Source organism: Mytilus galloprovincialis, chromosome 10, assembly GCF_965363235.1.
Source record: "Mytilus galloprovincialis chromosome 10, xbMytGall1.hap1.1, whole genome shotgun sequence".
Classification (NCBI taxonomy): domain Eukaryota; kingdom Metazoa; phylum Mollusca; class Bivalvia; order Mytilida; family Mytilidae; genus Mytilus; species Mytilus galloprovincialis.
The window spans coordinates 60,027,424-60,141,420 of NC_134847.1; the positions used below are offsets into that span (position 1 = coordinate 60,027,424).

Sequence of the window (113,997 nt, forward strand, 5' to 3'; positions counted from 1 at the left end):
ACGAAATAAAGTATCCGCGAAAATAAGTTGATTTACAGTATTGCCTTTCCATACCATCATTGGCATGAAAATGTTTGGACGAATATGGTAAAATAATGGTATAAAGCTCGAGAATCCATGTTACTTACATAAGTGCGACACTGGTTTTGATACCCTGTGGTGTTTATTGTTGATGGAATATGTTCGTTGTTGTTCTGTGGTTTGAATGTTGTGTTGTGTCCACTTTTATATTATGTGTTTGTACGTTTCTCTGTTATAAATGTTCTTGCGTGTGTTTGTGCTATATTTCTGTCACGTAGTGTTTTAGCGATATGTTTAAAATTGTCATAAAGCCGGAGGTTTTGGCGTCCCAGGTTCAATCAACCATTTTTTTCTTAAAATGTCCTTTACCAATAGTTATCAAAGGTACCAGGATTATGATTTAATACGCCAGACGCGCATTTCTTCTACATAAGACTTATCAGTGATGCTCAGATCAAAATAGTTATAAAGCCAAACAAGTACAAAGTTCAAGAGCATTGAGAAAAAAAATCAAGACCAAGTCAGGAATATGGTGTTTGTTTTTGTTGCACTTCGTTGTTCCTCTTGTTCCTTTGTTCCTTTGTTTTCCTCTTATAGTTGGTGTGTTAAAGTTCTCTCGGTTTTGGTTTGTAGCCCGGATTTGTTTTCTCTCAATCAATATATGACTTTTGAACACAGTACTACTGTTGCCTTTATCTATGAGTTTGAATATTTCTTATATGTATCTTCTGTCTTTAGTATTAGCTTCATTGACGGCCGTATTTGTCGGTTAACAGATTCTTTTTTTCCCTGACGAGCAATATTTGATATAAATATAAATATACAATATAAATGTCAAGTTACTCAGTTTATTCTCTTTTAATCGAATATCATTAACAAGATTAGACATAGAAAACGCTATTCATATTGATTTCAAGAAAGGAATTGTCACTTCTTATTTTGTGAATCGAGATAACAATAATTTAATTGTCTTGAGGTGGGCAATCTTGTTTTTTTTTCAAATATACAATTCTTACTTACTCCTTTATTCTCTGTGGGTGCAAACGGAGTTCTAAATGAAAGAATCAGATTTTGTATAGCCTATTATCAAATATGAAATATTTCGAAATGTCATAGTTTTGCATAAATCGTAGATTTCAGTCTTCTTTGCAAATTAAGAATAACAGCAACAAAAAAAAACCAAAAAACAAAGCAATGTTAATATTATAATTAAAAACTAATTGTCCAGAGAACAATTGAAGGTCTTTCCACCAGTTAATACCTATTTTGATATTAAAATATTAAAAATCAGTCTAAAATGTCAGTTCATATGGCTTTGTGATATATAGATATGAATTTAAAGCAAAGGTCAAAATCTAGAACGTCAAATTAACCTATGACCTTGACCTCAATTTCAAGGTCACAAACTGAGGATCTCAAGTCAAAAGACCCTAGGTCTCTAATATGTATGGTTAGTAAGCTATATCACTTTACATATAATGTTAGATATGATAGGGGCGAAAACTCCCATTCATTGTCTACGCACCCTTTCAACTAAAATTATTAAGTTACGACATGTCGCAACTAACAATTTAGTCAAAATAATTTGTCGATATATTACAAGGTTAATGAAAATGAGTGAAAATAAGCCAAATTCAAAAATTAGAATATGACCTTGACCTTTGACCTTGACCTAATTTTCATTTTTTTGGACCAAGGACCTAAAATCAAAAGATCCTTGGTCTCTATCACTTATGGTTTACAAGATAGAAATGCATATCACTTATATCAAATGCATAAGGGGAAATAACTCTCATATGGAGCGTTCATATCGCTTCGGTCAAAATAGAACAAATCATGAGAAGGATATAACGAGCAATTTTGTAAAATAAATTTGTCGTAATCTTTTACGGTTGCGAAGGAGTCGTGGACACAAGGAAAACAGTGTTTGGGGAGATAACTCCTACAAAGAAAAGTATTAGGTTATGCAGGGTAAATTTCAAAAGCGCATAAACTGTTCGATATCATATACCAAATATCTAAGCGACATATTTAGAAACAAATGTTTATCGCAAGAACAAAATTTGTCGAAAGAAAAAAAAAATAATCTAAGAAAAACAATAGGTCTTTCCACAGAAAAGTGGAAAGACCTAATTATTGGGTTCCTTCCAAAGACTTTTTTTCACAAACATCTGCGATAGATCTTAATGCTGAAGATACCGTTGAAATGAGATAGGGATACAAAAAAGATATAAAAAAACTCACACGCGGAAGTAAAACTGTATAAGAGTTATTTCCCCTTAAATGTCGAAGTTGAAAAATTCATTCTAAATATTTTATATTTGTTTAAATATTTTGGATAATGCAATCAATTACGTGTGTTTCTTCATACAAATAAAAAGTCTTAAACATAAATTGTAAACGATCTGTCTCAAAATTTGCCGATTAGGACAAGACAAGAACTAGACCGGTTGTGTACTGATATTGTACAACCCAAGATGGCAGTAAACGGTAAAAGCCTAAACACTGGGTGGTCAAATAAATATATTTACGCTTTAAATGTGTTCTTTTAACTGTCCGTAAACATTTCGCTATCTTTATATTAGTGACTAACCGACTCCTTACATATATACTCTTGTAAACTGAAAAACATAAATTTGATGCATCCGTCTGAGGGCTTTTCTTAATTTTACAATTTACCAGGAAAACTCATACATGATGACGTTAACCAAATGATATATATGTATATATGCATAAGTGACGCATTAAACGACCATAAGGGATGTATGTATAATAAGGATATACCAATTTGAAATCGAGATAACAATAATTTAATTTTCTTGAGGTGGGCAATCTTGTTTTTTATCAAATATACAATTCTTACTTAATCCTTTATTCTCTGTGGGTGCAAATGGAGTTCTGAATGAAAGAATCAGATTTTGTATAGCCTATTATTAAATATGAAGTATTTCGAATTGTCATATTTTTGCATAAATCGTAGATTTCAGTTTTCTTTGCAAATTTAGAATAACAACAATAAAAACAGTATTATAATTATTGGGTTCCTTCCAAAGACTTTTTTTCACAAACATCTGTGATAGATATTAATGCTGAAGAGACCGTTGAAATGAGATGGAGATACAAAGAAGATATTAAAAACTCACAAGTCGAAAAATGCATTCTAAATAACACAAGTGTTTTATATTTGTTTAAATATTTTGGATAATGCAATCAATTGTCCTGACATGAATTGTCATTGATTTGGTTATATTTATAAATTTACTGTTTACAATTTTTGAATTTTTTGAAAAACTAAGGCTTTTTTACCTCAGACATAGACTACCTTAGCTGTATTTGGCAAAACTTTTAGGAATTTTGGTTCTCAATGCTCTATTTATTTGGCCTTTTTAACTTTTTTGGATTCGAGCGCCACTGATGAGTCATTTGTAGACGAAACGCGCGTCTGGCGTATATACTAAATTTAGTCCTGGTATCTATGATGAGTTTATTTACGTTTGTTTCTTCATACAAATAAACAGTCTTAAACATAAATTGTAAACGATCTGTCTCAAAATTTGCAGATTATTACAAAGAACTAGACCGGTTGTTTACTAATATTGTACAACCCAAGATGGCGGTAAACGGTAAAAGCCTAAACACGGGGTGGTCAAATAAATATATTTACGTTTTAAATGTGTTCTTTTAACTGTTTGTAAACATTTCACTATCATGGGGATAATAGCAGGCATCACACCTGGATATAACTACCAAACTATTGTGCAGAGATTAAATGTTTCGCTTGACGATATTTTACAAATAGGGAAAATCGATCTCCATCGGTACAACTTTGACCGAATATCAAAAGTTATTTTAAAATTCGAATCACTTGCAGCGCAACAGTCGGATACGTTACCCGATAATATCAGTCTTCTCTGTATTACTCTTTGGCCAAAGAAAAGGATTGGGTGGTCAGCAATGTGTAATTTAGTGCAAGATGGAGCATACCCTGATAAATCGTGAATTGTATGTTTGCCTATAATAAACATTGAGCCGGGAAACCTTTCATGTATCTTTTCGACCATGAAGTTCGTATGAAATGAAGCGTTTTAGTACAGAGCTAATCCCATGCTTACATTTGATCAACCGCTTTAATGGAAAGCACTTACAATCATTGACAACGAACCAAAGGACAGCGATTTGAAATCGACAGTTCTTAGATTAGGAGGTTTTCACCTCGAAATGAGCTTCCTTGGGTCGATTGGTAACATTATGAGAGGATCAGGACTTGCTGAGCTCATGTAAACTATCTACACACCTAACGGTGTTTCGCATATGTTAACCGGAAAGGCAATTGCGAGAGCAGCACGCGGTCATTTCTTGATTTATAATGCTTTAACCTCATTATTGTTGTGCGAACAGTTTCGGGTATCTTCCACTGTCTTGAAGATAATGACACTGAAAATGGAGAACATTTTTCATTTCTTAAAGACTCTGAAAAAGTGAAAACACTTTTACTCAGGATTTAAATGAATTGAGTTGTTTTTGATGAAATCCTCGAACGACGTGTTCCAGTAGACACCCTTGATCAGAATGAGGTATTGAGAACAATACGCGACAGTATATCAACTTTTAGAAAATCACATATCGAATACCGGACAGTTCGACTATGGTTTTTATATATGGATATGGTGGAGTTGCTGCGTAATTTCATCAAAGCTGAAAGAACTGGAAACTGGACCCTTCATCTTCAAACCATTAAAGAGATGTTACCATACTTTGCTGCTGCAGGACATAACTTATATCTCAAATCAGCGTATGTATACCTGCAGCAAATGCATGGGTTATCAAGAACAAATCCTGTAATTAATGAAGTTCTCATGTCAGGCTTCCATGTGATGAGAAGAAGTGATCGGTTCTGGTCAGGTTTATCATCGGGTCTGGTCATCGAGCAGGTTCTGATGAGATACATTAAAACAACTGGAGGTCTCACAAGAGGTCGAGGGATGATGGATGCTCAGAGATCATTGTGGATTTTGTCTATGCCACAGAATATCCAGATGAACGAGGCAAAGAAATGTGAATTTCAAGAAAGGAACGGGATACCAAAGACACAATAACATTTCTTGACTTTCTTGGAGAAAGAAGTCCATTTTCAATCGATAAATAACTCCGAAACATCGAAACAGGAACAACTGGCGACAGCAACGTAAATTCTGACAATGCACTGGTCATAGGACACAATATAATATCGGCAATGGAAGGTAAATGTATCGACGAGTTTGTATTCAAAAGAAAAAATCAAATTACAACTCTATTTTCAAAATTAAATATCAAAGAAGATAATGAAGAAATATCTGTCGATCAACAATTGTTGTTTCAACGACTAGTTACCACTGCTAATACAATGTTTCCAGGTGTATCTGAAGTCTTCAAGTACGAGCTAAGCGCTGTATCAGCTGTTTGAACCGTCTGGGTTGATACGACAGGCACAGAAATCATCATTGGCGGATGAAATATGGAACACGGGAAGTTGTGTATTTTCAGATGACCATGGTACCGATGTTCATCACGTAATCGACGACGGTTCCCTGATACAGCGAATCCCATGGAAAAAAGGTGCGACATTGGCAGAAATATGTCAGTCATACATCGACCATAATAATAGCAGATATCCCATTCCAATAATCGTCTTTGATGGGTATGGTTCCGGACCAACGACAAAAGATCATGTACATGAACGGAGATCGAAAGGGGTGACTGGTACAAACATCTCATTTAAAGATAGCACACCGTTTAAATCAAAGAAGGACATTTTCTTAGCTAATGGAGAAAACAAGCAAAACTTTATCAATATACTTTGTAATAAAATGGATAATGAAGGATTTATTTCTCTTCAAGCAGCTGCTGATGCTGATGTTCTTATTGCATCAACTCCTGTACGCTATGCATCTTGTTACCCTACTGTTGTCGTTGGTGAAGACACTGATGTTCTCATACTACTACTTTTCCATGCAGAGGAAAATTCTAAACCATTGTTTTTTCAATCTGATAAAATTCGAAAGTCTAAGGTTTGGGATATTAAAAACACCAAAGAGTTCCTTGGAAATAAAATAGTCTATTTGTTACCATTTATTCATGCTATCACAGGGTGTGACACGACATCTACACTTTACGGTATAGGAAAGCCCTGAAGGAAGGACTAAAGCGGTTGCTTGAGAATGCCACTTTCAGAGAGTTAGCTTCAATATTTTTAAAACAGGATGCAACGTCAGATGATGTTATACAATCAGGACAGTCAGATCTTGTTATATTATACGGAGGTGAGACAGGAGAAAGCTTAGACAGTTACGCTACAGAAAATTTAACCATAAAGTTCTTACCAATTCTTTGTCTTGCGTACATGTTCAGTCCTTGCCACCTACTTCAGAAGCAACGTCTCAACACTGTAAGCGTGCATATTATCAGATCCAAGAATGGATAAATGACTCGGTCCATATGTTTAGTCCATCAGACTGGGGATGGGTTCTACAAGGTAAATCACTTTGTCCAATTAGAACGATTTTGCCTCCTGCTCCAAATAATTTATTGCATGTGATCAGATGTAAATGCAAATCTGGTTGCGATACACGCAGATGCACTTGTAGAAAAAAACGGTGACCGTCTTGATTGAAGCTCAGCATGTAGCGAATGTAAGGCATTGAACTGTTCAAACTGTAAAATATTTGAGATTCCTGAAGATGAGGATGATAGTGACATTTAATTCTTACATATACATGATTGTTTGGTGATTTTTCTCTATCACATTTAAACCAAAATTGTGAACGAAATTTTGTTTTATAAGATTTACTTTATAACAATATGAATTCAAATATTGTTTTTTGGTCTCCCTCTTCTATGACTGTGTCTTTTATTTAAACTACACTGATGTGTCAAAATAATGAATACGATTTTTCTGTTGAAGTCTGTTCAAGTTTGAGGAATTAAAATTCTTCATGTTAATATAACACGGGATGAATTAATTTTTTTTTAGATTTATAAATTTTTCCAGTTTTCAGTGATTTTCTATTCAAAATCACCGTTTAATTATTCTCAAAAAAACTTACGGCTATGCATTTTTAAGATTTCATCACGATGGTACATATGATCGAAACGTTTCCTGAAAAAATAGGGACTCCGAGTAAAAATTTAAAAAAAGAATAAATTTCCAGTTTTTAGCGATTTTTACATAAAAATCCCCTTCTTACCCCCAAAACACAAATTTCCCGTGGTCTGTGAAACGGCGATTTTTAATATGTCACTACCAGGTTTCCAATGAAACAAAATTGATATAAATTGTTTCTGTTACAATTACTTTGAGGTTGAGCCACTTTTCACCTCAGATTCCCTGGACTATAATTGACGCATTAAACGACCATTAGGGATGTATAATATACGGAAACCGATAAAGGCCATTCAAAAATTAAAATAATTATGTCGTAATTACGACATAGCATGTCGTAATTTCGACATAACATGTTGTTATTACGACATCGCTATATATATATCGTAATTTCGACATAACATGTCGTATATAACGACATCGCTATGTACATGTATATAAAAGAATATCTATTATGATCTATTATGATTGCCAAGAGACTAAATGACACAGAAATTAACAACTATAGCTCATCATAATGCCCCAAATAATAAGAAAAACCCCCGCATAGTCAGCTATAAAAGAGGGACGAAAGGTACCAGAGGGAGAGCCCCCGAAATGCTGTGTGGCAGACAGTGTTATTAATTAATTATTAGCTCCCTTGGTAAAACTCCAAACTTCATATTTAATGTATTTCATTGTTAAATAATTTACATGAAGCTTAATAAGTATATATTTGTTAATTGCATAGCTTTTGCTATTTGAATTCATTGGTTAAAGATATTTATTCATATTGTAAAGTTTAATATTTGTATCATCGCAAAATCATTCAAATCTGAATAATTCCTTTGAAAAACAAAAAAGTTATTAGCATTTTTATTTGGTCCTGTCATTCTCGATGTTGGTCCTGTCATTATCAAAGTTGGTCATGTCACATTTTCTAAAGTTTCTTACAAAACTTTTTAATTTTTTTCTTAAATCTATTTATCAAATGATGAAATCTTATTATATTTCAAATTTGAGATCAATCCTTTGAGAAATGAAAAAGTTATTAGCATTTTTCATTTGGTCCTGTCATTCGGTCCTGTCATTCGGTCCAGTCATTAGTGTAACCCTATCTGTAATCTGTATAATAAATTCTGCCAGTCAAGGCACACCTCCAATTATAGCTGGAGTGACATCCACCACCACGAATATATATATAACAAGTAATAGCTTTTCTAAAAAGCTTGCCGTATTATAGCTGATTATATTGAGATCAGTGGTTTGTGAGTAGTTTATTTTTATTGGAATATTGCACTTCAAGAAATATGAAAACATGCGCTTTTTTCTACTAATTTGTCATTTTTGGTGTATTATTGGTCTACTTGTGTTATAATGGAAGGAGATTTTATAAAGTTGAGAATGGAAATGGGGAATGATATTATAATAAAATGTATTTTGTGTCTATAATCAACTTTATAAAAATAGCATATAACCTACAAGTACTTTTGAGGATTACTACTTGACAAAATGGACAACAACAGAAGGAAGTGGCGGATCCAGAGGGGGATGTATAAGGCGTACACCCCATTCCCCCCCCCTTTTGCTCATTTTTTTTTTTAAATGATTAATCATACTAGACTATGTGAACTTTGCGATTTCCTGTGTACTCTATTTTTTTATATTTATGTGACAATTCTTTACTTATAAAGATATTTTTGGCTGGAATTTACTGATTGTCAAAGTAATGTGATTCGCTATGGTAGAGTTGACCAGTGCTTCGAAAAACGTCACTCAGTTGTTTTGAAATTCAAATTACAGTAACACATTGCTAAGTCTGAGGATGACAATCATGACACCTTCAAAGCGACATAGGATTGAGCAAGAACGTATTGACTTCTATTTAACTATGCCACCGAACAGGAAGTAATACTCATGTTTAACCCCAAATGCCATTGTCATGATTGATTGAATATATAAAAGTGCTGCTTTGTGTTGAAGACTAAACTCCAACCTTTAATAATTTACTTTTATAAATTATGACTTGGATAGACAGTTGTCTTTGGTACTTACATACATGTATATTTGATCCAGTTATATCTATCTACAAGATTGAGCACACATTTTTTTTGTAATAAATTTAAAAGATAATTATTTCTAAATATCTGATTATATGTATCAGTTATTTGTGATTTTTCATTTGATGTGTACTCTCTGGTAATGTCAGTTTCAGCATGATCAGTTGATTGGTTGTGATAGAAAAAATGGGGCAGTTTGCAATTGTCATGTGCAGGTACACCACATGTGGATCTTCTTTCCCCTCTCATTTATAAAATTGTGCATGATATCTATCACAGAAACGCACCAGAATTTTGGTAAATGAAACACTTGTCATATTAAATTAAAGTCAGGGGTGGAATTAAGAGGGTTTTTCAGGGGGCCTGGGCCATCCCTTTTGTAGGAAAATTTTGTTTTTTTATAGGGAATCACTGAAGCATGACTGGAGTTGGCCCCTTCTTAGGCAGTCAGTGGGCTCTCGCTTATGAAAATTTCTGAATCCACCACTAAAAGTTTGAGTATAGTTAGATAAGAATTTATGACATATTATGTTGAAATTTGCACAGATAATGAATGAAAAATAGAGTAAATTAAAAAATAGGCACTATTATTAAAAGCTTTCCTTGCTTATTCACAAGGACATATAATATCCTCCATGCTATTCCGATCTTAGTTTCTATTCATACATACATGTAGTCTGGTGCTGTTCCAAGTAGTTTTCTTTTTTCTGTTTCTTGAGAAGTATTTCTTTTACCTGTTCAGTCACTGTAAAGTGTTACAATTCCTATTTAAACGCAACACATAAATAGTGACCAAAAAGGTACAGCTGTCACATGAGAGAAGCTAGAAAAAAGTAAAATGTATACATTTTAAACATTTTTGTAGGACCATGAAAATGGGGTATATAGATAGATATGCATAGAGAGACCATAGAACAAATAAGCAAACAAATTCAAAGGAGATGTACAAGTACATGTAACATGAATTATTATTATTAAAAAAAAGTCATGGCATGGCCAGAGACCCCAAACTTGACAGCATTTGGTGTTGAACAGGTAAAATGTTTGCATTGACAATAAATATAGCCTTTGTTTCACCCAGGTCGCCTTTCCCTAAATCAGCTATATTAAAGGTAACCACATATTTCTGGGCCGGGTTGAAAAATAAATGAAAATGACTTTGAAAAAAGCTTATACAATGTTATAGAAAGACATCAAATTTGGGAGACATCTATTAAAATGTTTGAAATAATAAGAAAGTTGACAAGAAATAAGCTTTTTCAGATAATATACAGACTATTGCAGTCAGCCTCCTGAAATGTTTGCTTATACACTTTGCTTTCCTATAATGATTTAAAATCAGTGTGATAGTTTTCATGAAGAACACTGAGCGTACAGGTATTATGACGAGATAAAATAAATGTTGTGTTACATGTATCTACCCAAATAAGTAAAATATGAAAATTCTTGCCTCCAAAACCAGTGATTGATCTCCTGATTTATATCTCATCACTCTATGCAGATGCTGTGTGAAAAAAAAATTGACTAAACAGTATGCTTCTATCCATTGAGTTGATTTATTATTAATTATTTTGCTTTGAATACACCTTATTGCTACAATATGAATATGTCCACCATTACAAACTGTACTTGTACATCACAAATATTCCATGTAAAATTTTGATGTTTTAATACAAAATATATGATGCCACAATGGAAAAGTAATTGTTGTACATGTATGACGTTAATGGTTTAAGAACGGACAGATTCTTAGGTCAGGTGGGACAATAAGGGGGAAGGGGGCGACTTCTCCAGTCATGCTTCAGTGATTCCCTAGATAATCAACCAAATAGTAATGTTTGTTATGAAAAAATATACTAAGTGTATTTAGACCTGATGATGTGAATAAATTGAAATCAGACATATCAAATAAAATTTTCAGTGCTTTTGATATATCAATGGGCAATCTGATGAGTTAAGACTTTTTTGACTGAGTTTTATAGTTCGTTCTTATGTTGTACTGTTATACATGTACCACTGTCCAAGGTTTGGGGGGGATCAGAATCCCGCTAACATGTTTACCACGCCACATTATTTATGTATGTGTCTGTCCCAAGTCAGGAGCCTACAACTCAGTGGTTGTTGTTTGTTTATGTGTTACATATTTGTTTTCGTTCATTTTTTTATATAAATAAGGCCGTTGGTTTTCTGGTTTGAATTGTTTTACATGTCATATCAGGGCCTTTATAGCTGACTATGTTGTATAGATTTTGATCATCATTGACCTATAGTTGTTCATGTCTGTGTCATTTTGGTCTCTTGTAGACAGTTGTCTCATGGGCAATCATACCACATCTTCTTTTTTTATAATGACTGCTGATCACCACTGTGTTCATACTGGGACTATTATGGTCCAACAACCAGTGGCGGATCCAGAAATTTTCATGAGTGCAGGCCCACCAAATTTCCCCAAAAAGGATTGCATGCCCCCTGGCCCCCTTCTAAATCAGTCTCCTGACAGCTACAAAGAATAAATTATCAGGTACGAGTACATCAAAGATCATTAAACTATCTACCCCACATGCAAACATCTATTTGGGAGTTCACTGTATTGCAAGTTTTTTTTGGGGGTTCGAAGGATCGTATAAATGATTGCATTGGGGGTCATTGTCAAAATATAGAGCTAAAGATAAATTATATAATTTGCAACAGCTGACACTATAGTATCATATAGTGCACTGAAACCCTTGCAAATAACAATACAGTGGTGCTTGGTGTAGGCCTCTTTGAACATAAGAAACCATATTGCTCACCTTGTAATTTTTGTATTCTGCTAATAAGTATCGTCGGGTTTGTTTATTTACACCAGAAATCAATGAAGCGATGAATGCTGGAAACGAAATTACATCTTCGGTAAATTCCATGATTCTAATATTTTCTAATCAATATGTCCAAGCAATGAAAAATAAATCGTTATTATTTTTATACATAGAGCATACATTTTATGTATTTACTATTTAAAATCTAAGCTTACGAAGAAATCTAACACAAAAGTATCTCAATGCTCGTCGATCTCAATCATTTAACCGTTTTAATACGCAGTTTAAAGTGTAAATTATACGCATTACTGTTCTATTTTTAAAGAATAGCAATAATACATAAATGTACAGTTTCTTAACAAAATAGCAACATAATTACAAGATTAAATCACCACATTGTCACAAGATTATATAATCTGCACCAAATTGACAGTTTGTCGTGAGTTATCATCATAATTAATCACTATAGCAAATGAACACTTTATCATAATATGTACATATAACCTAGTATCATGATTTCAATCCGACCCCACTTACGGACGCGTTGAACATATAATGCATGCCACTCATTAATAGCCAATCAGACGTTAAAAAGACCTTCATTTCCCAAAAAATCATTCCGGAAACATCCGCGAAGCAGTATTTATAACCAATGAAATAACAGAAATATCGTTAACAGATTTACCCGAACCTGACGTTTAGCCTCTGACTAATCAGACCGTATGACCATGATACGGTAATTATCACACAAATAATGGTTCCATCCACCGGAATATTATATACACAAATGTCAATTTATACTATACGCAATAGGCAATTTTAAAATCTAAAATTATCTAAATAAGAAGTGATAATTTGGACTGTCTTATGCTGAGTCACTTACATAACACTTTAATTATATACAATTTTATATAATTAACTAATAGTCTTAAACTTTCCTCCTCTTTTTGAGTTGTTTAGTATCCAGACCGAGAAGTCTATATCTTGTTGTATGGAGTAGGTGTAACATTTTCCTACATTGAGGTTCAAGAATTTTTGATATATTATCAAATATTTGATCACTGTTACTTTTGCAATAGTTGTAAGGATCGCAAATCAATCGGAGTAGTTCAATGTTATTGAGTCTGTTGCTCTCAGAGAAAATTCTACCAGCAGTTCTCACTATTTTTTCCAATATGGGTTTTCTTACAGCGTCTAGAGTTACACAAGTAAGCAGGAAATGGGATAATGTTTCCTCTCCATTTTTGCATAATTGACATGTTGGATCCACTGCATTAGAGTTATATTTGGCTCTTTGGGATTGTAGGATGTATACCCCTGTTGCAATTTTCACTCGTGGTGGCAATTTTTGTATTATTTTTGGGTCAGAAGTATATATACCAACATTCATGTTTTTTTTTATTGTTTCGATGAAATCTATCTTTTATTCTACATCCGGGAATGTGTAATGGCAGCGCCCATTGAGCGATGGATAGTAAAATTAAGTTTTACAAATTCATTGTTGTTGGAGGTGGAATAGCTGGTGTTTCATGTGCAGAGAAGGTTAAGATTAATTTAAACACTATCCCTATCATGAACTTCAATTTAAAAACCTACAAGACTTAACAAAGGTTCAGAGGCTCCTGACTTCGGACATGCTCAAAAATTCGTCTTGTTAAAAATATTTTGTGAGATTTCAACCCTCCCCCTATACCTCTAGCCAATGTAGGATAAGTACACACATACAGTTTATTTGCTTATAAGTGTTGGGATTTTGTGTCATGCATTTTATACAAAATAGTCATTTATACATTTTATTAAGGTCTTTCCTTTTTCTATAAGGAAAGACCTTACTGTATTTCTTCTGTTTATTATTATTATTATTCTTCCGCCAAACTTTGACAAATTTATCCGCGTTAACCATAAGACGTGTCGCTTTCATGTTCACACTTTGTATCGGTGTCATGAATACCTATCCGGAACTCACCCTGTGAGTCGAAATATTTTGTCGGTTCGGAGTAATCCCTCCGAAACCCAAAAACCTTGTTATCGTTCCAACACCGTAACCGTAATAGGTAGAAAAAAACCGAAGGGTGAAATTTGTTCAGGACCAGACCCCGGTTCTTCGTTACATTTGGATCGAAAAGATTCAACGACTCATTGGTAGGGTTATGCCCCTCTCAAAATTAACCGGTGTCGGTTGGCCACCAAAACTCAGAAACCGTAAGTCGTAGACACCTAGGATCTTCACCAATCATCATCAATTCATGTATCTTTGAAAAATACCTCAAGGTCAAATTTGTATGTTGACCTTGACCTTTGACCTAACACCTTGTTATGGGATAATCTCAGAAACCATTATACTTACAGAAGTTTTGAATAGTGGAAAATGTTTGGGTCATTAAGGCGCAACTTTGTTACATTTTGACCAAAGAGATTTGACCTTTCTGTAAGGGGAATAACCCCTGTTTTAGGTTTCTGAAAAGACAAAATCAGCTTTTACTATATAACCAAAGGTCCTAGACCCATGGGGTCTTCAGCAATGACATTGGGGACTAATGACCTTGACAAAGGTCAAAAGGTCAAAGGTCAAGGTCATGTCCCATATAGCGAATTATGTCTTTTTGACCTTATTTAAAGGATTTTCAGTGTGTTTTAAAGCTTTTCAATACATTCTACGTCTATTTGAACATATATTTTACATTATAAAAGGAAAGACCTCTCAATTGTTCAAGAACAATTGACATTTTAATTGTCAGTATTTTTCTTTGAGAAAATGCTCAAGTTCTTTCTCTACTTATGAACTTGTACTGTTTTTTAACAGACTAATGCCAAAAGGTACTTGAGGCCAAGTTGTGGGTAACCACCGAAGCTTTTGCTTGCATTTAAAATTTGTATTACTACTCAGTTAATATGGTAGCCATGATATTGTTTGGTTTATTTACATTATAGATATAAAAAGATGTGGTATGAGTGTCAGTGTCCATCCAAGTCACAATTTATAAAAGTAGACCATTATAGTTTAAAGTACAGTCTTCAACACGGAGCCTTGGCTGAGAAGTTGGCTCACACCAAACAGCAAGCTATGAAGGGCTCCAAAAATTACTGTGTAAAACCATTCAAATGGTGAAACTACATTTGTACATGTAACTGTCTAATCCTCAAAATAAAAGAGAAATGAGAAACACTTATGAACCACATCAACAAATGACAACTACTGAACATCAGATTCCTGACATAGACAGGTGCAAGCAATTCCAGCGGATTTAAACGTTTCAATCAGGGTTGGCAAAAACCCGGGTTTTATGAGTATTGCCCAGCCCAGTGGGAATTACTGGGAAAACCCGGGTTTTACTGGGTTTTAGTGGGTAATACTGGGCAGTAGTGGGTAATATAAAATACTGGTCTGAATTTTATAGAGGATTCAGTGATCAAACACAAATTTTATACATTTGAGATATATATAACCTTTTTTGTTTGTCTGGATTGGTAAAACTGTAAATCATAAAGCAAAAAACTTTTTTTTAAATATAACTCCTATTAAGAATTAACAATTACATGTAAGAAAAAGTACATTTAAATAATGTATATGTACTGTCACTAATTAGTAAGTAATTATTCAGATTAGAATTCAGATTTGTTTATGTAACAATAATCAGCCCTTTCAATTCTATAAGTATTAATGGCATGACCCCTTAGGGTGTTTATTTAGCAATATGACAAATGCATGAATGTAAAACATTTGAAATTAACAATTCACTTAAACACAGGGCTTCCAAAAAAAATTTGAGCCAGCCGGACATTTCATATCTGATCCCGATTTTAATCCCTTAAGACTTAGTCACAAAAGGCAATTATGGTAATCAGATGGCCATTAATTCCAATGATTGACATTACATTAAAAAAAAAACGATTTTAAACTTTACTTTGATATGATATGAATTTGATGTTAGGATGTTACTGTTAAATTGGCAGTGCATCATTCAAAGTGTGCACATCAGCGTGCTCATATCTGCCATAAACTTTTTATTTGTGCAAAATGACATTGTCAAAAACTACTTTCGTTTTCAACCGGATGTTGACTTGACAATGGTAAAACATGGACCATAAACGGATACGTAAAATCCGTGTATTTTTACAAAGCACGACTGAGAGAAGAAGCTCTTTCCACGTTATTTCTTCAACAAAATACTTGAATTGAACGTTAGATACAGGTATCATTGATAATTTTAGCATTTTTGAAGAAATGTAGGATGCATTATTAAATTTCCCACCTGTGCACATGCGCACACGTGTTCTAGTTCATACGACATAGTTCTGACGATTTTTTATTTAAAACCTTAAAATTTTTCATCAAATCATTTTGATAAACTAATTTCTAATAATTTTAATCTTTAGAACGAAATCAATTAGATACAAACCGCTGAAATGTAAGAAAATATTTGTGATTAAACCGATCAATTTATACGATGTCCGGTACTGATCATAGTTCACCTGTCACCTGAACAGGTAGATTTCAGCTGTCCAACTACTAATTAGCCTTGATTAAAATTAGAAAGTATTGAAGTAGGTGTTGTTTTGATAGTAATTAATCATCATGTCACATTTATGACCGGAAACGTGTTGATGTTAAAGGCAAAAGGTTGGGTCAAAAAGATCATGAATTATGTAAAAATGACCGAAAAAGCCTTGAAAAATAAAAAGTATATGACCGTTTCATGCTTTGCCCAGCCGGACTTTTACCGGACATTATACAAATGACCGGAATATATGACCGTTTTGGAAGCCCTGCTTAAACATTGCAATAATTTTTTTTTTCAAAGTATGGATTATTGAAACAATGCTTGGTAATTAACAAGGTTTCCTTATATGTGCAAATCTTGTATTCTGTCTACATAGAAGGGAATGAAATTGAATTTTTCATTCTTTTAGAAATGACTGTCAATGGTTATCTGTATAAAAAGTATTTATTAAGCTGTAATACTATGAAACTACACCAAGTCTTTACTATTTTGTGTTAGAATAAGCTTAAAAAATCATATTGCCCAGTAATGCCCAGTATTCCCCATTTCTGGGAGTATTGCCCAGCCCAGGAAAACCCGGGTTTTCCCACCCGGGAATTCCCGGGCGGGTAATACTTTGCCAACCCTGGTTTCAATGGTACCAAACCTTCACCCTTATCTGAAACAATAGTGTTACATCACAACATAGAAAGACACACTATAAAATATCAATTGAAATAGCTTAACTCAATCAAAAGACATATTCACACAAGATTTAATAAGTTTTTACCTCTAGCCAATGTAAATTAAAGAAACACATAGCAATATGTAACAGTAAAACAGTCTAAACTCAGTTTAAAAGAAGTCTGAGTCCAATGACCTAAATTAAACTGTTTGAAAGATTATGTCTTCATCATATGAAACCAATTACAATCCCTCCGTTAGGGGTTTAGTATCATACCATCATAAAATATATGAGAAGAACATAACCAGGATCATGCCAACAACTGGTTTTAGAATAAATATGTTTATTTCTGATGCACAAAGACCCAAAAAATTTATAGTATGAGTGAATTAATATTAATACCAAAATATGCAATCATTAATGGCCTGACAACAGTATTGTAACTTTATCCCTTCTTTTACTTTTTTATTATACGACCGCAAAAATTTTAATTTTTCGTCATATTGCTATCACGTTGGCGTCGTCGTCTGCGTCGTCATACTTTTAGTTTTCGCACTCTAACTTCAGTAAAAGTGAATAGAAATCTATGAAATTTTAACACAAGGTTTATGACCACAAAAGGAAGGTTGGGATTGATTTTGGGAGTTTTAATCCCAACATTTTAGGAATTAGGGGCCAAAAAGGGCCCAAATAAGCATTTTCTTGGTTTTCGCACAATAACTTAAGTTTAAGTAAATAGAAATCTATGAAATTTTGACACAAGGTTTATGACCACAAAAGGAAGGTTGGGATTGATTTTGGGAGTTTTGGTTCTAACAGTTTAGGAATTAGGGGCCAAAAAAGGGCCCAAATAAGCATTATTCTTGGTTTTCGCACAATAACTTTAGTTTAAGTAAATAGAAATCAATGAAATTTAAACACAAGGTTTATGACCACAAAAGGAAGGTTGGTATTGATTTTGGGAGTTGAGGTCTGAACAGTTTAGGAATTAGGGGCCAAAAAGGGGCCCAAGTAAGCATTATTCTTGGTTTTCGCACCATAACTTTAGTTTAAGTAAATAGAAATCTATGAAATTTAAACACAAGGTTTATGACCACTTAAGGAAGGTTGGGTTTGATTTTGGGAGTTTTGGTCCTAACAGTTTAGGAATAAGGGGCCCAAAGGGTCCAAAATTGAACTTAGTTTGATTTCATCAAAAATTGAATAATTGGGATTCTTTGATATGCCGAATCTAACTGTGTATGTAGATTCTTAATTTTTGGTCCCGTTTTCAAATTGGTCTACATTAAGGTCCAAAGGGTCCAAAATTAAACTTAGTTTGATTTTGACAAAAATTGAATCCTTGGGGTTCTTTGATATGCTGAATCTAAAAATGTACTTAGATTTTTGATTATTGGCCCAGTTTTCAAGTTGGTCCAAATCGGGTCCAAATTAAACTTTGTTTGATTTCATCAAAAATTGAATAATTGGGGTTAAAGATGCCAAATCTTACTGTGTATGTAGATTCTTAATTTTTAGTCCCGTTTTCAAATTGGTCTACATTAAAGTCCAAAGGGTCCAAAATTAAACTAAGTTTGATTTTAACAAAAATTGAATTCTTGAGCTTTTTGGGATACGATTGCTTTCAAGCAATCTGTAGACTTTTACCGTTGACTCAGGGCTCACTCCCTCACGTCAACCGTTTTATTCTAAACATTCAGCAACATCTCAGATTCTAATGATTGTCTTGCTTTAAAAGGTAAAAACAAGCAAAAGGATTGAACATAAACAACTTTCCTGTAATGTTCTTCTCATAATCTTCATGTTTGATTTTTCCCTTGACTTATATGCGTGTTTTTAACAACACGGAAAGTCAGAATTAAGCAGTATTTATATTTAGTGTTTTTATAAATTTAGAAACACGTCAGAGGGAATTCCCCAGTTTTGATAAATGCGAGAGTTCTTTGAATTCCGATAATTCTATTTCTGTCATATAAGAACTGAAGTGGAGTTTTCTATATATATATTTTTACCGTTATGAAACTGATACTGACTGTACTCTCATAAAGAAATTGAGACTCGTTCATCATATCATAATTATTGTTCCAAAATCGCAAGTCGAGGGTTTGTTTATGTATTAATGCGCATGCGTATAGTTTTATTGATTTCAAGGGGTATCAGATTTGGTGGTTGTTCTGGATTCCCCGCTTATTAATTAATTTGAAACTCATTGGATTCTTTCTATGACTGCCTGCTATTGAGGGTTTAATATTGTTGTTGCATAATTTAAAATCATATGCATCATTTAAATTAAAATCAATGAAGTTTTACCTATAACACCCCTTTAGCCAAAATAGAGTCTTCCATATTATCGTTTCGAGTTGTCTCCCTTTCAGAAGTATTTCCCGTCAAAATCGTCAAGAAAAAAATAACTCGTTAGATGTTGATAAACGTCGTATTATATTAAGAACGATCTCAATTTAAACAGAGGAGTGTGTACGGAAAATTCGGCATCCAATAATATTTGATTCAATATATGGGACTGGGAAATGGGGTTCCTCCAAGAATTAACGGTGATAAGATACGAAGTGAATAGTCCGAGATTACTGGGTACAAGTCAAATCGGCACCTGGTCAAATCGGCACCCATAGAAAAAGTCAAATCGGCACCCATAGAAAAAGTCAAATCGGCACCTATTTAAAATTCAATTCGGCATCCAATAATATTTGATATAATATATGGGACTGGGACTATTTAAGTTTGTAATTTAAGTATACTAGCATAAAAGTCCCCCACGGTCCCAGCTTGTCTGGCAAATCAGCCGTCGGACATCAGAGTAATCTTGGACTATGAAGTGAAATACCTTCTCTCTCTCTCTCAGTGACTGCTGTGGAAAGTAAACTTGGAATTGATAGTACACAAATAAAACACAATAAGTACATTGCTCGTACACTTGTATCTGGGATTGGCTATTTTTAAAGTTGAGTGACTATTCAGATTTATATTACCTTTGCATGTGCAGTTGAATTAGTTTCGAAGTAAGGCGTCAAAGAAAAAAAAATATAATAGCCTTTCAAGACGTCATAATTATTTGGACTATCAAGGCCAGGGCTGCCAAAAATGCGTGAGACTCACGCATGTTCATGCTTTTTTGTGGCACTATCCTTGGATCTATTTTTTTCCTCTTTGATCTTTTCTATTTTGGCCAAATCTCACGAATTTGCTTAATGAAAAGTTGGCAGAACTGCTATACATGTGACAATGAAAACTATATGGCAATCGTATCCCTCAGAGCATTCTGCTCTTTGATTTGATATGCTGAATCTAAACATGTACTTAGATTTTTGATTATGGGCCCAGTTTTCAAGTTGGTTCAAATCAGGATCCAAAATTATTATATTTTAAGTATTGTGCAATAGCAAGAAATTTTCAATTGCACAGTATTCAGCAATAGCAAGAAATCTTCAATTGCACAGTATTGTGCAATAGCAAGAAATTTTCAATTGCACAGTATTGCGCAATAGCAAGAAATCTTCAATTGCACAGTATTGTGCAATAGCAAATATTTTCAATTGCACAGTATTGCGCAATAGCAAGAAATATCTAATTGCACAATATTGTGCAATAGCAAGAAATTTTCAATTGATTGGAGTTATCTTTCTTTGTCCAGAATAGTAGTTGAATCAACTTAAATCATTGTTTTATACAATATACAATGTATATTCACTTTTACCACCAACTGATAAATTAAAACAATCTTTACCATTCAGTGATAACAAGCACCTTTTGTTACATTTTAATATTTTATGATGTATTTAAACGAGTAGTTATTGTTGCAACCTCCATTAGAAATTTGAATTGAGATCAGTTTTGGAAAAAGGGAAAGGGGGATGTGAAAAAAAAAATGGGGGAGGGGTGTTAAATTTTTCTCATTTCAGATTTCATAAATAAATTTTGAGAGGATTAATATTCAACAGCATAATGAATTGCTCAAAGGAAAAAAAAGTATTTTAAGTTCATTAGACCACATTCATTCTGTGTCAGAAACCTATAGATGCTGTGTCAACTATTTAATCACAATCCAAATTTAGAGCTGAATCCAGCTTGAATGTTGTATCCATACTTGCCCCAACCGTTCAGGGTTCAACCTCTGCGGTCGTATAAAGCTGCACCCTGCAGAGCATCTGGTTCAAACATATTTTAAGTTTCCAATACTGGTTCCATTGTTAGGGATTTTATTTGTAACATCAGTTTAGTTATTCGATATAAAAAAAGAAACACTTATCATTGGGTAACATGTTTTTTTTTTCATATTAATTAAAAATTAAAATGAAATTGTTATTGTGCTCCCTCCTATATTTTACTCAACTGGAAAATATATATTTTACCCAAAGTCTTGTGATTTTGAGTTCATTATATTAGTCAGACACTTATCATTAGGTTACATGTTGTTTTTTTTCCATATCAATAATAATTAAAATGAAGTGCTCCCTCCTATATTTTACTAGACCGGAAAATATATATTTTACCCAAAGTCTTGTGATTTTGAGTTCATTATATTAGTCATATAGTTATATTTTAGTAAATTGGATATTTATATTTTTTATATTGAGTTTTCTACTGTAAGTGGGGACAAGACCCCAAAATAAGGGTTTGAAATCCTGCCTAACATACCTAATTATTGTTAATCCAAATAATTATAATGTGAGGTCTTGAGAAATTATTTTACTTTTTTGCTTTGATGAAAGTGAATTCCATAGTACAACTGTGACAGGGAAAAAGGTGTTCTTATAGCATGTATACAGGGTTCTCGTTAAGACGCGTATACGCGTCCTGGACGCATGGAAATCGAGCTGGACGCGTCATTTTTGAAACCCGTGAGTCCCTGGGACGCGTCCTGATTGTATCCCCTGAGTCCCAGAAACATCGTTTTGCCTAGAAGATTAATGATATGACATTGTTTTGACAAGAAACTAAACCGGAAGTCGATGTCAAAACATCGATGTGATGCGTAGATCAATATTTTTGACAGCTAATAGATTTATAATTTACATAATTTACATTGTCTGCATGGTTGAACAAGCCAATGAACGGCGATCATGAGACATTTCTCAAATTGAAAAGTAAAAATTCTTTGCAAACTATTTTTTTTAAATACAAATGCATGACTGTACCTTAAATGAAGTGAATATTAATCCAAACTAAATTATGAAAAGCAGAATAATCCAGAAAATAAATGAATTGCTTGACCACATGGTTTGTTTTGTTTACAAATATGTCACATGATCATTTTAGGCGGGAAAAATACTTGGGGAAACACCTAAGTAACAGACAACTATGTCTGGATATTTATAGACATTCAAAATAAACAGATGATATGGTTGTGCCATGAAAGTTGTAAAACTTGGTGTATAAATTCAATCTACACTAATTTAATTGGGAAAAGAGGGTTGAGGGGAAGGGGTTTAAAATTTGTAAATTTTTTATTTTTTTTTAATTTTAATAAATTTTGGTAACTAAAAATGACAAGACAAATTCTTTAACTGGGTTTATTATTAAATAGTCCATTCATATAAAAAAAAAAAAAAAAAAAAAAAAAAAAACTAAAACCCTACCTATCGCCCTGATCTTTTTAACGGAACTCTGGCTTTGGCAAACCAAATTTTTTTTCAATGTGGCCCCACATCAAGGATAATTGATATAGACCCAGAAAGAAGTCTGTTACATGTATATTTTGAACAATAACTATTAAGAGGTCATATTTTTTATTGATTTTATAAAATCTACCAACCCGACACACATGGTTTAAGTTGTATTTCGTCAAATTTCATTATTTTATGACACAAAAAAAATACATTGCATCCTGGACTCATCAAAATCTTTTGGGACTCACCATTTCTAAAAGTGATGAGTCCCAGGACTCACCATGAAAAATTCCTAGTGAGAACCCTGTGTATAGTACTCTGTTCTGGTGCCAAAATGTTTGGTATTGTAGTGAACATGGTAATTGGTGAATCATGTGTTTCTACTGGCTGTGGTAAAAGGTAAAGGTTTTGATCTTCTTCTTTTTAGTTTTTGGTTATTCTAGTACATTGTGTAATCCTTCATTTATGGAAGATTATTGACCGGATATAAACTTTAGAATTTGATTTATAAATTAATTCACAAGATAACCTGGAAAAAGGAACAAAATCAAAAATTGAATTGATATATATATGCCGATGAATGAACATTTGAAAAATGAATTTCAGTAAAAAAGTATATACATTTGATAACAATAAGACTTGAGGGTAGAAAATAGGTATTAGAAAAAGTTCTGAGATTATACGCTGGAATCCCTGTACTGAACTCCATGAAACTATTTGTTTTGGCAAATGATTCTAATCTTTATACATGTACAGTGAATATATAATTGTGCATCAACAACATGTATACTTTAAACAGAATAACAAAGTAGAAGGTAAAGGTACTGAAAGTACACAGTAAATATAATTATGTTATAACATGTATAATCAGAAACTGCATCATTGATAGGATAGATTTCCCTTGGAAGAAGAAGTCCTTATTTGCCCCTTGTTCACAGCTGCAGAATGATGTTTTTGGTTAAAATTAATAATCTGCTACAACATGTACAATTTGTGGTGATTTGATTATTTCTGCATTATAATCTAGTTTTAAGGACAAGTTTGCTAGGAGTAGAAAATGTCATTCATACAAACCCAAATTATTTGCAAATTAAGTTCTAGAGTAAGTAGAAAAAATAACTTGTAATTGCTAGTGATTTTTCACTTCTTCAGACTTGAATGAGAATACATGATTTTCAGTTGAAGATCTAGGAAATTAATTCATTTAAAGAGACATATTTGAATTTTAGATTATCTGCATATTGATACTTTGAAATATGTAAAGAGAATCTGATTTATCAAATTAAGTCTTCTACAAATGTTCTAAGAACTGTAAACATGGTAAAACTTGTAAAACATGTATTAAAATTTGTTAAGAACATCTATAATCATGTATGATGCCTTTCTTTAAATTTTAAGAACCAAGGAATTAGACAAATTTACATAACTTGTGCTATCACTGGCTATTCTTATAACTCTGATTTCTATTTAATTTCAGTTATCATCATTGTGTCCTGAAGATGAAATACATGTACTGCTTATATCATCATCAACTTTAGTCAAAACCATCACTAACTATAGAAAGGTACTACCAAAGTATGTTCACCCAGTAATGTAAAATACAAAATGTATTTACCAAAAATGTAAAAAAGAAGGTATGTGGAATCCAATTAGCTTTTTACCTCTTTAATTGGAAAATCAAGAAGCACCTACCTTCAAGTACCTTGTGATCTGAACTCCTACATTGTATGTGTAAATTTGGGTATGATGCTCCAGTCCCTTGGATTTTCTTAGAGACATGTCTCTTGGATCCTAGAAAATTTTAGCTCTGTTCAACACACATACCTTGTCATCTTAACTCCTACAGCTACATTTAGGTTTTTATGCTGGCGGTTCCCATTTTCACAATTTGTGAAAAAATAATAATGGTGCGATTAAAATTCATCATTTGCGAAAGAATTTGTCAAAAGAAATATATATAACTATTAACTTTCATCCATCTTGTTTATTTATTTTGTTTTGGGTTTCTCAGACTTACCCTGACTTCTCCTGACTATACTAGGTTAAAGCTTTTATCTATCTACGCAAAATCTTGTATACATGTATTGTTAGAAGAAAAGTTTAACTTAATATTTTATTGGTAATTGTATATTTCAGATCACAAAGACTTTGGAAAGTTTTGATGTAGAAGAACGTCCAATGCTATCTGTCGAGACAGGATGTCCAAATGTTAAAGTTGTACACAAATATGTGTCTTTATTAGAAGCTGATAAACATGTAAGGTTTTAAAATTTAATATCCTTTGAAAGGTCTGAAATTGCATAAAGCTTGACATAGGGATAGTGATGAGGAGGTTGCGGCTGCATTAACTAAATACTGTAAAGCTTTACATTTAAGAAGCTGGAAGACCTGGATGCTTCATACTTTGTATATAGATAGATGTCTTATGTTATGAAGATTTGTCTGTCATATGTCCATTAACCTCGACCTCATTTTCATGGTTCAGTGACTACTTAAGATTTTTTGTAATGTTAGTCTCACTCCTAATATGAGTGATAAGATAACTTACTGTAAACCAACTTATTTTCGCGATTGCTATATTTCTCGTCAAGTCCTTTCATGCCAATTTTGCGCTGATTTAGTTCATGATTTTCAAATTTACTTGTTGTAATTCAATAAGGAAAGATCCAAGTTTTACAAGTTTGTGACGATTTATATTCGCCAAAATAAATTGCCCGCGGCAATTAGTTGGTTTACAGTAATTTGATATGACCTCATTTTCATGATTTACTAGTCAATTAAATGTTTTCCTGGTCACGTTAATTTCTTAGAAACTTTGACCAAATTATCTTGTATCATGTGTGTGTTAAGTTTTTGTGCCACTTGCCATGCTTGCAGTACAGTTTTATATTACTTTTTTCCAGATATTACACACAGTAGATGGAACAGAGTACCAGTATGGAAAGTTGTGTATATGTTCTGGTGGAAAACCTAAGGTAATCCATACATTTAAATGCTCATATGAATCTAATTTGTTAAACAAATGACTAAAAATGTTAACACATACACTGCAGTATCATGTGATATAAAGATTTGTTTGATCTTTGATGGTGGTTGATTAATGTCCAGTAGCAAATGTTTCATGCATGTTCAGGATGATTATTGTTTTGAGAATAGTTTGCTGTTCAATTCAGTGTTCTCCCCAGAAATTTTGGATAGCATCACATTTTGCGTAAAAAAAAATAACTGTATTTTTTTTAATGTCGTTTGTCGCGTCGCGTTGATGCTCTATTTCCTTTATATGTTTTAGTTTATATTGGTCAATTCATAACTGAGAATACAATTAAACTATAACCACAAAAACAGTTGTTTCAGTTTATGTCTTCTTTATTCATTTATAGTTACAGAATTATTTTTTTCCTCTTGTGCCAAATAAAAATAAATATGTGGTTTCAGTTTAATACCCAACAATAAGTCAAATGAATGAATGAGTGCAACCTGTATATATACAAAACTAAATTATCTAGTACACAAAATTAACTACATTTTTGTACTTTTAATATTATATGAAGTAAAGATTAAGTAGAAAAAGAAGCAAAAAAAAAAATCAATTTAAAAACTTTTTTTTATCATGTTTATGAACTTCATTGTTTCATGCCACTCAATGAATTAGTCCCAGTTGTTTCTTATCTTTACATCAGTCACATGTATTTTGAACAAAGTTATCTAACAAATAGTCTGTTAATGCGTAGTTTTCTCTCTTGGTTTAATTTTTCTGTCTACTGTCCATCTGTTGTCATTATCGTGAAATGCGGATTTTTGTCATATCTGGTCCGGTTCCGATCCGTAGTTTACACAAAAATGTGCTATGGCGGCCGTAGAAAAATTTACGAAAATGAGTCCGAGAATAAACATTGTTTGACAAGAGATTGTGAATAAATAAGACGCTTTTAATGCATTAAATGGATTAAACATAAACTTAAGCCAATTATGATAACTTTTTAAAGAAGTATTAAACTTATTTTAGCTCTAAACCAAAATTCTCGCTCTCGTATTACCAGAAGAGAAAGAGAGAGTTGCACAAATAAACGACCTTTTTAAAAAAAATAAAAATCGTTTCAATCTTTGAAATTTCGTAATACAAAACGTAGATTTCGAATTGTTTTGTGATTGCATTTTTCCATGTCGATATTGGTGATTGCAGACACGTGGTATTAGTCATGTCACAAGTGTCGGCTTGGGATATTCGCATCCAAACAGTTATCAACCTGAGGGCAATTAACACCTAGCTATTTAATCTCTTAATTGCCTTTAGTGTCCGACTTAAAGGGATTACAATTAAAGGTGATATAATTTTTATGATCATAATCGATAATAGATGAAAGTTCAAAATTGAGGACAAGTAAAATAGCATCTTCAAAATAATTATAGCGTCGCGGGAATTATTATAGCATCACGGTGAAAAAATATAGCGTCGCGGTACCGCGACGCTAAAACGGCCTGGGGAGAACACTGCAATTGAAGTTTTTATCAACATAACTTATAATATGTATTCTTAATGACATAATACTTAATATTCTTAATATATGCATGATATACATGTCGTACTCTTAAATCTTACTTTCTTGCTAATTTGACTAGTTGATTCTGTTTGTAGTGCTTTTTTTGTTATTTAATGTTTACTTATTCAGTGTTATATCTGGTCTTTATACCAGCTTTCATAAGTGTTTGGTATTTCTATAAATTTTCACTACTTCGTACTACAAACATCAAAATTATTTATTTGGTAAAAATATTTCCTTTCTCCATTTGACTGTTTACTTATAACATTATTGTAAATGGCAGATTTTTGTTCAAATTTTGTTGTTTTTTTCTAAATTGTTTAACATTTCACAGCGGTATAATACTGTTGCTTTAATAATTCATTCCTTATTTTATTGATTTTGTATTAACATTGTATCATAGATCCAATTTATTCGTTCATTATATTCACTGGTGTCTTAAGATATGTCTTTTGAATGAGTTAAGCCATTTCAATTGATATTTTATAATGTGTCTTCATATGTTGTGATGTTACACTATTGTTTCAGATAAGGGTGAAGGTTTGGTACCATTAAAATGTTGAAAATTATTTGCACCTGTCCTAAGTCAAGAATCTGATGTTCAGTAGTTATTGTTTGTTGATTTGGTTCATAGGTGTTTCCCGTTTCCCATCTCTCGTTTTTGTCAAGCCTGCAACTTTGTCACAGAAATCTCCTTTACCTCATTTTCATGGTTCAGTGACTACTTGAAAAGAAAAGTTTAGATTTTTTTGTAATGTTAATTTCTCTCTTATGAGTAATAGGATAACTGTATTTGATATGTGCATACCTTGCAAGCTCCTCATGCCCATCAAATAGATTTAACTTGACCTCAACCTCATTTCATTGATCAGTAAACAAGGTTAAGTTTTGGTGGTCAAGTCCATATCTCAGATACTGTAAGCAATATGTCTAGAATATAGTGTATGGAAGAACGGTAAGGTGTACATGTCCAACTGGCAGGTGTCATCTGACCTTGACTTCATTTTCATGGTTCAGTGGTTATAGTTGAGACTTTGTGTTTTGGTCTGTTTCTCTTATACTGTATGCAATAGGTCTACTATATTTGGTGTATGGAATGATTGTAAGGTGTCATCTAACCTTGACCTCATTTTCATGGTTCAGTGGCCTAAATTCAGTATTTAGTTTGGTCTTTTTTTCTGTTACTATATGGCATATAGTATATGCAATAAAATGCAATAGGTCAACTATATTTGGTGTATTGAAATATTTTATGATGTACATGTCAGTCTCTCAGGTTTTATTCGACCTTGACTTCATTTTCACAGATCATTGTGCATGCTCAGTGTTAAGTTTTTGTGTTTTGATCTGATATTCTTAAACTATAAGCAATAGGTCAACTATATTTATTTTAGGGAAGAACTGTAAGCTGTATTTGTCTGTCTGGAATGGTTCGTCTATCCTTGACCTCATTTTATGGTTCATTGGTCAATGTTTAGACTTCTTGGTTAAGTTTGTTTCTTAGAAATTATAAGCAATAGGTCAACTATATTCAGTGTATTAAATGATAGTAAGATGTTTATGTATTTCTTGTTTGGTTTATATGACCTTGACCTCATTTTCTTGGATCATGTTAAGTTTATGTGATAATTGAAGTAAAGCTTTATATTAAGGACTATCAACAAAATATCAATGGTTAGTAAAGAAGGCGAGACATTTTAGCGTATGCACTCTTGTTTTATATAGATTTTTCGTTTGAATGGTTTTACACTAGTTATTTTGGGGGCTCTTTATAGCTTGCTGTTGGGTGTGAACCAAGGCTCCGTGTTGAAGACCTCACTTTGACCTATAATGGTTTACTTTTATAAATTGTGACTTGGATGGAGAGTTGTCTCATTGGCACTCATACCAAATCTTCTTATATCAATGTATTACAAGTAATCAATAAAAACAAAATGTAAAATTCTCTGGGAGCATTTTTTTTTTTATGAAGGGGAGAAGCATATTTTCAATATGATGATAATGAGTTAAAAAGCTTAGGACAATTACCAGTATGCATCTGGAAAAGTAAGTCAATCATTTAATACACAAAAATTTATTGAAACAATTGTTGTCAGTATGACCTGCTAAAATTGGGTCACTTGACAATTTGCCTAACAATTATTCCGTCTATTATAATAGCTTATATAGGTCTGTTTGTCTTTCTAGCTTACAAAACCTGTATGTCTGATATAGCTATAAACATGTCTTAAATAAAATTTGGCCTTGGATTATATAATGAAAATATTTTGTACCTTGTTGTATGTGGTCTTTCTACAAAATCTGCTATTTAAGGATGTACTTAGGTGAGACTAGGTAAAAATTAAGAAATTAAGAAATTAAAATCGATACTATAAGCTGGTAGAGCATCAATTAAGGATAAAGATAAGCTAAAAATATTGATAGGTCATGGATATTTGAGATTTAAAATATGGCGGGAAAAGGCTGAATCGGACTTTTACCTTATATTTGCATTGCTATTATTTGGGTCTCAAAATAAAAGAAAGAAAATCAAGAATCTTCTAAAATTTTGATAAATTACCTATCATGAGCTATAAAGTCTTATATGAAAAAGAAATGGGTGTTATGGGGCAAAATATTTTACATTGTATTGTATGGAAAAACACCAAGGAGTCCGAAAATTTTACACAAATTCCAAAACCTCACCTAAGTACATCCTTAAGTAGATAACTTTTTTTTTAAATTGCTCCATTTACAAGTATATCTTGAACATAACATCTAGTAAGGAGTTTTATTGCTGGATTCGTTATAATTCCTTAATATAGGAGATATGAAAAAGAATTAAAATTTTAACAATGTTAATCCATGGATTAAACACAGTTATTAAAATAAATTGCTATGAATTAACATACGGGAGATACTGAAATACATGTAACTGCTATTTACGCATAAAAATTGTGTTTTTCTTATAAATCGCCTCATTTAAATCTATATCATGAACATAAGGCCAACTAAAATTAATTAGTAGATTTTCATCCAAATTTTTGAAAAAAATGGGGCGGGTGGGAGGATTTTATTTTTTAAATTTTATTTCATAAGAAACCCTCTAGTGACGAGTTCTTTATACCGCAGGGGTATAAACAAGTGTAAAATAAGCTTATACATGTATATCATGTATATTGTACATGTGTATACATGTATAAGCAATCGTTCATAAATTTTCAAACTCTTTAAAAATAAATATCTCTGATAGGCAACCACAATTGACTGTTTTACATGTAATTGCCACTTTAGAAACCTATCTATAGTAAACATCAAAAACATGGAGAAAATTAATGCTCTCTTCAGTTGGACTATTCCTACACCAAATTTATTTTGCTTTCTAAGCGATGGTTTGAAGTTCCCATAAAATTAAGTAAACTTGTACAAATATATGCAATACAAGTATTATGAGTACAGAATTAAATGAAAACTCCAACAATGTTGAAAGTAATAGGGTTGGTGCTTAGCAAGATGCAAATACAATTATGATGTAAAACATGAACTGAACCAAAAAGAAGTTGTTGTTTAATGACTATATTGAGGGTATTGGGACAGAGGGTGTTTGCTGTTTGTCAACAAAAAACAACAGCCATGGGTATTAACATTTAAGGAATTGCTATAATATTAATGTTTGTCGACCCTTGTTTTAGCTCAATATACGGTCATCAATCTAACAAGTTCGTGCTGGTGTCAATTCGTCATAATTTCTATAATCCTGACATGATTTTTGTACCAATGTGTTCAACGATTCTTGTGCTTTCGATATCATTGAATTCATAGTTCAAATTTCCTGACACAAAGTCATTGTATAAATGATCATAAAAAAAAAAAACGGTTTTCTAATGTGACATATCGCGATTTGCGTTCTTGGACACAGCGTTCAACTCGTATAAACCCGAATATTCCATGCCCTTCTCGTAAACTATCTCTATTCTCGGTACATAATGTTGACATCATAGAGCTGCAGAATATGTCGACTTAATCATTTTCGTTAGATTACTCGAAGAAATACAAAACCGAAATATGAAACAGGAAGTTTTGAATGAGGTAGCAATACACAGTTAGAAGTTTAGTTTCGCATTATGGCCCCTGTGAATTTTTTAAATATGAAAGTTTTTGTACAATAAAATTGATTTTTAGATAATTGAAGAATAATATAGCCTTCTTAGTGGGTTTATATGAACATTTTGATTATTTTTAACATGTTTTATAGGCCATTTATATGATTGACAGTCCGTATTTTCCTATCCGTACCGTTCATAGGTCCATAAATTATTGTAGTGTTTATCAACAAAGATTTTGCGCTCGATCTTTTCAATTCAATTTTATGGAAAAACGAGCAGATAAGCATATGATTTTTTTTGGACCACTTGATAGATATAAACCTATGGATTCAGGAAAGGTATCACTGTAATTGATTGAAATTTTCCTTTAGACCAAATTTTGGAGACTTTTGTGACATGTTCACCCCCCTTTTTTGCTATATTTTGTATCTAAGAAATGCAGATTGTTGCCATGGTTACACCCAAGAGGGATTATATTTCACCCTTATGACCATTAGAAATGTAATCTATGGAAGATTCTCTTTCTATAAGTATATACATGCATAACACACATATAAAGCCTTCTTTGTTAGACAGGAGGGGAAAGAGGATGTTTAAAAATTATGAGTGTCAATTTTAAGTTTTTTTCCTAACTGTGTATTGCTACCTTATGGCATTTGGCAAAGCAAAGAATTGCTTTTTTTAAGACAAATCATACCACAAATCTATTGATAATTAGGTTATAGATACAATGCTGAGGGAGAAACAACCTTTAGAATGACAATACATGTTAGTTTTGTTGTTTATTGTCCTTAGCAACCAATATAGACATTTTGACACAAAGACTTGGTTCCGTCATAAATTGATACTTTATTGGCTACCCCTTGGAAAAGAAGATTGCGCGTTATGTAGAAACCTTAGAAGGGAACGCTTTATATTTTTTCATGCGACCAAATCAAATTTATTATTTTAGCAAGTATAAAGTCACAATTTAGCATGAATTTAGCCTAAATTTTTTCCCGCTGTTATAAATGAATTCAGTATTTACTAAATTTTAACCAAGGCTTTGGTATGGTAATACACAACAAAATTGACATTCTAGAGCTTTAAAATAGCTTTAACTTGTATAATTTGTCTACTGTTAAGGTTAATTTAAGTTTTTAAACTAGAAAAGACAGGCTTAGAAGGTAAAGTTTTAGAAATTTGACTAAGAAAGGAGAAAATGCACTTTGACATGGCATGTTTCATAAAATCACTTTTTTGTTGCATTTCAGTGTCAACTGCTAACCTTCATAAAATATTTATTTCTGAACCGATTTTCAAAACTAGCAGGCCAATTTGCTCGTTTTAGCTAGTAGAAAACAGAAATCCATTTAAAGTGGAATTGGGAAAAAAATTGTTAATCCTTAAGGTAGCAATACACAGTTAGAAGTTTAGTTTCGCATTATGGCCCCTGTGAATTTTTTAAATATGAAAGTTTTTGTACAATAAAATTGATTTTTAGATAATTGAAGAATAATATAGCCTTCTTAGTGGGTTTATATGAACATTTTGATTATTTTTAACATGTTTTATAGGCCATTTATATGATTGACAGTCCGTATTTTCCTATCCGTACCGTTCATAGGTCCATAAATTATTGTAGTGTTTATCAACAAAGATTTTGCGCTCGATCTTTTCAATTCAATTTTATGGAAAAACGAGCAGATAAGCATATGATTTTTTTTGGACCACTTGATAGATATAAACCTATGGATTCAGGAAAGGTATCACTGTAATTGATTGAAATTTTCCTTTAGACCAAATTTTGGAGACTTTTGTGACATGTTCACCCCCCTTTTTATACGACCGCAAATTTTGAAAAAATTTTCGTCGTATATTGCTATCACGTTGGCGTCGGCGTCGTCGTCGTCGTCGTCGTCGTCGTCGTCGTCGTCGTCGTCGTCGTCGTCCGGCGTCCGAATACTTTTAGTTTTCGCACTCTAACTGTAGTAAAAGTGAATAGAAATCTATGAAATTTTAACACAAGGTTTATGACCATAAAAGGAAGGTTGGTATTGATTTTGGGAGTTTTGGTCACAACATTTTAGGAATTAGGGGCCAAAAAGGGCCCAAATAAGCATTTTCTTGGTTTTCGCACCATAACTTTAGTTTAAGTTAATAGAAATCTATGAAATTTTGACACAAGGTTTATGACCACAAAAGAAAGATTGGGATTGATTTTGGGAGTTTTGGTTTCAATAGTTTAGGAATAAGGGGCCAATAAAGGGCCCAAATAAGCATTTTTCTTGGTTTTTGCACAATAACCTTAGGTTAAGTAAATAGAAATCTATGAAATTTAAACACAATGTTTATGACCACAAAAGGAAGGTTGGTATTGATTTTGGGAGTTTAGGACCCAACAGTTTAGGAATTAGGGGCCAAAAAGGGACCCAAATAAGCACTTTTCTTGGTTTTCGCACCATAACGTTAGTATAAGTAAATACAAATCTATGAAATTTAAACACAAGGCTTATGACCATAAAAGGAAGGTTGGTATTGATTTTGGGAGTTTTGGTCCCAACAGTTTAGGAAAAAGGGGCCCAAAGGGTCCAAAATTAAACTTTGTTTGATTTCATCAAAATTGAATAATTGGGGTTCTTTGATATGCCGAATCTAACTGTATATGTAGATTCTCAACTTTTGGTCCCGTTTTCAAATTGGTCTACATTAAGGTCCAAAGGGTCCAAAATTAAACTTAGTTTGATTTTGACAAAAAATGAATCGGTTGGGTTCTTTGATATGTTGAATCTAAAAATGTACTTAGATTCTTGATTATTGAAGTTTTTTGGTCCAGTTTTCAAATTGGTCTACATTAAGGTCCAAAGGGTCCAAAATTAAACTTTGTTTGATTTCATCAAAAATTGAATCCTTGCGGTTCTTTGATATGCCAAATCTAACTGTGTATGTAGATTCTTCATTTTTGGTCCTGTTTTCAAATTTCAAATTCTACATTAAAGTCCAAAGGGTCCAAAATTAAACTAAGTTTGATTTTAACAAAAATTGAATTCTTGGGCCTCTTTGATATGCTGAATCTAAACATGTACTTAGATTTTTGATTATGGGCCCAGTTTTCAAGTTGGTCCAAATCAGGATCTAAAATTATTATATTAAGTATTGTGCAATAGCAAGTCTTTTCAATTGCACAGTATTGTGCAATGGCAAGAAATATCTAATTGCACAATATTGTGAAATAGCAAATTTTTTTTTAATTAGAGTTATCTTTCTTTGTCCAGAATAGTAAGCAAGAAATATCCTATTGCACAATATTGTGCAATAGCAAGAATTTTTTTTAATTGGAGTTATCTTTCTTTGTCCAGAATCAACTTAAATCTTTGTTATATACAATATACAATGTATATACACTTTTTACTACCAACTGATAAATTTAAATAATCTTTACCATTCAGTGATAACAAGCAGTTTTTTTACATCTTAATATTTTATGATGTATTTAAATGAGTAGTTATTGTTGCAAACTCCATTAGAAATTTGAATTGATATCAGTTTTGAAAAAGGGAAACGGGGATGTGAAAAAAAAGGGGGGGGGTTAAATTTTTCTCATTTCAGATTTCATAAATAAAAAGAAAATTTCTTCAAACATTTTTTTGAGAGGATTAATATTCAACAGCATAGTGAATTGCTCAAAGGCAAAAAAAACCTTTTAAGTTCATTAGACCACATTCATTCTGTGTCAGAAACCTATGCTGTGTCAACTATTTAATTTTAGATTTAAAAAGTTTGAAGAAGAAATCTTTAATTGATTTGTAAAATCTTGGCATTTGTTTTGTGTAAAAAAAAACCATGTAATGTCAAAAATTTGATCACAATCCAAATTCAGAGCTGTATCATGCTTGAATGTTTTGTCCATACTTGCCCCAACTGTTCAGGGTTCGACCTCTGCGGTCGTATAAAGCTGCGCCCTGCGGAGCACCTGGTTTGCTATATTTTGTATCTAAGAAATGCAGATTGTTGCCATGGTTACACCCAAGAGGGATTATATTTCACCCTTATGACCATTAGAAATGTAATCTATGGAAGATTCTCTTTCTATAAGTATATACATGCATAACACACATATAAAGCCTTCTTTGTTAGACAGGAGGGGAAAGAGGATGTTTAAAAATTATGAGTGTCAATTTTAAGTTTTTTTCCTAACTGTGTATTGCTACCTGAAACGACCATATCGATGTTTACCGGTAACGGACATGAACAAAATCCGGAAATCGTAATTTTTCCAAAATAAAAAAAATCGGGGCGGGACGATTTCAGAGGGGCGGGCGGGGATGAAAATCTATCAATTAATTTTAATTGGCCTAACATTATCATTATATCATATGCAACTTGTGAATCAATTATATATCATAAATAATAATTACAGAAATGATGAATCAAAAATGGTGATATTTATAATTTTGTGTTTTGTTTTACATATTTGGTTACCTCGGTAGTTTTTCCGTATGTGAAATTCTCACTTATTGTTAGTAATAAGCATAACTAAATTTTGTATATGGGATCCATGCAAGGTGAGACAGGGTTCATCTGACCTTGACATCATTTCATGGATTAGTGATTAAGGTCAAGAATACTGTGAATTCAGAAATTAATGCATGCATTTATTGTTTGCGATTTTGTCATTTTAGGCTAAAATGCGATTTTATATTTTTTTTGCGACATTCAGAAAAATCCTGTTTGATTCATTTAAAAATTTAAATTATTTTTCGCAATAATAAAATCATTGCAATAATTTCTGAATTTACAGTAATGCATGTTTTATATTTACAGCTTATTGCTAAAGATCACCCTTATGTTCTCGGAATTAGAGATACACAGAGTGTAAAGGTATGTATTCAAGGGTAATAACTCTTAAAAAGTTTCGGGAGAAGTGAATTCAATTTTTTTTTTGCATTAACACAATCTAATAACTTTGTCAAAGAAAGAAATATTCATACTTTGGGCAGAAGCTTATTTATGATCAATAGACAGTATCCAGAACAATGATAAAATAACTTAATTTTTGGCAGTTAACAAGTTGAAACAGACCAGTGTTAAAGTTTGTTGCACATTAATTCTGAAATTTGTCAAACCTTCATAGAATTTTATGAAACACTAGCATGTTTAGCAGGCACTATTTTATGATTAAGAGATAATGTTTGAAGCTAAATTTTGAAAATATATTTCTTTCATATTTATGTATTTTATATAGATTGTTTTGTAATTTGGACATAAGCTGAACTTCAAGATCAAGATATAGCATAAGCATATATATATATATATATATATATATATTTTGACAGAAAATATAGTTTAAAAATAAAAAGCTCAAAAAAATCACACCATAAATCATACATTGTTTCTGTTAGCACTTTCACCGCATCTCCTACGGTTCAACAGACAGAATTGTTATCTTTAATAGTAACGCTTGTGACGTTGCCTAATAGTAACATCATGTGGTAGTTTGTATATTTTACGGATTCTAATTCATGGACCAAATTTCACTTTCTATTTAAAGACGGCTTATACAGTTCAATAAAATATTGTTCCTTGGCTTCATGCAGAATTTTATCTTCAGTCCACATCTTGAAAAAGGGATATATTTTAAATTTTCCCTTTCAATATTGGTCAAAGTGTTCGGAACATGGAGAGTTTCTAATTGATGGGTCCTTTATCTGCTGTTTGTGAACTCTCACTCTATCAATTAATCTATTGGTTTGACCTATGTAGTTTTAATTTCAAGTGGGACAGGTAGCACAATAAATAATATTTTCTGATTATCAGTTTATGCTTTTATTTGGTTTAAGGGGATCCGATACAGCATATACAGTTTCTTAATATAATGTCATTTTTAGCTCACCTGGCCCGAAGGGTCAAGTGAGCTTTTCCCATCACTTTGCGTCCGGCGTCCGTCGTCCTGCGTCCGTCGTCGTCCTGCGTCCGTTGTCGTCCGTCGTCGTTAACTTTTACAAAAATCTTCTCCTCTGAAACTACTGGGCCAAATTAAACCAAACTTGGCCACAATCATCATTGGGGTATCTAGTTTAAAAAATGTGTCCGATGACCCGGCCAACCAACCAAGATGGCCGCCATGGCTAAAAATAGAACATAGGGGTAAAATGCAGTTTTTGGCTTATAACTCAAAAACCAAAGCATTTAGAGGAACTCTGACATGGGGTAAATATGTTGATCAGGTCAAGATCTATCTGCCCTGAAATTTTCAGATGAATCGGTCAACCCGTTGTTGGGTTGCTGCTCCTGAATTGGTCATTTTGAGGAAATTTTGCTGTTTTTGGTTATTATCTTGAATATTATTATAGATAGAGATAAACTGTAAACAGCAATAATGTTCGGCAAAGTTAGATTTACAAATAAGTCAACATGACCGAAATGGTCAGTTGACCCCTTTAGGAGTTATTGCCCTTTATAGTCAATTTTTAACCATTTTTCATAAATATAAGTAATCTTTTACAAAAATCTTCTCCTCTGAAACTACTGGGCCAAATTAATCCAAACTTGGCCACAATCATCTTTGGGGTATCTAGTTTAAAAAATGTGTGGCGTGACCCGGTCAACCAACCAAGATGGCCGCCACGGCTAAAAATAGAACATAGGGGTAAAATGCAGTTTTTGGCTTATAACTCAAAAACCAAAGCATTTAGAGGAAATCTGACATGGGGTAAATATGTTTATTAGGTCAAGATCTATCTGCCCTGAAATTTTCAGATGAATCAGTCAACCCGTTGTTGGGTTGCTGCCCCTGAATTGGTCATTTTGAGGAAATTTTGCTGTTTTTGGTTATTATCTTGAATATTATTATAGATAGAGATAAACTGTAAACAGCAATAATGTTCGGCAAAGTTAGATTTACAAATAAGTCAACATGACCGAAATGGTCAGTTGACCCCTTTAGGAGTTATTGCCCTTTATAGTCAATTTTTAACCATTTTTCATAAATATAAGTAATCTTTTACAAAAATCTTCTCCTCTGAAACTACTGGGCCAAATTAATCCAAACTTGGCCACAATCATCTTTGGGGTATCTAGTTTAAAAAATGTGTGGCGTGACCCGGTCAACCAACCAAGATGGCCGCCACGGCTAAAAATAGAACATAGGGGTAAAATGCAGTTTTTGGCTTATAACTCAAAAACCAAAGCATTTAGAGGAAATCTGACATGGGGTAAATATGTTTATTAGGTCAAGATCTATCTGCCCTGAAATTTTCAGATGAATCAGTCAACCCGTTGTTGGGTTGCTGCCCCTGAATTGGTCATTTTGAGGAAATTTTGCTGTTTTTGGTTATTATCTTGAATATTATTATAGATAGAGATAAACTGTAAACAGCAATAATGTTCGGCAAAGTTAGATTTACAAATAAGTCAACATGACCGAAATGGTCAGTTGACCCCTTTAGGAGTTATTGCCCTTTATAGTCAATTTTTAACCATTTTTCATAAATATAAGTAATCTTTTACAAAAATCTTCTCCTCTGAAACTACTGGGCCAAATTAATCCAAACTTGGCCACAATCATCTTTGGGGTATCTAGTTTAAAAAATGTGTGGCGTGACCCGGTCAACCAACCAAGATGGCCGCCACGGCTAAAAATAGAACATAGGGGTAAAATGCAGTTTTTGGCTTATAACTCAAAAACCAAAGCATTTAGAGGAAATCTGATGTGGGGTAAAAATGTTTATCAGGTCAAGATCTATCTGCCCTGAAATTTTCAGATGAATCGGTCAACCTGTTGTTGGGTTGCTGCCCCTGAATTGGTAATTTTGATGAAATTTTTGCCGTTTTTGGTTATTATCTTGAATATTATTATAGATAGAGATAAACTGTAAACAGGAATAATGTTCAGCAAAGTTAGATTTACAAATAAGTCAACATGACCGAAATGGTCAGTTGACCCCTTAAGGAGTTATTGCCCTTTATAGTCAATTTTTAATCATTTTTCGTAAATCTTAGTTATCTTTTACAAAAATCTTCTCTTCTGAAACTACTGGGCCAAATTAATTCAAACTTGGCCACAATCATCTTTGAGGTACCTTGTTTGAAAAATGTGTCCGATGACCTGGCCATCCAACCAAGATGGCCACCACGGCTAAAAATAGAACAGGGGTAAAATGTAGTTTTTTGCATTTAACTCTGAAACCCAAATCATTTAGAGGAAATCTGACAAGGAGTTAAATTGTTAATCAAGTCAATATATATCTGCCCTGAAATATTCAAATGAATTGGACAACCGGTTGTTGGGTTGCTGCCCTCCAATTGGTAATTTTTAAAGAAATTTTGCTGTTTTTGGTTATTATCTTGAATACTATTATAGATAGCTATAAACTGTAAACAGCGATAATGTTCATCAAAGTAAGATCTACAAATAAGTCCACATGACCTAAATGGTCAATTGACCCCTTAAGGAGTTATTGCCCTTTATAGTCAATTTTTAACAATTTTCATTAATTTGGTAAATTTATGTAAATTTTTACCAAATATTTTTCTCTGTTCCTAATGGGCAAAGTTCATTACAGATATAATTGTTAGAAGCAAGAATGTTCAGTAAAGTAAGAACTTCAAACACATCACCATCACCAAAATACAATTTTGTCATGAATCCATTTGTGTCCTTTGTTTAATATGCACATAGACCAAGGTGAGCGACACAGGCTCTTTAGAGCCTCTAGTTATCATTTTTAAATATGTTGTAGGCCTTGACGAGTTATAAAATAAAACTCAAAATAAAACATAGGTCACCGTGCTTGTTTTCGAGGAAATTGAGGCTGAAAATTGGGCAATTTTGTAAAAAAGTTAGGAAATGTTATAAATTTTTTAGAGCAGATATTCTTCGCCGTAAATTATCAAGATCGGGTTCAACTGGATGCTTTGATAAGTGGCAATAAGGAAAAAAAATCTCTATACGATTGACTATACAATTATTCAAGCCTTGCTTGGCATTGCGTACCAGATTCTCAAAGTGATACTTTTTAAAACCTAAAAATAGGGAAATAAACAGTTTCTGAAAATGTAATTTTTATCATTTTTCTGCATTAACTGCATTTTGTCATGCTTTCTCCAAATCTTGAATGAAAAATATATGTCACCGTGCTTGATTCCATGATAAACGCAATTTATCATAAAAAATTGAGTCCCCCCTTTGTATTATAACCTCAACTTTTGCGCTAAAGATCACGAAGTCGCTTGCACAATTTCGACGTTGTCTCTGCACATTACCGGCAACATTTTTCAGATGCGTAAATATTGCTTGTAAAGATCTACCTACAAATTGGTAATATTGTTTTCGGAAATAAAATCATGTGAATCAGAAATACATCTGTCTGTGTGTGGTCTAAGTGAGAAACATCTGAAGGAAAGTTATTACGCGTACAGACTGTTGATAATTTTTACGGCTTTTAAAATTAAAAACTCTGCCATTTAGAACTTCACATTTAGGTACATGTACTGTACACACTATAGACCTCTAGATGTTTTTTTGTTTGTTTGTTTGTTTTGTTTGGCGGGCTGCTGATTCATTACAATACTCCGTAAAATCCGTTTATTCACGTTTTAGAATTTCACATTTATTCATAAAATTAAACTTTTATTCGGGTCAATGATTATAATTGAATACAATTTAAAGTTCACCGATATACACTTATTTCCACTGGATCACAACATAAAGGTTGCTGACACAAGGTCTTTTCCAGAAAACGGAACTTCTTTTTTTTTTGTACATAAATTAGACGTTAGTTTTCTAGTTTGAATTGTTTTACATTGTCATCTCAGGGCCTTTAATAGCTGACTATGTGGTATGGGCTTTGTTCATTGTTGAAGACGGTGCGGTGACCTTTAGTTGTCAATTACTGTGTCATGTTTGTTTTTATGTTGTCGGAAAACAATAACAAAATCTAATAAACTAATATAAAGGAGAATCTTCAATTTGCTAAAGGATGCTTTTGTTTAGACAGAGAAACTGGACCATATTTTGAAATTTTTTATTTGTCAATAAGATTGAATTTGTAGCGAGAGGACTTGACTATACAAGCTTTGGGTTTGGGTTTGTTCCTCTTCCAATGCAACTTTCCACACTATACCCACCTAAATTACGATTACAAAGCAAGTCACTTTAAAATCTTGTACTATTTTAATACTTTCTCTTCAGTTTTTAATGCTGTTTTTTGGGGGTAGAAGGAAAAGAGGGGGAGATGGTGGCAAGTTGCGATTAAAATCTAAATACTTCTCGCATAGCATACTTGTATTGGTAAATAACTATGTCTTTTTTTTCAGCACAGCGCGATGCAATGCCAGAATATCGCACCTTAAATCCTCTGTCTGTCCTTCTGGTTATTTAGACTTTTCAAGTGTACAATTCTTGCCAAATTTCTATAAAACTGATATTGTATGGACACGTTCGAAAATCAGTGCATATTAACTTTTCTTTAAAAGAGTTATGCCATTATGAAATATTAGTTGTATTGAAAATTACATTTTATTTGCTGTCATTCCGTTATTTCTCTAGTAAATATGTAACAGGAATTAAAGAAGTTTTATGCAATAATTATAAATAGTTTCCGAGATACGGCGCATCATGTGAAAGCCCCCTCTTTTTACATAAACGCAATAACTCTAAAAAAACATTTTGAATCATAATAAAAAAGTTTACATGTACAGGTCTTCAGATCAGTATAACTAAAAAGTGTGTAAAGTCTTAAGCAATAGTCATAAACCTTTTTTTAGATACAGCGTGAACTGTGAAAAAAAAGTTCACCAAAAAGTAAACAGGTCGTTTGACCATCCTGAAAAAAAAAAACAACCATGTTAAGTTTAATGAAATTTGAATAATATGCTGTATCATGTTTACGACGGACACCGGACACAGGACATTTGTAAACCATAATACACTCGTCAAATTTTTTTAGAGGCATATAAAAATATTGTTGACTATTGCCTTTTGTTAGATAAAATAAGTGCAACGTGGAGGAAATGGGAACTTTGTTCTTCTATTAAAGTAGTATCATTGTTGTCAAAAGTTGCAGAAAGCTCGACATAGGGATAGTGATCGGTGGCGGCTACGGCGGCGTTAGCTAACTTCTTAAAAGCTTTATATTTTAGAAGGTGGAAGACCTGGATGCTTCATACTTTGTATATAGATGCCTCATGTTACGAAGTTTCGGTCAGTCACATGTCCAATGTCCTTGACCCCATTTTCAGTGACCACTTGAAAAAAAAGTTCAGATTTTTTGTAATGTTGAATTCCCTCTGATTATAAGTAAAAGGATAACTATATTTGATATGTGCGTACCTTGCAAGGTCCTCATGCCTGTCAGACAGTTTTCACTTGACCTCGACCTCATTTCATGGATCAGTGATCAAGGTTAAGCTTTGGTGGTCAAGTCCATATCTCAGATACTATAAGCAATAGGGCTAGTATATTCGGTGTATGGAAGGACTGTAAGGTGTACATGTCCAACTGGCAGGTGTCATCTGACCTTGACCTCATTTTTATGGTTCAGTGGTTATAGTTAAATTTTTGTGTTTTGGTCTGTTTTTTTCATACTATATGCAATAGGTCTACTATATTTGTTGTATGGAATGATTGTAAGGTGTACATGTCTAGCGGGCAGATGTCATGCGACCTTGACCTCATTTTCATGGTTCAGTGGTCAAAGTTAAGTTTTTGAGTTTTGGTCTTTTTATCTAATACTATATGCCATAGGTCAACTTTGTTTCTTGTATGGAAATATTTTATAATCTTTATGTCAGACGCGCCGGTTTCTTTTGACCGTGACCTCATTTTCACGGTTCATTGCACAGTGTTAAGTTTTTGTGTTTTGTTCTATTTTTCTTAAACTGTAAGTAATAGGTCAACTATATATGTTGTATAGGAGCATTGTTAGCTGTACATGTCTGCCTGGCATGGTTCATCTGACCTTGACCTCATTTTCAAGGTTCATTGGTCTTTGTTTAGTTATCTAGGTTAATTTTAAGTTTATGTGACAGTTATAATAAAGCTTTATACTTAGGACTATCAACATAATATCAATGATTAGTATAGAAGGCGAGACATTTCAGCGTGTGCACTCTTGTTAATATTAGCGGTATAACAATTATTTGTTGAAGATCTCACAAAAACAGTAATGTGTTTTATTTCTTATGATATTTTTACTGTTAGACTGTTATCCTGTTAGAATCAAATGCACTTATATAAATGGTGTAGAAGTTAGCATGCAGGAGAAACAGAAATTGGAGCAATCTAATTAAAATCATATGTATTTTAATGAAATCGTAGATCTATATTTTAATTAGATTGAAATTGGAGCATCGAAAATCCACATTACGTTTCTTATTACGGAAAAGTACATGCATTACGTACCATAAAAAAGTGACGTTTTGCGGAAATTCAAATGCTTAACATCGTGCCAAGAGTTAACTTCCTTGAAACTGCATCAGATGCCCTTAATTACTGTGCCTGATTTCAGAGTTTTACTTTGGCCCACTTCTAGCATTTCACACGTTCCACATCTGGGATCCCCCGCATTTTTGTATATCTGCCACCTTCTGTGTACTGAACTTTGCTCGCGTAAGAAGTTTCTTTAAATTTGGTGTATGGTGACGGCTGCCAATAAGCTGTGATTCATGGACTAGATCTTTCATTTTCTTTGATTGATGCAGAATAGGTAAGAACCCCTTAGCAGAATTAAAGATCTGTATCAGCAGACTTTAAATAGAAAGTGAAATACGGTCCGTGAATTAGAATCCGTAAAATATACAAACTACCACATGATGTTACTATTAGGCAACACCACAAGTCGTTACTATTAACGATAACAATTCTGTCTGATGAACTGTAGGAGATGTGGTGAAAGCGCTAACAGAAACAATGTTCGATTTATGATGTTATTTTTTTGTGTTTTTTTTTTATTTTAAAACTATATATATATACCATCACTGCTGGAGTTCAGAGGAAAGCAAGAAAATTCGACGTCATAATTGGATTTTAACCAATTAAGAACTGAGATCAAAAGAACCACATGTTGATTAAATTTTTTTATACAATGTGTGCAGAAAGGGATAAATTGACAAGGAATTAGAGAAATATATATATATGATGTGGTATGAGTGCCAATGAGACAACTCTCCATCCAAGTCACAATTTGTTAAAGTAAACCATTATAGGTCTTAGTATGGGTCTTCAACACGTTGCCTTGGCTAACACCAACAGCAAGCTTTAAAGCGCTCTAGATTTTATTTTTATGTTTTGCACTTTACTGAGTGAATACAGATATATATACATAATAAATGGGCTTAATTTAAACAGTCCAAGTTTTCAAACTTACTCTGACAGCAGTAATGGTAGACAAAACATAATGTACAGTCTAACCTATTAAGCTTGTTTAGTTCCTTTACTTTTACTTCTCTATTTTCTAGGAATTCCAGAAACAGTTGTCCACTGCCAGAAGAATTATAGTAGTTGGCAATGGAGGTATAGCTACAGAGTTGGTGTAAGTTATTAAAAAGGCAGGTTATATAGTTTAGGAATTTGGGGACTAAAGAAATAGCTACAGAATTGTTGTTAATAACTACAGGTGATTTTAGTGAGGTATGTTTGCTATTCATGTGCTCACTTTTTCTTAAGATACTTAATCACATTCTTACTTTATTTTTTGGACCAAAATGTTGTATACACATTTAACTTTTCCAAGCATTTCCATTCTTTCTAAATAGTTATAGCTCACCTGGCACAAAAAAGAAAATTTGTTTTTATCCTTTATGCTTACTTGGAGACCTGATTTTGACCCTTTATAAGGTTCACCTTTTCATTTATTTTCAAGTCATTTACCGAATAATGTTCACACTTTTGTTAATTTTCGAGTCATTAATTGGATTAGATTCACACAGTTATAAGTGTTTTTAGCATTATCAGTTATTATCTTAAATGTAGATGAATCATTTTCATAGTCATGTATCAAACATTACTGCAATTTTATCATACTAAAACTAAAAAATAGGTATATCAAATAGAATGGATGGGAGTTTACAAGGACATTTTCATAATTATAATACTTCTAACACATACCAGCAATCAAAATACATTAAATATAAAAATACCAAAATTACCAAGAAAATAAATATCATAATTATGTCTTTATGTTTAATTTATTTGGATTATGATTACCCTAAAGTCAGATATATCAGTTCTAGTTTGAATTGGTGTCAGTATTGCCTACAATTTTTTGCTCTACATTTTTATAATAACATATTTTTCCTTATATGCATATCATTTGAACTCTGGTGGATAGTTGTCTCATTCATAATTATACAATGCCTCCTTATTTTTAGGCAGGTAAGCTGCCTTATGCGAGCACCCTGGATTTTGGTTCCCCCCTGGGAATTTTTGAAAAAGTGCCATTTCTCTGATCTGGCAGGTCTGGTAGATTATTTATAACTAATTAGACATTTTTTTCACACTTTTTGTTATGAAAAACAATAAATATAAGGAAGATTACCTTAAATGATCGTCGATTTTCCCAAAACAATTGATGTTCCCCATTTGAAAAAGTGCTAATTAAAAAGTTAAGCATAGCTTTTTATCGTCTGTGCTTTTGATGAAGATGTAAGTGAGCTATTGTAAGCATAATTTCATTGCCGAAAATGTTTGTAATGAAGGCATTAAAATTTGCCAATTGGCGCATGGATATAATTTTGCGGCTATTTTTAATCAGTGACGCCGTTGAATTTGGTGGATTCCATCCCAATAAAGGTAAATATTTAAAAGCATTGTCTTACTTCCTCTCTGTATAAGTCTTGAATTTGTAAGAATACTTGATTATTTTATTTCTACATTGTATGAAGATATGTATTTTATTTAATTATTTAATGCAAGCTGATGTTATTATTATTTGTCATCGTGTCTCTCCGTACTTGCTATGTATCGTGGAAACCCCCAAACCCAACATTATACTCGATCAGGGCCTTTGCAATTTTAATCGGGACCTCATTTGAATACGTATTTATAGATTTTGTCGATGTCAAGGTCATTTCAAGATGGTTTCCTTCATCATGTTTTAGCTGAGGCTTTGGTGTTACAGACTGCTACATGTGCTTTGATATAGCCAAAGGCGCTTAAAAAATATTAAGATTACTACTTTATCAATAATTTGCTAATGGACAGCATTATTTCACTTCAAAAGTATATGATTGTAAAATATTAAGTACGAAATTTGTGACGCTTCCAAAGCCGTAATTGATTTTGATTTACAAGCATTTTTTATTTTCCCGGATATTTAAGGGAAAACGGTAGTATTTAATTTTCCCAGCATTAGGTTGGCCTTTTGTGTACCCAAGGCAGGTGAAGGAAGTCAAATTAGGAGCGCTGTGATTGGATGTATTAAGGGTACAATATATTTTTTATTTATCTATGAATAACTGCAGTGTGTATATTTACAACATAAATTTTGAAACCTATTGAAATATTTTCTAGAGAATTATTTGAAAAGACTTGCAAAATTTCATAAATTTGGTGCAAAATGATGGTGGGCATGGATAACATAAACAAGCTCCGATGGAAGTTGGTCATGATACTATTTGGCTTTAATTTTTAAAACACAATAATAAAGTACTAACACAACATATAACTGTTTTATCCAGGTTTTTATCTTAAAAAGTTGTAAATTTAGAAAATGTTAATATTGTCGCCTATGGCAGAATAAATAGTACCGTTTTCCCTTAAGCATTCGTGAAATTTTCAAGAATCATAACTTTTCGTTTCCTTCAGCAACTTGATACTGGTAAACCACTTTTCTATGAAATTACTGTGAAATAAAACTCGCATGGTACGAAAAGAAGCCTGTAGAAGGTAACGTTGTGCGTTACGAAGTTACGTTTTTAACAAGTTACAAACAGTATTTTTCTTAATTCCTACATCAATTATTTATAGAACAGATATATTATTTTATTATAACATTGGCAATGGATGACAGCGAATCCGTGATTAAGATATTTCACTAACAATTTCAAATAAAATTGGAATGAAAATGGGGAATGTGCTAAAAAGACAACAACACGATCAAAGAGCTGAGAACAGCCGAAGGCCACCAAATGGTCTTCAATGCAGCGAGAAACTCTCAAACATGAAGGCTTGCTTCAATTGACCCCTAAACAAAAGTTACTAGTTCAATGATTATGGAGTTCATGTCATACTAAACTTAAGTTGGAATTATACACAAGAATCTATAATTGAAAATCATACAAGACTAACAAAGGCCAGACGATCCTGACTTGGGACCTTAGAGAATTTAAGCATTACAAATGTAATTATAAGGGCCTCAATAAACATGAACATGGACAAAACTAAAACATAAAGATTTTAGACATGAATATATAAAAAAGAAGATGTAATATGATTGCCAATGAGACAACTGTCCACAAGAGACCAAAATGACACAGACATTAACAACTATAGGTCACTGTGCAGCCTTTGACAATGAGCAAAGCCCATACCCCATATAAAAGGCCCCAATAAGACAATGTAAAACAATTCAAACGAGAAAACTAACGGCCTTATTTATATAAAAAAATGAACGAAAAACAAATATGTAACACATAAACAAACGATTACCACTGAATTACAGGCTCCTGACTTGGGACAGGCACAAACGTAAATAATGTGGCGGGGTTGAACATGTTAGCGGTATCCCAACCCTCCCCTAACCTGGGACAGTGGTATAACAGTACAACATGAGAACGAACTATAAAAATCAGTTGAAAAAGGCTAACTCATTAGATGGACATACAAAAATACAAGTGGACGTGACATGAAGCCTTTATGCTACATTGAATATGTAAAAATTTTAAAGCAATAATGAATATTATACCTATTTGTATTTGTTTTTATTTCAGCTTGATTCCAATCTTTTGCAATGGCTAATACAAGAAGAGGCAAGGCATACATGTACATGTATATGTACAATACATGATTCTCTGTAGCAACTGGATTGTCTATTCACGCCTATAGTTCCACAACAACAATGAAACTCTAGACTACTACATGTACGATGTTATGAAAATATTTACATATACCTACATGTACATCTACATACATGATCAATTTTGAAGATTGTTTTTATACGACCGCAAAATTTGAAAATTTTTCGTCGTATATTGCTATCACGTTGGCATCGTCGTTGTCATTGTCTGCGTCGTCGTCGTCCGAATACTTTTAGTTTTCGCACTCTAACTTTAGTAAAAGTGAATGGAAATCTATGAAATTTTAACACAAGGTTTATGACCACAAAAGGAAGGTTGGTATTGATTTTGGGAGTTTTGGTCCCAACAATTTAGGAATTAGGGGCCAAACAGGGCCCAAATAAGCATTTTCTTGGTTTTCGCACTATAACTTTAGTTTAAGTTAATAGAAATCTATGAAATTTTGACACAAGGTTTATGACCACAAAAGAACGGTTGGGATTGATTTTGGGAGTTTTGGTTTCAACAGTTTAGGAATTAGGGGCCAAAAAAGGGCCCAAATAAGCATTTTTCTTGGTTTTCGCACAATAACTTTAGTTTAAGTAAATAGAAATCTATGAAATTTAAACACAAGGTTTATGACCATAAAAGGAAGGTTGGTATTGATTTTGGGAGTTTTGGTCCCAACAGAATAAGGGGCCCAAAGGGTCCAAAATTAAACTTTGTTTGATTTCATCAAAATTGAATAATTGGGGTTCTTTGATATGCGGAATCTAACTGTCATGACTGTGTATCTAGATTCTTAACTTTTGGTCCCGTTTTCAAATTGGTATACATTAAGGTCCAAAGGGTCCAAAATTAAACTTAGTTTGATTTTGACAAAAAAATGAATCAGTTAGGTTCTTTGATATGCTGAATCTAAAAATGTACTTAGATTCTTGATTATTGGCCCAGTTTTCAAGTTGGTCCAAATCGGGGTCCAAAATTAAACTTTGTTTGATTTCATCAAAAATTGAATAAATGGGGTTCTTTGATATACCAAATCTAACTGTGTATGTAGATTCTTCATTTTTGGTCCTGTTTTCAAATTGGTCTACACTAAAGTCCAAAGGGTCCAAAATTTAACTTAGTCTGATTTTAACAAAAATTGAAATCTTGGGGTTCTTTGATATGCTGAATCCAAAAATGTACTTTGATTTTTGTTTATGGGCCCAGTTTTCAAGTTGGTCCAAATCAGGATCTAAAATTATTATATTAAGTATTGTGCAATAGCAAGTCTTTTCAATTGCACAGTATTGCGCAATGGCAAGAAATATCTAATTGCACAATATTGTGAAATAGCAAATTTTTTTTTAATTAGAGTTATCTTTCTTTGTCCAGAATAGTAAGCAAGAAATATCTAAATGCAAAATATTGTGCAATAGCAAGATTTTTTTTTAATTGGAGTTATCTTTCTTTGTCCAGAATCAACTTAAATCTTTGTTATATACAATATACAATGTATATTCACTTTTTACTACCAACTGATAAATTGAAATAATCTTTACCGTTCAGTGATAACAAGCAGTTTTTTTACATCTTAATATTTTATGATGTATTTAAATGAGTAGTTATTGTTGCAAACTCCATTAGAAATTTTAATTGAGATTAGTTGTGGAATAAGGGAAAGGGGGATGTGATTAAAAAAATTGGGTTCAATTTTTCTCATTTGAAATTTCATAAATAAAAAAGAAAATTTCTTCAAAAATTTTTTTGAGAGGATTAATATTCAACAGCATAGTGAATTGCTCTAAGAGAAAACAAAAATTTTAAGTTCATTAGAACACATTCATTCTGTGTCAGAAACCTATGCTGTGTCAACTATTTAATCACAATCCAAATTTAGAGCTGAATCCAGCTTGAATGTTGTGTCCATACTTGCTCCAACCGTTCAGGGTTTAAACTCTGCGGTTGTATAAAGCTACGCCCTGTGGAGCATCTGGTTGCCAGGTGTAATCATGTCAACTAATACAACAAGTTTTGATTCAGCTTTCTGACAGGAATTATTTATAAACTTGCCAGCAGTTACAACAAATGAATATTATTAATTGAGTTAAAAATTAAGCTCATTTGGACAGTGAAGTGATTTTGACGCGTATTGAAGTAAACATTAAACATGTTAAACGTTTCAAATTGATATTGAATTATGTGTAAATGCAGCATTGATTTATTTAAGAAATTAAGAATAAAGAAATATTAAAAAAAGATGGACAAAATATTTGTATTAAATTTGTTGGAATTTTTGTCTTGCCAAAGATGACAGAGTCAAAAAGAGAGGCATACATGTATATATAGTTGTGTTGTTTTGTCAGCATGGTCAGCATCAACAATGTATTACAAAAATGTAGTTTGTGATTGTGTGATTAGGTCTAGTTTATGGGAGGTCAATGATATTTGGTACGCAGTTGTGTTAGCATAGGTATATCTCATTACCTGATTACCAGAATATTTAGCCCCACCCCCTTTGTCATAGTCAATTGACTCTGAAACTTAGTTTACATGTATTAGTTTTTGATTAGGTCAGTTATTGAGGAACCACTAGTGAATGGTCAATGATATTTGGTGTGCAGTTGTATAAACTTTGTCACTTTCAATTTCTATTGAGGATATTTGACCCTGCCCCCTAAATTATTCTCTTTTTACTTGGAAACTTACATTACTTTGAAATTTCATAAAGCTTTTGATTATTTCACTATGAAGGAAACCAATCGTCGTAAGTCAATGATGATTGCCATGAAGGTGAAGAAGCATTAGTACATTTCAGTTCCATAGAGGATATTTGGTCCTTACCCCTCGGTCATATGCATGATCTATTGACTTTGACTATAATTATGTTAATATAATATGTAGAGACAACAACATCTGGGTTACCGCAAGGTGATAGTTTTATTGAGTCGACATGTTTCGCCCCTAATGCGGCGTCATCAGGACAATATTACAGAGTTTACATGTTCATAAAGTGTATATAATGCGGTTGTATTAATTATGACGTAAAAGAATAAAAGTGAAAGTGAAAATGTAAAATAGTGTTCATAATGTAGCAAGAATAAAAGTTAAGTTTCTGGTGGTAATATTGTAGAAATGATGGAAGTGGCTCATAAAATGTCAGTTCATTTCCAAATTGGACAACACCCCATTGGCCATCCCGTACCAATTCAACTGGCTTCGCTCCGAGGGAGGTACTGCTTCCATTGAATTAGTAAAAGGTGAAGTGTATGATCGCCGCAATTCTGGGAATGGTAAATCTTGGTAGATGTGTTCGAGGTATTGTAGGTGGTTCTGGCTGCGGATGAATTTAATGTTCAATTTCCGTAAGGTTCTAAAGTGGGCTAAGTGTTTCTCTTGGATGGTTATCGTAGTAGGAGCAGATGCGGTTGTATTATCCTTCATATCTTCGTCGCGGGTTTTCTTTTCTTCGAGGTATGGGCGGTTTCTTCAGTAAGGTTGGTGGTAGAATGGAACTGGTCGGTAGACATGAGGCTAACGGTTGTAACTACAACGCAGGATGGCTAAGGTGGATCGTGTGCGGATGCAGGGGTTCACAGAAAAATAAATAATATGTAACGAGTGAACCAACACCTTCTAACGGAAAAGCTGGTAGAGTAACCAAGATGGATACCGAAGTATGCTGCGGTTGTCTTAAAACCTCATGGAAATATAATATGTAGAGACAACAACATCTGGGTTACCGCAAGGTGATAGTTTTATTGAGTCGACATGTTTCGCCGCTAATGCGGCGTCATCAGGACAATATTACAGAGTTTACATGTTCATAAAGTGTATATAATGCGGTTGTATTAATTATGACGTAAAAGAATAAAAGTGAAAGTGAAAATGTAAAATAGTGTTCATAATGTAGCAAGAATAAAAGTTAAGTTTCTGGTAGTAATATTGTAGAAATGATGGAAGTGGCTCATAAAATGTCAGTTCATTTCCAAATTGGACAACACCCCATTGGCCATCCCGTACCAATTCAACTGGCTTCGCTCCGAGGGAGGTACTGCTTCCATTGAATTAGTAAAAGGTGAAGTGTATGATCGCCGCAATTCTGGGAATGGTAAATCTTGGTAGATGTGTTCGAGGTATTGTAGGTGGTTTGGCTGCGGATGAATTTAATGTTCAATTTCTGTAAGGTTCTAAAGTGGGCTAAGTGTTTCTCTTGGATGGTTATCGTAGTAGGAGCGGATGCGGTTGTATTATCCTTCATATCTTCGTCGCGGGTTTTCTTTTCCTCGAGGTATGGGCGGTTTCTTCAGTAAGGTTGGTGGTAGAATGGAACTGGTCGGTAGACATGAGGCTAACGGTTGTAACTACAACGCAGGACGGCTAAGGTGGATCGTGTGCGGATGCAGGGGTTCACAGAAAAATAAATAATATGTAACGAGTGAACCAACACCTTCTAACGGAAAAGCCGGTAGAGTAACCAAGATGGATACCGAAGTATGCTGCGGTTATCTTAAAACCTCATGGAAATATAATATGTAGAGACAACAACATCTGGGTTACCGCAAGGTGATAGTTATATTGAGTCGACATGTTTCGCCGCTAATGCGGCGTCATCAGGACAATATTACAGAGTTTACATGTTCATAAAGTGTATATAATGCGGTTGTATTAATTATGACGTAAAAGAATAAAAGTGAAAGTGAAAATGTAAAATAGTGTTCATAATGTAGCAAGAATAAAAGTTAAGTTTCTGGTGGTAATATTGTAGAAATGATGGAAGTGGCTCATAAAATGTCAGTTCATTTCCAAATTGGACAACACCCCATTGGCCATCTCGTACCAATTCAACTGGCTTCGCTCCGAGGGAGGTACTGCTTCCATTGAATTAGTAAAAGGTGAAGTGTATGATCGCCGCAATTCTGGGAATGGTAAATCTTGGTAGATGTGTTCGAGGTATTGTAGGTGGTTCTGGCTGTTATAATTATGTTAGTTTAAGATACCAGTAATCTATGTGTTAGGGTTTGTTTAAAGGGGACAACTTATGAGAAGTCAATGTTATTTGGTAAGCAGTTGTATAAGTGTTGGCACATCTTATTTCCATAGGGATTGTTCAGCCCTGTACAATCAGTCATGGATCATTGTCTTTGGATATATTTTACATGTTAATGCATTTCTATTTTAATTGTATTATTTGTATTATCAAAATAACAAATAGGCAAAACATGTCTCTGTATTAAAAGCTGATTATAGATAAGACATGTACAATTATTATAAAGATAAGAATATGTGGAATGATAGCCAATGCATCATAATGAGACAACTATATATATATCCACCAAAATAAATGAAGAAAGTAAGCAATTATAGTTAGGCAACCATACAGGCTTCAAAAAATGTTGTATCATTGCTAGGCCATTATAACAACATCAGCATTTATTGTAATATAACTTACAAGAAAATTACACCACTTAAGATAGTTTCAGCTATGATTTGATGATTGTGCATACAATGTAGGTGCACCAACTGATGCAACTAAAACTGCTAATATGGCATATTAATACTTTAGAATATAGTTGAATTAAACCATACACCACTGCTGGACCCCATTATTGAAATTATTAATCTGATAAGAATAATCCTCCATGCAGCTTGTAACTATTAGCAAAACCTACATGTATACTGCATAGTAAGCTTTAAAAGACCAGAAAATTACAAATGTAAAACAATAAAACTACAGCAGCCTGATTTACGTACAAAACAATTATGAAAAATGGATATGATATACAGCAACAATTACCAAATTACTGGGTCCTCAATATGGACAGGCACAATTTTAACTCTTCCCTTACATGTGACAGTGTACAGTATGTGCATAATCGCAGATATTAAATATTAAAAAAAAATAATTGGACATAACTTTTGAAAGTGGCAGGATTGGATAGTGAAAACTTTAGGGTACAAACATTATTCAATACTTGAGAAATAGCAGAGATAATATTTTCACCAATTTTTCAACAATATTCGTCTTAACTTCTGCCAAGTTTGCCTCTCCTTTTTTGTACTTAACTGCCTACAGCGCCTTTGGTGCTTTGATTTATTATAAGGTGATTTTATGTGACCGCCCAAAAACATTTCGGGTCATATATTAGTATCAAGTTGTCATCGTCGTAGTCAGCGCCGTCCGAAGACACTTGGTTTCCGGCCAAGAACTTTAGTTTAAGTGAATGAATCTATGAAATTTTAACACAAGGTTTGAAACCACAAAAGGAAGGTCTGAATTGATTTTGGGGGTTATGGTTCCAACAGTTTTGGAATAAGGGGCCCAAAAGGGGTCAAAATAAGTGTTTTTCTAGGTTCCAGACAATAACTTGTGTGTTAACGTATGGATCTTTCTGAAATTGTACCACAAGGTTCCATATCACAAAGGGAATGCTGGGATTGAGTTTTGGGATAATTACCTCAAAGGTTCAGGAATTAGGGGACAAAAAGGGGAAAAACAAGCAATTTTCTAGTTTCCAGACTATAACTTGTGTTTAGGTGTATGGATCTCTCTAAAATTGTAATTCAAGGTATCACAACACAAAATAATTTTTTTCATATTTTTTTTTTTCTTAAAAATTCCATTGTTCCATTGATAAAAAAATTGATCACATTTCCAAATTCAGACAGTATCAAGCTGGAATATTGTGTCCAAACTTGCACCAACTGTTCAGTGTTTGACAACTCTGGTCATATCAGTCTGCACTGAGTGAAGCATTTTATTTTATCTTGATATTTACCAACTTGGTGTTGAAGATGAATATATATTCATAGGAAGTTTGTTTGGTCCTAAGATTGTTTTGAAGAGACGTTTATTTTTTCATTTGACGATTCATAACAGACATGTATGTACAACTGGCTAAAGGAAATAAAAATGGAAAACATCAGAAAAAATGTCTGACTTGACAAATAATTTGCTAGATTGCAGTACTGATGATTCTTCGAATAATTAAGGCAGGTTGGAGGGTAGGACCCAAGCTATTTCCATACAATATATAGCTTAAACCTTTCCTTCATAATGACGCCTTTTGTTGCCACTCCTTTACTCCATAATGACGCCTTTTGACGCCTGTGCAGTGCCTCGATTAAAACATCTTACCTACGAAAAATCTGTACCAAACTTAATAAAATTTGTATCTAATATAAAGAGGATATTCATGGGAATATCTGACTGGAATTTCATTGATGAAATATTCGTTTTCGCAATGCATTAAGGGAGCTACCATTTGATTTTTATGGGGGGGCTAGGATGAAAAATTTTGTCCTGCTTTTTTTTTTAGTTGTAATCTCTGTCCTGCCTTTTTATTTTTTACTCTATTCGGTCCTGCCTTTTTTTTACTAGTTTATCCTGACTTTTTTTACACAAATTGTCATCCTGCCTTTTTTTTTTAACAAATTTCTCATCCTGCCTTTTTTTTTAACTCAAAACTCCTGTCCTGCCTATTTTTTTCAAATTTCATCCTAGCCCCCCCATAAAAATCAAATGGTAGCTCCCTAATACTTAAAACCTGATGATCTTTTTTTTTTTGAAAAGTCCTATGCATAGCAAGTATGTGAAAAAAAAAATTCCATGGAGGAAAGGGTTAAGAAATGTTTGAATTACTCTTTTCAAAGTTAAAAAGATATTGAAGGTTTGCTGTTCATGAGTTATTGTTCTTGACACTTTGCATATTTGTTTGCAATGAAATGATAAAAGTATTAAAAGGAGTGCCTTGAGATATATAAACACCCTTGGGGCCTAAGGAATATCACTGTTCAAAAAAGGAAAATTAACAATAAGGATGAACAAATCATCCATTTTGTTTTAATTTTTTGTGAAGAGTTTCCCATGTGAAACTAAAATATCTAACGGTATTCTAAGAAGGACAGTTATTGCTATTTATACTTGGTTGCTTAAGGTTAGTTTCTTTCGGTAATTTTTTTAGCAGTGTATTCAGAAAACTCCTGAATATTTAAAAAAAAATATTATTAAGATAATGGTAATTGTTGTTAAATTAATGGAGGATATTTTAACAAAAATAATAATTTAATTGCCGACATCAATTTGTAATTTTTGATAACCCAGATATTATGATTAAAAGTTCTCTGTCCTTCTGGTTAGTTATGTTGATACTTAAGTCTGGATCAATACCATCTTTAATTTCATTCCTAACAAACTTCTTAACCGAACGTCTTAACCGAGAATATCAAGAAATATTTTTAATCTGAAAGGAGTGTTAAGTTAGGCTGATTAATGAATAAATAACTGAATAAAACTTGATTCAAGAGAATTATCTGAATATTGATAAGGACATTAAATGATTTGTATTGAGTTATGGTTAAATCTAGCACAGTTCTGATTTGTCATTCAACTCATGAAATCAATTTGAGAATCAATTATAATTGGATAGAAATACGGTTGTTTTGTGTTTGTTTGTATTATTGTATAAATTACACATTTTCATTGAAGAAAACAGCTGAATCTGATAGTTTGTATATTAACTGCCCTTAGTAGCTTATTAAACAGAAGACATTTTTGCATTAAAAACAAACTTTGATTTGTATTGAGTAAAGAGGAAAGGTGCTGAGCTTTGCAACTGATCCATGCCGATGATGTCAAGCATTAAAAACAAAACATACACATTTTGAGTTTCTATATTGCAGACTCATATATACAAAACTTTGGGATATCTATACCTTTTGAATTCACCTTTTCAGAATCTAAAGAACTATGGGTAATCTCATTGTTTGTACACCAAAATAAAAATATTGTTACGTCATTGGTTGAATTTCTATTGTTTATCACGTTTTAAACCAATCACAATGTTTTGGTGTACGCTTTTGGAAATACTACCCAGAATGCATTAGATTCTGAAACAGCGAGTTGTAAAAGGAACTAAGGCCTGAAAAGATAAAATTACATTTCACCTATGTGCATGCAGCTGCACTTGTTTGTGTTTTAAGACTTCAATATTGATTTGGTGAGAATTGAATGAAGTTACGTAATGACTGGATTTTGAAAAGCTTTAAATGCTAGACATAAGTATAGAACTTAATTATTGTAACCAAGGGATTTCTTTTTCAAGTTTCTGTCAATTCAGAAATGATAGTGTTGTTTTGTTTGTTTTTTTAAATTTGTATAATCTGGTCTTAATCCTGTTCTTGTTGAACTAAAAAAAACAACATTCATAGTATTTCAAGGACAAAAAAAAAAACCAAGTAAATACATGTCGACATCTAGATTTGAAGCTGAATATGATAATATTATGAATATATGGAGAAACATTTGTTTGGGTACTGTAAATTAAGAAACTATTGTAATGATTTTTGCAACAGTATCAGGTTTGCAGTTAAATTAACTTCAGTAGAGAGTTCTGTCCAAATACTTTTGCAATCACATTAACTAGATTTTGTATTTCTGACAGTGGAAGAATATGCAGTAATATTTGCATTCATTAATTTCTGAATTTACAGTATTGGACGGAACAGTTTAAATGTAAATCAAAACATTTTTTGTATAGCCTGTGATGTTTAGTAGATGGAGGCAGACATAGAGATCCTCAATTGTTGTCTGCAGAATCAATATTTAGGTTCAGGCTGTAGAGGAGTAAAAATGGGTACCTAATTTTTGTAATCAACTGAAATCTTCTACTGGAATTTTCAGAAAAATTTATGAAGGAGGGTACTTAATGAATCAAGTGATTGTTTTGTAGTAATCAACCTTTAGTTATTAACCTAGATGCCTGAAATGTCACATGCAGATGGCACATATGTTGAAGTTATGCACCTGCTATTATGGAACTGCTTGAACAAAAAGTTCTCATTTTCCATACTGGCAAAATTTATGAATGAGTGAGCAAATTTCAACTTCTACAGTTTTCATCCAAGATCCTCAGTTTTTAAAGAAAGATTGTGCATTTGGACACCTGTTGAAGTTGTGCACCTGCCAGTGCAGAATTGTTTGGAAATATTATGTCTTATTTTTATACCACCGCAAAAATTTTAATTTTTCGTCATATATTGCTATCACGTTGGCGTCGTCGTCCGAATACTTTTAGTTTTCGCACTCTAACTTTAGTAAAAGTGAATAGAAATTGATGAAATTTTGACCCAAGGTTTATGACCACAAAAGGAAGGTTGGGATTGATTTTGGGAGTTTTGGTCCCAACATTTTGGGAATTAGGGGCCAAAAAGGGCCCAAATAAGCATTTTCTTGGTTTTTGCACTATAACTTTAGTTTAAGTGAATAGAAATCTATGAAATTTTGACACAAGGTTTATGACCACAAAAGGAAGGTTGTGGTTGATTTTGGGAGTTTTGGTCCCAACAGTTTAGGAATTAAGGGCCAAAAAAGGGCCCAAATAAGCATTATTCTTGGTTTTCGCACAATAACTTTAGTATAAGTAAATAGAAATCAGTGAAATTTAAACACAAGGTTTATGACCACAAAAGGAAGGTTGGGATTGATTTTGGGAGTTGAGGTCCCAACAGTTTAGGAATTAGGGGCCAAAAAGGGGCCCAAATAAGCATTATTCTTGGTCTTCGCACCATAACTTAAGTATAAGTAAATAGAAATCTATGAAATTTAAACACAAGGTTTATGACCATAAAAGGAAGGTTAGGTTTGATTTTGGGAGTTTTGGTCCCAACAGTTAAGGAATAAGGGGCCCAAAGGGTCCAAAATTGAACTTTGTTTGATTTCATTAAAAATTGAATAATTGGGGTTCTTTGATATGCTAAATCTAACTGTGTATGTAAATTCTTAATTTTTGGTCCCGTTTTCAAATTGGTCTACATTAAGGTCCAAAGGGTCCAAAATTGAACTTAGTTTGATTTTAACAAAAATTGAATCCTTGGGGTTCTTTAATATGTTGAATCTAAAAATGTATTTAGATTTTTGATTATTGACCCAGTTTTCAAGTTGGTCCAAATCGGGGTCCAAAATTAAACTTTGTTTGATTTCATCAAAAAATTGAATAATTGGGGTTCTTTGATGCCAAATCTAACTGTGTATGTAGATTCTTAATTTTTGGTCCCGTTTTCAAATTGGTCTACATTAAAGTCCAAAGGGTCCAAAATTAAACTAAATTTGATTTTAACAAAAATTGAATTCTTGGGCTTTTTTGATATGCTGAATTTAAACATGTACTTATATTTTTGTTTATGGGCCCAGTTTTCAAGTTGGTTCAAATCAGGATCCAAAATTATTATATTAAGTATTGTGCAATAGCAAGAAATTTTCAATTGCACAGTATTCAGCAATAGCAAGAAATCTTCAATTGCACAGTATTGTGCAATAGCAAGAAATTTTCAATTGCTCAGTATTGCGCAATAGCAAGAAATCTTCAATTGCACAGTATTTTGCAATAGCAAATATTTTCAATTGCACAGTATTGCGCAATAGCCAGAAATATCTAATTGCATAATATTGTGCAATAGCAAGAAATTTTCAATTGATTGGAGTTATCTTTCTTTGTCCAGAATAGTAGTTGAGTCAACTTAAATCATTGTTTTATACAATATACAATGTATATTCACTTTTACTACCAACTGATAAATTAAAACAATCTTAACCCTTCAGTGATAACAAGCACCTTTTGTTACATTTTAATATTTTATGATGTATTTAAATGAGTAGTTATTGTTGCAAACTCCATTAGAAATTTGAATTGAGATCAGTTTTGGAAAAAGAGAAAGGGGGATGTGAAAAAAAAAATGGGGTGGGGGGGGGGGGGGGTTAAATTTTTCTCATTTCAGATTTCATAAATAAAAAGAAAATTTCCTCAAACATTTTTTTGAGAGGATTAATATTCAACAGCATAGTGAATTGCTCAAAGTTTTTATTATAAAACTAATATACATAAACTTTTTCTGAAGAAAATTCTTTTATTTGTCCAGATTTAAAAGAAATTTACTTTTATTATAACTATTTGCTTCCAGCCAACAATTTGAAGACATGTTTTCCGTATGCAGTTACCTCAGCATGATCTTTCTCGTAAAAATATGGAATCACAATCTTCAAGTGCAAGGGGAAAACAAATGTGAACATCGCTCAGTCACCAAAATAAAGTGTATATCTTATTGTACATGTTATACATATGCTAACCTGAATATCCATGCTACTTTGTTGATTGTTTTATACAAAGGTGACAATCGGTAAACACAACCATTAAATTAGTTGCCATATTTTCACAACAACACTAACCAAGTGAAATATTTTTTGGATGATAATACGATTAGGATACATAGAAAATGATAAAATCGTGCACAAAAGACTTAAGTTTAAGATGAATGCATACATTGATCCAAGAATTGGATTGACATTATTTTTAATCAGTCGCTCCTTTCATATGGCTTTTATGTTTTGTTGCAGGAAACCTTTACATGCAGTCTGGGATTAACTTATTTTTAACATTACCAACTGTCTTAGAATGTCATGAAAATCTGATTTAAGAAGGTCTACAATATTAAGAAATACCATTTGAAAAAAAAAAAAACAGTTTGAATAGTTTATATTTTTCTGTATTTTACTGATTTCATTATTACTTATAAATTATTTTTTCTTTTCTTCAGTTAACATTAAGATACATACAGTCTTAGAATAAATTTTCCAGACATCAATTAATTACTTTGACATAATTTCATCGATTTTATGAAATTTCGTTTGAAACATTTTTATACGACCGCAAAAATTTTAATTTTTTGGTCGTATATTGCTATCACGTTGGCGTCGTCCGAATACTTTTAGTTTTCGCACTCTAACTTTAGTAAAAGTGAATAGAAATCAATGAAATTTTAACACAAGGTTTATGACCACAAAAGGAAGGTTGGGATTGATTTTGGGAGTTTTGGTCCCAACATTTTAGGAATTAGGGGCCAAAAAGGGCCCAAATAAGCATTTTCTTGGTTTTCGCACTATAACTTTAGTTTAAGTGAATAGAAATCTATGAAATTTTGACACAAGGTTTATGACCACAAAAGGAAGGTTGGGATTGATTTTGGGGGTTTTGGTTCCAACAGTTTAGGAATTAAGGGCCAAAAAAGGGCCCAAATTAGCATTATTCTTGGTTTTCGCACAATAACTTTAGTAAAAGTGAATAGAAATCAATGAAATTTTAGCACAAGGTTTATGACCACAAAAGGAAGGTTGGGATTGATTTTTGGAGTTGAGGTCACAACAGTTTATGAATTAGGGGCCAAAAAGGGCCCAAAAAAGCATTATTTGCACCATAACTTTAGTATAAGTAAATAGAAATCTATGAAATTTAAACACAAGGTTTATGACCATAAAAGGAAGGTTGGGTTTGATTTTGGGAGTTTTGGTCCTAACAGTTTAGGAATAAGGGGCCCAAAGGGTCCAAAATTGAACTTTGTGTGATTTCATCAAAAATTGAATAATTGGGGTTCTTTGATATGCCGAATCTAACTATGTATGTAGATTCTTAATTTTTGGTCCCGTTTTCAAATTGGTCTACATTAAGGTCCAAAGGGTCCAAAATTAAACTTAGTTTGATTTTAACAAAAATTGAATCCTTGGGGTTCTTTGATATGCTGAATTTAAAAATGTACTTAGATTTTTAATTATTGGCCTAGTTTTCAAGTTGGTCCAAATGGGGGTCCAAAATTAAATTTGTTTGATTTCATCAAAAATTGAATAAATGAGTTCTTTGATATGCCAAATCTAACTGTGTATGTAGATTCCTAATTTTTGGTCCAGTTTTCAAATTGGTCTACATTAAGGTCCAAAGGGTCCAAAATTAAACTAAGTTTGATTTTAACAAAAATTAAATTCTTGGGCTTATTTGATATCCTTTATCTAAATATGTACTTTGATTTTTGATTATGGGCCCAGTTTTCAAGTTGGTCCAAATCAGGATTCCATATCAAGTATTGTGCAATAGCAAGAAATTTTCAATTGCACAGTATTGCACAATAGCAAGAAATATCTAATTGCACAATATTGTGCAATAGCAATTAATTTTCAATTGGAGTTATCTTTCTTTGTATAGAATAGTAGTTGATAATATATGTTGGAAATTTGCCAGACATGACTATGATGTCATTTTCTATTTTTATTTGCCAATAACTTTATGTAAATAACTTCATTGGAAATTTGCCAATATAAAATGTTGCTGATGAAGCTTTTTTTCCTTATCTTATTAAGTCTCCCAAACAAAGTTTGGAGACTTATTGTTTTTGCTCAGTTCTTATTATTTTTATTATTCTTCTTCTTCTTCTTCTTCCGCCGCTTTAAAAAATGAACTTGTCCGCAGCGTTTCTCCAAAACCGCTTGTCAGATTGACTTAGGATTTCATAAAATGGTAGACTAATATGTCTAGGTGAGCCATCAATCTTTCCTTTGTGCATTGGGGTCTATTAAGGGGTGTTTTGGGGGGGGGGGGTAGAAAGCAGGGAGGGTTTTACTATAGAACCCTATGGGATTTTATTTTCAAAATTTTTTAAATGAATATAACTTGAAAACTATAAGTGATAGATACATGCAGTCTTCAGAAATGATTATAGGACAATAAAATAAATCACATGAAATATAGGGGGATGCCCTGGGGGGTCATCCCCACCCCCTTCAATTTGAGAATGTGCTATTATCTTGTAAACGGTCCAGATCCCCACCCCTAAACCATATATATATTCTTGTAGGGGACAATAAAACAAATCAAATGAAATAAAAGGGAAGTCCCTAGGGGGTCACCCCACCCCCTCTTGTTGGAAAACTTGTAAACGGTCCAGATCCCCACCCCTAAACCATATATATTCTTGTAGGGGACAAAAAAACAAATCAAATGAAATAAAAGGGAAGTCCCTAGGGGGTCGCCCCACCCCCTCTTGTTTGAAAACTTGTAAACGGTCCAGATCCCCACCCCTAAACCATATATATTCTTGTATGGGACAATGAAACAAATCACATGTAATTAGATGGAAGTTCCTGGGGGTCACCCCACCCCGTTCAATTTGAGAATGTTCTATTATCTTGTAAACAGTCCAGATCCCTACCCCTAAACCATATATATTCTTGTAGGGGACAATAAAACAAATCAAATGAAATAAATGGGAAGTCCCTAGGGGGTCACCCCACCCCCTCTTGTTTGAAAACTTGTAAACGGTCCAGATCCCCACCCCTAAACCATATATATTCTTGTATGGGACAATAAAACAAATCAAATGAAATAAAAGGGAAGTCCCTAGGGGGTCACCCCAACCCGTCTTGTTTGAAAACTTGTAAACGGTCCAGATCCCCACCCCCTAAACTATATATATTCTTGTATGGGACAATGAAACAAATCACATGTAATTAGATGGAAGTTCCTGGGGGTCACCCCCACCCCGTTCAATTTGAGAATGTTCTATTATCTTGTAAACAGTCCAGATCCCCACCCCTAAACCATATATTTTCTTGTAGGGGACAATAAAACAAATCAAATGAAATGTAGGTAAAGTCCCTGGGGGTCACCACCACCCCCTCCTGTTTGAAAACTTGTAAATGGTGGAGATCCCTACTCGTAAGCCATATATATTCTTGTATGGGACAAAAAATCAAATCAAATGAACATGGGACCATATGAATGGGGAGTTATCGGTGCTTTGTTTGGGAGACTTCGTAACAGCATCATGTTACAATTACTTCTTGTCTAAAATGTTTTTAGATAATGTATGTTGGAAATTTGCCAGACATGACTATGATGTCATTTTCTATTTTTATTTGCCAATAACTTTATGTAAATAACTTCATTGGAAATTTGCCAATATAAAATGTTGCTGATGAAGTTTTTTTTATTGTTTTATACAATAAACAATGTATATTCACTTTTACTACCAACCAATCTTTACCATTCAGTGATAACAAGCACTTTATTTTACATTTTAATATTTTATGATGTATTTAAAAGAGTAGTTATTGTTGCAAACTCCATTAGAAATTTGAATTGATATCAGTTTTGGAAAAAGGGAAACGGGGATGTGAAAAAAAGGGGGGGGGTTAAATTTTTCTCATTTCAGATTTCATAAATAAAAAGAAAATTTCTTCAAATATTTTTTTGAGAGGATTAATATTCAACAGCATAGTGAATTGCTCAAAGGCAAAATAAAACTTTTAAGTTCATTAGACCACATTCATTCTGTGTCAGAAACCTATGCTGTGTCAACTATTTAATTTTAGATTTAAATAAGTTTGAAGAAGAAATCTTTAATTGATTTGTAAAATCTTGACATTTGTTTTGTGTAAAAAAAAAACATGTAATGTCAAAAATTTGATCACAATCCAAATTCAGAGCTGTATCACGCTTGAATGTTTTGTCCATACTTGCCCCAACTGTTCAGGGTTCAACCTCTGCGGTCGTATAAAACTGCGTCCTGCGGAGCACCTGGTTATGATTAAAGAGAAATGTTTTAAATGCAACATTTTTAAGCTGTTTATTCAATATTTTAAAAGTACAGTCAGCTGTACCGACACCAATAACTTCACACATTAACATTCTATCATGTTTTTTCACATATGAATTATAATAGGACTTTAATTAGAATCGAACAAATGAGTAAATTGAATCCACAATTTGTTGAAACTCTCAAGTTTATTGTTTCTTACTGCTATACACTTCTCTAAATTATAAAGATCTTTTAGTATTTTCTTCACAGCATGAATTGATAAAACTTTCTGAAAATATCTTGTATTATAAATATATTGTTTAAGACACAGAAAAATCAGGTTTGAAATTGCACACTTGTATACATGTGAGACATTACCAAACAAAAAAAATCTTTTTGGTGAATGAGATACTTATACCATTAGATAAAAACCATAAATCTATTTCTTCTAATAAATTCTGGACGTTTTCACAATTCCATAGTACATGTTCTATATATATCAATGATGTGGTCATTTGTATGAATTTCCTGTTTACAAAACTTTGAATTTTTCGAAAAACTAAGGATTTTCTTATCCCAGACAAAGATTACCTTAGCTGTATTTGGCACAACTTTTTGGAATTTTGAATCCTCAATGCTATTCAACTTTGTGCTTGTTTGGCTTTAAAAATATTTTGATATGAGCGTCACTGATGAGTCTTATGTAGACGAAATGTGCGTCTGGCGTACTAAATTATAATCCTGGTACCTTTGATAACTATTAATGCTGAAATGATACTTTAATACATCATCATATTCCCAGAAATATCAAATTTGTCTTTTATTTCCCCATAGGAGAGAAACCTTCCACTACTGTGGATTCATTTATTTTCGTGGGTATCAATTTTCGTGGATAGAGAAAGAAAGACATTTCGTGGTATACGTAAATTCGTGGATCACTGATAACAAAAACAAAAACAAAAAATCAGATACGTAATTCGTGGATTTGTTTTTGATTTAGGAGATCATATAACCTCCTTGGTTTAATCAATAATAAAACAAACAAAAAAGAAGGAATTCATTGAAAAAGTTTTGAATTGTCAAAATCCTCGCTTCGTCATTTTAGGTTAAAGTGTTCATTGAAAACTTCTATTACAATAATGGACAGAGACAACTAATTATTGTTTGTTTTACAATTTATAAATGCTTGTCGGAATTCTATAAGGCAATCAAAACTTTATGATTGAAAGATCATTTCCCTAATCACGATATAATAAACAGTCATATAAGTAAAAGGTGTGAAAATAAATGTTCCTGTCATAAACAATATTACCTACGGGCAATATCCCCGTACATAATCCTATTGATTTTCAATCACTAGTAAACCAAACTATGACACGGTAATTAACAACTTATTTTCCATGAACAGTTTCAATCAATTTTAAAAGTAAATTATCACTGATATTCGATATATTTATTATTGATTTAATTAAACAACTTGTATCTTCTTTCAATAAAAAACACGTGTTATGTTACAATGTATAATTTATATCTTTAGACCACACCAAATTAATAGTTCTTTGAGATTTTACCCAAAAAAAATGGGGCGAGCGAGCGAAATTTAAATTTATATTTTTAAATTCTTCGCCTCAAATTTTGAAGAAATATGGAGCGAGCGATATTTTTTTTTCTCTCAATTTTTATATCTTTTACCTAAAAGAAGCAACTGAATTTTCAACTCACTTAATTGAAAGGGGACATAATTTGATATAATTAAATTATCTCCCTTTTTATATGTATTTCAACTTTCTACATTCTTTTTCATTTTGTTTTGTTGTTTGTATAATTAACACTGAACAAATATACACTTTTGAACATATTTTTTTATGCATGAACTTTATATGGCTATCTGCTTTTAATATGCATGCACTGCTTTCATCTGTAGTATATGCACCTTCTGGTCCTTAGACACCCTCTGTAGTATGCTAGCTTCTTGTAACATAACTGCATGGTGTGTGTTTTGTGTTTATGCATATGGATCACTAACCAGTCAATCCAAGCACAGTGGAAACTGGGGGTTCTAGCTATTGCTACTTTACAATTAAATATCAGAAAATAAATTACACCAAAACATACCAACATGGAAATACCTACATAACCTACATTTATAAGCCTATGTTATAACTAAGATTTCAACCAGATGCATCATGGAGTCTATAATCCTGCAATAGAAATGCATTTTTTTTCATTTACAAAACATCCTGTGTTAAACAAGTTAACTTTCAATTTCACCCATCTTTAAAAATGGTATAAAATATCAAATTTTATCATTTTGTCAGTACCTTGTATTATTATAAAAAGGTACATATAAATGGAACAATATGGGGTATTTTAAAGTTTGAGAACTGCACAACATCCACCAGGAAAAATAACAAATGCAGAGGTCTCCACAAGGCCGTCAACAACTGTTTTGGTGTCTATCTTTTCATATCAAAAGAAATGTATCAATGAAATATCAGTAGGGGTATTTACAGGAATTATAGTTAACCCGTACCAATGTAAACTCGTACCAACGTTAACTCGTACCACTAAAATATAACTCGAACCAATGTAAACTCGTACCACTGCTAACTCGTACCAACTTATTTAAATGCATTTGATTGGTGTTTAATTATGAATATATACTGTTATTTTTCTCAATACCTCTTAAGTCTGTAAAATGTATATAATTTGAAAGTAAAATGACCAGTCTGTAGCTAATGTTCCATGTGTATTAGATATAGACAATACCTTGGTAGATTTGATTTGTTGTCTCCCTTGAATCATTCTTTTTTAAACTTATACTGATAACCATTGGATTTAATTTTTAATCATTCCAAATCAGTGACATTGAATAGATTTGGGTATTTTTCTTTTGTTTCTCGAAGGAATTTTATTCACTGAAAGAATTAATTTAGTGTGTTTTAAAGGTTGTAAATTGTTTATGACCAACATGTTAAAAGTATGAATTTTTTTATATATAATATTTTTTAAGAACTAAGAAAACTATCAATATAGTATAGATATTGTTTATTGAAGACGTTGATAATATATATGTCAACATTATTGTAACAATTATAAAATCATTGTAAAAAATTACTTTGCTCTTCATATTCCCTTTAGTTGGAATAAGAATATCTTTATATGTATTTGCAATCATGTTCTTGTTTCTCATTATCAATTTTACTGAATCTACGTATTCAATATTTTTCATATTTATTACATCAAATGAATATCGTATATTAATTAGCAGGGTAATAAGGTAATTAAGACCATTTATATTAGTATCTTAATAAAAAAAAAACGTATTTTTGTCCAAGTTTTCATTAAAATCCAGTATAAAATTACAGTAATTCAACTTTTTTTAATTAATTTTAGAAAGAAAAAACACCACAAAACATTTTTTTTAATGGTACGACTTCCCAGTGGTACGACTTTAAGTTGGTACGAGTTAACTTTTTTGGTACGAGTTAACATGGTACGAGTTTCCGTTTGTACGAGTTAACTTGCTTCCATTTACAGGGCCAACAAAAGGCTTAATTTCTACTCCATGTACAACAATTTGCATGTGCAGGCTCAGTTCCTGTAAGTTCATGAAACATATAACGTAGGACAGACTTGGGTGTTTTTACATACTGTGAATACATATTGATGAAATCACGTCTCATTGCTCTACTAGAATACTTTGGTAAATTGTCTGCTATTTTTGACATAATTCGAGCATTAGTTGTGGCACGTTCTGGGGAATCGTTTGAGGCCCAATCAATGATATCAGAGTAAAGTCTTTGTGGCCCAGTGAGCTGTTTCCCAGACAAGGGGACAGGTTTATCAGGCATGTGTAACTCATTTTGTGAGCTCATGAGTACCGAAAATGCATTAATTCCACTTGGTTTTGAATTTGATGCATCTTTAGTAGCAGTAGATCCATCATCAATTGTGAACTGCACATATTTAAAGTTTAGGTCATTACATATTGACCATACCATATCTTCGTCAGATATTTCGATACTAGAATCATCGAAACTGTTCGACTTACTTATTTGTATGGTTTTAATATTAATAATCTCACTGTGTGCATCGCTACATCGTTCAATGGCTCCTTGATATAGTTCCCTGAATGTCCGACATTTTGTTTGTGTTGCCGTGTTTTTTAATATGTATGCCTTGTTGTTATTTTTGTCTGAATGTTTTACCACAGAAACAATCAGCACGTTTTCCATCTTTGCAACTTTTTTGATCAGAATCAAAAATATGTTTGACAAATGACAAACACTGCATATTTTCAAACGCTTAATTGATAAAGATTTTTTTTTTAATACCGGAATCGAGTTCGTCGAAAATGCGGATTTATTTTCGACGTGCGGGAATTTTATTTTTATTTTTATTTTTTGGTTTTGGCAGGTGAGGTGCGGGAAATTTATTTTTATTTTTTTATTCTAATTTCGGCAATTTAGGTGCGGGTTTTCCAAAGAACTACTAATTAATTTGGTGTGGCCTTATCTACAAAATATCAATAACTTTGGCAACTGTACAGACATGAATAACTTTGTCAACTGTACAGACATGAACAACTTTGTCAACTGTACAGACATCAATAACTTTGTCAACTGTACAGACATCAATAACTGTGTCAACTGTACAGACATCAATAACTTTGTCAAATGGACAAACATCAATAACTTTGTGAGCTGTACAGACATCAATAACTTTGTCAACTGTACAGACATTAATGTCAACTGTACAGACATCAATAACTTTGTCAACTGTACAGACATCAATAACTTTTTTAACTACATCAATCACTTTGTCAACTGTACAGACATCATTCACTTTGTCAGCTGTACAGACATCAATAACTTTGTCAGCTGTACAGACATCAATAACTTTGTCAGCTGTACAGACATCAATAACGTTGTCAACTGTACAGACATCAATAACTTTGTCAGCTGTACAGACATCAGTAACTTTGTCAGCTGTACAGACATCAGTAACTTTGTCAGCTGTACAGACATCAATTACTTTGTCAACTACACAGACATCAATAACTTTGTCAACTGTGCAGACATCAATAACTTTGTCAGCTGTACAGACATCAATAACTTTGTCAACTGTACAGACATCAATAACTTTGTCATCTGTACAGACATCAATAACTTTGTCAAGTGTACAAACGTCAATAACTTTTTTAACTACATCAATCACTTTGTCAGCTGTACAGACATCAATCATGTTGTCAGCTGTACAGACATCAATCATGTTGTCAGCTGTACAGACATCAATCACTTTGTCAGCTGTACAGACATCAATCACTTTGTCAGCTGTACAGACATCAATCACTTTGTCAGCTGGACAGACATCAATCACTTTGTCAGCTGTACAGACATCAATCACTTTGTCAGCTGTACAGACATCAATCACTTGTCAGCTGGACAGACATCAATCACTTTGTCAGCTGTACTGACATCAATCACTTTGTCAGCTGTACTGACATCAATCACTTTGTCAACTGTACAAACATCAATCACTGTGTCAGCTGTACTGACATCAATCACTTTGTCTGCTGTACTGACATCAATCACTTTGTCAGCTGTACTGACTTCAATCACTTTGTCAACTGTACAAACATCAATCACTTTGTCAGCTGTACTGACATCAATCACTTTGTCAACTGTAGAGACATCAATCACTTTGTCAGCTGTACAGTCAACTGTAAAAATTGTATAAATTTTTGGATGTTGTATTTTAACTGATTTTGATATTGAAATATTGATTAGGCCAGGGGCAAAAGGGTAATATTTACAGTATTCATAACATCTCTTGACTTGTCCATATGGGTATGGATATGGATGATGTTTTTTGGCTAAATTTGTAAGATGCTGGAGTGCAATCTGTCTGAATGTTGGATGATTAGTGCTGTACTTTATGCACACAAAAGATATGACAAAAAAAAAATAGGTTCATTATTTTTAATGAGACAAAATGTTATAAAAAATCTAGAGGAATTTAATTGTTGTCTGTGACCTGTTTATAATTGGTGCTACTATTGTATAATAATTAGATGGATATTTATATTGTGTTGCATGCTAGTTGAGAACAATAAAACATAACCTTGGGATTATCTCTATTGTCCCCATTTCACAAGTTTATTGTCCTGATCTGAATGTGAGACATTTGTCCTTGGAAGGGTTGTCTGTGATATATAAATAGATTTATCGATAAAATAAGCCTATGAATGTCAAATTGATTAAGTTTTTTTATAATCGTAAAAAATACGTTATATGTCCTTCAAGTTTTGATGTCAGAGTTGTTATTACCCAAAGGTACCATTAGAATTTTTTATAGATTTTATCATTTATCTAATACTTTAATTGGTTAACAAATACTTTACAAGGATTATCTGAAATCTTGAAGCATGATTGATCAGAGCAGAAATGTAAAAAAAAAACTCATTTTCACGGTTCAGTGGTCAGTTAAGTTTTTTATACGACCGCAAAAATTTAATTTTTTGGTCGTATATTGCTATCACGTTGGCGTCGTCGTCCTGCGTCGTCGTCGTCGTCGTCGTCATCCGAATACTTTTAGTTTTCGCACTCTAACTTTAGTAAAAGTGAATAGAAATCAATGAAATTTTAACACAAGGTTTATGATCACAAAAGGAAGGTTGGGATTGATTTTGGGAGTTTTGGTCCCAACATTTTAGGAATTAGGGGCCAAAAAGGGCCCAAATAAGCATTTTCTTGGTTTTCGCACTATAACTTTAGTTTAAGTTAATAGAAATCTATGAAATTTTGACACAAGGTTTATGACCACAAAAGGACGGTTGGGATTGATTTTGGGAGTTTTGGTTTCAACAGTTTAGGAATTAAGGGCCAAAAAAGGGCCCAAATAAGCATTATTCTTGGTTTTCGCACAATAACTTTAGTATAAGTAAATAGAAATCAATGAAATTTAAACACAAGGTTTATGACCACAAAAGGAAGGTTGGGATTGATTTTTGGAGTTGAGGTCACAACAGTTTATGAATAAGGGGCCAAAAAAGGGCCCAAATAAGCATTATTTTTGGTTTTTGCACCATAACTTTAGTATAAGTAAATAGAAATCTATGAAATTTAAACACAAGGTTTATGACCATAAAAGGAAGGTTGGGTTTGATTTTGGGAGTTTTGGTCCCAACAGTTTAGGAATAAGGGCCCAAAGGGTCCAAAATTGAACTTTGTGTGATTTCATCCAAAATTGAATAATTGGGGTTCTTTGATATGCCGAATCTAACTATGTATGTAGATTACTAATTTTTGGTCCCGTTTTCAAATTGGTCTACATTAAGGTCCAAAGGGTCCTAAAATTAAACTTAGTTTGATTTTAACAAAAATTGAATCCTTGGGGTTCTTTGATATGCTGAATTTAAAAATATACTTAGATTTTTAATTATTGGCCTAATTTTCAAGTTGGTCCAAATGGGGGTCCAAAATTAAACTTTGTTTGATTTCATCAAAAATTGAATAAATGGGTTCTTTGATCTGCCAAATCTAACTGTGTATGTAGATTCCTAATTTTTGGTCCAGTTTTCAAATTGGTCTACATTAAGGTCCAAAGGGTCCAAAATTAAACTAAGTTTGATTTTAACAAAAATTAAATTCTTGGGCTTATTTGATATGCTTTATCTAAACATATACTTTGATTTTTGATTATGGGCCCAGTTTTCAAGTTGGTCCAAATCAGGATTCCATATCAAGTATTGTGCAATAGCAAGAAATTTTCAATTGCACAGTATTGCACAATGGCAAGAAATATCTAATTGCACAATATTGTGCAATAGCAATTAATTTTCAATTGGAGTTATCTTTCTTTGTATAGAATAGTAGTTGATAATATATGTTGGTGCCAGACATGACTGATGTCATTTTCTATTTTTATTTGCCAATAACTTTATGTAAATAACTTCATTGGAAATTTGCCAATATAAAATGTTGCTGATGAAGCTTTTTTTCCTTATCTTATCTAAAATGTTTTTAGATAATGTACATGTATGTTGGACATTTGCCAGACATGACTATGATGTCATTTTCTATTTTTATTTGCCAATAACTTTATGTAAATAACTTCATTGGAAATTTGCCAATATAAAATGTTGCTGATGAAGTTTTTTTTTATTGTTTTATACAATAAACAATGTATATTCACTTTTACTACCAACCAATCTTTACCATTCAGTGATAACAAGCACTTTATTTTACATTTCAATATTTTATGATGTATTTAAAAGAGTAGTTATTGTTTCAAACTCCATTAGAAATTTGAATTGATATCAGTTTTGGAAAAAGGGAAACGGGGATGTGAGAAAAAAAAATGTGGGGGGCGGGGGGGGGGGGGTAAATTTTTCTCATTTCAGATTTCATAAATAAAAAATAAATTTCTTCAAACATTTTTTTGAGAGGATTAATATTCAACAGCATAGTGAATTGCTCAAAGGCAAAATAAAATTTTTAAGTTCATTAGACCACATTCATTCTGTGCCAGAAACCTATGCTGTGTAAACTATTTAATTTTAGATTTAAATAAGTTTGAAGAAGAAATCTTTAATTGATTTGTAAAATCTTGACATTTGTTTTGTGTAAAAAAAACCCATGTAATGTCAAAAATTTGATCACAATCCAAATTCAGAGCTGTATCACGCTTGAATGTTTTGTCCATACTTGCCCCAACTGTTCAGGGTTCGACCTCTGCGGTCGTATAAAGCTGCGCTCTGTGGAGCACCTGGTTTCTTATCTTATCTAAAAAGTTTTTAGATAATGTATGTTGGACATTTGCCAGACATGACTATGATGTCATTTTCTATTTTTATTTGCCAATAACTTTATGTAAATAACTTCATTGGAAATTTGCCAATATAAAATGTTGCTGATGAAGTTTTTTTTATTGTTTTATACAATAAACAATGTATATTCACTTTTACTACCAACCAATCTTTACCATTCAGTGATAACAAGCACTTTATTTTACATTTTAATATTTTATGATGTATTTAAAAGAGTAGTTATTGTTGCAAATTCCATTAGGAATTTGAATTGATATCAGTTTTGGAAAAAGGGAAACGGGGATGTGAAAAAAAAGGGGGGGGGGGAGTTTAAATTTTTCTCATTTCAGATTTCATAAATAAAAAGAAAATTTCTTCAAACATTTTTTTGAGAGGATTAATATTCAACAGCATAGTGAATTGCTCAAAGGCAAAAAAAAACTTTTAAGTTCATTAGACCACTTTCATTCTGTGTCAGAAACCTATGCTGTGTCAACTATTTAATTTTAGATTTAAAAAGTTTGAAGAAGAAATCTTTAATTGATTTGTAAAATCTTGACATTTGTTTTGTGTAAAAAAAACCATGTAATGTCAAAAATTTGATCACAATCCAAATTCAGAGCTGTATCACGCTTGAATGTTTTGTCCATACTTGCCCCAACTGTTCAGGGTTCAACCTCTGCGGTCGTATAAAGCTGCGCCCTGCGGAGCACCTGGTTAGTTTTGTTTTTTTTTATCTAATACTATATGCAATAAGTCAACAACATTTGGTGTATGGAAATATTTGATGATCTATATGTCAGTCGCTCAGAATGAATTTGACCTTGACCTCATTTTCATGGTTCATTGGTCAGTGTTAAGTATTTGTGTTTTGGTCCGGTTTTTTTTTTTAAATTTAAGCAATAGGTCAACTATATTTGTTATATGGCAGAATTGTTAGCTGTACATATGTGCCTGGCATAGTTCATCTCACCTTGACCTCATTTTCATGGTTCAGTGGTCAATTTTTAGTTTTCTGGGTTAATCTTAAGTTTATGTTTAAATTGTAATAAAGCTTTATATTTAGGACTATCAACATAATATCAATGATTAGTAAAGAAGGCAAGACATTTCAGCGTGTGCACTCTTGTTTTCAATTATGTCAGATATTCAGGAGACTCAAGTTTTATCCATGAAGTCTTGATAAAATATTTCTCTATTAAATAGCAATTTTTGATGTTTTGTTTTCTGCTGAAGTTAGTTTGAATAGGAACTACTTACACTATTTTCTATGGAGTTTGCTCTATGTACATCCCAGTTTGTTGACCATTTCAAGGCCCTGCCCCTTGTTCATTGTCCAGCTACTTTGAATTAGTAAACATTGTTGCTGTCCATTGATTGTCTTTCTTAATTTTATGTCAAGAGAGTGTCGAGACATATCTCTGTGTCCACACTACTGTTTTTAACCACTGATCTGACAATTGTTTGTATATTTTGTAGGTATGAGGTAGAGGGTTGTGAGGTGATCTGGGCCATTAAACAAAAAAGTATATCCAGTACATTTGTTGATCCTGGTGCAGCTCAATTCTTCCTTTCATCACTCAATAAAGACAAATCAAAGGAAGAAGCTCCCTCAAAAAGATTGAAATACACTCTTGAAGGTACATACTTTTCACATAATTTTTAAAAGAAGTAATATTTTTTTGTGGAAAAAAGACTGGGGAATGACATGCTTTGGGATATGGAATATAGGGGGTAAAATAGTGGGGATGTGTGATCATGGAAAAAAGTGTGTGTGTGTGTGTGTGGGGGGGGGGGGGGGGGCAGCCCAACCCTATCACAACTAAAGGACATAGGTGCATAAACAAAGCATCTCGTGTCTAGTTTTCTGATATGGTAAGCCCATTTGGGAGTACACAAGATACACAATTGTTATTATATATTTTAAATTCATGCATTTCAATTTCATGTAGTATATAGCATGTATAAGACCCCAATTCATCAGTAATGATCACAAAAGTGTGTTCTACATTTTTTTCAGATGACAAATATTTAGCAAGTTCCACAACAAAATTAGGAGGAGCTCTTGGTCCAGACTGGTCAGCTCATTTACATATGACTGGTTCAATGCAGGTTTGTTTGTTTTATTTTACCTCTTAAAAATTATGAAGAAAAAGACTTTTGAGCTTTAGTTCAATAAGCTGAAGATACAGAGGCAAACAACACCCAGAGGGGGGAGGGGGGGGGGACTTACAGTTATCAATAGACAAGTGTACATATACAGTATAAAATTGAGAATGGAAATGGGGATTGTGTCAAAGAGACAACAACCCGACCATAGAACGGACAACAGCAGAAGGTCACCAATGGGTCTTCTATGCAGCGAGAAACTCCACACCAAGAGGCATCCTTCAGCTGGCCCCTAAACAAATATATATACTATTTCAGTGATAATGGACGTCATACTAAAATCCTAATTATACACAAGAAACTAAAATTAAAAATCATACAAGACTAACAAAGGCCAGAGGCTCCTGACTTGGGATAGGCGCAAAAATGTTTTTTGATATCTCAACCCTCTCCCTATACCTCACGCCAATGTAGAAAAGTAAATGCATAACAATACGCACAGTAAAATTCAGTTAAGAGAAGTCTGAGTTTGAAGAGGTAACAAAAAAAAATAGAAAATGACAATAATACATAAATAACTACTAGCAGTTACTGACATGCCAGCTCCAGACCTCAATTAAACTGATTGAAAGCTTATGTCTTCATCATAGGAATATCAGGCACAATCCCTCCCGTAAGTGGTTAAGTATTATACCATCATAAAATATATGAGAAGAACATAACCCTTGTCATGCCAACTGGTTTTTAAATAAATGTGTTTAATTCAGATGCAAAGACCCTATAAGTGAATCAATATTAAAGCCGACATAAGCAATCTTTAATGACCTGACAACAGTATCGTAACTATATCTCTTCTTTAAATAAGCCTGTTTAAAGGTTTTGATAGCTTCTGAGGTGAATACTGACATATTTGTTCTTTGTGAAGAATATTACCATAAAAGATTGGATGTGAAATACCTGAACATATAAGAAGTCTGCATGTTGAGTTATATTTGCGAATGATGTTCTTGTACCGATGATAAAACTTAGTAAATGTTTTGACTAGTTTGTGATATCAAAAAACCCTGGTGTAATAATTTTTCATTAATATATAAATTACTCTCGTTAAAATCTAAAACATTGTTACATACACGAGTGAATCGTTCAAGTTGAGATATGTTAACACAGTAAGATGGTGAAAAAGGAACATCATCATCTAAAAATGGAAAATTAACGATAGGAAATGAAAAATCATCTCTTTTATCATAAATTTTTGTATTAAGCTTTCCGTTAATGATATTGATATCAAGATCTAGGAAAGAGCAGTGGTCTTTGTTAGTATAAGCTATATTTAAAGTAAGTTTGACAGGATAAATTTCTTTTGTATACATACTGAGTAGTCATTATTGAGAGCCAATATATCAGTATGTTCAGATAATCTACAGATTATATGATAACCGACTGTCTAAATAGTATGCTCACTGAAACAACTAAAAAAATCTTTTAAAACAAAAAGAAATAAGAATAATACAAAGTGTAATTCATAGGTTGAAAGTCTACAAATGATTTTTTCTAATTTCGAAATTAAGAATTTAAAAATCTTTTGAAAATCATACATACTTTTTTATATGAACATTTAACAGATGAGATACAAATTCTATAGAATGCATTATAAAACTGGTGTTGAGGGAGATAACTCTTATCATATAAAATGTATTGTTAATGCATGCCCATTATTTGACTTGGTAAGGCAGTAAATAGAAAATATTACTATTGTTTTCATCTACACCAACAATGAAACTGATTAACCCTTTCCTCCATAATGACGCTTTTTGACGCCACCCCCTTTACTCCATAATGACGCCTTTTGACGCCTGTGTAGGACCTCAGTTAAAACGTTTTGACTACAAAATGTCTGCATCATACTTTAAAAAAATTGTATCCAATATGAAAAGGATATTCATGATAATATCTGATTTGAATTTCATTGATGAAATATTCGTTTTCACAATGCATTAATACTTTAAACCTAATGATTTTTTTTTATTAAAAAAATCCTATGCAAATCAAGTATGTAAGAAAATAAATTCCATGGAGGATTTTATACGGACTATTACCAGTATTTTTAAACACAAAACTGTGATGTCAAAATTGTATTTGAAAATCTTTGTTTGACTAGGCTTATAAAAGCAGGCAAATATAAGTAAAATTTATCATGTATACCTGTATGGTAATTCAAGGTCTAGTCAAATTATTAATGTCATGTCTGTCATTTTCCTCATTACTTGCGAAAAAAAAAGAACACATTTACTCTTAAAATTACTTGTAAATTTTCAGCAGTGAAATGAAGATTTTTTTATATTACACATATATATAATCATGAGATAATATAAGAATACAATTTCTTTGTCATGATTTATTGATAAAAATTAAAGGGTGTAAGAAAGTTTTATATGTAATAAAAGTCTTATTTTCAATTAATGTCAACAAACCTATAGAGAATTTATGACCTTTTTAAACTAAATTAAAATTATTGATTAATTTACAATCAGTTATGACATATAGTGAATGTGGTCAGCTTTTTAGATAGTTAATTTTCTCTGCAATCGTGGATGAAATCCTCTGGGTACTTCCCACATGCTGAAGTCTTAAATCCTTGACAGAGAATATAGTATGATGTAACCCTTGAGAAAGAAAAAGTTTTAAATATGCTCATCTTTATAAAAGTTATATCTCTTGGATTGCCCTAAAAATCTGATGATCTCAGCACATTAAAAAATGTCAAATTTAATGTCACAATGATGGCACATTTATCTCTTAATTTATATATATATATAAAAGAAGATCTGATATGATTGCCAATGAGACAACTCTCCACAAGAGACCAAATGACACAGAAATTAACAACTTAAAAAATAACACTTTACAGCCTTCAACAATGAGCAAAGCCCATACTGCATAGTCAGCTATAAAAGGCCATGAAATGACAAATGTAAAACAATTCAAACGAGAAAACTAAATGACCAAGAAACAAATTTGTAACACATCAACAAACTACAACCACTGAATTACAGACTCCTGATTTAGGAAAGGCACATACATCTAGAAGGTGGTTGGGTTAAACATGTTAGCAGGATCCCAACCCTCCCTTAACCTGGGACAGTGGTGTAAAAGTATGACATGAGAAAGAACTATAAAATTCAGTTGAAAAAGGCTCAACTTATCAGATGGATACAAATAGAAATAGTTCAAATTATATTGGGTTAGCCAATTTGGAAAATCTTCTTGTGCAAAACTTTTTGTCAGGTAAGGCTTATATTCTTTGATTATTCTGAAGGTCACAAAATGAGGCATTTTTTTTATAAAACATCACTGAAAAGAGCATCTGTTTTATAATTATCTGATAATGATGAGTTACAGATCACCTACGAGTTTAGTTTTGGTCGACCTAATTATGGACATAAGACATAGAAATTTCAATAAATTATTAGTTTCTGCTCCAATTCCCACCTTCTTCGTTGATATTGAGCTGGTACTTGCTTATAAGTGTATAATGAATGTTGTCATATCACATGTTTGTTTCAATTATCTGATTGCTATACTCTTTTCCATTGGACGTTAAAAAATCATAAAAATGATAATTTTCTTTTCATATTCAGACTACCTTGAAGATAACGAGTTGGTATTGGACAAATTATTGTATTTAAAAGTTATAAATTATATTTGTGTTTTGTTACATTTACATCTTTGTACCATAATAACAACTTATGATCGGACTTGAAAATATCATGAAAATTATAATGTTCTTTTCATATTCCAACCTTCTTGAAGATGTTTAGGTGAAATTTGGCATATTATTGTATTTAGAAGTTACAAATTATATATTTGTGTTTTGCTACAGTTATACATCTTGAATCCTAATCACAACTATATGAATTGAAAAAATCATGGAAATGATAATTTTCTTCTCTTGACTGATTTCCCTTGAAATGGTGTAGTGATATCTGGTGTATTATTGTATTTAGAAGTTTCAAATTATATTTGTGTTTTGCTTTAGTTCCTTCTTTGGACATATTACATCTATTGGACTTTAAAAATATTTCATTAAAATAATAGCTTACAAGAATATTATAATGATGAATAGAATCGTAGATCCATTTGTTTTGTATGTATCATTTTGATGATTAAAGAAAAATTGCTATTTAATAGTTAAATTTATTATTTGCTCATATTTTAATCATAGTAATTGAATGAGAACATTGAATTACTACAGTACTACAATACTTTCATGCAACAAATAAAAAAAGGTATATTCAACCATGTCATCAAGTTTTAATGCTTGAAAGCAGATTTTAAAAGGTCAGATTAAAATGATTTTAACCGTTGTAATCTTAATGATAGTTTTGTTTCCAAAAAAAACATGAAATACCAGATTTTCTTAGGATAAAATATACATAAATATATAGATTTATCTGACTTGATGAGCATATCAGAGTAATAAGTGCCATAGAACATTGCTGGATTAAATTTAAGCAATAGTAAATTGGAATAATAACAAATTGCTAAGTACACATTTCTCATTAACTGTTCTAAGGTTAAAAAATTGTAAAGCAAAAAATGATAGTAATATATTCTTGTAAGAATTATAATTGAAAAAATCTTGTCCTTTAATTGGTTGTGAGACCCACGACTGCATGCTGCAATACGTGAAAGCATGTGTAAGTAGGTGGTTCTTCTTGATTTAAAAAACTTGTTAAAAGTCAATCCTATTTCAGGAAAAGAAAAACTCTCAGAATATTTGGTGCAACATGATATGATATCAGTTAATGAAAAAGATCAGGAAATTATTGCGAACCCTATCTTAGTTTTCCATAGATTCACCTGCAAGTTACCTGTCTATTTAAACTTTTGTAAGTTCTATTGTCCCATCTAACAAATACAACAGGTATTGTTCTCTGTGTAGTTTATTCACTGGGACCTTTAAATTTCTTCTAGGAGAAATATATCACTCATTGATTAATTTACCTGACCAAAAAATTTATCTTCTTTTTTATTGAAATACTTCTATAAACTCACATAAACTGTATGCAATATTGTATTTATTCAATATATCATTAATATATTTTCAATCTGTTCAATATAAAATCTGGTTTAATAATAAAAAGTTTATTTCAGACACATTTTTTAGTATTTTCCAATGAATTTACATGTTTTTGTTGTTGTTCATTTATAGACTTATGTTTATGAAGACCTTAATTTAAAAATAATAATATTCAAATTTTTATTTATCAAACACACAAAAATATTGAATATTTGATCAGAAATCAACTTTTAATTTTTGAATCTGACAGTATAAATATTGAACACATTAAAAAAGAGTTATTGGTATTGAATAAATACAACACCACATGCAGTTTTGTGAGTACTTACTTAGTGATGTATAAGTATTTTTTCATCATTGACAGTTCAATTTTTTGTTCAGGTAAATTAATCAATGAGTGATATATTTCTCTTGGAAGAAATTTAAAGGTCCCAGTGAATAAACTACACAGAGAACAATACCTGTTGTATTTGTTAGATGGGACAATAGAACTGTCAAAAGTTTAAATCGACAGGTAACTTGCAGGTGAATCTATGGAAAACTATCATAGGGTTCGCAATAAATATTTTCAGAAGAGCAAGCCTATATTTAGCTAAATAAGTTAATTTTTACTTTCATGTTGCTGGCAGTGAGATAGCTACCCAATACAATCTACTCAAATAAATACACAAACAAAAAAATGGGTAAGATTAAGAAAAGCTTACATACAAAAAATTAAGGTGTGAGATACAGCAAACCCTAGATACATACCTGCTCTTAGGTCAAGTTGTTGTCTCTTTGAAATATTCCCTTTTTATACGACCGCAAAAATTTAAATTTTTTGGTCGTATATTGCTATCACGTTGGCGTCTGCTTCGTCGTCGTCATCGTCGTCTTCGTTGTCCGAATACTTTTAGTTTTCGCACTCTAACTTTAGTAAAAGTGAATAGAAATCAATGAAATTTTAACACAAGGTTTATGACCACAAAAGGAAGGTTGGGATTGATTTTGGGAGTTTTGGTCCCAACATTTTAGGAATTAGGGGCCAAAAAGGGCCCAAATAAGCATTTTCTTGGTTTTCGCACTATAACTTTAGTTTAAGTAAATAGAAATCTATGAAATTTTGACACAAGGTTTATGACCACAAAAGGAAGGTTGGGATTGATTTTGGGAGTTTTAGTTCCAACAGTTTAGGAATTAAGGGCCAAAAAAGGGCCCAAATAAGCATTATTCTTGGTTTTCGCACAATAACTTTAGTATAAGTAAATAGAAATCAATGAAATTTTAGCACAAGGTTTATGACCACAAAAGGAAGGTTGGGATTGATTTTTGGAGTTGAGGTCACAACAGTTTATAAATTAGGGGCTAAAAAGGGGCCCAAATAAGCTTTTTTTTTTGGTTTTTGCACCATAACTTTAGTATAAGTAAATAGAAATCTATGAAATTTAAACACAAGGTTTATGACCATAATAGGAAGGTTGGGTTTGATTTTGGGAGTTTTGGTCCTAACAGTTTAGGAATAAGGGGCCCAAAGGGTCCAAAATTGAACTTTGTGTGATTTCATCAAAAATTGAATAATTGGGGTTCTTTGATATGCCGAATCTAACTATGTATGTAGATTCTTAATTTTTGGTCCCGTTTTCAAATTGGTCTACATTAAGGTCCAAAGGGTCCAAAATTAAACTTAGTTTGATTTTAACAAAAATTGAATCCTTGGGGTTCTTTGATATGCTGAATTTAAAAATGTACTTAGATTTTTAATTATTGGCCTAGTTTTCAAGTTGGTCCAAATGGGGGTCCAAAATTAAACTTTGTTTGATTTCATCAAAAATTGAATAAATGGGTTCTTTGATATGCCAAATCTAACTGTGTATGTAGATTCTTAATTTTTGGTTCAGTTTTCAAATTGGTCTACATTAAGGTCCAAAGGGTCCAAAATTAAACTAAGTTTGATTTTAACAAAAATTAAATTCTTGGGCTTATTTGATATGCTTTATCTAAATATGTACTTTGATTTTTGATTATGGGCCCAGTTTTCAAGTTGGTCCAAATCAGGATTCCATATCAAGTATTGTGCAATAGCAAGAAATTTTTAATTGCACAGTATTGCACAATAGCAAGAAATATCTAATTGCACAATATTGTGCAATAGCAATTAATTTTCAATTGGAGTTATCTTTCTTTGTATAAAATAGTAGTTGATAATATATGTTGGAAATTTGCCAGACAAGACTATGATGTCATTTTCTATTTTTATTTGCCAATAACTTTATGTAAATAACTTCATTGGAAATTTGCCAATATAAAATGTTGCTGATGAAGCTTTTTAACCTTATCTTATCTAAAATGTTTTTAGATAATGTATGTTGGACATTTGCCAGACATGACTATGATGTCATTTTCTATTTTTATTTGCCAATAACTTTATGTAAATAACTTCATTGGAAATTTGCCAATATAAAATGTTGCTGATGAAGTTTTTTTTATTGTTTTATACAATAAACAATGTATATTCACTTTTACTACCAACCAATCTTTACCATTCAGTGATAACAAGCACTTTATTTTACATTTTAATATTTTATGATGTATTTAAAAGAGTAGTTATTGTTGCAAACTCCATTAGAAATTTGAATTGATATCAGTTTTGGAAAAAGGGAAACGGGGATGTGAAAAAAAAGGGGGGGTTAAATTTTTCTCATTTCAGATTTCATAAATAAAAAGAAAATTTCTTCAAACATTTTTTTTTGAGAGGATTAATATTCAACAGCATAGTGAATTGCTCAAAGGCGAAAAAAAAACTTTTTAAGTTCATTAGACCACATTCATTCTGTGTCAGAAACTTATACTGTGTCAACTATTTAATTTTAGATTTAAAAAGTTTGAAGAAGAAATCTTTAATTGATTTGTAAAATCTTGACATTTGTTTTGTGTAAAAAAAAACCATGTAATGTCAAAAATTTGATCACAATCCAAATTCAGAGCTGTATCACGCTTGAATGTTTTGTCCATACTTGCCCCAACTGTTCAGGGTTCGACCTCTGCGGTCGTATAAAGCTGCGCCCTGCGGAGCACCTGGTTCCATTCTGAAATTTAATTGATATAATCTATGTTGTGTTACAGACCTCCCATCAAGTCCATGTGGAGTATCTAGTAGAAATTCAGAGACTATTAAGTCCGGAAGAATTTGAGTCAGCTGGTCTGTCAGAATCTTGTGTACCAGAAAGTTTTATCTGTGGTGAGTTTAATCAAGCATGACTTTAGAATCTCATGTACCAGAAAGTTTTATCTGTGGTGAGTCTAGTCAAGCATGACTTTAGAATCTCATGTACCAGAAAGTTTTATCTGTGGTGAGTTTAGTCAAGCATGACTTTAGAATCTCATGTACCAGAAAGTTTTATCTGTGGTGAGTTTAGTCAAGCATGACTTTAGAATCTCATGTACCAGAAAGTTTTATCTGTGGTGAGTTTAGTCAACCATGACTTTAAAATCTCATGTACCGGAAAGTTTTATCTGTGATGAGTTTAGTCAACCATGACTTTAGAATCTCATGTACCAGAAAGTTTTATTTGTGGTGAGTTTAGTTAACCATGACTTTAGAATCTCATGTACCGGAAAGTTTTATCTGTGGTGAGTTTAGTCAACCATGACTTTAGAATCTCATGTACCAGAAAGTTTTATCTATGGTGAGTTTAGTCAACCATGACTTTAGAATCTCATGTACCAGAAAGTTTTATCTGTGGTGAGTTAATCAACCATGACTTAATAATCTCATGTACCAGAAATTTTTATCTGTGGTGAGTTTAGTCAACCATGACTTTAGAATCTCATGTACCAGAAAGTTTTATCTGTGGTGAATTTAGTCAACCATGACTTAAGAATCTCAGAGCACCTGTCAATATTTTTATGCCCCATTTATGGGCGTTATGTTTTCTGGTCTGTTCATCCGTCTGTTCATTTGTTCGTCTGTTCGTTTATCCCTTCGTCCGTCTCTCTGTCCCGCTTCAGGTTAAAGTTTTTGGTCGAGGTAGTTTTTGATGAAGTTGAAGTCCAATCAACTTGAAACTTAATAACATGTTCCCTATGATATAATCCTTCTCATTTTAATGCCAAATTAGAAATTTTCCCCCATTTTCAGGGTACACTAAACATAGAAAATGATAGTATTGGGCATCCGTGTACTGGGGACACATTCTTGTTGTAAATCATTTAATTAATAGAATTTGTAAAATCTGAAATTGAGGAAACTTTATATAAAGTTAGTTAAGTCATTTACCAGTACTATCAGAATACCAGAAACTATGGACTTATTGGTCTTGAAATATTACACATATTGTCAAAATCTTCTACAAGATCAGTTGTCATACATTTTGTACTATGATTTCTATAATTAAAAGGGAGACTATCTTCAAGGCTTGTTGACTCATCTTACTTGATTGATATTTGAGTTCTTTTAGACTCTTAAAAAAATATTTTTGTCCATATTGTTCAAGGATCAGTTACTGTCAACTATCATTTATGTAATAATGATGCACACTCCTGGGGTAGAAAACCTTAATATTTGAAAAAAGTTTTATTGTCAGTTAATTTATTAGTATTACCATATCAATGATTATTCATGTCAAAACATATACAGAAAGAACACAGGTCTCTTTAATAAACATATAAAAGAAACATACACGTACAATTTAGTCAAAGAAAGCGTCCAGTTATTATCCTGACGTTATGAGAATCATGCGATCTTCACAATATTATCAGTTGCTATACTTCAACCTAAATTTCATATAGCTACTGCATATATATCAGTACAGCTCTTACCTTTCAATAATTACATATACTTTTATTTTGTTTTTAAAAAAAAGGCTTTTGAAAGTTTTGTGTTATCCCATTTTGGCAAGCAAATAGAGAGATCTATGTTTCCTAAGAGTGATATGGGAAGGTTAGGTGATGTCATCTCTTCAAAGAATTGGAACACAAATGTCTTTAAAAGTAAAAAAAAAAAGTTATTTGGATCTATAAATAAAGCTTTATACTCTTGTACAAGATATAGTATATTGTTGATTTCGAGTAACATAACTCTTATTCTACTCAGGCCATATTCACTGCACATAAACATGTACATAAAGCTTGCATAATAGTTCCCCCATTTTGTAGCTAGATAAATCAGGATTGAAATATTGCAATCTTGGTGCAAAAAAATAACTTTTGGTAAGCAGGTATTCACAAACAAGCTTTTTCTTAAGAAATAATCTATGAGAACTGTGAAGTTCTAATGGGAACTGATTCTTGACAAGTTATATTATTAGTGATTCACACAGTACAAAGAAAGATCACTCCAGTATGTTAATGATATGGTGAGAATTAGAAATCTTTCTTGAAGCTTTACTAGTCTAATCACCTTTGTCTTTGCATTGTTCATTTCAGATAAAAGTTGGCCTGTCTATGTACGGTTAACCAATGACAAAGTTTATGGCTGTGATTTTATTGTTAGTGCTACAGGTGTTACACCTAATACAGATCCCTTCTTGGCAGGTAATCAGGTAAAAATAGTGTGTATTGTTGACAGAGTTTCCCTTGTCATTTTTCTTTTTCGCCAATTCTTTCACCAAAATCAAAGTTTTTGGCAACTTTCAATTGTTTTTTGCCATCTAAAGACTAAAACAAAAATGGTGAATTCAAAATATTGTCTGATCAGGTAATGTTCGAGAAACCCTAAAAAAGTAAAAAAGATTGATGAAATCGATTTGTTATGTTTCTAACAACCTGATCTATGTAAATCATTAAACACAAAACAAATATTACAGACGGCAAACAACTGTTTTTAAGACCCATTGGTGGCTTCAAGCTGTTGTTTTTTTACTCTATGGTCGGGTTTTTGTCACTTTAGCTGTTGTTTTTTTACTCTATGGTCGGGTTTTTGTCACTTTGACACATTCCTCATTTCAATTTTCAATTTTGTCAAATTTATTTTTAGTTTTCAATAGCTGAAGATGGAGGACTCAAGGTAAATGATCACATGCAGACGACAGTTCAAGATGTTTATGCAGCAGGTGACATCTGCACAGTGTCATGGGAACTATCACAACACTGGTTTCAGGTAAGGGGTTTGTGAAAGATATATTGAAACGCAAAATATGATATTTTCTTTGATTCTTTGTCCTTAGAACTCTTTTCTTATCTATTGCAAGAAGTGTATTATGAATTTCAGAATTTCTATATAAGGGAGATAACAAATACTTTAACATATTTGTAACACTCCCAAATGTGTCTTGTCCCCCAAACGTGTCCGATTCCCCCAAACGTGTCTATTCTCCCTAAACATGTCCGTAATATCCAATATTCCCCAAACGTGTCCGATAATTGTTATTCGCCAAAACGTGTCCACTATTTAACGCCAGGACGTCTCACGTCTTTTAGTGCTAATACATGAATAAAATCAATAATGTTTACGGCAATTCTATAATGGGGGACACAGTTGATGAAATGATCATTTATTAGTATTAGTTGGTTCAATGCCGGTTGTTATTGCAAATTTAATCTGTAACATATAAATCGACTTTTGACTGAAATTGCTTATAGTCCAGCAAGTATTATACTCGTTTAGAGCGCACAAACATGTACAAACAATTCTAGTTCATTTGGATTAAACGTTTACCATAGGATAACACCAAATTAAATTCAAATATAATATATTCAGGTTAAACTATGCCTATGCATATTGTTTAAAGATGTCAGTCTTATTTACAAAGCTTTTATTAACAATTACACAAACAAAGCAAGCAAGTCAAACAAAGTTTTACTTTGCAAGCATTAGGAAATCAGCTGTAATCCGCGAATACTGCACGGTAGGATTTCAAAAGTTCTGATATTTTAAAAGATATTCGAACCATAAACTGGTTATCAGGTATTTTAATAAATTTTAGATTTCCAGCATCACTACTAAAGTGAAGACATACAAACAAGAGTCATAAGTCCAGTGTCAAATATTTCATGCATTATTTGAACGATATCATATTAACAATAAATACTATACATAAGTTTTATTATCATACCGGGGATTTAGGATTGGGCCTAAATTTGTTTACGATTATTCGGGATAAACCTTAGTTAAACTTAAAAATCTAAAGAGCCAGTAAAGACCGATTTTTTTTAAAACTTCACTAAGAAACTATTTGATTCTCTCAAAAAAATGGAAAAAAAAAGCTCTAAAACTTATAAACTGGTAGTAAGGTTTTTTATTATGAACTTTTAGTTTCGAGCATCACTTAAATACACGCAAACAAGAGACATTACGTCCAGTGGCAAATAGTTCATGCATGGACAGGACGACAACATACTTTGGATACGTTATATAATGAGATGCAGAAGAATATTTGCCGGAACTCTTGGATTGTACCTTAATTATTCCGGGAATTTGGGATTAGGCCTAAATGAATTGTGTACAATTATAAGAATTTACACTTTACGGTTTTTAGGTATCTACACTAATCGTAACTCGGAATTAAATTATATTTTTTTTGGAGCGGAAAAGGACAGTTTTATTTTTACGGAATATCAGTGTAACAATCTTTTAGTTCCCTTTATATTATAGGACAAGTTTGGGGGATTGGGCACGTTTGACGGATTGGGCACGTTTGGGTGTTTATTAAAAAATGGACACGTTTAGGCGTTTAAATAATACAAATGACACGCTTTGACGCCCTTTTTACAACTAGACATGTTTTGCAGTTCAGTGACTCGATGTGGACACGTTTGGGAGTATCGGACACGTTTGGGGGGAAGGACACGTTTCTGAGTGTTACATATTTAATATAGAATAAAAATTAGGACTGATGTTTATTGTCAACTTATTTTAATCCCTTTAAACAAGATTTCATTCCGGAGTCCTGTTTAAGAAGTTTGTATGTCAAAAGAGTTGCTACAGTAACATAAGGAATAAACTTTGAGAAGAGGTTACTAAATTGTAAAACTTGTGTTAAATCCCATTTTTCATTTTGAACTATAAAATAAGTTATAACTGAGGGATACACAATTGTATTCCCCTGCATTTCAAGTATTTTGTTGAAAAATAAATAATACTGTCTTTGGATGTTATGTGTCTTCTGATTGGGGTACAGTGTTTTGTCTATCAGCTCATAGGCATAAAGGAAAAGAATCACTTATAGCACAAAATTGCCGAAAATATCAACTTTATCATAAAACACCAAAAAGATCAAAATTTGGTTCATAAATGGGTCTATTTCAAAAGCCTTGATGCTAAATAAATCAGTTCTTTTCATAATAGTTCACAAAATTCTCCAAAGTAAGCCCATTTTTGACATTTTGACTTGTCAAAATATGATGATTTTGTGCTATTTTCAGACCTAAAAGCTTTAGAAACACCTTGGCCTCCACCTACGATCCAAAATGTTTTGAAACCAAAAGATTCCAATTTTATATAGAATTTATTAATATAAAAACTTTTCGGATCCTGGATGGAGGCCAAGGTTTATTATGCAAAAAACAATTAAAATTATGAAAAAAAATACCAAAATTGACCTTAAAATCCAAATGTTTATTGAAGGGGTAATAACTTCATAATGTTTCAAGGAAGGTGCCAAAAATATATATCTTTTTCTAAATACTATTACCACAAGTATTTCTATGTGAAATTTGTAATTTTTGGGCCTGAATTAAAAAACATCAAAAAATTTAGGGCCAATTTTAACCCTTGAGTGAACCTTCTCCATGTTATGTGAAATAACGTCAACGCTTTTCATGCTGTACTCCTGCTTAAATTGGAATTTAGAATTGAATTATAAGGAATGACTAATATTTTTTTCTGTCTATGAAGAAATAACATCAAAAATGTGGTCCACACTTTAATGTTAACTAGTGTGCACCATATTTTTAATTTTATTTCTTCATAGCCACCAAAAAAATTACAGTCATTCCTGAAATAATAGGTCTAGCAGTTTTGTCAGCTATTTTAAAACATTGGCGATAATAATAATATACATGTATCAAATCATAAGCTCTATAATTTCCCATGTGTCTAGTTTCACAGGATAACTTTCTGTTTTAGATGAAACTGTGGTCACAAGCCAGACAGATGGGTGTATACTCTGCAATGTGTATGGTAGCAGACGATCAAAAGGAGGACATCCAATTAGATTTCTGCTTTGAACTTTTTGCCCATTGTACAAATTTTTTTAATTACAAGGTAATTTATAAAAAAAAATTACTTTAATATATCTATGCAATGTACACATCATCTTTATTGATTCTGAAACAAAAGCAATAACATTAAGCTAATAACCATTCAATACATTATAAATATAAGGAGATGTGGTATGATTGCCAATGTCACACTATCTACCTAAGATCAAATGAAGTGGATGTTAGTCAGCTGTAATTTCCAAGGTATAAGCTTTTAGAGATCAAGATGGAGAGTTGCATTCTGTGGCTTATGAAACATGAATTGTGAGTGAAGTCATAAAAGGATACCCTCCAACCCACAATACTGTTGGTACAGGTATATTGAAAAAATTAAGTTAGATTATCTCCCCTTTAACATGTTACTTTTTCTTCAATAACACCTCATTTAGTGCTTTTCTAATGTGTAAAATTTCATCAATATCCATTCCTCAAAAAAAACAGAAAGGTAGAAATTGATTTTGGGGTTATGGCCCTAACCATTTAGGCAAAATGGGGCGAAAAACAAGGATTTTATGGTTTCTTGACAATAACTTGAGTACAAGCCAAGGATCTCTATGAAATTATAACACATGGTTCCATACCTAAGTAAGAAGATTGTAATTGATTATTTTTAGGGCTTAAAGCCCAACCATTTTCAAATTGGTCCATATTGAGGTCAAAAGGGTCCAAAATTGAACTTTGTTTCATTTCATCAAAAATTGAATTCCTCTGAAATCTTTGATATGCTGATTCTAACCATGTATTTAGATTTTGCATGTTGGAACGTAAAAAGTAATTTTCCAATTTCAAATTTAAGTTTTGGACCACGCTAATACTGTGTCAGAAACCTAAGCTGTATCAATGACTTTACCGTTTTTATACGACCGCAAAAATTTTAATTTTTTGGTCGTATATTGCTATCACGTTGGCGTCGTCGTCGTCGTCCTGCATCGTCTTGCGTCGTCGTCGTCGTCCGAATACTTTTAGTTTTCGCACTCTAACTTTAGTAAAAGTGAATAGAAATCAATGAAATTTTAACACAAGGTTTATGACCACAAAAGGAAGGTTGGGATTGATTTTGGGAGTTTTGGTCCCAACATTTTAGGAATTAGGGGCCAAAAAGGGCCCAAATAAGCATTTTCTTGGTTTTCGCACTATAACTTTAGTTTAAGTGAATAGAAATCTATGAAATTTTGACACAAGGTTTATGACCACAAAAGGACGTTTGAGATTGTCTTTGGGAGTTTTGGTTCCAACAGTTTAGGAATTAAGGGCCAAAAAAGGGCCCAAATAAGCATTATTCTTGGTTTTTGCACAATAACTTTAGTATAAGTAAATAGAAATCAATGAAATTTAAACACAAGGTTTATGACCACAAAAGGAAGGTTGGGATTGATTTTTGGAGTTTTGGTCCCAACAGTTTAGGAATAAGGGGCCCAAAGGGTCCAAAATTGAACTTTGTGTGATTTCATCAAAAATTGAATAATTGGGGTTCTTTGATATGCCGAATCTAACTATGTATGTAGATTCTTAATTTTTGGTCCCGTTTTCAAATTGGTCTACATTAAGGTCCAAAGGGTCCAAAACTAAACTTAGTTTGATTTTAACAAAAATTGAATCCTTGGGGTTCTTTGATATGCTGAATTTAAAAATGTACTTAGATTTTTAATTATTGGCCTAGTTTTCAAGTTGGTCCAAATGGGGGTCCAAAATTAAACTTTGTTTGATTTCATCAAAAATTGAATAAATGGGTTCTTTGATATGCCAAATCTAACTGTGTATGTAGATTCTTAATTTTTGGTCCAGTTTTCAAATTGGTCTACATTAAGGTCCAAAGGGTCCAAAATTAAACTAAGTTTGATTTTAACAAAAATTAAATTCTTGGGCTTATTTGATATGCTTTATCTAAACATGTACTTTGATTTTTGATTATGGGTCCAGTTTTCAAGTTGGTCCAAATCAGGATTCCATATCAAGTATTGTGCAATAGCAAGAAATTTTCAATTGCACAGTATTGCACAATAGCAAGAAATATCTAATTGCACAATATTGTGCAATAGCAATTAATTTTCAATTGGAGTTATCTTTCTTTGTATAGAATAGTAGTTGATAATATATGTTGGAAATTTGCCAGACATGACTATGATGTCATTTTCTATTTTTATTTGCCAATAACTTTATGTAAATAACTTCATTGGAAATTTGCCAATATAAAATGTTGCTGATGAAGCTTTTTTTCCTTATCTTATCTAAAATGTTTTTAGATAATGTATGTTGGACATTTGCCAGACATGACTATGATGTCATTTTCTATTTTTATTTGCCAATAACTTTATGTAAATAACTTCATTGGAAATTTGCCAATATAAAATGTTGCTGATGAAGTTTTTTTTCCCTTATCTTATCTAAAATATTTTTAGATAATATATGTTGGAAATTTGCCAGACATGACTATGATGTCATTTTCTATTTTTATTTGCCAATAACTTTATGTAAATAACTTCATTGGAAATTTGCCAATATAAAATGTTGCTGATGAAGCTTTTTTTCCTTATCTTTTCTAAAATGTTTTTAGATAATGTATGTTGGAAATTTGCCAGACATGACTATCATGTCATTTTCTATTTTTATAATTTTCTGATGTATTTAAATGAGTGTTTATGGTTGCAAAGTCCATTTAAAATTTGAATTGAGATGATGAAGATGATGGAGTGGCTTGACATTTGTTTTGTGTAAAAAACCCATATAATGTCAAAAATTTGATCACAATCCAAATTCAGAGCTGTATCACGCTTAAATGTTTTGTCCATACCTGCCCCAACTGTTCAGGGATCGACCTCTGCGGTCGTATAAAGCTGTGCCCTGCGGAGCACCTGGTTTAGAGCTGTATCAATCTTGAATGTTGCATCTATACCTGCCCAAACTGTTTGACCTCTGTGAATGTATCAAGATGTGCCCTGTGGATGGGTTTTTGTCGAGCCTGCAACTTTTGTTGCAGAAAGCTCGACATAGGGATAGTGATCCGGCGGCGGCGGCGGCGGCGGCGGTGTTAGCTAACTTCTTAAAAGCTTTTTATTTTAGAAGGTGGAAGACCTGGATGCTTCATACTTTGTATATAGATGCCTCATGTTACAAAGTTTCTGTCAGTCACATGTCCAATGTCCTTGACCTCATTTTCATGGTTCAGTGACCACTTGAAAAAAAAGTTCAAATTGTTTGTAATGTTGAATTCTCTCTTATTATAAGTAATAGGATAACTATATTTCATATGTGCATACCTTGCAAGGTCCTCATGTCTGTCAGACAGTTTTCACTTGACCTCGACCTCATTTCATGGATCAGTGAACAAGGTTAAGTTTTGGTGGTCAAGTCCATATCTCAGATACTATAAGCAATAGGGCTAGTATATTCGGTGTATGGAAGGACTGTAAGGTGTACATGTCCAACAGGCAGGTGTCATCTGACCTTGACCTCATTTTCATGGTTCAGTGGTTATAGTTAAATTTTTGTTTTTTGGTCTGTTTTTCTCATACTATATGCAATAGGTCTACTATATTTGTTGTATGGAATGATTGTAAGGTGTACATGTCTAGCGGGCAGATGTCATGTGACCTTGACCTCATTTTCATGGTTCAGTGGTCAATGTTAAGTTTTTGAGTTTTGGTCTTTTTATCTAATACTCTATGCTATAGGTCAACTATATTTGGTGTATGGAAATATTTTATGATCTTTATGTCAGTCGCGCAGGTTTTATTTGACCGTGACCTCATTTTCACGGTTCATTGCACAGTGTTGAGTTTTTGTGTTTTGGTCTATTTTTCTTAAACTATAAGTAATAGGTCAACTATATATGTTGTATAGAAGCATTGTTAGCTGTACATGTCTGCCTGGCATGGTTCATCTGACCTTGACCTCATTTTCAAGGTTCATTGGTCTTTGTTTAGTTATCTTGGTTAATGTTAAGTTTATGTGACAGTTGTTATAAAGCTTAACTTTATACTTAGGACTATCAACATAATATCAATGATTAGTATAGAAGGCGAGACATTTCAGCGTGTGCACTCTTGTCTAACTTTTTATACGACCGCAAAATTTGAAAAATTTTTCGTTGTATATTGCTATCACGTTGGTGTCGGCGTCGTCGTCGTTGTCGTCGTCGTCGTCGTCGTCGTCGTCGTCGTCGTCCGGCGTCCGAATACTTTTAGTTTTCGCACTCTAACTTTAGTAAAAGTGAATGGAAATCTATGAAATTTTAACACAAGGTTTATGACCACAAAAGGAAGGTTGGTATTGATTTTGGGAGTTTTGGTCCCAACATTTTAGGAATTAGGGGCCAAAAAGGGCCCAAATAAGCATTTTCTTGGTTTTCGCACTATAACTTTAGTTTAAGTTAATAGAAATCTATGAAATTTTGACACAAGGTTTATGACCACAAAAGAACGGTTGGGATTGATTTTGGGAGTTTAGGTTTCAACAGTTTAGGAATTAGGGGCCAAAAAAGGGCCCAAATAAGCATTATTCTTGGTTTTCGCACAATAACTTTAGTTTAAGTAAATAGAAATCAATGAAATTTAAACACAATGTTAATGACTACAAAAGGAAGGTTGGTATTGATTTTGGGAGTTTAGGTCCCAACAGTTTAGGAATTAGGGGCCAAAAAGGGACCCAAATAAGCATTTTTCTTGGTTTTCGCACCATAACGTTAGTATAAGTAAATAGAAATCTATGAAATTTAAACACAAGGTTTATGACCATAAAAGGAAGGTTGGTATTGATTTTGGGAGTTTTGGTCCCAACAGAATAAGGGGCCCAAAGGGTCCAAAATTAAACTTTGTTTGATTTCATCAAAATTGAATAATTGGGGTTCTTTGATATGCCGAATCTAACTGTCATGACTGTGTATGTAGATTCTTAACTTTTGGTCCCGTTTTCAAATTGGTCTACATTAAGGTCCAAAGGGTCCAAAATTAAACTTAGTTTGATTTTGACAAAAAATGAATCAGTTAGGTTCTTTGATATGCTGAATCTAAAAATGTTCTTAGATTCTTGATTATTGGCCCAGTTTTCAAGTTGGTCCAAATCAGGGTCCAAAATTAAACTTTGTTTGATTTCATCAAAAATTGAATAAATGGGGTTCTTTGATATACCAAATCTAACTGTGTATGTAGATTCTTCAGTTTTGGTCCTGTTTTCAAATTGGTCTACACTAAAGTCCAAAGGGTCCAAAATTAAACTTAGTCTGATTTCAACAAAAATTGAAATCTTGGGGTTCTTTGATATGCTGAATCCAAAAATGTACTTAGATTTTTTATTATGGGCCCAGTTTTCAAGTTGGTCCAAATCAGGATCTAAAATTATTATATTAAGTATTGTGCAATAGCAAGTCTTTTCAATTGCACAGTATTGCGCAATGGCAAGAAATATCTAATTGCACAATATTGTGAAATAGCAAATTTTTTTTTAATTAGAGTTATCTTTCTTTGTCCAGAATAGTAAGCAAGAAATATCTAATTGCAAAATATTGTGCAATAGCAAGATTTTTTTTTTAATTGGAGTTATCTTTCTTTGTCCAGAATCAACTTAAATCTTTGTTATATACAATATACAATGTATATTCACTTTTTACTACCAACTGATAAATTATAATAAATAACATTCAGTGATAAGCAGTTTTTTTTACATCTTAATATTTTATGATGTATTTAAATGAGTAGTTATTGTTGCAAACTCCATTAGAAATTTTAATTGAGATTAGTTTTGGAATAAGGGAAAGGGGGATGTGATTAAAAAAATTGGGTTCAATTTTTCTCATTTGAAATTTCATAAATAAAAAAGAAAATTTCTTCAAACATTTTTATGCCCCACCTACGATAGTAGAGGGGCATTATGTTTTCTGGTCTGTGCGTCCGTCCGTCCGTCCGTCTGTCCGTTCGTTCGTCCGTCCGTTCTTCCGTCTGTCTGTCCCGCTTCAGGTTAAAGTTTTTGGTCAAGGTAGTTTTTGATGAAGTTTAAGTCCAATCGACTTCAAACTTAGTACACATGTCCCCTATGATATGATCTTTCTAATTTTAATGCCAAATTAGAGTTTTTACCCCAATTTCACGGTCCACTGAACATGAAAAATGATAGTGCGAGTGGGGCATTCGTGTACTGAGGACACATTCTTGTTTTGAGAGGATTAATATTCAACAGCATAGTGAATTGCTCTAAGAGAAAACAAAAATTTTAAGTTCATTAGAACACATTCATTCTGTGTCAGAAACCTATGCTGTGTCAACTATTTAATCACAATCCAAATTTAGAGCTGAATCCAGCTTGAATGTTGTGTCCATACTTGCCCCAACCGTTCAGGGTTCAACCTCTGCGGTCGTATAAAGCTACGCCCTGCGGAGCATCTGGTTTATTTTATTTTGCAGGTTATTTTGTTAGGGAGATTTAATGCCCAGGGATTAGGCAATGATTATGAACTGTTATTACGAGTAACCAAAGGTGAGATAAGTTGATACCAGTCAGGATTCTACTTTGTCAAAATTATCTCCCCATTACGCCAGTTCATTTTCACAATCGTAGAAATGGAAGCCATTGTAGGGATGACGCGCTGCCAATTTTTCTCTTGAAAACCGATAAATTTATCCACATTGCACCATTATGATCCTTATATGTCAGTTGTATTTTAAAAGACAAATGTATCAACTAGCTAATGAGCATCAGTTAATGATCGTGTCTTCAATGATTCAACTTAAAACTATTGTCTGATCGGTTGTTAGATGGAATTTTCGAAAATTCATAAACATTTAAAAAAAATCTAATTAAATATTTCGTGGAAGGGCAGACTAGATTTTTTTAGTGGTTGAAGATTTTAAACCCTATTTATCACACACAAAAAATTAAAATTTTTCGAAGATATGCATTTTCATCATCCAACTTGAAAGACTGTCGTCAAGTACTTTTAGTAAAAAAATAGCTATTCGAACACACCTACTCTGTTTTTGTGATTCATTAGATAGGTATTTCACTTGACCCATATATTTCATCTTTTAGTACTGTGATTTTTTTATGTTATAAAGTCAACCTGTAGCTTTGATATATAAATATGATAGAATCTGAAACGAGACGATGTATGAAATATTCTTTCTTTGTACGATATCAAGACAAAATATACAACTCAAACATGCCCTAACATACAAAGGTGCACTCGATTTTCTCTTTTCGATACAATTGTTACCCATTTTTTGGAATTTTTTTCGAGTCACATAATGGAAGGGCAGACACGAAAATTACTGAACTAATAGATTGATATGTTTTCCGTCCGTTGTAATTTTTTTTTTTAATCGGAGGTTATGCATTTTCTACATACAACTTGGAAGATACCCATGTCGTAGACTTGATATCTAATTGTTCTGCCTAACTATGTACTAGATCAATTGAAAACTTATGCAAATGGTGTTTTTAAAATAAAACACTTCGTAATTGAGAAGAAAATTGTCATTTTATTTGTTTCTATTAACTTTTAAAATTTGTGTCACTATAGTAAACATTACAGTGAGCATTTATCGCCTTCTCTAACAAAGAGCTTCGATTCTTTTGTTCTATTTCAACCTGGTTTCCCACTGGATACTAATTTGCCTTTTCGTAATCTGAAGGACAATATGTGTATCCTTAAATAAAAACAACGTTATGCCTTGGGTATTCTTTGTTTAGGACAGTTTGATAATAAATCACACTATTTTGACCTGTTTGAAATTATTTTCAAGAGAAACTGAAGTGTTTAGTTTGGAGTGTGAAAAATTCAATTTGTGTGACAATATTTATGCATCTGTATGCCTTGTCTTTCTTACAGACATTGCAACAAATGGAACTCTCTATTTAAAAAAAAAATTGAGGTGACATTAACCATGGTATGACATTTTATGCAGACAATATTTTATTGATCCTAAGTAGCACATGATGTGTGTAATATGAGATCAAACCCAGACAACTCAGCACTTGCATATCCAAACTCTCTTGCAGGTGCTTGGCAATGAGATTGGAAACATGCATTAAAAAATAGTTCTTTTTCATGTATTACTGGTATTGCTTCTCGTTTAAGTTGCAAATCTCAGGTACATGGTATAAGATGTACTAGTGATACCAAGGTTAGATGTCAAGGTTAATGATACCTAATGGCATTACATGTTTAAGAAAAAAGACATTAATTGAAATAATGTTATAGTGTGTTAGGAAGCTCTACTAAATAGGACCCTTAGTTCTATTTTTAGTAATCTACAAATTATCATATACAAAAAAAAATTAATAAAAATAAAGTAAGAGAGAGGTACTGGCTAACTCTTTAATTATTATTTTCACCCTGCAAGTCAAACAACAAAGTTATTGAAGATGACATTTGGCACTTTTCATAACAATATATCTCGTCATTTCGTCATACTTGATTTTAATCAGGATTTAAATTAATTATGTAAAAATTGTGAAAAGAAAAACATTGTTGTGGAAAATTTGATAAATTATGTCATTAATTAGCAGTGTATTCAGGAAGATATATTTATGTAGAAGTTTGAGGAATGGTTCTATTAATTAAGCCTTTGTTTTGATGATATCATGACCATAATGACAGATGAAAGGTCAAGGGTCAAGGTTATTGTTTGTGCTTTAATTGACATCCTCCCACCAATGCCCATTTCTTTGTAAGAGGTGACAGTGTTTCTTGGTACATATTTAATTCTCTTTAATGCAGATTTTGTTTCCTTATGAGAAAAAAATTATATTATAAATAACGAGCTTTTTCAAAATTGTTTTGTAAGATACACTTGATAAACTTTTAGTTACTACATGTAAATGTCATGTGATATTATTGAGATAGATAAGCTTTGAAATGGACAGGCTACATCATCTTTTAAAAAACAACTTATACCGAGCCGACATATGGTGCAGTAAAATATGAAATGTACATTAACAAAGAAATGGAAAGAAAAATTAGACACAAGAAAAACAGAAAAAGATACCTTCAATCAAATGTGGTTATACTACTTTGTACGAAAAACTGAATTTACATCAGTTTTTCGTACAATCAATTATGGATTACAAGCAAAAATTCACCGTCATCAGAAACTTTACTGTTATGTACACACAATGTTATTCATCATGATACTGTGCCATGGTTTGTCTAGATTCTACCACCATTTATGAAACTATTTTTTGTCTTTTCTATTTACAGATTTGGAGTACATTAAAGTAGTGTTACAAAATGGCCGCTTACAGGGAGCTATTTTGATTGGTGAAACAGATTTGGAAGAGACATTTGAAAATTTAATCCTAAACCAAATTGATCTGACCCCATTCAAAGAACATTTATTGGAACCCAATATTGACTTAGAAGATTTCTTTGATTAAAATTTTATGCTAAATATATTTGTTGTTTTTATCTATGTTCATCTTGACTACAGACCATTACCATTTAGGACTGAAGAATCTTGGGTTTGTTTCCTTAGAGATGGTTTAGGGGAGATATTACTAGTGGCCAGTATCTATTGAAGCCCTTTTCCATATAAAACTCTATTTTGTAAAAGAAAAAAAACTTTCCCAGAATCAGTTGGTGTTTACTTTTTGGGGCACTTCCTATATACAAGGTGATAGGACGTGCTGCTGGAATAGGTCACATTTTGAGCTTGAAAATATATGAATAGGTCGAGATAACTTATCAGAAATATATGATAAGTTCAATAAAGTTCCCATAACTTCTTTGTCTGTCATCTTTCTTGGTGTCCCCAACTGTTTATATCAACCATTTTTTCTCTATGGCACTTTGGTATTCCACTCTTATATTACAGACCATTACTCACCACATAAAACCCAAAGTATTGAAAAGGTTACATTTTTACCTACACAATATATGTAAAAGTATAAATTTTTAAAATCTAAATTATATGAAAAGGATGGGGTAACAACCTCAGTGGAACCCCTATCAATTTTAAAAGTATAGAAGTAGCCCAGCCCCCCCCCCCCCCCCCCCAGGGCCATTCAAAATTTTACAAATTAAAGTGTCTCATTGAATAGATACAATTATAACTTTTGGTCTGTATGGAGTTCATTCAATGGGAATAAACATTCACTTATAAATTTTGCTGTACAAAAATAAATTCCTAGAGTAAAAAGGCTTTTACCATCAAATTTAACAGACATATCATCTACAATATTTACACACATAAGGATATCCTCAAAAACCATATTCTGCAGACTTCTGATTAAAAACCTTCATAACGATGTATAAAAGGGTGTAATATGCCTTTTTTGGGTAACTTTTTAATTACAGTTTGTTGATGTGTTGTTACACCACTGCCACAGGTTAGGGGAGGATTGAGAGATCTCAAACATGTTTAAACCTGTAACATGCCTGTCTAAATCTGGACTCTGAACTGGTGATCATTGGTTGCTGTCTGCCATATTTGTTTTAAGCATACTATATGGTATGGATTTAACTCACTTTTGAAGGCTGTGCCCTGGCCTATAGTTGTTTTCATCCTTTTTCTTTTAATTCTGGTGGATATTTGTCTCAAAGGCAATCATACCACATCTTCTTATTTTTATATTATGACAATCATAAACATCTATATAATAATATTAGGAACTGTGTAGGGCCTAGGTCACTTAGGTGGCTGATTGTTCTTAGTATTCCAACTACTGTTACATTAGGCTATCAACACTGAGGTTATGGGTTCAAATCCCACTTAAGGCAGGTGTGTTCCACTCCAATCTGAACTGACAAGGATTTTCAGTTTTTCTACTGAAGGGGCCAAGGTTCTTTGACACTATTTTCCTCCACAAAATAAAAACTACTCAAAAAAAAACAATATTGCTGAAATATTTTAAACACCAACCAATCAATCTATCACCATATATTTTCAATGAATTCATTTGAAGAAATCTATATTTTTTTTAATAAAGCTTTGGAACAATTTCTTAAAATTATACCAGTTATCATAACCTCTGAGTAAGACATTACCACAATAAATATAGTTTCATCAACTTAGGATGATTTATTTAAACTCATTATAATGTGTTATGTTGACAATTGACATAAACGACAAATGAGCAAAATCTTAATTATGAGTCTTTTATTGAAAATATTGTATTGAAAAAATATATTAACATCCTGGAAATCATCTGTATAACTTTCTCATTTTTTCTCTGGACTTTTGCCTTGTTACAAAACAATCTTATTTTATAGTGCAGTTAAGTTATAAAAAAAATAAGAGTCTGATTACCATTTTTTTCTCACGAATAGTAACTTTAGTTAATATCGAAAAAGAGTTATCTTTCTTTAGCTTAAGCCTATCTATATATGACATGTTGAAACATACCACAAGGTCTCAATAAACTTTAAAAAAAAAGAAGGGTGTTTGTTGTCAAAGCAAGTGAAAAATGTGGCTTCAACAACAATCACTTTTTACATCGTGTGGTGTTTTCCATTCTTGTCACTTGGGCACTTCATTTATTAAAAAATTATCATTCTTTTGAAAAATGTTGATGCTTACTTTGATATTCATTATCTAATTATCTCTAAACTTTAATACATTATTAGAAAACCTAGTATGATCTGTATTTGACTTCATTTTTGGCTATATTGAAGAGAAAAACTTTTTTCTATCATATTGTATTATATTAAAATAAAAATAAATCGTAATTGGCTTGAAAAAAAGTTAAAGAGAACGTTGCATATATGTTTTAAAATATGTAGTTTAGTATGACGTCCATTATCACTGTACTATTATGCTTATTTTAGGGGCCAGCTGAAGGACACCTACGGGTGCGGGAATTCTCGCTACATTGAAGACCCATTGGTTGCCTTCGGCTGTTGTTTGCTCTATGGTCGGGTGGTTGTCGCTTTGACATATTCACCATTTCCTTTCTCAATTTTATTTAGAAGATTTACATGTTTTAATCATATAAATAATGCGACAGGTAATTGGAAGTGGTCATATTTTTTTTTAAATTTTACAATTTGCACCTGTTTAACCTTGACTTTTAATCCATCTTTTTCAAGATGTGTCACACAAAATCAATGCTACATTTAAAAATCTATCAGCTGCAATTAATGTTCATGTACAGGTTTATTTAATGTTCAATGCACATAGACCAAATTAACTGGGGTCACACACATACACACACAAGTTTCAACATTAACATGATGCATTTTTCAAATGACTTGGTTTCTTGAACAGATGTCTAACGTAAAGCTTGCACAATTTTAACACCCATGAATATGTTCTGCCTTGTAAGTTTGCACAAAATTCAATTTTTATGCACCTATATTTTATAACAACCGTATGTCAAGGAAAGCTATTTCTCTCTCAATTTTTTATTGTACCCAGAGTTACGGAACATGAATTTTAGAATTTTGTATTCAATAAATAGGGAACACTTAACATATGCATATGACACAGCTGATTATAAAATGTATGAATTATAAGCAAACTTTATGTAATTTACATTTTTGTTTGAAAAAAATCTTCATGTTTATTGGTTTTGTGTATAAATTAATTGTTACAAAACAACTTTTCATCAATTTTCCTGTTTCAAAAAAATATATTGTACACTGACTTTAAAAACAGATTGACAGATAGTTCCTTGAGAAAATTTATAATTTCTGAAAAAAAAGCTGAACTTAGACCATTGAATTTGAACTGTAAAATTCCAAAACAGAGTAACTAAGGAAATACCAAACAGATTAACTTTAGAAAGAAGGTACATAGTAACTTAGGAAACACCAAACAAATAAACTTTAGAAATACACAACAGAGTAACTAAGGAAATATCCAATTAATTAACTTTAGATATACAGAACAGAGTAACTAAGGAAACACCTAACAGATAAACTTCAGAAATACAGAACAGAGTAAGTAAGGAAACACCAAGCGGATAAACTTCAGAAATACATAACAGAGTAACTAAGGAAACACCAAACAGATGAACTTTAGAAATACAGAACTGAGTAACTAAGGAAACACCAAACAGATAAACTTCAGAAATACAGAACAGAGTTACCAAGGAAACACCAAACGGATTAACTTCAGAAATACAGAACAGAGTTACCAAGGAAACACCAAACAGATTAACTTCAGAAATACAGAACAGAGTTACCAAGGAAACACCAAACAGATTAACTACTGAAATACAGAACAGAGTTACCAAGGAAACACCAAACAGATTAACTTCAGAAATATAAAACAGAGTTACCAAAGAAACACCAAACAAATTAACTTCAGAAATACAAAACAGAGTTACCAAAGAAACACCAAACAAATTAACTTCAGAAATACAGAACAGAGTTACCAAAGAAACACCAAACAGATTAACTTCAGAAATACAGAACAGAGTTACCAAAGAAACACCAAACAGATTAACTTCAGAAATACAGAACAGAGTTACCAAAGAAACACCAAACAAATTTACTTCAGAAATACAGAACAGAGTTACCAAAGAAACACCAAACAAATTAACTTTTAATTCAGAACAGAGTAACGTAGGAAATACCAAACAAATATACTAAGAAATACAGTACAGAGTTACCAAAGAAACACCAATCAGATTAACTTCAGAAATACAGAACAGAGTTACCAAAGAAACACCAAACAAATTAACTTTTAATTCAGAACAGAGTAACGTAGGAAATACCAAACAAATATACTAAGAAATACAGTACAGAGTAACTTAGGAAATACCTAACTGATTAACTAAGGAAATACCTAAGTGATTAACTTGAGAAATACAGAACAGAGTATTTTAGGAACTATTCAACCAATGAACTTGAAAATACAGACAAAACAACTTTTCATCAATTTTCCTGTTTCAAAAAAATATATTGTACACTGACTTTAAAAACAGATTGACAGACAGTTCCTTGAGAAAAATTATAATTTCTGAAAAAAAAGCTGAACTTAGACCATTGAATTTGAACTGTAAAATTCCAAAACAGAGTAACTAAGGAAATACCAAACAGATTAACTTTAGAAATAAGGTACATAGTAACTTAGGAAACACCAAACAAATAAACTTTAGAAATACACAACAGAGTAACTAAGGAAATACCCAATTAATTAACTTTAGATATACAGAACAGAGTAACTTAGGAAACACCAAACAGATAAACTTCAGAAATACAGAACAGAGTTACCAAAGAAACACCAAGCGGATAAACTTAAGAAATACATAACAGAGTAACTAAGGAAACACCAAACAGATGAACTTTAGAAATACAGAACTGAGTAACTAAGGAAACACCAAACAGATAAACTTCAGAAATACAGAACAGAGTTACCAAGGAAACACCAAACGGATTAACTTCAGAAATACAGAACAGAGTTACCAAGGAAACACCAAACAGATTAACTTCAGAAATACAGAACAGAGTTACCAAGGAAACACCAAACAGATTAACTACTGAAATACAGAACAGAGTTACCAAGGAAACACCAAACAGATTAACTTCAGAAATATAAAACAGAGTTACCAAAGAAACACCAAACAAATTAACTTCAGAAATACAGAACAGAGTTACCAAAGAAACACCAAACAGATTAACTTCAGAAATACAGAACAGAGTTACCAAAGAAACACCAAACAAATTTACTTCAGAAATACAGAACAGAGTTACCAAAGAAACACCAAACAGATTAACTTCAGAAATACAGAACAGAGTTACCAAAGAAACACCAAACAGATTAACTTCAGAAATACAGAACAGAGTTACCAAAGAAACACCAAACAAATTAACTTTTAATTCAGAACAGAGTAACGTAGGAAATACCAAACAAATATACTAAGAAATACAGTACAGAGTAACTTAGGAAATACCTAACTGATTAACTAAGGAAATACCTAAGTGATTAACTTGAGAAATACAGAACAGAGTATTTTAGGAAGTATTCAACCAATGAACTTGAAAATACAGACCATCAATAGGTGTCTATAGTTTACCATGAAGTAAACATGTTAATTATTCAAAATTTAAGAGTAAATCAAGTGGTTTAATGATCATTTTAAAATATGTTGGAAATATTTATTTACATGACAGAAGAATCTGCATTTTTCGTAGAGTCTCGTACGAATTCAGGTTTTAATTTTTGAAAGGATAGACTTCATTTTTTAAGAGTCTACATGGGAGCAGTTAATAAAACTACATATTGAATATTAAAATGTCTTATCTTTCAACATGATTATTTATCGCCTTTTCAATTTTCTACGCAAGAAAATCGTCATGCCATAAAACTTTCTATTTAGTGAAAATTAAGTGCTACCGTTTTACGAGTGGGTGCATAAAACATCACAGGAGTACAATAAGAACTAATAACAAGTCATATTTTATGCTGCTTAATCCATATTTTGCACTGGTGTGGAAACATTTTATGAACATCTGCATTTGACTGGTCATAATAATGTTATATTCTTTGGTAGATTTTTTTCTGCAATTATAAAATAAAGATATTTAAAACTGGTCTAAATGTCAGTATCTTGGTTGAAATGTCGGTCGAAACTAAGAGTTCGAGTTTCATGACAACAATGAAAAGAACACTGGAATAAGAACTTGTAATATATCAATGCACTACTATCAGAACATATCAGTTTGACACTAGTTCGAGGCTCTGTCCCCTCGTCCGGTGACTTTGGATGCATTTACAATCCAGTTTAAAGTTAAGTCAGTTTGTTAGGAACTACTGATATTTTCTAGAAAAGATCGGCGAAAGATACCAGAGGAACATTCAAAATAATAGATCGAAAACAAACTGACAACGCTACGGCCAAAAATGAAAAAGACAAACAGACAAACAATAGTTTACAAGACACAACATAGAAAACTAAGCAACATGAACCCTACCAAACATTGGGGGTGGTCTCAGGTGCTTACAGGAAGGGTAAGCAGATCCTGCTCCTCATGTGGCACCCGTCGTATTGCTCATATTACTACAAACCCTAAAATAGTTTAAATTGGTAGGTCATATGCGTGAAAACAGAACGGGATTGTAGTTACGACATAAGGACCATATACGATATCATCTGTGAAGTTGCATTCCTTTCAATACACATCTGTTTGACGATGCCAGGCTCTGCTCCCATGGGTAGGTCCATCGACTATGAATAAGTTAGCAATTGTGCATGTCAATTTTTCTGCTTTTAGCTTAATGTGTCTTTGTCAGAGAAATATTCATGGAAAGGCGAGATATGTGTTAGATTTATGACTTTATAAGGGACAAATATCGTGGGAGGACCAAAGGAAGGACGAGATACGATAAGCTTTTGCTCTTTCGTTTTTATCAAAAAAAAAGAAGATGTGGTATAATTGCCAATGAGACAACTCTCAACAAAAGACCAAATGACACAGAAATTGACAAGTATAGGTCACCGTAAAGCCTTCAACAATGAGCAAATACCATATCACATTGTCAGCTATAAAAGCCCCCGAAACGATAAATGTAAAACAATTCAAACGAGAAAACTAACGGCTTATTATGTACAAAATAATGAATGAAAAACAAAAATGTAACATAGCAACAAACTTCAACCACTGAATTACAGGCTCCTGACTTGGGACAGGCACATACAGAATGTGGCGGCGTTAGACTTAGTTTGTTGGAACCAAACCCTAACCCGGTGTCTTATGGTATTTTGAACCCCATGGTAAATTGAACCCCGGGGTCAAAATACCGCTATGGTAAATTGAACCCCCCTGCATGGAAAATTGAACCCCCATGGTAAATTGAACCCCCCTGTTTTATTCATCCTAGATGATTATTAGAACATTTTACATTATTCTAAAGCTTATCATGAATAAAAAATCATTCATACAAGAAGGGGAGGTACATTTTCCATGCTTAATTAAAAGAAATATCTTTGCTTGGTATAAGTGCTCTGAAGTCTTTACCAACAAAATGTCATTCAAAATATTTATTGACACATTATAACTAGACCATATGTAGCGTGAATGCTTTAATTATTTGTAATTATAACACATATATATATATATATATATATATATATATATATATATATATATATATATATATATATATATATATAAGGGGAGTTTTGATTTTCCATGATAAAAAAGGGGGAGGGGGTCAAAATACCATGGCGAAGTAAAATTTTGAAAATATCTTTTTCAGCAAGTTAAATACATACAAACTACTTATTGTTGAATTCTAACTATATAAAAGAGTTAGAATTGCCAGATTTTTAGGAAATAAAAGGTCTTAGAGTAGGGGGTTCAATATACCATAGGGGGTCAAAATACCATGGCAAAGTAAAATTTTCAAAATATCTTTTCCATCAAGTTTAATACATACAAACTACTTGTTGGTGTTTTCTAACTACAAATAAGAGTTAAAATTACCAGAATTTTTTTAATTGTCTAGAGTAAGGGGTTCAATATACCGCAGGGGGTCAAAATACCATGGCAAAGTAAAATATCTTTTCCAGCAAGTTTAATACATAAAAACCACTTGTTGGTGTATTCTAACTACCTAAAATAGTTACAAATTGCCAGAATGTTTTGAATTAAAGGTCTCAATTTACCACGGGTGGGGAAGGGGGGGGGGGGGGTCAAAATACCATGGCAAAGTAAAATTTTCAAAATACCTTTTTCAGCAAGTTAAATACATACAAACTACTTATTGGTGAATTTTAACTATATAAAAGAGTTAGAATTGCCAGATTTTTGGAAATTAAAGGTCTTAGAGTAGGGGGTTCAATATACCAAAGGGGGGTCAAAATACCATGGCAAAGTAAAATTTTCAAAATATCTTTTCAAGCAAGTTAAATACATACAAACTACTTATTTGTGTATTCTAACTACATAAAAGAGTACCATAGACCTTCAATTTAAAAAAATCCACTTATTCTTAATCTTTAACATAATAACAATACTCCAAAAAGTAGTTTGTATGTATTGAATATGCTTGAAAAGATATTTTGAAAATTTTACTTAGCCATGGTATTTTGACCCCCTGCCGTATATTGAACCCACTACTAAATTCCTTGAATTTCAAAAATTCTAGCTATTCTAACGCCTTAACATTGTAATAATACTCCAATAAGTAGTTTGTATATATTAAAAAGGCTGAAAAAGTAATTCGGAAAAAAAAAAATCCATGGTATTTTGATCCCCCTGCAGTATATTGAACCCCTACTATAGACCTTGAATTTCAAAAATTCTAGCTATTCGAACTCCTTAACATGGTAATAATACTCCAATAAGTAGTTTGTATGTATTAAATATGCTTGAAAAGATATTTTGAAAATTTTACTTACCCATGGTATTTTGACCCCCCTGCGGTATATTGAACCCCCTACTATAAACCTTGAATTTTAAAAATTCTAGCTATTCTAACGCCTTAACATTGTAATAATACTCCAATAAGTAGTTTGTATATATTAAACATGCTTGAAAAGATATTTTGAAAATTTTACTTACCCATGGTATTTTGACCCCCCTGCGGTATATTGAACCCCCTACTATAGACCTTGAATTTCAAAAATTCTAGCTATTCTAACGCCTTAACATTGTAATAATACTCCAATAAGTAGTTTGTATGTATTAAATATGCTTGAAAAGATATTTTGAAAATTTTACTTACCCATGGTAGTTTGACCCCCCAACCATGGTATATTGGACTCCCTACTATAGACCTTGAATTTCAAAAATTCTAGCTATTCTAACTCCTTAACATGGTAATAATACTCCAATAAGTAATTTGTATGTATTAAATATGCTTGAAAAGATATTTTGAAAATTTTACTTACCCATGGTATTTTGACCCCCCTGCAGTATATTGAACCCCCTACTATAGACCTTCAATTTTGAAAATTCTAGCTATTCTAATGCCTTAACATTGTAATAATACTCCAATAAGTAGTTTGTATGTATAAAACATGCTGGAAAAGTTATTTGGAAAAAAAAAATCTTTGGTTTTTTGACCCCCCAACCATGGTATATTGAACCCCCTACTATAGACCTTGAATTTCAAAAATTCTAGCTATTCTAACTCCTTAACATTGTGATAATACTCCAATAAGTAGTTTGTATGCATTTAACATGCTGGAAAAGATATATTGAAAAAAAAAAATTTCCAATGATATTTTGACCCCCTGCGGTATATTGAACACCCTACTATAGACCTGTAATTTCAAAAATCCAAGCTATTCTAACTCCTAAACATTGTAATAATACTCCAATCAGGAGTTTGTATGTATTTAACATGCTGGAAAAGCTTTTTGAAAATTTTACATAGCCATGGTATTTTGACCCCCCTGTGGTATATTGAACCCCCTACCATAGACCTTCAATTTCAAAAATTCTAGCTATTCTAACTCCTTTACATGGTAATAATACTTCTATAAGTAGTTTGTATGTATTAAATATGCTTGAAAAGATATTTTGAAAATTTTACTTAGCCATGGTATTTTGATTTTGACCCCCCCCCCTTGCGGTATATTGAACCCCCTACTATAAACCTTGAATTTCAAAAATTCTAGCTATTCTAACTCCTTAACATTGTGATAATACTCCAATAAGTAGTTTGTATGCATTTAACATGCTGGAAAAGATATTTTGGAAAAAAAATATTCCATGGTATTTTGACCCCCTGCGGTATATTGAACCACCTACCATAGACCTTGAATTTAAAAAATTCTAGCTATTCTAACTCCTTAACATAGTGATAATACTCCAATAAGTAGTTTGTATGTATTTAGCATACTGAAAAATATATTTTGCAAAATTTTACATAGCCATGGTATTTTGACCCCCCTGCGGTATATTGACCCCGCCCCCCCCCCCCCCCTTACTTAAAACCTCTAATAAAAAAAAATAATAGCCAATAAATTGTAAATTAGATTATCTGCAATACTATTTATCAAAAACAGGGGGGTTCAATATACTGCCGGGGTCATTTTACCGCATGGTATTTTGACCCCGGGTTCAATTTTTAGGGGGTTCAAAATACCATATGACACCGGGACAGCGGTTTTAACAGTACATCATAAGAATACACTTAAAATATCAGTTGAAAAGGGCTTAACTCGTCAGATAGATGCAAACAGAAATACATAAAACAAAAACAAAAACAAAAACAGAGTGGTCGTGAACGAGAACTAATTTATAATACATCCACACAACAGAGAGACTCTTTGTACATACTGAGAGTACTTGCATTTACTGACAGCTATTTCAACACAAAAAATATCAATTAATGGAAAAAATCATGGATCTAACACTAAAATATTTGTCAACATTATAGTGAAAAAGGGAAAATAATATAAGAATCATAATTTAAAATTGTTGTGGTATACTATAAAATTGAGAATGGAAATGGAGAATGTGCCAAAGAGACATCAACCCGACCATAGAAAAAAACAACAGCAGAAGGTCACCAACAGGTCTTCAATGTAGCGAGAAATTCCCGCACCCGGAGGCGTCCTTCAGCTGGCCCCTAAATAAATATATACTACTTCAGATCAGTTCAGTGATAATGAACGCCATACTAATTTCCAAATTGTACACAAGAAACTAAAATTAAAATAATAGTACCATTTAAACGAGCGAAAGCGTTAACATTAACACTTTGAATGCTGCTAAGCGCCTGTGACAATTTACTTTTTGATTTTAGTTCAAGTAAAATATAAGTATATGGAATATCGTAGTTCTGTAGACTAGTAGGTAGAAGTAAAACATCATGCGTGTATACTTCCTATTCATTGGAGTAAAAGGGTTTGAACTTTATTACGTTCTTTTTACGTCGGTCCTGTAATTAGTTGATAAATTTTTATCCGACTCAAATTCAGATCTACTCTACCTTGACTCGCTTACTGGTCAGTTTATTATAAAACATAGCAAAATCACAGATCAAATTTTAGATTAGATAGATAAATTGTATGTTATTTCGAGTAAGTCGCCAAAGTCCGTGAATTCCATAGCTTTGTTTGTGTTGCATGTTTATGTAACATTTGTTGGGTATTTCAGACAATATCGTATAGATTTTAGTATCGATTGTTTGTTAATACAGGCTTTATCTTTATCTTTCGAACAGACACTAAAAATGACAAAACAGTCCGACTAAACTTTAGTGTTGACATCTGTGTCACAAGTTGAAAATCGATTATAACATTTGAAAAATTTTATGGCTCAAATTTAAAATCGACATGGCTGTTAACTGCAGACTTGTTAAGGCTATTGCAATGTCATGCTAAATCATGATTTATAAAACCGTTTATGGTCATCCACTCAATCCAACAGCAGAGAAACCGAGCAATGAAACAATAATGGAATAGGGCTGTAAAGTGACACTTAAACATTAAAGGTTTTAATGTTTAGATGGCGACACTTTGGCTTTCTGATTTGATGACTTATTTACCACACTTGCGGTGTGTTCAAGAATAGGGTAATAAAAATTATCGTGCAATACATGTAGGCCTTGAGAACTATAAATTATTCGATTTCCACTTTACAAGCCTACTTGAAACAAATACAACTAACTTCAATCTGCAATAAAACATTACAAGCAAAATTTGAAGTGTTGAAGAAAAATGGCAGCCGTTTTTATCTGCATGCATTGAATCTGTCTTTGCATTGAGACTCTTGTTAACTTTTTCAGTTGTGTAACTAGGTCTTTTCGGACTCGTGACTTCTCCGTGGGATTAATTCAGTCTTCTGCAAACTAATACAATTTCTACATTGTTTCTTCTTAGAATAAAGACCTATTTCCTGTTTTACATTTCTTATATATCTGCTATTAACTTCTCTTTTAAACAACTAAATTATTTTATGCATAGTCCGTCTCCTTTAGACAAACGGGTGGAACCGTCTCAATTAGACAGACTGATTGAACCTTATTTTTTATATAGACAGACGGTTGAACCTTCCTATTTAGACAGATAGAACCTCCTCTTTTATTTAAACTGACAGGCTGAACCTTCTTCTTTAGACAGACGGGCAGAGCCTTCTCCTTTATATAGACAGACGGATTGAACCTTCTCCTTTAGACAGACGGGTGTAACCTTCTCCTTTCAGTAGACAGACGGGTGAACCTTCTCCTCAGACAGACGGATTAAACCTTCCCTTTTAGACAGACGATTTGAACCTTCTCCTTTAGACAGACGGGTGGGACCTTCTCCTTTAGACAGACGGATGGAACCTTCTCCTTTAGACAGACGGTGTGTAACCGTCTCCTTTCAGTAGACAGACGATTTGAACCTTCTCCTTTAGACAGACGGGTTGAACATTTTCCTTAAGGCTTGTACTTTTTACTTTATACTAGCATTCTATTTACGTTCTTACCTTCTTCGATGGACCTGATCGGTATTTAGACTATTTTTTTCTATTTTCAGCTTTGTCTACGGCATAATCTGTTAAACTGTTAAAACTATATTTCAAAACAAAAAAGGACTGAGTATATAAACTGATGTATAAATAACAGTCTTACTTTCATAAAAAATAAAGTTGAACACAAAAACAAACAAATTGTATGCTTAGTACATAGAAGAAACAATAAAGCACTGTTCATTAATTTTTTTTTTGTCGGAATGTGGCATGGATTTTTGAAATACGGAGTTCGGTTCTAAATTTCTTGAAAAAAATAAAATTTGTTTCAGAAGTGAAGTAAAGAAAATATATTATAGATTACGGAGGAAAATATTCCTTTCTTAAAAAAATAATATTTTTCTCCGCAAGCAGTTGCAAATGTGCAAAATAAAAATATGAATAGCAAATTTTTTATTAAGAAAAAAAAAAGTTTCTGGCACTATGTTTTGAATTTGAAGTGTCAAAATATTGATTGTCTGGGTGGTATAAATTACTACATTCATTTGTATTACACTTTTTATTTGTAAGTTCTGGATTTAACAGTAAATACAAGTGATATAACATGAATTTACAAAGCTTCCATTCTGCAAATAGTGTTTAGCTTCTTAATCCATAAATGTTTAACATTGGTTAGGCTTCCGTGTCATTCCCACAAAATATCATATTAGCATATAACCTAGACTGGGCAATATTACATAAATTAATCCGGAATTTACACTTTTCAGGTGTGATATGATTTGCATTTCGATAAATCTAATACCTTCTTGTCCTAATTTTTTTCAAGTAACGGTGATTATAGTGAATTGAAACTTTTATATTCGTTAGAAAGGCCGGTCTCTTCTCTTCGTCAATTTCCTGGATCACTGGTCGAATGCTCTTCCATTTCGGGAATCCTGCTTTTGTTTTGTGTGTATGCAGAAGTTCATTTAAAAAAAATTAAGCGTGTCCAGTGATTCTACTAATAAATAGTTTGGGCGATACTAATATTAGCTGGAATCCGGTGCAATGTGAGACGCATTGAAAAGATAACGACTAACTATAAGTTAAAGCACCCAGGAGATTATTGTCTTTCGTCTGTTTATACCATCTAATGTGGACCCTTCTGAATATATATAAATGTCAGTATTCACCTCAAAAACTAACCAAACCTTTAAATAGACTTATTAAGAAGGGATATAGTTACGATACTGTTGTCAGGTCATTAAAGATTGAATATTTTGGCGTTAATATTGATTCACTTATAGGGTCTTTGTATCGGAACTAAACACATTTATCCAAAAACCAGTTGTTGGCATGACACGGGTTATGTTCTTATCATATATGTTATGATGGTATGATATTAAACCCCTCACGGGGAGGATTGTACCTGATATTTATATGATGAAGACTCAGTTTAATTGAAGCCTGGAGCTGGCATGTCAGTTAACTGCTAGTAGTCTGTTGTTATTTATGTATTATTGTCATTTTGTTTATTTTCTTTGGTTACATCTTCTGACACCAGACTCGGACTTCTCTTGAACTGAATGTTAATGTGCGTATTGTTATGCGTTTACTTTTCTACATTGGCTAGAGGTATAGGGGGAGGGTTGAGAACTCATAAACATGTTTAACCCCGCCGCATTTTTGCGCCTGTCCCAAGTCAGGAGCCTCTGGCCTTTGTTAGTCTTGTATTATTTTTAATTTTAGTTTCTTGCGTACAATTTGGAGTTTATTATGGCGTTCATTA

At 32.4% G+C, this 113,997-nt stretch overlaps 1 protein-coding gene and 1 long non-coding RNA gene across 3 annotated transcripts; both read left to right on the plus strand.

Annotated features, from left to right (window-relative positions):
• The first annotated feature begins 13,430 nt into the window (after positions 1-13,430).
• LOC143048006 (pyridine nucleotide-disulfide oxidoreductase domain-containing protein 1-like) lies at positions 13,431-99,331 on the plus strand. 2 transcript variants are annotated; one of them, XM_076221423.1, is made up of 14 exons: positions 13,431-13,538; positions 24,264-24,350; positions 24,923-25,042; positions 25,690-25,761; positions 36,216-36,272; positions 44,850-44,923; positions 75,061-75,221; positions 75,602-75,693; positions 83,873-83,987; positions 86,174-86,289; positions 86,724-86,846; positions 89,814-89,951; positions 96,343-96,415; positions 99,138-99,331. In XM_076221423.1, exons 1-14 carry the CDS (start codon positions 13,464-13,466, stop codon positions 99,311-99,313), a joined length of 1,479 nt encoding a protein of 492 aa, XP_076077538.1. In that variant the 5' UTR covers positions 13,431-13,463; the 3' UTR covers positions 99,314-99,331. The 2 variants fall into 2 exon arrangements, with proteins under 2 accessions (XP_076077538.1, XP_076077539.1); XM_076221424.1 differs by lacking the exon at positions 13,431-13,538 and adding an exon at positions 23,133-23,185.
• LOC143048007 (uncharacterized) lies at positions 45,694-50,133 on the plus strand. Its single transcript, XR_012969709.1, has 2 exons — positions 45,694-47,277; positions 48,321-50,133. It is a non-coding gene; the product is annotated as an uncharacterized LOC143048007 (long non-coding RNA).
• Positions 99,332-113,997: the final 14,666 nt, after the last annotated feature.

What these genes read in the sequence shown, in the direction of transcription:
- LOC143048006 (XM_076221423.1), top strand. Translation starts at nt 13,464, where the DNA reads ATGGATAGTAAAATTAAGTTTTACAAATTCATTGTTGTTGGAGGTGGA. An exon ending in ATATGACTGGTTCAATGCAG is followed by an intron (nt 75,694 to 83,872) that starts GTTTGTTTGTTT and finishes GTTGTGTTACAG; the next exon opens with ACCTCCCATCAAGTCCATGT. An exon ending in CAAATTTTTTTAATTACAAG is followed by an intron (nt 89,952 to 96,342) that starts GTAATTTATAAA and finishes TTTATTTTGCAG; the next exon opens with GTTATTTTGTTAGGGAGATT.